At 44.7% G+C, this 142,454-nt stretch overlaps 5 protein-coding genes and 1 non-coding gene across 29 annotated transcripts; 3 read left to right on the top strand and 3 right to left on the bottom strand.

Annotated features, from left to right (window-relative positions):
• Nucleotides 1-2,129: 2,129 nt before the first annotated feature.
• Nucleotides 2,130-8,446, bottom strand: OAZ3 (ornithine decarboxylase antizyme 3). The gene is given in 6 exon segments (XM_021688006.1): nt 2,130-2,272; nt 3,024-3,109; nt 3,618-3,793; nt 4,526-4,600; nt 4,602-4,662; nt 8,412-8,446. Coding segments are annotated over 6 exon segments (576 nt in total).
• Nucleotides 8,129-12,474, top strand: MRPL9 (mitochondrial ribosomal protein L9). Its single transcript, XM_021688003.1, has 7 exons — nt 8,129-8,263; nt 8,436-8,592; nt 9,074-9,198; nt 9,410-9,460; nt 11,120-11,221; nt 11,737-11,820; nt 11,936-12,474. Exons 1-7 carry the CDS (start codon nt 8,147-8,149, stop codon nt 12,068-12,070), a joined length of 771 nt encoding a protein of 256 aa, XP_021543678.1. The 5' UTR covers nt 8,129-8,146; the 3' UTR covers nt 12,071-12,474.
• A 19,113-nt stretch (nt 12,475-31,587) lies between these two features.
• On the bottom strand, nt 31,588-47,492 carry RIIAD1 (regulatory subunit of type II PKA R-subunit domain containing 1). Its single transcript, XM_021688011.1, has 8 exons — nt 47,423-47,492; nt 46,761-47,032; nt 46,417-46,496; nt 39,185-39,358; nt 38,611-38,687; nt 33,541-33,587; nt 32,326-32,453; nt 31,588-31,704 (listed from the first exon to the last, which is right to left on the bottom strand). The coding sequence occupies exons 4-7, from the start codon at nt 39,266-39,268 to the stop codon at nt 32,383-32,385; spliced, it is 279 nt and encodes a 92-aa protein (XP_021543686.1). The 5' UTR covers nt 39,269-39,358; nt 46,417-46,496; nt 46,761-47,032; nt 47,423-47,492; the 3' UTR covers nt 31,588-31,704; nt 32,326-32,382.
• Nucleotides 44,869-58,169, top strand: CELF3 (CUGBP Elav-like family member 3). Of its 24 annotated transcripts, none has more exons than XM_021688007.1 (13): nt 44,869-45,013; nt 46,239-46,321; nt 51,332-51,380; nt 51,801-51,929; nt 52,068-52,147; nt 53,028-53,171; nt 53,359-53,500; nt 53,780-53,929; nt 54,294-54,359; nt 54,623-54,748; nt 55,018-55,161; nt 55,823-55,960; nt 57,633-58,169. In XM_021688007.1, the coding sequence occupies exons 1-12, from the start codon at nt 44,869-44,871 to the stop codon at nt 55,948-55,950; spliced, it is 1,386 nt and encodes a 461-aa protein (XP_021543682.1). In that variant the 3' UTR covers nt 55,951-55,960; nt 57,633-58,169. The 24 variants fall into 24 exon arrangements, with proteins under 24 accessions (XP_021543682.1, XP_044770119.1, XP_044770116.1 ...); XM_044914184.1 differs by lacking the exon at nt 57,633-58,169 and having other exon boundaries at nt 51,804-51,929; nt 53,028-53,168; nt 54,623-54,675; ... (1 more) ...; nt 55,018-55,101; nt 55,823-55,950; XM_044914181.1 differs by lacking the exon at nt 57,633-58,169 and having other exon boundaries at nt 51,804-51,929; nt 53,028-53,168; nt 54,294-54,360; ... (2 more) ...; nt 55,018-55,101; nt 55,823-55,950.
• Nucleotides 58,170-63,608: 5,439 nt separating this feature from the next.
• SNX27 (sorting nexin 27) lies at nt 63,609-129,328 on the bottom strand. Its single transcript, XM_044914175.1, has 12 exons — nt 128,906-129,328; nt 105,571-105,802; nt 88,386-88,578; nt 86,898-86,962; nt 85,064-85,168; nt 79,817-79,895; nt 78,042-78,205; nt 75,704-75,793; nt 69,238-69,387; nt 68,796-68,924; nt 68,337-68,396; nt 63,609-67,438 (listed from the first exon to the last, which is right to left on the bottom strand). The coding sequence occupies exons 1-12, from the start codon at nt 129,214-129,216 to the stop codon at nt 67,391-67,393; spliced, it is 1,626 nt and encodes a 541-aa protein (XP_044770110.1). The 5' UTR covers nt 129,217-129,328; the 3' UTR covers nt 63,609-67,390.
• Nucleotides 121,721-121,793, top strand: TRNAR-CCU. The gene has a single exon. It is a non-coding gene; the product is annotated as a tRNA-Arg (tRNA).
• Nucleotides 129,329-142,454: the final 13,126 nt, after the last annotated feature.

Here is a 142,454-nt window from a genome sequence, read left to right as displayed (position 1 = left end):
GTCAGGAGGCAGAGGCAGAAATCAGTATAATTCTATTAAAAAGCCTCAGGAAATGGGAAGAGAACACTGCCTCCCAGCCTTAACTGCTGATATGTTATTGGAGATAGGTTTTTTGAAACAGTTGCTCCAGCTATTTCCCTGTAAACTTTGGTTAAAATACAAGTAGGCAAGGAGAGAGCAGCTCAGGAAATGTTCTAAAGTGCTAGTGTAATATCTATATGTGTATGGACATCCATAGAGTGAAAGAGAACTTATATAGCTGTTTGAATCATTTGGGGGATTCTTTGCTGAATAAAGTTCTCAAGAAAATTATCTAAAACTAAATGTTGGTTGAATCAAGGTGGAAGCAGGCCTGTGGGTATCTTCTAAACTTAAACCTGGTAGAATTTGTCACATGCTTCACAGGGATGGCCCATCTTTGAAACAAGTGTCCCTCTCATGCACAGATCCTATCCTTTCCCTAAAGTTACTTCAGAATTAACCATTCACTAAGAACCAGACCAATTTAGGTTTAGGTTATATAAATAAGAACCCACCGGGGTTTCTGGATAGCTCAGTCGGTTAAGCGTCTGATTCTTGATTTCAGCTCAGGTCATGATCTCAGGGTCTTGAGATCAAGCCCCGCCTCAGGCTCCTTGTTCAGTGGGGATTCTGCTTGAGATTCTCTCCCTCTGCCCCTCCCTCTCCCCCTCCCCCCCATCCTACTCACATGCATGTGTACTCTCTCAAGTAAAATCTTTAAAAAAAAAAAAGACCCTACCCAAACTAGATATTTGGAAGAAGAGGCCTGGGTTCTGGCAGATCTCCACTATGTGAACTTACTGTAAGACCTTTGGGAGCCATGTCCTCATGTCTCCCCACATTGGGGGTAGTAGTGTGCGGCCAGTGAGCACTGTGAAGAGACTTGGAAGCAGACATTATAAGCAGCAATGTGGGTGGTGGATTAATGGCAAATGAACAGGGAGGGCTTTTTAAGGATCAGTAAGGTGAACTGCAAAACTTAAAACTAGCACATAAGGATGCCTTATGCAGGGTTTTAAATCTAGGAATTAGGCCTTCCCATATACTGCATGGCGACTATGTTTTCCCATAGCCACAATTTTCAAAGTATATTTTGTCAGAAAAATCTCAGTACCATTTAGCAGAAAGGCTCCAGTGAAGGAGCATCTCTGATGAGTAGCTTATGGGGTCTTGGAAGAATCAGTGAAGGACTGCCATTGATCTGGCAAGGTTTCAGACCTTGGCTGCAGTGAACCCACCCCTGAAGCAGGCTTGGCCCTGGGGTTGGTGCTGCTCGACAATCAGGTCATGAGGCCCACTAGTCACCAGGCTCCTTGGCCCCTTGGCAATTACCCTTAAGTAGAGGGGTCCCTGATATAAATCATTCATAGGACTTGGTGCTCAGGAAAATGAGTGATGCCTCATTCCTGGCTGCAGTCTGTTACTGTGAATGCTGTCTGTCCCTTTAATGCGGCTTTTAAGTCTTGCCAGTCAGACGGGTTCCTTATTCTTTCAACACAATCCTGTACTTTTCTTGCTGTGTGGAATTTCCTCTTCTATGCTTACTTCTCATTTTGTCTGTTGAAGTCCTCCCATTGAGCCAAAGCTGTGGGATCCAGGTACCTTCTTGGTTTTTCTCCACATCCAAAGAGAAGGAATTAGTATTTCTCTAATTTGAACTGAAATAGATGGACAGAAATCTCCCAACGAGGCTTAAGTCTTTCTGAATTCCATAGTGCCTGGTTTTTGCTCTTGGCAAGTACTCAGTACAGGGTTAGGATAAGTAAATGGCTTTGGGAGTGGGGGGGGAAGGCAAAGAAACCTAAAATCCTTGGCTCCCTTCCCTCTCTGGTGCAGGTCCCTCTGATTTTTTTCCATCATTAAATGTTCATCCTATAGTGAATTCAGCTCTATAAGGGTCCCATTCCACTCCACTCCAGCCAACTCGCTTTCCCCCCAAGAAATAGTGAACACTTGAGGATTGCATAACCAACCCTGCCTTCCCCCCAAGAAAAGTGAACACTTGAGGATTGCACTACCCTTTATTCCTAAGATGGAAGGTGTCCTGCATCACATCCTGGTTCCCATTTATCAAGTTCCCATTATCCCCTCAGCAGGAATAAGTATGTTCAGGGAGGCTCATTGGAGAGGTGGCCAAGGTCCCTTTCAAGGGGATACACCATAAAGATGACATTGTCCCAGGGAGGGAGGGCAGGGTGATTGGGTCTGACCAACTCAAAGCCCATGTAGCTGAAGGCCCGTAGCAGGGCACCTGTGAAAAGAGAAAAAAAAAATAGAAAACGCTCTGAGGTTCCATACAACTATTCCCCCCAGATTTGGCTTCCTTCACTGGGGAGTGGCTGGGGGAAAGCTGTGTAGTGTAGGCATTAGGGTGACGTGTTGTGGACTAGCTGACTTAGACTTCAACCATGGCTCTAACATTTACTTACCTTTGTAACATTCTACAAGTTAACCTTTCTGAACTTCAGTTTTCTCATTTGTAAGATGGGGATCAGAACCTTCCTCACAGAATTTAAATGAGCTGATGTTTATGAAGCCCAACACAATGATGGTGTAGTAAACTCTTGACCATCTTCTGTCTTCTAACAAGTATGAGGGAAGAGGTGGTTTCTGCAACATGTGCTCCAAGCATCTGGGTAAATATATTCCTATCCTCCTGGCCCTGTGTTCAACCCCTTCACACTGTAGGTGTTTAATATGTTTGAGGTCCTTTCTGTCCCACCAGCTACATGCCTTTAATGGTTCTGTGTTAATTTCACTAGTGCTTCTTCAGTCTGGCTTTTGACCTCTACCTGCAGGGCCTTCCTCATAATCCCAGTGTAATCTGAATGCACAGAGTGCTCGGTGCCTTCATTTCCTTCTGGGGGAGGGAGGTGGTTAAATCCCTGAAATGCCTATGAGCACGTTCTCTTCTAAAGAGTGGGGGAAGAGTCTCCTACAAAGGAATAAGTTGCTGTCAGCTGCTTCAGCACCATGGGCCAGGAAGGACAGCTGATCCCCACCTCTGTCATTCCGGTTGTTTTGGAAGTTTACGAACACGGAGTCCACATTGGTCTTCTCCTCCACATACTCCAGTGTTGCAGTCAAACTAGGGGCCAGAGGGAAGAATCATGGTTAATATTTAGTGAACTAAAAATCCAGACCCCTGCTTGGAGTAGAAGAAACCTTATTGTTCCATTTTTCCTGACCTAAGCCAGGAAGTGAAAGTTGATGAACTTGCATTGATAGATTGTCCTCTGAAGGCCAGGGATTGTACACGATAAGACTGACACCTGAAGGGGCCTGGAGAGAGGAACTGCTATATAAAGACAAACAGCTGGAAGGCACGTCCTGTTACTCAACTCCTTAAGGATCCTCACTTCTATGTTTCTGAATCGGAGTCCAGCAGCCTCCCATGGGCTGTGACTCGAAGCCCAGATTTTGGCTCAGCTCATGGGCTTGTTTGCATGCCAGTTCAGTGGTGTGAAAGTATCTAGCTTCTGAATCAACCCTCAGTGGTTAGCATACCCACTACCTGATTATGACATAAAAGAAGGAAAGCCCCTGCCTCTTTCCCTCCCCCCGCTTTCCCTGCTTTTTCGTCTGGGCTCAGTCACCTTTCTCGGTTGCCTTGATCCAAGGCCCGATATGGGATATCCAGGAAGAGTCGATGGTCACAGAGAAGGCCGTGCCAATGGGCAGAGGTCTGGGGGGTGAGGCGGAAATGGAAGTCTAACTGCACTGGGTCCTGATGGAGCAGGGGGTCAGTAGCCAGCACCGTCAGGTTCCCAGCCTGGAAGAGGAATAAGAGAGTAATAGTCTTCTATTCTCATCTCGACCTCAATTCAGATCGCAGGCTGATTTGGCTGGGTCTGAGAAAGCTAACGGGGAGCTGACGGAGCCTGGGAGAATTGGAGCCAAAGTCTTTATCCCTTAGTCCTAGGACCTAATTCTCTCTCGTGGCGCTTTCCTTGATATCAAACAATCTAGAAAGGAGTCAGTGCAGTGGCAGTATCACTGCCTGTTGACCTCACCTGAGAGGCGCACCAACCCTTCAGAAACATATCAGAGGGCTGCTGCTTTAAACGACGCTGTGTCATTTGTTTACTGTCTCACTGATAATGCTCTTCCACTTTTTTCCATGATAGGGGTTTTCTCTGAATTCTATTTCTCTCTTAAAATGTAGAGGTCACCCACAGGCATGTTACTGCAGCAGGATAGAGGGGCAAGTTGAGGAGTTCTGGTTTCTAGTCCCTGCTTAGCAGTGAAACAGCTTTATGTCCCAGAAGCCTTACTACATTCTGCTCTTTGTTCCCACCTCCTCTTTTCCCATTAAGCTTTTCACCACCAGCTCTGTGATCTTGACTTGATATCTCTGGGCCAGAATCCTTGTTTCTAAAGCAACTAGCTGTTATACATGAGCTCCAAGATCTACAATTTATTTTCCAACTAGCCAATAATGCCCCTTCTTCACAAGGTGTCACTGAAGCAAGCTAGGGGCTTCCCCAGCACAGAGGCCACTTACCGAGTATAATTCTTTAAGCTGGTCGTGATCACCCTGCTTGGTGCTTCTGACCACCTGGAGGCCTGCTAGGGACTCAGGAGCACTGAAGGCAGGAACGGGGCCGGAGTGTCAAGTCCTCCCGTTCCCTATAAGTGATGCTGGTTGGGAAAATGGGCCCAAATTAGTTTCCCTCTGTGTCTGAGAAGGAGAGAGGCTCATAACTTCCAGGAACACAGGACTGGGCTCTGGCACTATCTTTGGTATCTTCTGTGGACCAGCCTGTTTCCATTCTCCCAGGCCAGCCAGATGGAAAAATTTTAAAGTTCCATGCCAGCCTTCCACCCCCTTTTGCTATTATCTCTTGCCACTTGGGAATTTCCTTCAAATTCTTTTATTTTTCCTGACAGTTTATATAAACAACTACAAGTAGAGATGAAAACAAGTACCTTTTATAACAGCAAGGCAGCATCTTCTCCCGGAGGGTGATCCGGTATTTGTAACAGTAAAGGTAATAGGCGTATGGTGACCAGATCGGGTAGAGGTAGTTCCGTGTTTTTCCCCTCTTGATATAAGAAAGGGAGAAGGCAGAGGGGTGTAACCTGTTACAAGGCAGTTTCTTAGTTCAGTGCCTCCCTGCGGCAAAGTGAGGTTCAGAGATGGGTGGCAAAGGTTCACACAACCTGGTGTCATTGTGACCCAGTGGGCACTATGACATGGGCAAGGGGGTTAGCCCTTATGTCACTTCAGGACTCCACTCTGCTGGTCCCCTACCCCACCCAACCAACCCCCTTATCCTGTTCATCTAGTAAGTACTTCCTGGCTGTACCAGTGATTAGAATACTTTAGCTTCTGTACTGATTGGTAAACAGCTCTGCCTGAGCACTTGTCAAGCGCACCCAACCTGGCTCCTTATTCTGGCATATGCACTCGTGTGTGCACACTCTCGTGTAACACACACACATATACGCATCCCACTTGAGCAACAAACTGGTTGGTGTCTAACACTGTAGGCTTCCAAGGCCCTGATCCAATGTCTGACCTAATACATTGGTTCCCAGTTCCTATCAATTCAATAGTTTTATTATATCCCTACCTTTAATAATCCAGGGGTGCTACACATTGTTGAATTATCTCATTGCCTTGTAGGGTAGAAATTGCAAACAGCCTCCAGGAGCCAGGACAGCTAATGGAATTAGTGGAGCTGCTGGGTGGGGCTGTAGCAAAATGGAACGCTCATACCCTAAAAGAAGCTGACAACTCAGCTCCATCCAGTTGTAGAAATGCAGACTCAGTGGTCCCAGATTGTATGATTTTTCAACATAAAACGGAAAGATAGATTTTTGTGTTAAATTCCTCCACATTTTTTAACTAGTGGCTACTAACTCAAAAGACAAAAACTGTTCATGAAAAAAAGTCAACATTGTGAGCAAAATTTGATTCTGGAACCACCAGTATGAGACCTCTGCATATTCATTCACTCATCCATTCAACAAATATTGATTGAGGGCCTACTGAAAGCCAGGCAGTATTCTAGGTGCTTGGGATACACCAGTAAACAAAACAAAGATCCCTGCTTAATGGAACTTAGCTTCTAAAAGTGAGAAGACAGGGGCAGCTTGGGTGGCTCAGTCAGTTAGGTGCTCTGACTCTTGATTTCGGCTCAGGTCCTGTAGTGTGGGGCTCCCCGATCAGCAAGAAGTCTGTCTCCCTCTTCCCCCTGCTTGCACTCTCTCTAATAAAAAAAAAAAAATCTTAAAACAGTAAGAAGACAAACATAAACTATAAACATCATAAAATTTAGTATGTTAGATGATAACTGCTATGGAGAAAAGAGGATAAAGGAAGATCAGGAGTGTGAAGGGGGTGGGGCAGGCTGGAGAAATAAATAGGGTAAAAAAAAAAAAGAAATAGGGTGATCCACATAGGCTTCAATGAAAAGGTGACATTTAATCAAAGATTTAAAGATCGGGGAGTTAGCCAAGCCAACACCTCGGGGTGAGAGCATTCCATGCCTAAGCTACAGCCAGTGCAAACGCCCTGAGGACAAGGTGCCTGGTGTTTTCAAGAAACAGGGAGGGCATGGTGATGAAGTCAGAGCACTAATTGGCCAGATTAGGGAGGCCCTGTAGATGACTGTATGGCCCTTTCCTTTTGTTCTGAGTAAAAGGGGAAGTCACTGCAAAGTTTTGGGTAGAGGGATGACATGATCTGATGTATGTTTTTTAAGAGATTCTGACTGTTGTGTTGTAAATAAACTGCAGAACACTAAGGCAGATTTGCTAACTACTGCAGTGATCCAGGAGAAAGATAGCATCTTATTCCAGGCTGAAGCACTGGAGGTGGTGGGAAGAGGTTGGATTCTGGAAATAGTTTAAAGATAGAACCCCCAGGATTTCCGGGAGTCTGAGAGAAAAGTTGAGTCCAAGAACTGAAAGAATAGTTTCCATCAACTGAGATGGGGAAGGCTGCAGGTGAGGCAGTTTGAGGCTGGGTAGAGACGGGTTTAGTTTGAAGCATGTTAACTTTGAATTGTCCGTTAGATATATAAGGAAAAGGCAAATAAGCGCCGGGCTATTCAAGTCTGGAGTTCAGGAGAAGTCTAGGAGAGAGAAAGAACTTTGGAAGTCACTGAGACTGAATGAGGTCAAAGCGGGTGTGTATACTGAAAAGAGTCAAGATGGGAAGACTGTCCTAGGGGCACTCTATAGTTCGGAGAGAAGGAGAAATCAGCAAAGCAAACTGTGAAGAAAACTGGCCAAGCAGGAAGAAAACAGAAACAAAATTGGTGTCCTGGAAGCTAAGTGAGGCAAGTGTAATTATTGAGGAGTGAGGACGTTTACGGGTCAACTAACAGGATGCGTAGAGCACCTTCACACAATGTCTGCTGCCAAACAGACCCTACTCATTCCATCTATGTGGTCTCTCCACTACCGAGATCCTCCACAGAACAGTCTGGACCGGGCTGCTGAGGGAGTGGAAGGCAAGCTGGGGACAAAGCACAAGGTGGGGTGGGGGTTGTGGGTGTCAGCTTGCCTTCTGCTCTCTCACCACTGCCATACCTTACTTTTTCTGTGGCTTATCTCCTTTGTGATTTAGAATTCTTTAAATGCTAGCTTGAGTACCACAGTTGTAAAGATTAAGGGTAGGCCTCCTCCTGGAGTTGCCATCGTTTTCCAGAGGATCCCATCCCTCCACCACTTTTAGGAAGATCTCAAGTAAGGAAAAGTGAGAGCTGCATCCCTCTTTCCTCAGCATCCAGTTATCACAGAATGCCAGAGCTGCAAGTGACCTCAGAGCTACGGGAGATAAACCAAAGCCCCCATTTTAAAGATAACGGAAGCCAAGAAGGAGACGGTGTCTTTTCCGGTTCATGCCACGATCTGTCGATAACTATGCGCGTCCCTGCCCGGAGAAGAAACAGGGAGGAGGAAATGAGGAAAACGCTGAATCACGGATCGTTGCCTCAGCTCCTTGAGGTCCCGGCAGCCGCGAGGCGGCGAGGCCACCGTCCAACCCGGGCCGGGTCTGCCCCTCGGCTTCGCCAGCCAGAGCGGCGGCGGCTCAGGCGCGCCGCGGGCAGCCCAGGGGCCTCTCCTGCGCGGGCGCTGGGGGCCTCCTCCATTCTCCCTCGGCGCTGGGAACATGGCGGCGGTCGCGGGGAGGGCCCTGCTGCGAGGAACGGTGCGGGGGCTGGTGCTCCCGCGACTCGCAGGGGGCACCCCGGGCCCGGAGCGCGACTTCAGTCTCTCTCACAATCGGGTGAGGGCCAGCTCTGAGCTCTGGGGGTCCTCGCCTCAGGTGGGGCTCTTTACGCCCGAATACTGTTCTGGGGGGCCGCGGCCTGGCTGTGGCGGGCTATCCATGTGCCGGCGGCTGAGGGCGGCAGGGGGTTCTCCGGGAGACTCGCTCACCCTCGCTCCCCGGCTGCCAGGGCACGGTCATCGTGGAGCGCTGGTGGAAGGTGCCGCTGGCCGGAGAGGGCCGGAAGCCGCGCCTACACCGGCGACACCGGGTCTACAAGCTGGTAGAGGACACGAAACACGGGCCCAAAGGCAGCCTGGAGCTCATCCTCACGCAGTCGGTGGAAGGTAAGGCCCGGCAAAAAGATACTTCCTATCTTAGGCTGGCTCTGTTTGGCATCAGCTTTTCCCTGCCGTCCCCTCTTAGCTGTTTCTCGTCCTTTCTCGACTTTGTAGAAATGATCTCTATATTTGAGAGGAAGAAGCCATAGAAAGGACTATGGTTGTGTCCTTGCCTTCCTGCATAGAAAAAGAAACGTGAATGCGACAACATCAGTAACTGCGTGGAGGGAAAAGGAGGCTTAACAGCATGTGCTACACTTCCTGAAATCCTGTTAAGGGGCAACTCTCACTTTGTACAGGGAATATTAAATTTCGAAATCAGGCCCTAAGAAACTAACTAGAAGTCTTTAAGTGTTGTTCTTAGTGAACATTTTTTTCTGGGAGGAATAACTGCTATGAGAGAATGATAGGTGCGTCTTTCTTTGATCCTCTCCTCCTCTTTAGGTACTCCTAGGTAGTCTGATCCAGTGTCTGTTCTTATTGGCAGGACTTGGAGTCCGGGGTGACCTGGTCTCAGTGAAGAAATCTTTGGGCCGGAATCGACTACTGCCTCAAGGTCTGGCTGTATATGCATCCCCTGAAAACAAGAAACTGTTTGAGGAGGAGAAATTGGTGAGCGCAAAGGAAGGCAGAGGGACTTGGAGGAATAGAAACCTTAAGAGTTCATCTAACAACTTTCTTTCCTTTGCTGTCTAACTTAAAAATGAAATAGGGATTAGAAGAACAGGAACCCAGAAACTCAGCCTATTATCCAGCATAGTAAGTTCGATATTTATCATGGACTCATTTTTCTTTTTTTTTCATCTTTAACTTTTTTTTCTAGCTGAGACAAGAAGGAAAATTAGAGAAGATCCAGACCAAGGCAGGTGAGATGGTGAGTAAAAACATAGAAAGTTGTTACTTATTTGTCACCTAAGGAGTCACCAATTTCTTCCTGAGAGGCTCCTTGATTTCCTTGAAATCTCCTGATTTCAGAGACAAGTGTAGGAGAAAGAGGAAATGTTTGGCTGCCATAACTGGTATTGAGACCTCCTGGGAGATCCTAACTTGTTGGGTGAAGTGCCCTAGCTTATCGAGAAAGGCTGCAGCCTGATTATCAGGGGACCCATGGAAAAGTGTGAGATGAGGGCTCTGCCTCCATTGATATTTACAGGCAAGTCACAGAGAACATAGACCCATGAGAACGTGATCAGTAAGCTCAAGGCAGTAGATTATAAGAATGACATAGATCAAAAAGGTGATTGGAGAGGGCTTTTCTTCAGACGGGATTGAATTGGGCCTTGTGGGTTTAGTAGGCTTTGGAAAGACCAGGAGGGTGGGAAAGGTATTAAGGGGGAAAAAAAAGTATAGGTGGTTCAGGCATGTGTTTTTTTTTTGTTTTTTTTTTTTTTTTTAAATTTTTTTTTTTTTTTTTTGAGGGGAAGAAGAGAGGGGGGGAACAAAAGGGGGGGGGGGAGGGTCAGAGGGAGAAGCAGACCCCCTGATGAGCAAGGAGCCCGATATGGGACTCGATCCCGGGACTCCAGGATCATGATGTGAGCTGAAGGCAGTCGCTTAACCAACTGAGCCACCCAGGCGCCCTAGGCATGTTTTTAACATGGAAAGTAGACTAGTCTAGCAAAAGCAGAGGACTTGTGTAGGGTAATATTACAAAACATGTGGCTGGAAAGGAGGTTGGGGTAAGACTTGTAAAACATTTTGAATGCTCAGCTAATGAATTTATACTTCATTCTGTAAGCAGGGAGAAATTATTAATGGGGTAGGGGTAGGATTGAAGGGCCAGAAGTATTGGATTAATATGGTCTCTGAAAGTCATTCTAGGGGACGCCTGGGTGGCTCAGTCGTTAAGCATCGCCCTTCAGCTCAGGTCATGATCCCAGCATTCTGGGATCGAGCCCTGTGTTGGGCTCCCTGCTCGGCGGGAAGCCTGCTTCTCCCTCTCCCACTCCTCCTGCTTGTGTTCCCTCTCTCGCTGTCTCTCTCTGTCAAATAAATAAAATCTTAAAAAAAAAAAAAGGAGAAAAGAAAGTCATTTTATTCTGGGGCACCTGGGTGATTCAGTCGGTTAAGCGTCCAACTCTTGATTTCCTCTTAGATCATGATCTCAGGGTTGTTATATCGAGCCCCACTTCGGGCTCTGTGCTCTGCGTGGAACCTGCTTAAGATTCTCTCCTTAGGCCCCTCCCCACTCATGCATGCTCTCTCTCAAAAAGAAAAGAAAAAGTCAATCTGTCCTGAGATCTACCACTGATCCCCACTGATAGGTCTAACTTTGACATGGCCTGTTTCTCCTTGCTTAGGAACAACCAGGTATAGGTGACCCTCTCCTCCAAAGTTTCACTAAAACACCTTCCTACAAAATCAGCTGTGAGACAGTAAGAAGGTTTCTCTTTCCCAGTCATCTTCTCACCTGTATGCTTGTGAAGCAGAAATTGTGCCCTTTTCCTGAACTCAGACGTTGTGCCTCTTGCTAACATGTTTCTTCTCCTTTGATTGCAACTCTAACCTATTCCCTGTTTATAATTTCTGTCAGACAGTGAAATTTCTGAGAAGCTGTCACCTGGAAGTGGGGATGAAGAACAACGTCAAATGGGAACTAAACCCTGAAATAGTCGCCCGCCATTTCTTCAAAAATGTGAGTGTTCCCACATACCACTGTGCCTCTGAGGGTAGTAGCTTCCCCTGGGAAGGAGGCCCAGAATTGATCCCTTTGTTAGGAAAGAGTGTGATCATACAGCTTAAGTTAGGGAAGGTGTTGGTTGGTTGCAGGAGTTGTGGGAGAAAAATGGCTAAGGACTAAGGGATGTCAGAATTTGAAGACTGATCGGAAAAGATGGTGTTATCATTTATTTCCTCTCTAGCCAGGGAAAACCTAGAAAATGTGACTCACTGGGGAGTTTGTACTTTTGTGGATACAGTGATTTCAGGTTCAAGACCTGTTTCTTTTTGGTGAATCCTCCTCCCTTTCTGAGAAATTAGACTGAGTTTCTCTGCCACTATCTATGGAGGTCTGTGCCCTCCCATGGGATCAGCCAGGGTAAACTCCTCAGTTTTATTCATTCCTGTACAGGAAATTCCAGAACCTTCTTTGAGGTTGCCTACAGTTGCATCAATGTAAACAGAGCTTCTTTTGGTTGTGACTTTTTGCAGCTTGGTGTTGTGGTCACCCCGCATGCATTAAAGTTACCAGAAGAGCCCATTACGCGGTGGGGCGAGTACTGGTGTGAGGTGACGGTGAGTGTTTCATATACCGCCTCCTTTTTCTGGCTGGGTGAAAAGGTGGGAATCGGTGGTAGTAGTTCTTTTCTGCCCAGCTGACCTCTGAGGATTCCTGTCGTTGTGTGTGCAGGTGAATGGACTTGACACTGTGAGGGTACCTATGTCTGTGGTGAACTTTGAGAGGCCCAAGACCAAAAGATACAAGTACTGGCTAGCCCGGCAAGCTGCCCAGGGGGTGGCCCCCACCAGCTCCCAGACGATCTGAACCTTCTCTCCCTCAGAAGCAGAAGAGCAGAATCAGAGGAGCAGTGAGCGACAGTGGGCCTGCACGCTGACACCACTCCCAGCTCTGACCCAATAATGGAGTTTTAGAGAGCACGTGGGGACATGGGCCTAACCTGCATGGCCACATTGACTCGTCCGTATCTCCCACCTCTGTCTTTGGCTGCTAGCACATCGGCCTTACCTGGGCCGTCCTGCTCAAGGAGTACCAGGCTGTAGATTTGATAAGCTGAACAGTAACAGATGAAAACAGTCTAGATCCTGTTGAGCCTGGAATTTGCTGGAACAAATGGAAGAGCTACCCACTCTCTCCAGTACTGGTCCCATTTTCATACATAACTGAACGTTTGCATCACGAGAGGAAATAAAGAGGTTGTGCTCTTTTTATTTTTGGGTGTTTTTATGACAATGATATGATATGCACTACAGTTACTTTATGCACTTATGACTTAACACCACACCTTTACATTTCTCTCAGCTACAGATGGTCCTTAAGTGTTTGTGTGCGTGTTTTGATAAATTTTAACTTCTTTTTAATTTTCAAATTTTTTTGATTGTAGTATGCTTGACACAGCATGTTACGTTAGTCTCAGGTGTACAGCATAGTGATTGGATAATTCTGTACGTTCTGTGCTTACCTAGGTATGCCGAGGCCGCCATTGGTCCCCATGCAATGCTATTACAGTACCACTGACGATAAGAGCTTGTGTTCTTTTTAGATGTTGTTTACCAGCCCTGAATAGACTGGGGATAGGACCTCCAAGTAGGTTGTCCTCTTGAGCTATGGGGTTTGGTGCTAAAAAGGAAGGAAGAAGAGGATGCATTTGCAGGCTACATCCCATGGGTGCTGTGGGCAAAGTACTTAACAAGCTGATCTGGTATGTCTTTGGTCTTAAGAGTTATTTTTGTTAGGTATATTGATAAAGTCATGAATATGAATAAGCACAATGGATTCTACTTTTCTAAAAGGGATCTGAATACAGCCTAAGGGTAATTGTTGGAGAAAAGCTGAGATGAAAGAATTTAAGGAGAACTTCTGTTTTGTTTCTATAACCAGCTCCTGAAATTATAAAAAAGATGATATCTTGGTCTCTAGACCAGGGTTATGATATAGCGCTAGTCACTGGGTAATTATGGAATAGGTATCTTGATGGGAGATAAGGGAAGTAGCTCTGCATAAATTCAAGGTCCATGAGTGGAAAAAAGACCCAACTGTTGACAAATGGATTATGCTAGTCACCCAAATATAATGTGATGTCACACAATTCAGGAAGGGATAGAAGAGACCATTGCCTTTGCTGTCCTTACCAGAAGCTCAGAGAGATGTGTTTCTGTCATTGTGTTTGAGCTCACCTACCACTCTGAGTTAAGTAACTTTCATTCACATGAGGCCAGCCTCACACTTGCCAGATTCCGTAACTCAAGTCCGCCACTGGTGGTGTTTGAAATTGATCTCCATCCCTACTGTTAAGATGAAAAGCTCATTTAACACATCTTTCCACACCACCACCGTCAGCATCATAAAGCTCTCTGAAATTGCCTGAGCAACAGGCACAACATTCCACACAGCTAATCCCAAAGTGTTTCCATTTTAATTTGCTGTAGTGTGAGTTCCTGGTGAAACAGACTGAATTGGAAATTTGTGTGCAGGAAGTGTATGGTGGGGGAGTCAAGGAAGCAGGACTGTGTAAGAGGGGGGGAGGTTGAGCTGAGTGGTCTCAACAAAGACCTTGGTCAGTCCCTCACACTCAAGCTAGGATAGCTTTGCAGAAATGTGTAACCTACTGAGGCAAGTGGCCAGACATACCCCCACATGGACCAGGAAAGGGCCATGTGCTTAGGTGACTTGACTTGAGGCAAAGGCAGTTCCCAGGGGGGGTACTCAGATGAGAGCTGTCAGCGTTCTCAGCGGCTTGGGAAAGGAGTGCCTCAGTCCTGGAGCGGGAAATTGGGGCCCCACGCTGTCTCCACTATAGTCCACCTTTTGGGCTCTTCAGATCCATTTACTTCATAAGTTCTAGAATGATCCCTTCAGGATTCTGATGGGCCCCTTTTCCTGGGAAAACTAACAGAGGAAGGTCTGGGATAGCTCACAGCCCCTGCTGCTATAGCTTGTCCTGTCTGCAGTGGGTATTTATCCTCTCCCACCTCTACTCCCCATTTAGATTTCTAGCTACACCCCCTCAACTTGTACTTCTGGTCCAAAGAGTTTACCTGATAAGGTACCTGGTCATTGTGCCCTTTGCAGGCCATGACTACATCTGTCCATTTATGATCAAAATTGATACATGTGTCAGAACACTATTCCCAAGTGTGGAATATGCTGTCTTTAGACCCCAAAGAGGTTTACCAGGCAGTGTGTTTCCTTCTTAGTAGTGAGATGGGAGACGTAAAATTTCCCCTTTACTTTGGAGGGAATGTCCTGGCATGGTCCAGACCACTCGACCTCTAAAAATGTCATGAATATTTGCAGGTTTATATACCACCAGTCTCTAATGTACTTGCCATTTCTTGCTGGTCCTGTACAACGACCTTGATGTCATCAATGTGGTAATGTGATACTCTGTGGAATGCCCAGATGGTCCAGGTCATAGGATGAGAGGGTGGGAGGGTTTACATGGTCCAGGTGCAAGACTGTAAATATATATTACTGCTCATCCACTAGTGAAAGCAAACTTTTCATGATCCTCCTTTCTTACAGAGATGGACAGGAATATATTGTTCAGATTAATGGCTGCCTATCGTGTACCTGAGGCTGTGTTAATCTGCTCTAGCAAAGACACCACATTTAGCACAGATTACTTGTCGAAAATTACTTGTTGGTTGAGATTGCCATAATCCACTGTCAGCCTCCAGGAACTGTCTGGTTTTACCAGGGACCAGACTAGTGAATTAAATGGCTTTATGATGGACCACCATCCCTGCATCCTTTAGGTCTTCAAGAGGGCCACCGATGTGATAGTTTTGTTGTTGTTTTTTGTTTTTATTTATTTATTTGACAGCGAGAGCGGGAACACAAGCAGGGGGAGCAGGAGAGGGAGAAGCAGGCTCCCCGCTGAGCAGGGAGCCCGATGTGGGGCTCGATCCCAGGACCCTGGGACCATGACCTGAGCCGAAGGCAGACACCTAACGACTGAGCCACCCAAGTGCCCCCTGATGTGATAGTTTTAATTATCTTGGCCTGAGATAGTGGAGGCAGCTTCAAGAGTTTCATGCTGGTCTTCACTAAGATATCTCTTACCCTGTCATGGTTAATGTAGTTCTGCCAACTATCAAATACTTACCCATCTCAGTTACCCACTAAGGACCAGTGAAGTGACCGCTAGGTGGATCTATGAACCCAGCAGAACTACTGAGAGCCAGACCTAGTCTGGAATACATTTGTCACCCTGTCCCAATACACTGCCGCTCTAACGGGGCCATACGCTTCAGATCTGTGGACATCAATATCAGACAGGACCCTGTAGCAGACAGTTCTTCAAATGGTCAAATACTCCTCTTTTTCCAGTGTGTACTGTGCAAATGGCCATGAGTCCTTATGGAGAAGACTGGGGGGATTACGACCTCACACACTGGTCGTGCTGTTTCAAGGCCCTTTCTCCTAGGGGCCTAGCCTCTTACATCTGTTCCCGCTGAAAACCTGGCTCAGAAATACCTCCGCTTCCACCCATGAAGTGATCTCAGCTACAGAAATCACCTTCCCACTATAACTAAAAACAGAGACAAAATTCTACATGTTTGGATATTGAAAAGGGAAATAAATGAGGTGAACCCTCTGATTGTCTCAGTTTATGGCCTAGAAGTAGTTTCCTGCACTGTAGTGTAGGGAACAGTGCAGAGGGGGAACCTAAATAAAGCCAGAGATTAGAGCTGGTGGAGGATCATGAAATCCCGCCTCCCCCGCCCATGCCAAAGCAGTTCACAGAAAGTTAGTTAAAACAGGAGTTTAAATTTCAATTCAATCTCATAATACAAAAATGTCCAGGCTCCGATAAAAAGTCTCATCATGGGTGCGCTTGGCTGGCTCAGTCGGTAGAGCGTGTGACTCTTGATCTTAGGGTTGTGAGTTCATGCCCCACATTGGGCATAGAGATTACTTAAAAAATTAAAAATAAAGTTACATATTAGGAAAAAAAGTCTCTCATCATACCAAGAACCAGGAAGATCTCAAACTGCATGAAAAAAGAGAGCAGGTGCTGATACTGAGATGAAAACACAGTCACCAACAGGATCTAAGCAACACAGGACACTCCACCCAACAACCGCAGAATAGACCTTCTCTCATGCTCCCACAGAACATACGCCAAGATAGACCATTACCTGGACCAAAAGACAAATCTCAACCAATTTAAAAATGGAATGATACAGGGGCACCTGGGTGGCTCAGTCGTTAAGCGTCTGCCTTCAGCTCAGGTCATGATCCCAGGGTCCTGGGATCGAGCCCCACATCGGGCTCCCTGCTCTGCCGGAAGCCTGCTTCTCCGTCTCCCACTCCCCCTGCTTGTGTTCCCTCTCTCGCTGTCTCTCTCTGTCCAATAAATAAATAAAATCTTAAAAATGGAATGATACAGAATGTGTTCTCTGATCACCATGGACTCAAAATAGAAATCAACAATAGAAAGATAGGAGGAAAATCTTACAATACTTCAAAACTAAACACATTTCTAAATAAGGAAAGAACTTAAATACATTGAACTGAATAAAAATGAAAACAACATAGCAAAATTTGTGGCACACAGCTAAAGCAGTGCTAAGGGAAAATTAAAGCACTAAATGCATACATTAGGAACGAGGAAAAGTCTAAAATCAATCATCTTAAGTCCCATCTCAAGAACCTAGAAAAGGAAGAGCAAAGTAAACCCTAAGCGAGCATGAGCAAGGAAATAAAAATGAAAGGAACCAGAAAGCAATGAAATTTATAAGAGAAAAATAGAGAAAATCAATGAAACAAAAGAGCTTGTATTCTGAAAAACATCAATAAAATTGACAAACCACTAGCAAGACTGACTAAGAAAACAAACTACAAATATTAGGAATGAAACACAGCATAGAGACTTTACAGATATCAAAAAGATGATAAGGGAACACTACGAACTCTATATGCATAAATTTGATAAGTTAGACAAAATCCTTGAAAAACACAAACTGCCATAACTGACCCAATATGAAACAGATCATTTGAATAGCCCTATAACAATTAAGGAGAATTAATTCATAATTTAAGGCCCCCCTCTTCTCCCCCAAAAAACTCTCAGGCCCAGATGGTTTCTCTGGAGAATTCTACCAAATGTTTAAAGAGGAAGTAACACTAATTCTATATAATTTCTTCCACAAAATAGGAGGGAATACTTCCCAATTCATTTTATGAAGCTAGTATTATCATGAAAATAAACAAACCCCCAACAGTACCAAAAAAAGTACAGTCCAGTATCTCTCATGAATATAAATGTAAAAAATCCTTAACAAAGTATCAGCAAATAGATTTTATCAAATTATGGTAAAATTTATATACCATGCTCAAGTGGGGTTTATTCCAGGGATGCAAATCTGGTTCAATATTCAAAAATCAATCCATGTAATCTATCATATTAACACCCTAAAGAAGAAAAATCACATGATCATATCAATTGATGGAGAAGAATCATTTGACAAAAGTCTATACCCATTCATGGTTTTTAAAAAAAAAATTCTCAGAAAAATAGGAATATAGGGAAACTTCTTCAACTTGACAAGAACTACAAAAAGTCTACAGTTAATATTATACTTTTTTTTTAAAACAGTGTTTGGGGTTTTTTTTTAAGATTTTTTATTTATTTATTTGCCAGAGAGAGTACAAGCAGGGGGAGCGGCAGGCAGAGGGAGAAGAAGCAGGCTCCCCGCTGAGCAGGGAGCCCAATGCGGGGCTCGATCCCGGGACCCTGGGATCATGACCTGAGCCGAATGCAGACACTTAACTGACTGAGGCACCCAGGCGTCCCAGTTAATATTATACTTACTGGTGAAAGTCTGAGTGCTTTTCTCGTAAGAGCAGGACAAGGCAAGTATATCTGCTCTCACACCCCTCTTCTTCAACATAATGCTAGCAGTTCTAGACAGTGCAATAAGGCAAGAAAGGGAAGACAAAAAAAGAAAAAAGAAAACTGTCCCCATTTACTGATGACATGATTGTCTATGTAGAAAATCTCAAGGAATCTATAAAAAAACAAGTTCATACGCGCACACACACACACACACCACGTGGACACCAAAATTAAAAATACAATACTCTTTAAAATTGCTCAAAAATATGTAGGTATAAATCTAAGAAAACACACAAGATTTATGTGCTGAAAATTACACAATGTTGATGGAAAAAATCAAAGATCTAAATAAATGGAGAGACATACTGTGTTCATGGATCAAAAGACTCAGTATAGTAAAGATGTTACTTCTTCCCCAAATAGACATGCAGGTTTAATGTAATTACTATCAAAATCCCAAGATTCTTTGTAAACATTTACAAGATTGTCCTAAAATTTATGTGGAAGGCAAAGGAACTAGAATAGCTTAAAGAATTTTGAAAAAAAAGTGTGAGAAATCAGTCTACCCAATTTTTGGATTTATTATACAGCTACAATAATCAATGCTGTGTATAACTGTAGGTGGAGGGATAGACACATAGATCAATGGAACAGAATACAGATCCCAGGAACAGACTCACAAATATGCCCAAACTTTTTTTTTGGGATAAAGTTACGAAAGCAATTCAATAGAGGAAAGATAGCCTTTTCAACAAATGCTAGAGCAACTGGACAGCCATAGGCACAAAGTGAAACAACCTACATCTAACACCTTATACAAAAATTAACTCAGAATGGCTATGGACCTAAAAATAAACTAAAACTATAAAGCTTTTTTTAAAAAATAGAAAAATTTCAAGATCTATGAAGCAACAGTTATTTTTTTCTTTTAAAGATTTTTTTTAAAGATTTTATTTTTTTATTTATGTGACAGAGAGAAAGATAGCGAGAGAGGGAACACAAGCAGGGGGAGTGGGAGAGGGAGAAGCAGGCTTCCCACTGAGCAGGGAGCCCGATGCGGGGCTCGATCCCAGGACCCTGGGATCATGACCTGAGCCGAAGGCAGATGCTTAACGACTGAGCCACCCAGGCACCCCAAAAGATTTTTTTTTAAACAAGCTCCTCAGTTTTGGGGGGTTAAGATTTTATTTATTTGAAGGAGCGTGTGCACATGCAAGGGGCTAGTGCAGAGGGAGAGGGAGAAGCAGACTCCCCACTGAGCAGGGAGCCCCATGCGGGGCTCGATGCAGGGCTCGATGTGGAGCTCAATCCCAGGACCCTGAGATCATGACCTGAGCTGAAGGCAGATGCGTACTCGACTGAGCCACTCAGGCGCCCCTAAAGATTTTTAAGGTATCTCTACATCCAACGTGGGACTTGAACTTACAACACAAGATTAAGAGTCGCATGCTGTACTGAATGAGCCAGCACCCCAAAGAGTTCTTAAATTTGACACCAAATGATCCATAAGAGGGAAAATCAAGAATTTAGACATCATTAAAATTTAAATATTATGCTCCTAGAAAGCCCATGTGAAAAGTATGAAAAGACAAGCTACTGGGAAACAATATTTACAAACCACAGATCTAACAAAGGAGCAGTATCTTGAGTGTAAAAAGAACTCTCAAACTCAAAGGGAAAAAAACCACAATCTGATCAGAAAATGGGCAAAAGACCTGAACATATATTTTACTAAAAAGGATATATAGAGGGAAAACAAGCACATGAAAAGATATTCAACATAACCATGAGAGAGATGCAAATTAAAACCACAATGAGGTATTACAACACACCTACCAAAATGGCTAAAATTAAAAATTGCAACAACACCAAATGCTGGTGAGGATGTGCAAAAACTGGTCAGATATTGCTGGTAGGAATGCAGGACAGGATAGTCACCTTGGAAAAGAGTTTGCCGATTCCTTACAAAGGAATGCCCTTACCATTTAACTCAGCCATCCTGTTCCCAGGCATTTACTAAAGAGAAATGAAAAGTTACTAATGGGGACACCTGGGTGGCTCAGTCGATTAAGCGTCTGCCTTCGGCTCAAGTCATGATCCCAGGGTCCTGGGATCGAGTCCCACATCAGGCTCCTTGCTCAGCAAAGAGCTTGCTTCTCCCTCTGCCTGCCTCTCTCTAACAAATAAATAAATAAAATCTTAAAAAAAAAAAAAAGGTACTAATGATGTATTAATGTTCATAGGAACTTGATGACCCCAAATGGAAACAATCCAAATGACCATCAGTGTTACATAAACAGTGGAATACTACTCAGCAAGATAAAGGAACTAATCACACCACACTGATAAATCTAAAAATGTGCTCTGTGAAAAGTTCTCTGTGAAAGAAGGACTACATGCCGTATGAGTCCATTTGTGTGAAACTCTTGTGATAAAGCATTAGCAGTGGCCAAGAGCCAGCCCTGGATGAGGACTGGACTGCAGAGGTACCACAGCAGTGATGGGCTTACATGTCTAACAACCAGCTTTCAGCGGGAAGGAAGCCCTGGTTTGTAGCATTTGCCAGTTTCTATATAGATACATAGATATATTTTATTTTATTTTATTTTATTTTATTTTATTTTTTTGAGAGGGAGAGAGAGAGAACGCGTGAGCACAGGGTGGGGGGTGCAGAGGGAGAGGGAGAGAGAGAATCTTAAGCAGACTCTATGCTCAGTGCAGAGCCCAATGCGGGGCTCAGTCTCACAGACCTGAGATCATGACCTGAGCCAAAACCAAGAGTCAGACACCTGACTGAGCCACCCAGGTGCCCCGTATTTGCCAATTTCTATGGTATAAATATCCCTTCCACTGACAATTTCACAAATCCAACGTGACATCACTGGACACTGAGTATGGAAGAGATGCTAGCTAACAACTGGATCTCACCAGATGATGTAAGTTGACTCCAGTACAACACTGGGCACAAGGGAATGTGGGATGAGGGAAATGTTACCTATCTTGTGGTGATGGTTAATTTGAAAAATTTATTAAAGTATACATTTTTATTTATTTTTAAAGATTTTATTTATTTGAGAGAAAGCAGGAGAGAGAACAAGCGGGGGGCGGGGAGGGGCAGAGGGAGAGGGAGAAGCAGACTCCCCACTGAGCAGGGAGCCCGACACGGGGCTTGACCCCAGGACCCCAAGATCATAACCTGAGCCGAAGGCAGACCGACCAGGTGCCCCTAAAGTGTATATTTTAAATTGGTGTTTTAATGTAAGTAAATTATACCTCGATAAAGAATTCTTTTAAAGCTGACTGGCTCAGGGTGTAGAGACAGGAGGGAATTAATTGTAGCTTGTTTTTTTTTTAAGGAACTGTAACTTTTTATCAGGGTAGGCGTCCTCAGCCTCCTGATCATCCATCCTTGATTTCTCTTTATTGTATAGATGGAGCAACAATAGCCATGTGGAGTGCCATCTACCTTGTTTCCAGAAAAGCCGTGTTCTGTGAATGACCTCCAGCACTCGGCCAGTCAGACCCAGACCCTGGCTGCCTCTCCAACCTTCCCGTTCAGTGCAGTAACTCAGTCCCTTCCATTCCAGTGGGCAGGCCCCCACCACCTGCCCGTTTCCGCGTCCGGCCATCCGCATGGCTATCAGGGAGCCCAGTTCTGTGACAGCTCACCGCTGGCCTGGAGAGCACGGCCATCCCTGAGCTTCTCAATGAGACTGGTGCCTGTCTCACCAGGGCTCTCTTCATCCCTTCTGGAGACAGACTGCCCCTCGGGCCCTCTGATGGAACATAATCATTTGGTGAGTTTTCTGGCTTTAGCATAGCATATTTACTCTAACATGCCCACGTGTTTTAGCCCTTTGATGCCTTCTTCCACCATATACCACGGCTGTTCTGGTGTTTCTGCTTCACTTAATGTGGGCCGTGGCTTCCTCCAAGTTTCTAAGAGCCATCCCGTCAGAATATTAACAGTCTCTCGGGGTCCTTGTCAGAGTATTAAGTCCTGTATCATGGGAGGGTGCTTCCATATCCATCTACTCGCCCTTATGTCCCACCCTTCTCGGTGCAACACCCTCGGAATCCAGCCTGACACATCTTCACCCATCTCCCGCCAGTACACGCTGGCCAGGCCCACTGGGGCCTCCAGGCAGTCTTCCGTAAGGGGGCGCCTGGCTGGTAAGGGAGGAGGCATGGCCTTTAACAGGAAGAAGTGGGTACTTTTGCAGTCCCAAGGGATGCAGGAGAATGGGGGAATTCAAGATTTTTTTAAAGCATCAACCCAGATGTCCCACCCAATGTCTCAGGGCCTCACTCCTTCCCAGCAGACCTGCCAGAGTTAAGAATTCAAACTTCTCCGGAGCTCTCCTACTATTACAAGTAAATCCTGGACCTTCTGAGCTTTTTGAGTCCTCAAGATGCAAGAGACAAAAGTCTCTTCTTAAGTTGCCAAGGAGGGCTTCGGGCTTTACAGCTGTCCTTTAGTTGGTGATTAATTACCCTCAGCCTTTCGTTGTCTTTCTCCAATGCACTGAGAGCCTGCAGCCGCAGCCATCCAATTCCGTTATCTTTGTAACTTCTCAGACCTGATATTTCCCCGACCAATGTGTTCCCTTCCCCCAGGATCCCACCCTAGCTCACAGCCAGCGAGGGTTGTAATACTGCCCTGAGCCAGCGTGCCAGGGCCGTGTGTGCTCCACCTACCACCAGTGACGTGGTCCTCTCGGCCAGCTGGCCCACAGGGGATTCAGCTTTAAAATCTCCGCTTGGGGGGCGCCTGGGTGGCTCAGTCATTGAGCGGCTGCCTTCGGCTCAGGTCATGATCCCAGGGTCCTGGGATCGAGCCCCGCATCGGGCTCCCTGCTCCTCGGGAAGTCTGCTTCTCCCTCTCCCACTCGCCCTGCTTGTGTTCCTGCTTTCGCTCTCTCTCTCTCTGTCAAATAAATAAATAAAATCTTTAAAAAATAAAATCCCAGTTTGGTCTTTCCGCCTCTGGCGGCGGCGGGAACACTGAGAGCCGCTGCTGCCCCGTCCGCCCATCCGCAGTGGATGGTCGTGCGGAGCGGCTCCAGCTTCGTGATCAAGAGGAACAAGCAGAGAAACACCACCGAGCCCAGTACCCTGAAGGCTCGCAACCCTTCCTGCTACAACAGGCTGATCCACCGCAAGACTGTGGCCGTGGAGCCCGCGGAAAACGGCAAACCACCCGCTACAGCGGTGGTCAGGAAGCGGAGCTCCGGCCAGGGAAACCCGCCACCTCCTGCGTAGGGACCACACCAACAAGAACGCCCGGGGCCACCCTCAGCAACATCAGACATGATCCGCGGCCAGACAAGTGCCGCCCAGATCTGCGCATGGCTGCCGGAGTCTGTGATGAAGAGGACGCGCCCGCCCCGCCAAGAGCGCCTGAGCACCTGCCCCCACCCCCCACGACTCCAAAGCAATAAAGATGTCAACCACCTCAAATAAATATATATATAATAAAATAAAATCTCAATTTAGAATCTGCTTTCCTCAGTAGTCTTGGCACCAATTCTTGCCAGGTTGAGTTCCAACATTCTTTGGGATGGAAATCTGAGTGAAGGTTTATGAAGGTGTATGTCAGGACAACACACCTGTGAGAGCAAGAAACCACAGCACCGGACAGAGGACTCTGGCGCTGTGTGACCCTTCAGAGTTGTTCCCCACAGAGGCTAGGGAATCAGACCTCTCTACTCCCACACTGATCAGTGGTTACTGGCTGTCTCAGGAGAGGGCATGAACTTCGATGATTTTTCAGTGGAGGACTTGAGAGGGGTCTCAGTGAGAACCGTCAGCCACCAACATTCCCAGCAGTGTGGGCAGGAGAGAGAGCCCAGGGGTGCGCGCTTCAGTCCTGACGAGGGGTATCGGGATGACACACCATGGCATCCACCACAGCACCTTTAAATATGAGGAGTAGGGTGCCTAAGACAGCTATAGACAATGTCTCTTCTCTCCTACATGGTTCGGTGTAGGTGGGTCTCACGGTCTGTTGTTTTACTATTGGAAGGGTCTTCAGCTGAGGGAAAAAAATCAGAAAGGGGCATATTACAAACACCACTATGATCTATTGAATACCTGTGAGCAAGAATACACTGGGCAGCGTGCCTTCCTCAAGGGAAGGACTACCTTTCCTTACACTCAGTAGATGTTCCCATAGCATCTCGTTCAAGATGACGTACAGAACAGTGAATTCATGAAACTCATGGAGCTGGAAATGACCTTGAGTGAGATATAGTTAGCATTCACATATTAGTTGAATGAATGACTCAATTTTGTCCTCACCTGCAGCTAGAAGGCTAGGTTAACTACCTAGAGGTAGAATACTTCCATGTTCCTGAACTATTACCTAGCCACATTTTGTTCTCCATGCTAAATAACTCTGGGTATTTTTTTTTCTAGCGTGAAATACTGGAATCACATTAGACTGGAAATCAGGAGAGTGCCAGCCCCTTGACCACTCTGTCATCTGTGGGCAAGTTTCTTCACCTATCACTAAGATTGGACTTGGTGATCTAAGGCAATTTCCACTTGGAAAAATTCTACGATTCAATACTCTTTGGCATTTGGTTTTCTTTAGTCATAAAGTGTGGAAATGAAACACAGTAATTGATTTAGCCTCCCTCTTCCCATCAGATTTTGTTTTCAGGTACTTGTTAATTGGACAATGAAGCGACCCTACAGCTACCAGAACACACCTGGCATTTTGTTCTCCCAGGCCCCAGAGATTCTCTCATCACTGTTTCTTTGAGGAATCTGTGCTGTCACTTCTCCACCCTGATGACCAAAGAATAGGGTACTTGGTGAAGTCCTGCTTCTGAAAGACCTCAGATTCCAGTCCACCTGGAGCCTGCGACAGATGGGGTCAGAAGTGTGACTACTGGGGCACCTGGGTGGCTCAGTCGTTAGGCGTCTGCCTTCAGCTCAGGTCATGATCTCAGGGTCCTGGGATCGAGCCCCGCGTCGGGCTCCCTGCTCAGCGGGAAGTCTGCTCCTCCCTCTGCCACTGCAGATCCGCCTTCTCGTGCTTACTCTTTCTGTCAAATAAAATCTTAAAAAAAAAAAAAAGTGTGACTACTGAAACACTTGGGTTGAGCCCTGAAGAAGTTTTCTTGATTCTAAGTCTTCAGTCTCATGTGAAATAGCCCTAAATTCCAACATGTCAACTTGCATTTAATTTTAGTTTACTTCCTCTTCTCACCAGGATGCCCACACCTGAGACCTCTCCTCAGTGACCGCTCCTGGCTCTGGGGAAATAATGCACTGAGTCCTGCTACTTCACTGAAATAGTAGCTGCTATCTATGAAGGCCTACCATGGGCCAGACATGGATATGGATGTCTGGGTGTGCAATGCCAAGCCCCGCAGCAAAATGCACAAGGGACACGTTATCCCCCTTTAGAGATGAAGACACTCAGCCACCCAAGGGAACAACAGGGATGGTTCAAGAGCACTGAAAATTTGTTTTTTTTCAACAAGCATTTAGGGAGAGGTAGTCGTATGCAAGGTACATTTGGTTCCTTTGGACTGAAGCTGAATTTTCCCAAGGATGGCCATATGCACATGCCAACCTGCTCCCAGGAAGATGTTTTAACACATCGAATGTTAGCATTCATAGAGTTTGGTCATGTCAATGATGTTCGAATGTAACATCTAGTAGCACACCCCTCTTTTCATAGATGTGAAAAGCAAGGCCCTAACAAACTTCATTAAACACAGAGATAAAAGTGAGGGAAGATTTCAGGAAGAACTTTGCTTGGAGGAAACGAGAATCGCCCCTCAGAGTTGACAATGGGGAGACATCATATCAGACAGGGGCCTACAGTCCTGGTCCATCTGTTAGCATTCTGCTCCCACACGGGGAGACACTGCCTGGCCACCTCCTTTGCACACCCATCATTCCTTGCATGTTTCTCTTACTTCACCTTTGAAACTGTATTATAATTATCTCTGTATCTGTCTTCAGTCATTAGGCTGTGAGTTCCTTGAGGAAAGAGAATCTTATTCCCAAAACCTTGCACCCTGGGTACATAATGTACCATAATATTTGTTGAATAAATGAGTGGGCAAGTAAGTGAATGAGTGAACAAATGAATAAATGAATAATCAACCTTGCAAGGTTTCTTTTTTCCCTCACTTTGAAGAAGGAAACATCTAGTGAGCTCATGGAGCAGGGCTGCCAGAGACAAGGCCCTGGATGTTGTAACTTCTAAAGAAATTTCCTTCTACAAGAATCTGTGAATCTGTGACTCTTCCCGCCTTCCTAAGCCCTGTTTCTCTTTTCCTGCTGACGGTTTCACTTGGGCCTAAACAGGTGGCCTCCAGGGGTGTCTTCCCCTTAGCAGCCACGCCCAGGAGAGGGCAGCAGAGGCCCGTCTGGCTAGGAGAGCGCCTCGCTATCTAAACGCTGCCCTTCTTCCTCGCCACCCTGCGCTATGGGGACGGGGGCAGCCTACCGCAGGCCTGGGAGAGCCACTGCCCCAACTGTGAGGAGGAGCGGCTGACACAGGTCACCACAGGTCATGCGGTGGCACAGTGAGGCCTGCCTGTTAGTCCCCATTACCTCCAATATCGGGTCCTATCTGTGCAACATTTCCAAGAAGCTCCTACCATTTTCAGCCTGAAAGTAAAACAAATCTCAAGGGATGAAAAATGCCAGATCCCTGTATGCTCAAGCTTCTCCTTACAAAAGCCCATCCTTGACCCAGCTTCCTCTTCCAACTACTGCCCTTCCCCCGTCTCCTCTCACCACCATGCTCCTAGAAAGGCATGTGCATCCACACCCACATCCCCATCTCACAAAGGCCAGGAAGACCACTCCCAGTCCAACTCCCACCCACCCCACCGCAGCGATTCATACTAATTTCACCCACACCCCAACTACAAACCCAGCAGACACCTTTGGGTCTAAATCCATCTCCCCATTTACCCTGCCCCCATCTACTTCCCTTCTGTGTTAGTGAATGATCCCATCATGGGTCCCTTTGCCCATGCAAGAAACCTAAAACTCATTGGAGAATCTGTACCCGCCCTTATAACTCTAACCCACTCAAACCACAATGCTGCCCGCTCTTCTCCTAAATACGAGACTCCATCTCCTGTTCCCATGCCCCTGCACAGATCGGGGCCTGGGCGCCACAGCTCAGCCTTCACTCAGCAAGTGCACTCTGGGCAGCTGTGGGTGCCAGGCCCCCAGTGACCAACACGGCTGACCAGGCCAGCTCTCGACACAGCTCACATAGTCCAGACCACAGACAGTCACAGGAGAATAAGCAAAAAAGATCACATCAGACAGCAACAGGTATTGTGAAGAAGACAGTGATAGGAGAGAAGATGGCAGGGGCGGGGGGGGGGGTGGTTAAATTAAATATTAAAAATGTCTGGATCCCTAGGAAAGGACTCCGAGAAAGTGACAAGAAGCTCTCTAGGGCACTGTTGGCTGATTAAATACTCAACTTCCCAGCCTCCCTTAAAGGGGGCCATGTACACAGGTCTGGCCAATGAGATGTTAGTGGGAGTTGGCAGAGGTGGAAGGGGTGTACTGGGGAAGACGTGCTTTCCAGAAAATCGCTGGTACAGTCCCTGCCTGCTCGTCCTTAGACCATGAGGGAAAAGGAGGAAACTGCAGAGGCAGGCCCTAAACCAACACTCCAGACTTGCTGTGTGAGAAAAGAAAGGCTTGCTCCCTTAGCAGAGGCTCCCTTTCAGACCAGAGCATCCCAGCTGGGCTCCCTAGCCCTGTGAGACCTGGGGAAGAACAATCCAGGCAGAGTTCAAAGGCCCTAACTCCGGAACTCGAGTGGCAGGTCCGAGGGAGGGAGAGAAGACCTGTGTGTCTGGAACACAGGCAGGTGGGAGGCAGGGGGCAGAAGTCTGAGGGATGGAGGGGGTCTTGCAAAGCTCCGAGGCCCCTGGAAAGCCATTTGGATTTAAGTGCCTGGAAGACCATGGAAGGGTTTTAGGCAGGAGAGTGACCTACTCTGATTTAGGTTTCTCTTTTTAAAGATTTATTTACTTGAGAGAGCACAAGGGGGCGTGCAAGTGGGTGGGGCGGGGGGGGGGCAGAAGGAGAGAATCTTCCATCAGACTCCCTGCCGAGCATGGAGCCCCACACAGACACAGCCCATCCCAGGACCCATAAGACCACGACCTGAGCCGAAACCCAGAGTTGGACACTCAACTGACTGAACCACCCAGGTGCCCCATGGTTTAGGTTTCTTAAAGGGTCATTCTAGCCGGGACAGGGAGAAGGAACCAGCGAGGGCAGATACTGCTCTGGGGCTGACCCAACAGCAAATCCCACTTTTTTCTGGACACCGTCTTCTCTAGAAGCTCGAGTTAAATTTCCCTTTGCCCGTCTCCGGAGCACTTGGGTGGACCACAGGACCCTGGTCTGGCCTGTGAGACGTGGGTGGAAAGGACATCCAGGGAAACTTTGCTTTCCTGACAAGAAGGGACGGGCTCAGCTGGTGTGGCTCTGCTGTCTTCTCCCTGCTGGAGAACAGAAGCAGCCCCTCGCAACGGTGGGGCCACAGGCTAAAGCTGCCCAAGTGGAAGGGACGGAAGCCTGGTCTGGGGCCTGTGGACACCACTGAACCTTTGAGTCTTGCCTACAGCCAGACATTCTATTGGGAGAGAAAAATAAGCCTCCATCTGCACCAGCCGCTATAAACTGGGTTTTCTGCTGCGTGCAGGGCGGGCTCTCAGCTGACAGTGGGCAGGAGTACCCCAGGCCCGCTGAGCCCTGAGTGAGGAGGGGCCGTGGTGAGAGGCAGTGGCGGCTGGGACGACAGGTCTTTCCACTTCTAGTCAGCTCCCTCTAGTTTGTCTTCCACACTCTGGCACTTTCTAAATGCAAGTCTCTTCATGAACTCCTCTTGGCTTAAAATGTTTTGCTGGCTCTCCATTGCCTACATGATAAAGATCAGCCTCCTGTGCCTCGAGTGCGATGCTCCTTGTGATGGGTCCCAGCTTCCTGTCTGGTCTCTTATCCCTACATCGCACCCACCTCCAGTCAGACCCCCTTGTGACCACTGCCCACGTGCCAGGCACTGTCCCTTCCTTATTCCCAACCCAGCAGCCCTAAGTGCTGCTAATTACACGTCTTGGTTTATAGATGAGAAACCTAACCTCAAGAAAGTTAAGTGGCTTGGCCAAGGCCACACATCTAGTAAGTGGTGGGTCGGGATTAAACTCTGGTGTGCTTTCAAAACAAATTAGAAATGTATTTTTCTCACTTGTCAAGAAGTCTGAAGGCAAGCATTTGCTGGGTTGTTCAAGTGCTCAAAGATGCCACCAGGACCTCGGTCTTCTGATCTTTGCTCTCTGCCACTTTGGAGAACTGGCTCGGGCACCCTCCTACTTGTCACTTCACGGCTTTACCATGGCCACTCGGCTCTAGACATCACATTCAGGCTCAAAACAGTAAGAAATGTGGGAAAAAGGAAGGCTACACCGACTTTAATCTGTCATCCCGCGCGCCCCCCCACCCCGCCATTCTTGTTAAGAAAGCCAAAGCTTTCCTAGAAACCCGCAGCACATTTTTACCCTCGCTGCCCCTCACTGCAAGGCAGGCTGGGAAACCAGGGACCGTGGTTACTGTGGTTGGCTTAGTATAAATACCATCTACCACTTGGGGCTGAGTCCACGGCTGCCCTCAACAAAGCTGGTGTTCAGTCAGCAAGGAAGAAAGAGGTAAGGAGGATGAGCAGGTGACACACAGGGTCTGCTACAACCACCGTGCTCAGCAAAATGGAGGCGCCTGCGGTAGCCTGGCTCCCCCAGGCCACTCTCCACATCTTCCTGGCAGATCCTTTCCCACCTATCATCACATGCCAGTTTCCCTGAGGCCTCCCTCACTCCTGCAAGTAGACCGGGGATTCTTTCTTCCTCCTTCTCTATATGTACCTACATCCATCACAGCTGTGTGACTTTATAGTCTTTATAGCGGCTGATATAACATGATTGCTCACTCAGTTACACAAGCATTCATTCTCTCCACAGATGCTTACTGAGCACTTACTATACGCCACACACAGGGCCAGTAGTCAGGAATGCAATGGTGAACAAGTCCGGTTTTTAGATTTGGTCCCTGCTCTGATGGCACTTTCAGTCTACAAGGTGAGCTATCCGGACAGTTCAAGTTTGGGGAGCAAAGCTACACATCTCCTCCCAGACTATCAAGCACCACATGGCAGGATGACCTCCCTCCCCACCTTACTCTCTGACCCTGGCACTCGATGTCACACAGAACAGATGCACTAGGACCACATGCCAAATGCATTCTTTCCTTGGCTTTGAAATATATATTCTAATCGAAATGCATTTCTTTTTTCTGCCAGGAAACCCCCCAAGAGTGAACCAGTGTCCTCCTGTGGCATCACATCATACACCCAAGCATCTGAAAAACACTTTGCCCTCTCCCCACCTTATTGCAGGCCTCTCTTCCCAGGAAAGCTTTCAAGAGAGTCTAATTTAACACTTTATATCAGAGGTCCTTAGTACATGTGAGTTTTCTGCTGAAGGCTTCGTCTGGGTTTTCTAAGCAGGAGTACCTCACTGTCAGGGCCGTGGCCGCTGAAGTGTGATTCTGAAAGCACTTGAAAGAACTCTTAGGGTTCCTGCTGCAGAGCTTCTTATGCATCGCTTTTCTAGTCCTCTCCATGCCCGGCTTTGTTGCCCTTCCGCCATGGAGAGGCTGGTAGCCAGGAACACGACGGACAGAGACAAGGGCAAGAGAGAAAACGCAGCCCCTGCTTTGGGCTAGGCCTCTGTTGCCATAGTGGCATGGACCCGAGACACCCAGGTGAGAGGCCCTTCATACAGTGGGTTGTGGGTTGTGGAGGCCAGAGAGGTGGGGCATAAACATGGAAGACATCCATGCCTTCCGGGCCTGAAAAGGATGTCAAAAGGCCAACTGACCCCCTCCCCTGCCTGTTAGCTGAAAACCAAATGGATGGGCGGCTTACTGCTAAAAACCCTCAAGAACAAAGTCCACCACCTCTGAGTCACCTGTTATTCTTATTTCACAAGATGCAGGACCCTGAAAGGGTTTTCTTTGTCCAATCTCATTTTCTCGCTGTCCTTCCAGCCCCGTTATTATTGCTGGTAGAGAAAAGTTAAACCACCACTGGTACACGCCATACGGTAACCCGGGAGGGAAGACTGGGGCGGGGGGGAGCCGTGCTAAAGCATGGACTTGGCTTGAGGGCCATCTCGATCAGCTGTGGTCCTCACAGGGTCCCCACCCCTGTTCTTTTGTCCAGCCTTGGCTCTGGGAGCAAGCAGCCTGGAGGGGCAGGGAGGACACAGTGTGAGTCACATGTGGGAGCAGCCCGCCCACCTAGCTGAGGCCCACGGGCTGCCACAGAGACAGCCCTGTTGCCTAGCAGGTCAAAGGGGTGTGGGGGGCAACAGCCCTCCCTGCAGGGTGGCTTCCTCCTTTGGAGTGAAACACAGCAGAGAGAGTGGAAAGGTCTGCTTTTAATGAATAGCTTTAAAAGCCTTTGCAACAGCGGACACGGCCCAAGGCAGCTTGGAACCCCACCCTGAGGGCAACAGGGCTCCCCTGCTTCCAGGTGACCCTGCAAAATACAAATGGCGCTGTGACATCAGGTACATGGCTTTTTCCCACCTCACATGAAAAAAATCCCAACCTGCAAAATCCTTTCAGAAATCATCCTGCCTGAAAAATGGGAGATGGCCCTCATGGCAGAGCCTGGTTTGAAGAGGACGGGGAGCAGGAAAGTCCCTCGTCCAAGATGCCACGAGGGAAACTGTTCCCGCCCCTTCCAGAAGCAACGGGAACCCCCTCTGCTCCCAGCACTGGGGACAGAAGGAAAAGGCCATCTGCAGGAGCACTCGATATTTTGCAGACTGACAGCGGGGTCTGGATACTAGCGGGTCCCACCCCCCGTCTCCCCGCCACTCTTCACTCCCACACGATTCCGCTTCCACTCTCCGACTCCGTTTCACTAGGCTCAGGAGACAGATGTCTCTTCCTGCCATGGACATGCCAGACAAACCCGGGGCCACTCTTCACAGCCCCTAATTCCCCAAAATAGTGTCAAGAAAACGAAACACTTTTGCATGAAACTTCTCTGCAGCTTCTCCCTTTGGTTTCTTTCACACCGTGGGCCAGGGAGCTGGTGCTTATTTTGACAAGAGTAAAGAAGCCTCTGTCTGTAAGTGAGGTTAACACCCACCCTGAGGCTGGATTCTTTCTGGTCTCTCTCAACAGCTGAGCATCATGATTCTGCTAATTAAGCCGCTTTCTTCTCCTTAATTAGCTGCATGTGAATCTTGCTGGGAAGTCTTGGATCCGTGAAATAGTCTGGGATAAGAATCGAAAAAAAGAAATTATCTAAACCCAAGGGGAAGAGGCGGGGAGGGAGGCCGCTTACTCCGCTCAAAAGCGAGGATGGCTCGGCCTCAGCAGGACTGTTCCTGGCGGCCCTGCCTTCTGACGTCATAGAAGCCACAGCAGATCCCGTGGTCACCGTCCCCGCCCAGAGTGCTGAGCCCGCCAGCTCCTGTGCCCCCGGGAGGGGCTGACACAGGATGGCTCCTGACCCTTCCACACTGCCCTGCGGGTCATCAGCTTGCTGACGCATGGGGAGCCATCAGAGGGCTGAGGGATCTCTGGGTTTTCTGCTCCCAGCCCATCCCGAGGCCCAAATAAATGCCAAGTGTTATTCTTGTCTCAGCTCAGCTTGCCAGCTCGTCTCTGAGATATCACGCCCTCTCCTCTCTGAGAATATCCTCTCAGAGGAGAGCCAGGCTCTCACACGATGACGACAGAGGAGGGTTTTTATACACCCAGCATAACGTGAATCAGAGGCAGCATCTGCTGCGGCGGCAAAGACGCACTAGACTCCGTTAGAAACCGTGTGAGGCCATCAAACTCCCTGGGCTAACAGGCGCCCAGGAAGCCTGCCCCACCCCGCGCCCTTCCCTCTAAATACCGTTGACCTCAAGCCAGCTGGGGCAGTGGAGCCCATTAGGATCACCGGGGGACCTTTACAACCCTGAGGCGGGGCCCCACCCTGGGCTAATTAAATACCAACCTCTGGGGGTGGGCCCGGGCCTCAGCATTTCTTAAAAGCTCCCCAGGTGATTCTAATGTGCAGCCAGGGTGGAGGACCCCGCTTTAGGATTCCCAGGGGAAGAGCTGCCAATATGTTCCTTTGGGAGTGTCAAAATTCTTAATCTTCACCACAAGGAAGCTCTGCCTCATTTCTTATCTGTCCTCATTTTGAGGAAATGACAATGGATGAAAGAGCCTTCTGAAAAAAGCTCCCCGGGGGGACATCAAGTGAAGAAGTACCCCAGACTCTGCAGGGCTTGTCTGAGTCTAAATTTGCAATAATACTCCTTGGGCTGGTTTCCCAAAGACCCAAAACAGACATGGCCTTACTCACCTGCGGCAAATTCTTGGATGTTGTCTGGTCTTTTCAGAAACATTTCTCTGGAAAACATGAAGGGATAAGGGCAGGAGTAAAGCAGGCTTGAAGGCAGGCTCCGCTCAGCCTCGGCTGCAGGTCCCACCTTTAGGGAGCAGAGTGACCCGAGACACCCCCGTCTGGGAGTCAATAAGCCAGAGGACTCCTAACAAAGACCCTTCCATTCATGATTTTCCTTCGGGTCAGGCTCTGAGGCAAGGAGCAAAACATTCTAAATGGCACTAAGCTCACTTCACAAGACAGCTGTGCCCTAGCCAGGCAAAGCTTGTCATTCATTCCACAAACATTTTCACAGAACCAGAGCCCAGGCCAGGGAAAGGTGGTGAAGACGAAAGACATGCTGCCTAGTCCTTGAGGGGCTCACGTGTGGTGGGACATATATGCAACCCCACAGGCTGGTGACTACTTTTAACCGGGAGTACCCACAGGGGTGGGGGGATGATGCAATCCACAGAGCGGAGAGGCCGGACTGCGGGTCTCACGGTGGGTCTCGCGGAGGACACTGACAAGGCCTGCAGCGCCGGGGCTGCTGGTGCGGGGAACATGCCTTATCTAGCCTAGAGTTTTATGGTTCATAAAGAATGTTCACAAATATTATCCCACTTTACAACAACCCTATGAAACAGCAATGACCGTGCCCCATTTTACATATGAAGAAATCAAACCTTCAAAAGGTTAATCATTTGCCCAAGTTCACCAAGCGAGTAAACAAAGGGCACAGAGCCCAGGTCTTGCGGTTCCAAGGCCAGTGCTCTCTACACCACATCCTACTGGCCGTGGCTGCCCGGCCCACCAGCCTAGAAAAAGGCCTCGCCTGCCCAGAAAGCCCCTGCCTCCCAAGCTTTAAGAATTTGGCTTCCCTTCTCCTTGAATTCCATTTGACAATTATTGAGCACCAATTCTATGTAAGTAACTGTATGAGATATGAGGGGTTGCTTTTATTTTTTAAAAAAGAGAAAATACAGCACCACCTCAAAGAAATTAGTCAAGTAAAAGAGAACGGGTAAGTTCCCAAATGTCCAAAAGGCCAAGCACCCTGCAGGAAGTGCTATAAGAGGGTGTTAATAGTGTGCTGTGTCCAGGCACCTGGTGGTTCAGTTGGTTAAGTGTCTGCCTTCGGCTGAGGTCATGATCTCAGGGTCCTGGGATCGAGCCCCGCGTTGGGCTCCCTGCTCAGCGGGGAGTCTGCTTCTCCCTTTCCCTCTGCCCCTCTCCCCCAACTCATTCTCTCTCTCTCTCTCAAATAAATAAATAAAATGTTTTAAAACAAAACAAAACCTTCAAAAAAAAATAGTGTAATGGGGACAGCGAGAAAGGTTACTGAGAGCGGGGCCCCAGAAATCCTCACAGAGCAGCTGGTATTTCCACAGACAGGACAAGGGCATCCCAGACAGGGAAGCAGCAAGAGTAAAGCCCCAGAAATGAAAGGGTCCATGTCCTCCTCAAGAGTAGGAACTGGAGTATCCACCTTTGTAGACCCAGGGTCCAGAAGAGTCAGGTCCCCCTGGGAGTGTCAGGCACCCCGGGAGTGTCAGTGGGAAGGTCACTGGAATGATCAGAGGTTCCATCTGGCTGGGATGGTGGGCAGGCGCAGAGAGTAGTCGGGAGCAAAGGGGCCCTATTATGCAGAGCCTGGAAGGCCAGGGAGAGACATTTATATTCAATTCAAAAGACAAGGGGAGGGGCGCCTGGGTGGCTCAGTAGGCTGGGCGTCTGCCTTCGGCTCAGATCCTGATCCCAGGGTCCTGGGATTGAGTCCCCCGTCGGGTTCCCTGCTCAGCAGAGAGCCTGCTTCTCCCTCTCCCTCTGCCTGCCTCTCTGCCTACTTGTGCTCTCTGTCAAATAAATAAAAATAAAATCTTAAAAAAAAAAAGATAAGGGGAATGGATGCATAAAGCTCAGACAGCAGAACACACCCAACAGTGAGAATGGAGGATCTATGAGAAACAGTTGAGCGACAGAAGTCAGGCACAACGGAGCACGTACTGTAGAACTGCACTTACAGAAAGTACAGAAAGGCTAAACAAATCTGTGCTATGAGCAGTCAGGATACGGGCTACCTTTGGGGGGGAAGTGCTTGGAAGGGTCTCAGCAAGTCTGAAATGCTAGTCAGATTCTATTTCTTGATCTGGCCCCTAGTACCATGTATACTCTCATCTTGCGAAAGTTCACCCAGTTTAGGATATGCCACTTTTCATTATATTTCAACAGAATGTTAAAAAGCTGGGGGGGGGGGGGGGGGGGACAATGTTGTGGAGCCACTGCAGATTTTTCCGGCCAAGGAGTGACATAATCAGTTCTAAATTTTGGGAAGATTCATCTGCCTGGCTACTTACAAAAATATCTAATAAAGCCTTTCTACAGTTTCACACTTTGCTATCACATCTCCAGCCTAAAACCTTAGACCTCCGGGGTCTAAAATAAGTTAGATCGCTATTCTTTCTATTCTTCAGGTCCAAAATTCAAGGTGTTAAGAGTTCCATACACTGTATATACAAGTACATCCTGGAGAGCTGTGACTGAATCACTGTAAGTCATCACGATCTGGAAAACCCAAGTGGGGAGCTCGCTTCCCAACAAAAACACTTTGGAGCTTCTCATGGGTTGGAGTGAGTCCAGAGCAGAGACCTGCAAAAGACATGAGGGCAGGTATGCTGCACAGGATTCTGTCCCCTCTTCTCCCTTCCTCTTTTCCCAAGAGGAAAACCATCTAAAGTATCCAGTACAGATGAGGGGCTGAATCTGGTTCATCCCAGTATCTTCCAAAGGAAGTAACAGTAACACCAAAAACAACAAAAACAAACCCTCAAACTTTAAACACTTCTTCTCCCCCTCCCACCCCCACCTCAGAAAGAGAAAGGCCTAAAAGGGGCCAGGAGCATTTCCTGTAGATAGCTTCAGGGCCAGCAAAGGGAAGAGCCTAGTGGCCTACCTGGCCCAGGAGGTGGGGATGATAAGGAAGTGAAGGGGCTGTTCTCGTGGCAGCCAGGCACAGACACCCAGTTCCTCCTGGAAACTTCCTGGACAGAGAAGCTGGGCGACCCCTGATATGTGACTAAAAACACCACCCTCGCCACCACCTCCCACCACCACCCATTCCTTGTGTTTGTGAACAAGGCAAATGGTGATTTAATTCAGGCTTCTGAATTAACATCTACCCCCAACCTCCCTGCTGGAATCATTCCTAACTTGGACTGCAAGCTCCCCAGGATAGGAATGAGGTCAACCTTTATTTCCCTTTAGAAGAAGAAGTGCAAGGGATGCCGTGGCTCAATCGGTTAAGCATCTGCTTAACATGACCGTCCCATGTCAGGCTCCCTGCTCAGTGGGGAGCCTGCTTCTCCCTCTGCCTCTCCCCCCCTGCTTGTGCTCTCTCTCTCTGTCTGTCTGACAAATAAATAAATAAATAAAATCTTTAAAAAAAAAAAAAAAAGGAATAAGAAGAAGAAGTGTAAAAAATGATGGCCTGATCCCCAGGACTGACATTGACAGAAGACCCCTAAACTATCTTTTGCCGAAGCCTTACCCCTGGGCCAAATAAAACCAACCTTCACAGGGAAGTTTCTATTTTCCCTTTCTCCATCCCCTATCTGCTCTGTGAGAATCTGCTGCCACTGGAGAAATGACTAGGATATGAAGAACAGTGAGACCCAGGAAAGACGAAAGAGCCTGGAAAAAAAGACACTGCTCCAGGTCTACTTTTGAGAAGACAAAGAAGAGCCCCACCTCTGGCTCACCAGCTCCTGTGAGCTTTCAACCCAGCACAGTGGAAATACCAGAGGTATAGATCCTGCTTCCCGCATCTTGGGGAAGGAACCTCACCTCTCCAGCTGTAAAACGGAAGTGATGCTAAGCTATGTTTTGCAGTTGCTGGGAGGGTCACACAAGTACCAAGATGTCACACAGTGTGCAGGCACCGGGGACACAAATACGGCTGCACCAGCTTGGGGTTCTGGTCCAGGGACAAAGTGCACATTCCAATTCAGGGGGCGCCTGGGTGGCTCAGTCGTTAGGCGTCTGCCTTCGGCTCGGGTCATGGTCCCGGGGTCCTGGGATCGAGCCCCGCGTCAGGCTCCTCACTCTGTGGGAGGCCTGCTTCTCCCTCTCCCACTCCCCCTGCTTGTGTTCCCTTTCTCGCTGTCTCTCTCTGTGTCAAATGAATAAATAAAAAAAAATCTTTAAAAAAAAAATTCCAATTCAGCGTGATAAAGGCTAACCTGGGAAACCAACACAGTGCCTGGAAATGGAAGCCATTATTATTATTTAAACCTTGCCTATTTGTCTGTAGCCAAACAGTATTTGAGATAGCGCTATTGTTTTCATCAGTTGTTGCCCCAAGATTTTTTTTTTTTTTTTGACAGTTCTTTGCCTTTCATCCCATTAGGAGAATTTTCCATTCAAACAACAAATGCCAACCTGAAGGGCAATGTAGGGGAAAGAAAAACAGTGGTCCAGGATATGGTGGGAAATAGTCTCTTCCCCAAGACTTACAGGGGAATGGCTTCCAACCACTGGAGTCTTTCCACAACAAGGCTCTCAGGGAGAGAAGGGCCAGACATCTGAATTTTTTTTAAGTTCTAGTGATCTTGTTAAGCTCCTCTGATGGAGAAATAGTGCTCTACACCCAATGGCTGCCTGTTGAGTTTCTCAATGCCAAATTACCTCTTCCAAGTGTCAGAAGATATATATTTATCCTTACAGCTAAAATGACTGAATATTAATATTTTTGAGAATTCAGAGATAACTTAAGAAAACCTCTAGAGATAACTCAAGAACACCCTGGGTGCCACAAATCTGAGAGTTAGAAAAAACTCAATCTTAAAATGTTGTCTTACATATGTAAAAAAATATGTATATGTATGTAATTTTAATTTAATTTATTTAGTTTAACATATATGTATGTATATGTATTATTTTATTTTTTTCCTACCTCTCTGACCCTAAAGGCAGCAGTCAACTCATCTCTGCCAACCAAGATTTGGTATTATTTCCCACTAGCTGTCAAGGCCGGTTGGGAACACCACCTACCTGAAGAAACCACTTATGAGCAACTCCACTTCTTTGTGGGTCCTCAGGTATTTTTCGTTAGCAATCCGAGTCTGAATCTAGGAGGATAAGAGCAAAAGGTCACGCTCCATGAGGAGGCAGATTTCAGGGTTCAAGCCCTGGGCGTGTGAAAGCCTCGGGGAAACTAGGTGTGCATTTGACCTGGGTCTTTTCCCGGGATGTTTGAAATTTTAAGCCGCCTGTTTTATTAATGACCAACACCTCCTGCGCTGTCAGGCTCAGGGGCCATAGCTAAGGTCGGGTCTCCACCGTCCGGAAGTTCTTGTCTGTATCTAAGTTACTGTCTCCGGCAGTAATTTCGGTCCATTTCACTGGCCAGATCCCTGCGGTCGTTCTTCCTGCACTTCCAGGCGCCTGTCGGGCTCGGTCCAGGGTCCCAGAAGCCCAGAGTTCCGCCTGGCGTCTCCCCCAGCCTTCCGCCAGTTCATCTGAGAATAGGCTCCCGCGCCCCTCCTCCCGGACCTCCTCCGGGTCTGCAGCCCTTGTCTTAGGGGAGCTGCACTTCGATGGAGGCGGGAGTCCGGGGCGCACCCACCTTGAAGTTGCGAAGCTGCTCCTGCTGCGCGGGGCTCAGCGCCCCGGGGTCCGGCCCCAGAAGCCCGCCCTGCAGCGTCGCCATCTTGTCCAGGTCGTCAAGGCGACGGACCACGCGGGCGGAGAGGCCCCGCCCCGCCCCCAAGTCCGGCCCTCATCAGCACGTGGGGTGGGGCTGGGGGAAGGAATATGGGGGCCACTCTGAAACCTAGTGGGAGGGTCTTCCCCTCTAATTTCCCGGCTTGGTTGTATGTGGAATGAGCCCCTCTTCTTGACTCCACCCAACCTCAAATAGTTTTTTTTTCCTTGGCTCTAGAGCAAAACTGGAAAAGGGATTCCTAAGTCAGAGTCTCCCAGAATCTGGTTCCTGACCCTCTCCCTTGTTTGGCAGCTGTTGAAACCTAGTAGTAGAGAGAGAATTCAAGCTTCTTCGCCTTTAGCCGGCCCCAAAGCCAAACCCCTCCATCAGTCCTGTAGACACACTTAACAGTATGAAAGCATCCCATAGGAGGGAGTGAATGGAGTGCTGCAAAGGAAGGGACATTCTCACACTAAAGATACTGGAAAGGACCTGGGGGACATCCTGCCAGAGGTTTCCCCTCTTGGACTGACTTTTTTTTTTTTTAAGATTTTATTTATTTGACAGAGAGAGACACAGCGAGAGAGGGAACACAAGCAGGGGGAGTGGGAGAGGGAGAAGCAGGCTTCCCGCGGAGCAGGGAGCCCGATGCGGGGCTCGATCCCAGGACCCTGGGATCATGACCTGAGCCGAAGGCAGACGCTTCACGACTGAGCCACCCAGGAGCCCCTTGGACTGACTTTCTTGTGTAGATGAAGTTGCTCCTCATAAATTCTAAATCATCTCTCCCACTCCCAGTTGAACAGAGGAGGGGAAAGGCAGTTGGTCTTCAAGGTGTATTCTTTTAGTATCTAATTAAGAAAGGAAAGTGAAACATAAAGCCAAAGAGCTGAAAATAGACCTGGAAAGGGCAGGAGCCTGTCTGTCGAACACACCATAAACATGGTGCTGAGTTTCTACACCCCCAGAGATCATGCCCAGCAGAGGCCTCCTGGGGAACAGAGAAAAGACCTCAGAAGGGAGGCTGGTCTTTCAGATTGGTGAACAACTGCCCAAGGAGAAATAAGCCCAACATTTAGACCATGGCCTTGGAGGGGTTCTCTCAGTGGTCCACCTCTATCCTTCTCAGCAAAGACTGAGGAGAAGAAGTGAAAATGTTGGCAGTTCCCAAGCCAGGAAAAAAACACGGAAGATAGATGAGGTAGTGAGCTACAGGCCTCTTCCCAGGAATCTCATCCAGGTTAGTAATCATTGCGTTTGTTTGTCTGGTTTTTAGGAGAAAGGGTTAGTAGAGAGGTAGATAAGCTGCCATCTGTCACAAGTGTTTTTTTCAGGCAGGAGCAGAGGTTAATCAGAGGTAATAGTTCCTGTTGGCCAAGACCTGTTTCTTCCCACCCCGCCCCCCCCCCAGAGAAGCTGGCAGGGGAACCCCTTAAGCTGCACTACCTAATACGGTCACCACGAGCCACCTGTGGCTATTGAGCACTAGAATGTTGCTGTAAGTGTCAGATGTGCTATTAAGTGCAAAATACACATTGGATTTTGAACATGTAGTTTTAAAAAAATAAAGTATCTTATTAATAATCTTTATATTGATGACATGTTGAATATTTTGGATATATCATATAAACACATTGAATAATATTTGGGATATATCGGTTAAATAAAATCTATTATTAAAAGTAATTTCACTTGTTTCTTTAACTTTTTTAATGTGGCTGCTAGAAATTTAAATTATGTAGATGGCTTGCCTTATATTAAACAGTGCTGGACTGGACTGGCAAATCTACACACACGCACACACACATGTGTAAGTATGTAAAATTTTCTCCATCTTCCCACCCTGTGCATAAAATAAGTAATGTCCTCCTTCTGCTAGTCTGTGGTCTTCTTGTACTTTGAGACTCAATCAAGCCTTTCTTGACTGAGCACTCCCCATGGCCCAAATGCCACTATGTGTAAATAAGAGAGGCTACTTCTACTGACTTTGGTTTTCTTACAGCACCTTGGTCCTCACTATCGCACATGGTGTTGGCCTGTCTTACCTCTCCATTTGAGGTAGAAGCCACTTTAGGGAAGGAAGATCATATAAGAGATTCTTTGTACAGTGTCATGGTTTCTGCTGCACATGGCTTCACTCTGCTTTCAGTTGGTGAGGCTAGCAAGTATTTGGTGACTAGCCACTCTGCCCACATATACCACCACTACATTTTGCCCTTTCTGAAATATATCCCAATTATTCATTTTCTAAGAATCTAAAATCGGGAGTAGAGCTCTCCCTGTATAAAGTCAATAATCTTTTTATGTAGGGCAGCTAAGCATTGAGTGCAGAAGAATAAGAAAGAGGGAGAGCTTGGGGATGGTGGAAAGAGAAAAGACCTTGGAAGAAGTAAGGTTTGGAAGCTTCATTTCCTCCTGGAGAGCAACTCCCCAGAATGGGCCTCTGAGTCGTAGGATTAACCCCTCAGAGTTACCTCACAGGACAGAGATGTGCCCACAGTCACCCAGCAAGGATGGCCCAATGCAAGCTCCCACCTCTTCTCCCCTTAACCCTGCCTCTCCTTTCAGATGGAAACCTTCCATCTGGGGACCACAAACTAAGCAAATGGTTGGAGGCATTTTGCTGCCTGCAGCTGTCTCCCCAATTGCTGACTGGGAGGAGGAGTAAGGGGAGCTCATTATAATTCATTTTTGTAAATGTTCAATATTTCAATTAATGTGATTAGCCCCAAGCCTGAATGAGCAGCAGGGCGGCAGATCTGCTGACAAGACACAGAGTAACAAGATCAACAGGGCTGTGGGGTCTTCCTAGGCTCCATCCTCAGAGGGTGTGATCTGTTTAGCATCTCCATAAATACCGAGATCTGATTAAGAGGCAAGGCAGGGAGCAGTGAGGGTGGAGTTGGGAGTGGAAAGTTACTTTCCAGATGTGCTTGCACTCTTGGTTCCCTGGCACTGCCATCCCGTGTTCTGACCACCCAGTACTGGGTGCTCTACCATCTCCCCTCCGTGCCCATCTTAGGGCCCCAAATGGGAGGACCTGGGCATCCATATGATGAAGTGTAATCATATTTACACACACACACACACAAACCCAAGCTAAGGAAGGATGGAAGGTGGTCAACAGAGAATCAAGCAGTAGAAAGAAGGTCATCTCTCACACAGGGCTCAAATGAAGACACAAGAGGAAAAAAGCCAGGCTTAACAACTCTTCCCATTCCCATGGGGAGCATTTGATGTGGGGGTTAAACTCAGGACTCAGGAGCCAGATTGCCTGGGCTCCACCCTCACTAAGTCCTCTTTCTAGCTCTGTGATGTTAGGCAAGCCATTTTATCTCTTGGTGCCCTGGTTCCCTCATCTTTATTTGGAGGTAATGGTAGAACCTACATCATAGGCTGGTGCTGAGGGTTAAACAAATTAGTAAATATAAAGCACTTGGAACAATGTCTGGGACACTGTAAGTGTCTTCTAAGCACCCTTACTATTACTTCCCTTCTTGAAGAGAAGCTTGCCTGCCGTGATAGCTCAGGAATGGGGGCGGATGGGATTCAGTTGGGACGTATTTCGTATTTCAGAGACACCAGTGCCACTATGGAGACATCAGCTCCGCTCTGGGGTGAAGAAGGAAATGACAGTAGAGAGGGCATTCCACAAGGGCTGCAGGCAAGGACTGCCCTGTCCAGGAGAGCTGATGTCAGCAGGTACTCCCTGCACTGAAGGGTGGTGTGAGAGGGCCCAGCACATGGAATAATTAAGCTCCCTTGAGATTATGGGGGAAACAGATCATCCGTAGAAGAAGAGTTTTTTAGGAGAGTAATGGCCCCCAAATGTACTCCCCCCATCCCTTTATGTTACCTGATTCACTTTGAGAGTCCTACTCAAGGAACCTAACTGGGAGAGGGGGGCAAAGGGAGAAGAAATTGGGTTTCTTCTGCCCTGAACCAGAGCTTGCCTTCTGTGGTTCTCCCCACCCCCCACAAAGGAATCAGGGATCTGCTCTTGTCAGAGGTTCTTTTGCATCAACTGTTTATTCAAAAAATAATTGTTTAGCAACTACGCATGAGCAAGACACTGTGTTAGACCCCAAACAGTAAAATCCTGAATTAAACAGTGCCCTGGTCTTCAAGGAGCTTACAGCAATAACTCTCGAAGTCATCACCACCGCTGCCTCCCTGCCCACACACTTACACACACAAACCACCCAGAGGGAGAGAAGGGGGTGTTGGCAAATGCCAGCAAGACATAGTTTTTCTTGGATCCTTTTCTGGAAAATACACAGTTCTCTCTCTGCGCTCATTTCACCCCGCCCCCCCTTTCCATCTTTCCTCTCTGGGTACCCTTCTGCCCTTTCCCCCAGGCTCTGAGACATACTTCCCACCCCATCTACACCTCCCTCCTCCCCCCACTCCCAACCTGACCAACTGTTCCTATGCCATTTTCTTTTCCCCGGATTCTTTCCTATACTGCCCACACTTAGTCTCCCCAGATGCTGGCTCCCCTCTCCTCCTCCCCCCTGCTCCCCTCTCCTGGGTCTTCTCTTCCAGCACCGGGGACAGCTCCAGCCCCCGGAACAATGGACCCCACCTTAGGGCTCCTCTATAAATTCTCCATCTTAGTGTCTTGCCCAACTCGTGATTGGGGAGTAAGATGGGGGAAGGGTTATTATCAACAGGACCAGCCGCTCTTCTGGGGGTGGGAAGGGAGTCAGGAAGGAAGGAGATAGAAAGAGGGCGTGGCTCTTGTCTGGATTGTGCGTCCCTCTCCAGGGTAGAGAATTTGTATTCCACCCCTGAGACTGACATCACTGATGTCAGGGGAAAGGAGGTGGGAGTGGGGAGGGGGGTGTGGAGGGGGGAGGTTTTTGTTGAGGAGAGCGCGGCCGGAGAGCAGAGCTCCGGGACCCAGGTGACCGGGAAAGCAGGCAGCCCCAGCAGCGGGAGCAGCCAGCAGCAGCCCAGGCCCGGGGACCAGGGTGGGGGTGGGAGGGGGGCTGAGGGGAGGACCTGAAGGGGGGCGGCAGGGCAGAAGGGACCCCCGGAGCCCTGCCGCCATCAGAGATCAAGCATCTGGCATCAGGGATCTTCGGACCCAGCAGAAGGATCAGCCACAGGGGAGGTGTCCTCCCGGGAAAGCCAACGAGAGCTCCACCTGCCCCACATCAGGAGTGCCCCCCCCACCCGACGCTGCTGGCAACCTACCAGGCCCCTAACCCCTAAACCTCCTTCTCCTCAGGCCCTTTCCCGACTCCAGCTCTTAACCCCCAGTTCCCAGCACCCCTGATACCACCCTAATCCTCCAGATCTTGAGCACACTGACCCCCATCCTGGGATATTTGCCAAATCTCTGGGAGGGAGATCATTTGTTTGGGCTATGCCCCCTGGTGGCATGACAGTGTCTGCCTAGACCCCTGACCCCTAGTCCTCAACTCCCTGGGCCTCCTTTGTGTGAAGAGCTGCCCCTCTCCTCAGCACTGTGGTTGGGGGCCAAAGGGAAAGCCAGCCCCGGCTGGGCCCCGGCCCCCACCACTTGCCTCCTTGCTGGGCAGCTCCCCCTGGCCTTTGGGCTTCTCCCTGCTCCCCTCGGCCCCTCCTCCTGGGCCGCCCCAATGAAGGAGCCGGATGCCATCAAGCTGTTTGTGGGGCAGATCCCGAGGCATCTGGAGGAAAAGGACCTGAAGCCCATCTTCGAACAGTTTGGTCGGATCTTCGAGCTGACTGTCATCAAGGACAAGTACACCGGGCTGCACAAGGGTGAGGGGTCAGGCCAGGCTGGAGAGGTGTCAGGGGTGGGAGGGGAGGCTGGGAAGAGAGGAAGCCAGCCTGGAGGGCTGGAGTGGCTGGAAAGGGCTGATGTGGAAGGAAAGAGTTCAGGGGCTAAGGAGTGGATGGAGGACCTGGAAGAGAACAGCCAGGGTGAGCAGGGGACTCTGATGCAGGCCTAAAGACAGCCTCTTTGGGGGAAGAGTTGTCGAGGAGATGCAGAGATGTGGATCCTAGAGATGAGAGGGTAGTGTCATGGATGAACTCAAAGGAGGATGGAGGACCAAGAGATCTGGTTTGGGAAATAAGGAGCCTGGCAGGGGTATGTGTATGTGTGTGTGTGTGTGTGTGTGTGCGCGCGCACGCGTGCGCATGCGCGTGCGCGCGTGCCTGAGAATCTTAGTAGTCTCAGACACTATTGGGGTGGGTGGGGGTCAACCTGGCAAGAGTGGACATGGACTGGGCAGGGCAGATCCAGGACCCAAGAAAGGGACCTGAGAAGCAGGGTGTGGAGGACAGAGACTGGTATAGATCTGGGAAGTGTGGGGGCGGAAAGTTAAGAGAGCCTGGCCAAGCGACACTCCTTGGGCCTGTCCAGGGCTGTGCGCTCTTGCTAAGCAGGGTCAGGCCCCGGTCAGGACTTGGAGAGCTCCAGGCACTGGGGATGGGGGTGGGGGCCCACTGCTTCCCCCTCCACTGGCCTGGAGACTTGCAGTGAACTGCTCTCCCCTTTCCTTCTCCTCTATCCCACTCTCCACCCTCCACCTGCCTCCCGCGGAATTGGAGAGAGATGAGGAAATAGGGAAAATGGGAGAGGAGAGGGGTGATGGGGACCAAGATGGAGGGAGGTAGAGGCAAAGGAGAAGGGGAAAAGAGGCCAGCGAAGGAAGAGAGAAACCACACCACACACACTTGTCTGACAACCACATGCCCCTTCTCCCCCCACAAAGCCCCCTCTCCCAACAGTCCCCTCTTCCAATGCCACCACCACAGAAACCTCGCAGGCTCTGGGTCTCTGCCCTGAGTTCAGCAGCCCAGAGACTCCCTGGGGCAAAATGTCTGGCCCCTCTCAGATACCTTCCCACTTCAGCAGCCAGAAAGTGGCAAGAAGAGACAAGCCTCCCAGTCCTCAGTCTCATGGTTGGGGGGAGCCTTTTAGGGAGGGGAGATCAGGGACTCACCCCCACCCGGTCTCTCTGCCCCTGCCCCTCCTCAGGATGTGCCTTCCTGACATACTGTGCCCGCGATTCAGCCCTGAAGGCCCAGAGCGCCCTGCACGAACAGAAGACGCTTCCAGGGGTGAGTCCCATATTTGTAGGGCCAGAAGGCTGAGAAGGGCCCTAGAAAGGGCAGGGGGCTCACCACCTTCCTGAGACATGGAGCTCATTTTCTACCTCCTCTCATCACCAGGAAGCTCCCCTCCTCTCCTTCTAACACCCCTCTTTCTTGCTAGAGATGCATTCATTTCTTCTACCTGGAGAGAAGGAAGACAGCGATTAGCAGAGCAAATGTGACCTTTGTAAGGAGCAACCTGCTCGTGGGGCAACACAGAGAGAGAGAACTTAGCTGGTTGGGAGGCGTGGGGACAGACTCTGGACACCAAGTGTGTGGCAAAGTAAGCAGGAAGCACCCAGGCACTCTTGTGGCTCTGAGGGTGGGATGTCTGGCTGTGACATGGACAGCTGGTGCCTGCTGGACTAGCATCTCTGAGCGGGCTTCTGAGCTCTGACAGACTCACCTCGTGTCTTCTAGGAAGAGCTTTGGGCATCAGGGTGGAGCAGGGCCTGGGTGGGCCTGGGCTGGGGGGCAAGCAAGGGCAGGGGCAGACATCATTGCGGAGGATCAGGCCTGACCCCCAAAGGGTGCCCAGGTCGGCAGGGGTGCCCTCTGACATGGCCTCTTTCCTGAAAAAGTCAGCTCTTTTTCTCTTCTTCTGAGACAGCCTTGCAGATTGCCCCAGGCCTGGGCTGGCATCGATAGAGAATCTCAGGATGCCTCCATCCAGGCAGCCTGGGGGCGGGGAAAGGATGTGCCATTTTATTCCGCTGTCTCTGTGCTTCTGTTGTCTCCCACCCCCTGAGCCCCAGGACTGAGAGCTAACCCCGTCCATCCCTTCAGCAAACATTTGCTGAGCACAGCCTGGGTACTGGAGACACACGTGTCACAGCCTCTAGCCCTCCCCCCATGTGGGAAATGGAGAAAAACACTGATTCTCCATCCCTTCCTGGGAGGGAAATAGACAAAACAGATGGGCAAAGGGAGGGGGCATCCAGGAACATCAGAACCACTTCACCCACTCCCAGCTTCCAACCTTCAGAGGTCTAGGACCCACCCCCTCTGTGGCCCTCAACCCTTGAATATTGCCCGGAGAGCAAAGCCCGCCAACCGCCTGGCTCTCACCCCTCCGTCTTGTCCTAGTTGGTGGCAAGCCAGCCAGAACAGCCCTGGCCCATGGAATTAAGGATCTGTGCATGCGTGTGTGTGAGCAGGCTCGGGATCCAGGGAGCCTGTGTGTGCGCGTGCGTGTGCACATGTGTGCGCGTGCGCCCGCCAGCCTGGCTGTGTGGGTGTGGGCACACGCATCCGTGGGAAGCCTGGTTTCCATCACGTCACGTCTCAACTTTCCTTTCTCCCCTTTTCTCTGTGGAGACCCCTGACAAATCAGTAGTTTTCATCTCCGTCGCCACGTCTCGTCTTTTTCTGTCTCGCTAGCCGGGCATCTGCCCTGGGTCGGCCCCCTCCAGCTGCCTGCATGCTCAGGCAGGGCTCCAACTGTCTGGGTGTGGAAAGGCTCTGCCTCCCCTTCCTGGAAACAAACAGGCCCAGGGTGGGAGGTGAGGGAGAAGGGTACCTGGTTAATGAGTGTCTAGCCCTGCCCCTGAGCCAGCTCCCAGGTGACGCTGAGGCCCCACTTTGGCCTTTGCCTCAGGGGACAGGATCCAGATTGGCCTGACAGAGCCTCTAGTATAGGACATGGGCGGGGAGGGGGGTCCCATCCTCCAAGGGGACCCACGTGCTAGGGGCTTGGGGGAGCAAATCAGGGCAGTCTAGGGGAGCAGATGTCTGTGGCCAGGCTCTGCCTGACCCTTTGTATCCCCCAGGTCTTTTCTCTGCCTCCTGCCTTCCTGGCAGCATTGTTTCCTCAAACAGTCTCGGCTGTTTAGTGTGCCAGCTCTGTGGGAAGTTCTTCCTGCTGTCTAATCTCCCTCCACACCCTCCTAATACAGGCTTTTTTTTTTTTTAAGATTTTATTTTTAAGTAATCTCTACACCCAACGTGGGGCTCGAACTCACAACCCCGAGATCAAGAGTCACATGCTCCACCCACTGAGCCAGCCAGGTGCCCCAAAACAGGCTCTTTTTTCATGGGGGCGTTTAGCTCTCTCTCCTTTCTCCCCATCTCTGTCACCCCGGAATCTGCAAGGTGCCACCACATTAGGGTGATGCTTCGGCTGCAGACAGGAAGAATGGAGGCTGGGCCTGTGGCTGTCAAGCCCCATTTCCTTTTCTCTCCCCCGATCATTCGCAGGAGGGGCTCAGCCACAGTCCCCTGGATTCTCCCTGCCCAGAGGGTGTGGCCTCCTGGAGGTGGTGGTGGGAGGGAGCCAAAATCCCACTCTGGGTACGTGGGCCCTCCCTGTCGGCTTGCTGTTGGGCCAGTGAATTCTGGCCCCGTGGAAAGGACCCGTGTGTGGTCTGGGACACCGGGTGGAAGGGAGTCCGGAGCCAGGGGTGAGAGAGCAGCAGGCCTCTATCCCCAGGAGAATTAGATTTTCTGGAAATATAAGCTCTTCCTGGCAGTGGGGTCTTTGCTATTGGTGAGAAGGATGAGGGCCTTATGAGTGACCAAGTCGTTGGGGAGTGGTCTGAGTGCTACTTGGAGTATAAATAGCCTCTTCTTCTTTGGGAGGCCCTCAGGAGGGCTTATCATCTGGCTGATGGTGGCTAGGGAAGAGAGGCGCCCGACTCCGGGTTGCCAGGTAAACAGGGCCCAGCTGGACTCAAGGGAGGGGGCAGGTGTGCCCAAGCTGAGCTAACAAAGACCGAGCTTCCCACAGGAAGTGCCAGGCCAAGAAGGAGAGCCTGGGCCTGGATCACTGAGGGCCACTGAGGGAGGTTGTCTATCTGTAGGGGAGCGAGGGGAGCCTTCTGTCAACGTGGTCTGCACTGTGGCCTGTGCGCTTGCGTGTGTCTTTGTGTGAATCCCTATCAGCTGTGGATATTTATTGAGGTGCTATTTTTGTGCCTGGAAGTCCGTGCAGCAAGGGACTGGCATCCTTTCTCTCTGGGTCGCAGGTTCCCCGCCCTCAACTAGAACCGCAAATCCCTAGGGGCATTTTGGGAAGGGGTTAGTGTCAAGTAAAGAATTCCCTGATGCTGTGGAAAGACCCTGATTTGGATTCTACCTCTTCCGTAGGGGGTGTGGCTGGTGCTGAGGTGCCCATGGGGCACCTCCTGATTACAGAGAGGAGGAGGGTGCAAGACTGAGAGCTCTGGGCAGCTAACTCCCCACCCCGTGCACACACCTCTCTCTCTCTCTCTCTCTCTTTCTCACACACACACACACACACACAAGCTCCTGAGGAGATTGAACCTCCATGGGATAATCCCAGATTGGTGGAGGATAAAGCTGGGAGCAGATTGGCTGGAGGATTTGGGTGACTGTTACCCACTTCCCCCCAACCAGCTGCTCTCGGATCCATAAATGGGGGTGGGGCAGGACAGGAGTGTCAGCTGAGGTGGGGCTTAGGTTTGATCCACGGCTGGGGATACCTCACCAGCAGAGTCCTGTCAGACTGACTGGAATGGCCTGATACCAGGGAGGGTCTGGTGTGAGAAGGGGCAAGGGGCAACTATCAATCCTGCACTTCTCTGTGTGAAGTGATGACACACAAGATCCCCAAAAGCTGGAACACTAGAGCTGAGGGTAACCTGACTCACCACCGCCCGATCTGCCCCACTATTTTACAGATGAGAACATTGAGGCCCTGAGGAGAGAAGTGACTTGTCCAAGGTCACCCAGCTAGTGAGTGGTAGGGCCAGTCCCTGAACCCGGGTCTCCTGACCCCCAGTCCAGTACCTTGCCTGAGGATACCCGTAGCCCCCCTCAGAATGTTGATAAATGGTTTCTTTTGTTTAATATCTATTTTTGGTCACTGGAGCTAGGATGCCCCCTCAATAGCAAAATATTTTCAGACACGAAATCCTGAGTGCTTCCACTCCCTCCAGTTCCGAAGATGCTCCCCGCTAGTTAAGGAAATCAACCTGCAGAAGTCACTGCTAAGTCCCCTCACCAGACAAGAACGTGGAGAGTGGAACTGGGTGTCTGCATTTCCACTGGAGACTGAACAAAGGGAGATGCTGCAGGAGTGAAGAGAAGGGAGAGCTCTGGAGGACTTCAGGGTACAGGGAGAATGTCAAAAGAGCACGGGACAGCAGTTCCTCCTTCGGAGCCCTCTCAGCTGTGAGACACCAAGGATTTGATTTGGAGGAGGAAGGCAGAGGAAGGGACAGTGTGGCCCCAGCAGAGCCTGCTCAGCGAGAATCAGGAAGCTTGTCCTGGGCCCCTCCCCCACCTCCCAGTCCCCACCAAATCCTCCACCCCCAGCATACCCTGTTCTCACCCCCCCACACTCCTTCGCCGGGTGTGTGGAGCAGCAGAAGTGATGACGTCACCACGGTCGCCAGGGCGACAGGAGGGATAAATCAGGCTGAGTGGGCGGTTGCCATGGCGCGCATTCTCCCGTTGCCACGGAGACTGGGCATCTGCTCCCTTTGTGCTGCCCGAGTGCCTTCCCCCTGGGGTCAAGGGGTGTAGGGGGGCAGATAGAGAAGCAGACACACCTCTAGGGGTCAGAAGGAAGTCGGGGCATATGTGGGGTGTCCCTGGGTCGACAGTCCTCCTTGGGGCTGCTTATTGGAGTGGCCTCTGTTGCGCCTACTTTGCAAAATTGAGGCAGCTTTTGCTGAATAGCCCCTTGGCTGGGCTCTGTCTCAGGACCCAGGTCCTATGGGAAGTTCCATTCTCCCCCTAAAGCCGGCATCACTTATCCCTGGCCAAGTCACCTGGGGCCTCACCGGAGCCTGGAGCTGGCCCCAGGAGCATCCTCCTCTACATCCTCACCTTCCACTGCCTCTAATACCCTCGGGTCCTAATCCTAAACAAGATTAGGCCCATCCCTTCCTTCCCATCAGCAGTTTAGGGCCTGGGGTTTACTCCCTCTAGCCTCTCTGCAGGTCTCGGCCTGGGGAGGGCTCCTGGGGGTTCAGAGGAGGTCCCCAGCAGTTGCCTTCTCTTCTCTCCTTTTAGATGAACAGGCCGATCCAGGTCAAGCCGGCCGACAGCGAGAGCCGAGGAGGTAGGTGCTGTACCTTTGGACTTTGGACTCAGGCCCAGGGCTTGGAGTAGCTGAGGGGCAGCCTCTCTTGAGGAAGAAAATCTGAGAATTCCAAAGGGTTCCTGGTCAAGGTGGGGATTGAAGTCAGTGTGGTCAGAGGGGATGTCATCCAGCCCATTGTAGAGATGGCAAAACTGAAGCCCAGAGTAAAGTGCAAGCCCTTCAGGAACTGGACTGAGCCCTCTATGTAACTATACCCCATTTCCCCAAACATCACTGGTATCAGATGTTAGAAGCCTTAGTCCCAGGGTGGGGAGTGCCTGGACCTCCAGGGAGTTGCTGAAGATGAAGGGCAGGATTTCTGCCTGTCCCAAGCGGGAATAGAGTTGGTAAAGCAGCCAGGGGGCCCTGACCATGCTCCTCCTGTGCCTTACCCCCCAGAAGACCGGAAGCTCTTTGTGGGGATGCTAGGGAAGCAGCAGACAGATGAGGATGTCAGGAAGATGTTCGAGCCTTTTGGGACCATAGACGAGTGCACTGTGCTCCGGGGGCCAGACGGCACCAGCAAAGGTACCCAGTCGCTACCCCTTCCCCAACCGGCACTTCTGGCCTTCCCGCTCCTCTTCAACTGGCTTCCCGGCAACGGGGACAGTGGGGGCCCTTGAGGGTGAGCACTCACCCTTTCCTCCTTGCTCTTGGATGCTGTAGGCTGCGCCTTTGTGAAGTTCCAGACCCACGCCGAGGCCCAGGCGGCCATCAACACCCTTCACAGCAGCCGGACCCTGCCGGTGAGCCCCCCTCACATTCACATTTCAGATGACATCTCCCCACCTCTGGCCCCTATCCCTATCCCTCACATCCAGTCCGCATGCCCTGCCCTCCTTCCTGGCCTCCTCCACCCCTCAGGCTCTCCATCTCCTGTCTCTTCCCCCACCTTCCCATACCCCCCACCCTCACTGGCTGGGCGCCAGAACACTTGCTTAGAGGCCACACGTGCCCTCTGCACATTAGCAGTGGGTCAACCGACTGTACTCGTGGAGGGCTCTCCAGCAGGGCAGAGTTCTCAGATGGAACTAGCTGATTCTGAAGCTCCCTCAGCAGAGGCTGGGCATTTAGCAGGAACTTGGTCAAAAGGATGCAACACTGAACAGAGAACTGCATTCTAGATTCCAGGATTCTACAACACTCCCTGCAAATGTTCTTGGGTTTGGTTTTTATTTAGTGCAAGGTAGTATGAAAACTTGAGGCTTCATCCTCTGAGCACACTGTGAGGTTTAGGGTGCTGGGGTAGGAGTCACGGTGCGGGGGCTGGGGTGGCTAGCCAGCACCACCAGCCTGGGATTAAATATCCTCTGTGGCCCTTCCAACCTGGGGATAATTTCCGGCTCAGAATCCTCACAGAAAAGCCAGGGATGCCCTTTGGATTCCAGTAGGCCTTTCCTTTTTCAAGCACATGCCTTCGAGTTTCTCAACTTTTTCTAGTCTCTTGCACGTCCTGGCACAGGGGGAGGCTGGGATTAAAATCTTCCCGTTTGACAGAGGCACTACGATGGCTGCCCTCCAAAGAGGCCAAGCCTGGAGGGGTGGAACTGAGGCCAGGCCCTGAGGGCTCTGGGGAGGAGAGATCCCGACTCTGTCCCTCTAACCACATGCGTGGCCCCTGCCCAGGGTGCCTCATCCAGCCTGGTGGTGAAGTTTGCTGACACGGAGAAGGAGCGAGGTCTCCGCCGAATGCAGCAGGTGGCTACCCAGCTGGGCATGTTCAGCCCCATCGCCCTGCAGTTTGGAGCCTACAGCGCCTACACCCAGGCCGTGAGCACTGACCCCTGGGTGCTGGGCCTGGCCCATCCCCGCCTCCTCCTGGCCTCCAGGACCTGTCCCCACCCTTCCAGTGCCAAGGCCCAGGGCTGGGAGGGGAACCCGCCCCGCCCTGCCAGCCACCCCCTCGGGCTGGGCACAGGGGACCTGGCCCCACTCTCCTCTCTTCCCCTTCCCCCAGCTGATGCAGCAGCAGGCGGCCCTGGTAGCGGCTCACAGTGCCTACCTCAGCCCCATGGCCACCATGGCTGCCGTGCAGATGCAGCACATGGCCGCCATCAATGCCAATGGCCTCATCGCCACTCCCATCACCCCATCCTCAGGTAAGGCCCCGGCGAGGCGGGCTGGGCTGGGTGTGAATGGGACAGGTCAGAGGAGCTGCTGCCCGGGGTGTAGGAGGGTGGGGGGGTGGGACACAGGGCACTGCTCAGGGAAGCCAGAGGGTCTGGAAGGGACTCAAGGGTGAGAGAGTGGCCTGCTTCCTCCCTTCTGCCTGCAGACTTGCTGACTGGTTCTCTGCATTCGTGTGTGTGTGTGTGTGTGTGTGTGTGTGTGTGTGTGTCCGCTTCTCTGCTCTGTCTCTGTCGCTTTCTCCTCCCTAGGAACCAGCACCCCTCCTGCCATCGCTGCCACGCCCGTCTCAGCAATCCCTGCTGCCCTGGGCGTCAACGGCTACAGCCCGGTGCCCACCCAGCCCACCGGGCAGCCTGCCCCTGATGCTCTCTATCCCAACGGGGTTCACCCCTACCCAGGTGGGGGTCTCTGCCTGCCCCCGCTCTCTCCCCAGCAACTATCAAAGCCGCTGCTGCCATTGCCCGCAGACAGCCGTGGCGCCCCTTCCCTCTCCAGGCCTCGGCGTGATAAGCTGCTTTCTCCTGCTCTGTCATCCTTGGGCAGGGATGCTCCTGCCCGTTCTCAGCCAGGGAAGCTGAGGCTTAGAGAAGCCCAGGGTTTGCACAGCCAGTCACAGACTCCACGCTCTGCCCTCTCCCCGCGGCTCTGGGCCTTTGCGCGCTCTCCCGTCACACCCCGTGCCCTGTGAGGCTGTCCTCCCCACCTGCCTGGCCTCTCCTCTGCGTCCTGCCCCACCCTCACAGTCGGTGCTGCTCTCCCCAGCCCAGAGCCCCGCGGCCCCCGTGGACCCCCTGCAGCAGGCCTACGCGGGGATGCAGCACTACACAGGTGAGGAGCCCAGGGCCCCCCCTGCCACCCCGGACGGGAGGGACGGCGTGGGACCGAGGCTGGGCTGCCAGGCGCCCCGCCCTGCCAGCCACCCCCTCGGGCTTCCTGACGTTAGGGGCAGTGCACCCAGAGTTCAAGGCGGCTCCTTCTCTGACCCCTCTCAGCTCTGTCCATCCCTGTCCACCCCGGGCTGCTGGCCAGAGGGCCCCGGGGGCCGGGCGAGTCTCGGGACCCACACTAGCTCTCTGCTCTCCACCCCCCAGCAGCCTACCCAGCAGCCTACAGCCTGGTGGCGCCCGCGTTCCCGCAGCCTCCCGCCCTGGTTGCCCAGCAGCCCCCACCTCCTCCCCAGCAGCAGCCGCAGCCACCACAGCCGCAGCAACGGGAAGGTGCGGCCTGGGCGCCCTCCTGCCAGCCCAGAGCCTTCCGGGACAGGAGCGCCCTTGCCCTGGGCTGGGGACTCCCGGTCGCCTGCTCGCAGCCTGCCTCTGGCCCCATGTGCGGGGAGAAAGCGAGTGGGGATGAGGTGTCTGGTGCCCTGGCCTGCACGCTGGGGGCTGGGATGGGAGGGTCTGCCCTAGGCCTGCTTTCCGTGGGGCGCTTGCCCCTGAGTGCTTCCCAATCACTGGGCTCTTCCTCTGTCTCTGCTACCACCCAGGCCCTGACGGCTGCAACATCTTCATCTACCACCTGCCCCAGGAGTTCACGGACTCAGAGATCCTCCAGATGTTTGTCCCCTTTGGCCACGTCATCTCAGCCAAAGTCTTTGTTGACCGGGCCACCAATCAGAGCAAGTGTTTTGGTAAGAATATGATGATCCAAAAGATAAAATACGGCACATTTTTGCCTGTGGACAAGGTTTGAGACATTTGAAGGCATTTATGGTCACAGTGGGCCCAAACTTTGAAATCCAGATTGTCCAAGAGTCGGAAAGAGCCTTTCTTACACCCTCGGCATCCCGTACCAGCTGCTGTCCAGGCCCAGCCCTTCCTCCAAAAACTGCAGCTTTACCTTTTCTCCTTGAGCACTGGTCAAATTCATGCTCCATGAGGTCTGGAAGAGGCTCAGGAACGGGATGTTTGGTTTTCAAAAGGAAGGCTTAGGGAGTGGAGTCTTTTGGCTTTGTGTCTAAAAGTTGCTTCAAGGGAGAAGGAGCCTTGTCCTCCCTGCTTGATAAGTCATGAAGGGCCAGAAGTGGTGTTTTCAGAGTTATCCAGGCTGAGGAAGGGGCTGCCCTTTAAAGAGTGCTGGAAAGAATGTCCTAGTGCATGTGAGTGGCAGGACTGCATTCATTAACTCAACGTATCAATCAGCAGCTACCCATCGAATGCCTACTGTGTGCCAGGCATTCAGGATCCCGGGAGGAAGTAGGGTGGTGCTGGGGAACCAAAGAGCAGGTTCTGGCCCTCAGCACAGGCAAGTGAAGTGGGGTTGGGCTGGGCCTTATGCCCCTCTCACCTCAGGCTTTGTGAGTTTCGACAATCCGGCCAGTGCGCAGGCTGCCATCCAGGCCATGAACGGTTTCCAGATTGGCATGAAGCGCCTCAAAGTCCAGCTAAAGCGGCCTAAGGATGCCAACCGGCCCTACTGAGGGCCCCCAGGTGGGTCCTGTTCTCATCCTGTGACCTCTTAAGCTCCCTCACACTGAAGCCAGGGCCCTCACTTGGACTGCCCTCCCACCCCCCCTGTTCCCCCAGCCTCAGGGATGCCCACCCCACCCCCACCCCTGACTCTGGGCACTTGAAGCAGGGATCTGGTATAGCTCCTTCCTTATGCTGTGTTTCAATCACCCGAGTCATTCTCTCTCTCTCTCACACACATATACATACACATGCGTGCGCACGCGCACACGCACGTGCGCGCGCACACACACACACACACACACAAACTGTGACCCCAGAGAGAGCCCAGTCTGTCTAGATCTGTGTCCACTCCCCAGGTCTTCCTCAGTATCTGGTCTCGTTTGTCTGGTCAGTGTCCATGTGTTTGTGTGTCTCTCTTTTTGGTTTTCCTTTGGGTCAGAGTGGAATTAGGGGAGTAGAGTTGGGGAAGTAAGGGGGCTGGTACAGGATACTGGAGGGTTCTAGAATCATGGCTCCTGGAATATCTATCCTCCTGAGGTGGGGATATCAGACCCTCAGTGCCCTGGATTCCAGGTAGTATAGATCCTGGACTCTGATGCAGTATAGGCCCATGGGACAGTGGAGAGTGCACAAAACAGACTGGGGGAAGTCCAAGCTTCAGGCCTCCCAGGAGAAGCTTCAATTTAGGTGGAGAAGGCCAAAATGCTGGACTGCCTGAATTTCACTAAATGGGTCCCCTCCGCCCCATTGCCACCACCACCCTAGCCTCATGGCCACAGAGCTGTGAGCTTTGGTGACTTTTGTGTTCGTTTAATCTCCTTTGGACCAAACCCCTGGAAAAACACAACCCAAGAACAATACCCACATTTTCTGTTTCTCCCCCTTTCCCCCCCAATCCTGGCTGCTTAACTCCCCCCACCCTGGGGGCCCCCCCAGCCCAGGGCCCGTGTTCATTGTCGGCCGAAGCCCCCATCCCCGGACCCCTGCTCCGGGCCCCTGTAAGTTGCATGGAACGAGCGTGTTGTCTTTGGAGCCGATTGTTTGTTATTTGGGGAGGGGGCCGCGGAGGGAAGCGCCCCTCAGCCCAGGGTCAGGGCCGGGGGCAGCTCGCGGGATGTGCTTGGTCAACAGTGGTTGGTGACTGTGGTCTGTGTTCTGTGCCTTTCTCTCTTGCTTTCTTTGTTCCTTTCTGAAAAGGAATGAGAGCACTCTCTAGGGGCTGGGGGTCTCAGCCCTCAAGTCTGCAGCCCTAAGCCCAGCCCCAGGTCCTAGCCTGGCCACCTTGCTCTTCCTCCAGGTGTCTGTCTGTCTGCTGCCCCTTCTCCTCCTTTCTCTTAGCTATCTCTGCCTGCCTGCCTGTTGTCTCACTCCTTTGCTTTGTCCCCTCCAGTCCCTGTCACCGTATCTTCCAGCCTTTGTTTCTCTCACGGGCTGTGTGAATATCTCCTTCTGCATATCCTTTGGTTTCTTGTATCATGGGCCCTCTCCCTCCCGTCTCCTCCATCATTGCCCCTTGTCCAACAGCTGTGGGGCTCCGTCTGGACTGAGGCCTTTCGGATGACCTGTCTTCCCCAGGCGGCCCCATCCTATCCTGCGTCAGCCAGCCCAGCTACCTCTTCCCTGGCAGGGCCTATGACCTGCACTGGCTGTGTCTTCCCCACAGCTTCACTCATGTCTCCTTCCTTCACAGGTCTGGAGACACCAGAGGAAGGGGCACCACACCCCTCTCCCCACGTCTGGTCCCAGCCCTCTCTGCACACCTGCCCGGGTCTCGATGGGGCTCTGGGGCAAAGCTGCTTCACAGCCCTGGGGGAACAGGACACTGGCCCACTCCCACCACCCCACCCCTCCTGAAGGGCCTGTTTCCTCCCAGGTGCCCTTTTGGCCTTTGTGAGGGAGCAAGGGACAGGCTCAAAGGCTCCGGGGTATCTGCCTTCTGCTGGGGCTCCTGTGGTGACCTTCTATACCCAGCTTTCACACTTGCCTCCCCCACCAGCGGGCCTGTGGCCCCCGGGAGGGCAGAGGGGCCTCCCACAAGCTCCCCACCTCACCCTCACCCCAGCCTCTTCCCCACATTAGGGGTTTCTCAGAAGCTGGTTCTCACACTCCCTGCCACCCTCAGCTAGAGGTAGGATATCCCTGAACCCTGGGCTCCCAGCCCTAAAACTCACTGCCTCCCCCATGGGCCCCCTCTAAGGAGGGTGTGGGGGAGCCCTGAGGGCTGCCTCTCCACCAGTCAGCCACAGAGACCCTCCTCCTTTCATGAGGAAAAGACCTCCCCCGAACCCCTAAAAATGTTTACAGTCTCTGCTGGTCCCCTCCGTGTAAATACCACTACCACCCGTGCGTTATCCAGCCCGGCCCGGCCCGGACGCTGCCATCTCTCTTTCTGGGAGTTTAGACAATGTTTCCCTTGGATTTTTTCTCTCTCTTGATTTCTCCCTTTGCTTTGGGGGTAATTGGGTATTTGGGAGGAGGGGTGTGGGGAGGGTTACAGGGGTTTATTACCTGATCATTTTCTTTAGGAAGAGGTTTTAGGGGAAAGAAACGGGTGGGGGTGGGAGTGGTAAGGGGAGACTGGGGAGTCCGTTTCAGACACTTCTCTATGCTTAACTTATTTATTTATTGCATTTTACTTTTAAAGAGTTGGTCTTTTCTGTCTAAATAAAGAAAAAAGTTTAAAAGCATCAAATAAGAGTCTTGGAAAGTTGCGGGGAGGGGATTTTACGTACTGCGGAGGGGACGAAGGGAGGGAGGTTTGGGAGAGAGACCTGTTAGGAGGGTCCAAGACCTTTGAGGGGTCCAGGCCTTGACCATGGCTTCATGATCCCATTCTTCCACCCTTCCTTGAGGCTTAATCCTGGAATGCTCTGCAGCACTAGGCACAGAGGGAAGAAGCAGGTCAGCAGGCCTCTCTTGTATCCAGCCCTGTCCCTCTGAAGGCTGGGGACTTCAGTCTCACGTTCCTGACCTCCATTTCTCCCTTGTTGGTGGGGGTGAGCTGTCTCTGCACCTACCAGTGGGGATACAGGGAGCTAAGCTTTTGCTCTGTGATTCTGTTACAGGCCCTAAATGTACATTTCCTCATTTAACCTCCCAACAACTCTGTGAGGCGGGATACAATTTTATAGACAGGTTAAAAAGGGCTTGGGAGGGTAATTGACTTATCCATAATTACAAAGCTACCAAGGGATGGCTGCAGGAAGGAAGCCCTATATGTCAGACTCCAAAGCCCATGATTCTCTCATCTAGCAGGCTCAACTACCTGGTCTTTGACCCGAGGCAATGATCCCAACAAGTACCAAGCAGGCTGTCACAGCAAGTCCCATCAGCAAAAGGTGGACTGCATAAGTCCTGAGGTCCCTCCGATTTGGTTCTTAGATTCTTCTCTGTGAACTACTTTAGGGCTGGGTTCAGGGGGCTCACACAGGGATAGTGTGTGACTTCACAGCATCTAGGCCACTTGCTTTTAGCAGCAACCTGCTACCCCACCCTCATTATGCCCCCCCCACTTTAAGCTTGCTCACCTTCCAGCCCAGCCAGCCTTAGGCCAGAGCTGTTCCACCAGCGCACAAGGATGTGTGACTCCTCACCACCCACTCCAACCTCAGCCCCGTACTTTGGCCTTCTCTTAAACTGCCCCAAACTGAGAGTAGTACAAAGAGAAGCAACATGTGAAGTGCAATAGAAACATACCTGTGGATATTGTTTCAGGGAAAACAAGTCTCTTAGATTGGCAGAGTCCAGGGATGGGGCCTTACTCAGAAGGAAGAGAATCCAGGCAGGAACATCTGAAATCTCGAATATATAGGGGTGTGTGTGTGTGTGTGTGTCTGTGTGGTAACAGACACGCAAAAGTGTGTGTAAGGACAGCAGGAGTTGGTATCAACACCAGGAATTTTCCCTTGTACTGTCTCGCTGTGGCCTCACCGCAGTTTCTGGGTCAGGACAGAAAGATGGAAGGTGTATTTGAGACCAAAGAGCATCTCCCAGAGTGACATACTGATTGGTGGGTTCTCCTGGGATGCAGGAGTTGGGAGGCAAAAGGACTCGGAAGTCTCCTCCTCCTGGTATCCCCCCGGATCTCAGGCAACCCCTCACCAAACACTGAAGAATCCTTATTGTCACTGCTCACGGCTTGCCCTTCCCTGCAAGGAGAAGGAGCTCCAAAGGAGCCAGATTTTCTCCAGAGAAGCAGTAGATACAAGTAAAGTTGAATGATGAAGAGGGAGACACAGAGGGGTCTTTTGGGAGGAAACAAAACATTTCAGGGACAGGGATTCTCCAGGTCCTTTTTTTTTAAGATTTTATTTATTTATTTGAGAGAATGAGATAGAGCATGAGAGGGGGGAGGGTCAGAGGGAGAAGCAGACTCCCTGCTCGGCGGGAAGCCTGCTTATCTCTCTCCCACTCCCCCTGCTTGTGTTCCCTCTCTCACTGTGTCTCTCTCTCTGTTAAATAAATAAAATCTTTAAAAAAAATAAAAATTATTTTAATCCCACTATAGTTAGCAGTGTTATATTAGTTTCTGGTGTACAATATAGTGATTCAGTAATTCCATACATCACCCAGTGCTCATCATCTCTAGGGACTTTGATGGCAAAACGTAGGATCCTTGGAGACAGAAAAGGAAGCTCTGAACTTGTATCTTGCATAAAAACAGATTTCTTAGGCATCATATTAGCTTCAAATATAGTAGGAAGGGTATAAAGGAGGGTAGTTCTGTTAGCTCCCGAAGTTCACTACCACCTCTTCTGAGCAGGGGGGTGTCTGAGCAGTAATAAAATGGGAGAGCAGAAGAAATAAGAAATGAGGACAGTAGGATTCCCCCAATTCAGACCAAGCACGATGAAACTCAGCTGCTTCTTCCAATATGATCAAGTTACTGTTCCAATGTTAATGGCAGCATAAAGAGAAGGGAAAAGGAAAAGAAATTCTTAAGGCAAAAGAGTGGAGCTGACAGATTAATAGCAGGGATTAGGAGGAGCCTTCCATTTATAGAAATGAAAACAGACATTTAGGAAAATATCCTCCATTAGGGGGGCTCCAGGGATGAGAGTGTGGCTGGGGAAAGCCCTGGATAATTCTTCCTCCAATGCATCCCCATGCCCTGGCCATATTTTGAGAGCTTAGAAATGGACAAACGTCAGGCAAGGTGTTTCCATTTCCTCAGCAGAGACCCTGCACAGCCCATCCGACCTGCAGGGCTTCCTTTCTTTTCACTCTCCTGCTAAAATGTCAAAGCCTTCGCGGTCTTGGCTTCTAGTATTTGTGACTGCAGGCATTTCCACTTGCGGCCAAGACTCACTCTCTTCTCTGAGTCTGACAACTTGAGTCGCCCTGAGCCAAGCATCTGGTCCTTCGAAGATTCCCATTCTCTGGGCCTTCTCTGGGTCTACTTCCCTGAGTAATCAGGCAGCTTCCTCTTGCCCCCCACAAATGGGGTCTCCCTCCAATATACTGCATCCTCTCATCCACTTGATGAGAATGACTCCCAGCTGTGTGTTTCTAATTGAACTTTTGTCCTGAACTCAGTCTGGGAGTGCCTTCCTCCCTCAGTCTTCCTCCTAAGTATCTAGCACCACTATTCACTGTCTCACGCCTCCTAGTCAATCCAACTGCAAAGCCCTTCTTGTCCTCTCTCTCAAATATATTGTTGACCTACACACATCTGTCTTTCCATCTCCATGGCCACAAAGTCCAAAGTCACCCTCATACCACCAGAGCCCTCTGGCGTCCTCATGTGTCTCTGTGGTTCCCTTCCCGCCCTCCTACAACCTGTTCTTCATAGAAGCCTTCTACAAATCCATTCACAGACAGATGCTGAGTCCGTTCTCCACCTTGTTTACCACCGTATCCCCATCACCCTCAACAGTGCCCAGAACATTAGAAGGTGCTCAACAAATAATTAAGAAGTAACTGCTGGATGTCTATATATCTAGATTTCTCACCCATGCCTAAATCATAATAGGTCCAAAGCTAAAACATTTTCTCCCTGTTTCAACTCTTAAATATTTCCATTTTCTAGCCACCTAGACATGAAACCTCAGGAGTCTTTTACTCCTGACACATGCATTCAATGTTATTAAATCACGAAAGATTTTACTTCCACAATTTTTTTCTCACATCCATATCCTTCCTTTCAATTATCACTGCCTCCACTTACCAACTAATCATAACAGTGTCCTAATTGAGCCTTCTGTGTGTATTCTAAAGCACCAGTTTCTAAACTGCAGCTCATTAAAAAAACCTTTTCTTTTAAATGTAGAACACCTCACCCTGGCATTCAAGGCTCTTCAAACCTCATCTTCCATCTTATTCCTACACATCCCTAAGTTCTAATCAAATAGGACTATTCATTGTTCATCTGGACAGGTTTGATCCTTCCCCTCCCCCCATGGCTTTTCATTCCCAATTATAAGTGTCAGGCACATAACAGCTCAATAAACTTTGTGAAAAACCTTCTTGTTGAAATCCTGCTCATCCTAAATGGTTCATCTTAAACGCCACTTTCTTCATGAAGATTTCCTTAGCTACTTTCATCCAGAGGTCTTTTTTTCCCCTCTCTTCTTCCTAGTTCTTATGGCACTTCAACCTTCCACTGCCGTGTATCATGTCATTCGTAAATCTCTCAGTTCTCTGCTGGGCTGAAGGCGGCAACAATGGCTCTTCCTTTGCCTTTGTATCTGCTGTTGTATGGAACAGGATGCCCTGCGCATGGCAGATAGCCAATCAATGTTTGTTTACTTAAACTTCTGTAATTCAACTCTGGGATTCCACTTTTTACTTCTCTACAGATTCTTTCCTTGTTAAAGAAAAAAGAATTATTCCCCCATTATCAGATTTGTCAGATCCCAATTATTTAATGCTGATGGCTGAGTGAATGAGACCCAGAACAAATGTCTCTCCCCAAACTGCCAAAAGAAATGTCAAACTAGTTCTTGCTTTTATAGCCTTCAATCAAGGAGCAAAAGCATATGGTCAGGGGTTAAAAAAATAAGAAAGGTTTACAAAAATAACAAAATATCTGACCTAACGCAAATGCTGAGCTTTGCACAGAGAGGAGCAGGTACTCTTTGGAGTAGGTCATTAGGCCACAGCACCTGGGATTCCTCTGTAAAAACAAAGTACATCCAGGACCACCTTTATTCTCAGGGGTGTGGGCACAGGAAGGAATACAACCACCCAGAGTGCCTACTATTATGCATTATTATTGTTGTTGTTATATTAGGTTCAGATTCAGGAGATCAGTCTCCTGAGGTATTTGTAAAATGAAATAGCAGATCATGTTGCTGGGGTAGGGGGACAGTGCTAAGATGTGTCCCAAGGGCTTTGCTAGGCTCTATCTGAGTAAGGCTGAGGGAGAGGAGTCCTGTGAGTTTTACCATGGATTTGGGGGGAGGGGGGGCTGGCACAATCAACTCTGACATCTGAGGGAGGAGGAGGCATTTCCAAAGGAGCCACTGGAAACAGAATTTTAGGCGAGGGGCCTCCCAGCTTCTCTATCTCCTGCCCTCAAAAGACTGCCCCCCTAGCTACCCAGGAGAACCACCTAGGTGTTCCTTCCCATTTTCAGACTGACCTTTCTAACTCCAATCTCAAAGGTCCCTCTTCACTTCTTCCCATGCAACCCAAAGGATGTGTAGTCTAGGAAGGCACAGACTACTTTCATCAATAAATCAATTTATTTAAAAGAATATGTTACAATTAATTACACTAAGTGACATTACCAAACAATTTTAGAGTGGTTAGCTCTAGAACAAGGAATGAAAGAAACACTGTTAGCCATTATGTGTCTGTGTATTTTCTCTTCACATTTCTTAAATCACAAATAAAAAATACAAGATACTGCAGTGAAAATACAATTAGAGTTTCTCAAATAAATTAAAAGTATGCATGGCCTGGGGAAAACTGAAGCCCAGCTCACTGGCTTAAAAGGGGGGCATGATATAAAACTGGTGTCCAATTTAGCAATTGGCCAAGTGCCTTCAGCCCACAGCACTCCCCTCTTTGCTCCTACCCTTCCCCAGAACCCTAAGCATTCCCCACACTTGAGATTATTGCTGAGGAGTGAGCTGCTGTCCTGGTATGAGTGAGGCCTGGCATGACGTGCTCAGGGCTAGGGGGAAGGGCAGGCAGGAGGTGGAACTGGAAGACAGGAGTTGAAGAAGCAAACCCACTGCCTCTCTTCTCTTCTGAGTATCAACAGTGTTGTCCTCCCTTCAAAAGGAAGCTAATGGGACACAATCAATCTGGTGAGGGAACCTAGCAGTATGCTGGGCTCCAACAGCCAAATGGTCTCTATGCTGAACTGATCCAGCCAGAGAGCACAATAGTCCCTCCAGGTCTGGAGACCTGAGTCAACCAGGATGCAGTCTCCTCAAGGAAACCTGCCTCTTAGGAGCCAGGCTGTAAGGTGGCAAATTCTGAGAGGAGAGAGAGGTGTCCCCTCCTGTCAATACCCTGTACTGCTGCTCCAAGCACTAGGTTTGGAGCTACAAGAGGGGATAACCAAAGCTACCGGCCTGGGTGATGACAGGATGAAACTAGACAGGCCAGGCCTAGGAGCTGCCCTGAGCACACACCTGGGCTGAACTTAGGCTGAGGGCAAGGAGAGGGCAGGAAAATGGAAGAGTAGAATAAAAATATAAAGAGCAGAGAGCCCAAAGCATGGCCCAAGGAAACCTTTCTGCAGGGACAGGTTTCTCAGGGCCTGCATTTTCTCCTGATCTGTACAAAACTCTGAGCTTTTACCAAAGAGGATAGAAACTGAGTAAAAGAGGGAAGGACAACAGGAGATCAGGAAGATCCTGCTGGCTCTGCTAGGGCAAAGCAGAGGGGAGGGGGAGCCCCTCCATTTCCCAGAGACAAACTGCAAAAGAAGACTGGGCAGAAGGCTCCCTGGGCACAACCCAGGACTAAGAAAGACAGCAGGGATTGGGGAGAGGAAGTATAGAGCAAGGGGGGAAAGGAGTGTCACACTAACACTGCTTCATGCAAAAAAGAGCTTGATCCTATGGAGCCACAGTGACCTCTGCCCTGGTCCAGGAGGCCTGCTGTGGGAGGAAGAGGGGAAGGTGCCGTCCTCCAGGTGCTCCCTCCTTCCCCCCGCCTTGCTATAACTGGGTGCTTTGTTAGTGGTACAGCCACAAGTAGGGGCTGTTCCTAAATAGATTCTGCCCACAGGCCAATACCCACGGGGCCCTCGCCTAGTCTCCAAAGCACCAAGTGAATGAATGCTCTGCCACAAAGGGACAAGAGCAGCATCCACCCACTCCAAGGGGCCTCCATCCTACGGGCATCCCCCCAACGTCTCACATCTCACAATGGGAGGTCAATATTTGGGATAGTGCACGGACTCCAGATTTGTTCATTCCTCTCCCACTCTGAGGGAATACAGGCAAACTGCTGCTATGTTTACAGTTTGAACAAAGCTGGTGCCAAAAGCCTCTTTAGCATTTTGGAGCGGGGAATCAGCATATCTTCTTTCTAGGGTCCTTTGGCTCATTATTAAATTCATTTAAGCCAAAAGAAGATAATCCTGTATCAAAGCTTTCAAACCAGGGATCACTCTCTGTAACATTAAACATTCAGCATCCCTACATTCTGTATTCTATGATTCCACCTAGATTTGAAGAAGGGGAGGGAAGACAGGTGTCCTGTATGATCCCACACTGTCCTGGGGCAAGCAGCTGCCAGGATTACAGGGTGAGAGAGAAAGAAAAGTGGCCTCACGACGATCTGCAAAAACAAGTTACCAAAAAAACTTCAAACCACCCCACCAATCAATGCTCAGTAGAGTGACTAAACCAAGTATGGCTGCCTCCCAGTTAGACAAAGCAAAAGATGCCACCTAATGGAGGTTTTTGTTTAGAAGGTAGAGAAGGGAAAAAGAAAAGAAGGCTCACAGACGTGTTCCAGTTGCACCGGAGCCCAACCTCGAGCTCCCAATGCAGTATCTCTAGAGCCTGGGGCTGAGAGTGTTGCCCCACCTGGTCAGCCCAGCCCCCAGGTCCTGGGATACAGCTCTCAGGATTCAAAAGCTCAAACTGCAAGGTGAAATGAGGAGCTCTTTGAGGGACAAAAAGGTTTTTCTTCAGTCTCCTTCTCATTAAAAATTGAGATCCAACTCAAATCAACCATATTCCTACTGGTCCTTCCTGGGTCCTCGGCTGGCTTGGATGGGCACTGGTTTGGTTGGCACAGACCACTGACTCATTCCAAGCTTCCCTAAGGCCTTGGGGATACTGTCAGGTCCCTCCCCAACAAGGCTCTTTAAGGAAGTCACGGAGAATGTAATTGGTTATGGGTGGTTACTGGTCAGGAATGGATAGGGAAAAGCTTAGGTACTTAGGGCATTTCTTCCTTCTTTTCCCCTAAGTCCAATCTTTGTGCCTAAAGGTATTGGCTTTAACTCTGGTCCCTAGTACTCTGCCTGCTTCAGAAACGGCAGGGAAATGGGAAATTACAACCACGAAGTGTTTCAGGTTCCTGTGGCATCAAGCTCCTGAGCTGACCCTCCCCACCATTCTAGGTCAGTGGAAGGTGAGCATTCAAGGGGCCCTGGGGAAGTGAGAAGGAGATGTGGATGGAATGTGGCTAGAAAGCCATGAGTGGAAGAGAGAGATGGACCAGGAAAGTTGTCTTGGAATCAAAGACCACACCAAGTCTTTAGACTCTCCCTGCAGATCTGCAAGCCTTGCTACCCTTGAGAAACACACCTCTTTCTCCTCCCCAGCAGCCTCGTGGAAGATAAAGAAACTATGCTCCTTGCTCCTCAGACTCTACGGCAACCCATGAGCCAGAATCTTCACTCAATACAAAAAAAGGGGGGAAAAAACCCAAGCAGGTTGTAAACTTTTCGAGTCCTTCATGAGGAGAGGTATTTTCCTGGTAAAATATTTTTTTTCCTTTTTAAAGTTTGTTTCAAAATAAAGAGAGCAAGAGAGAAGTCATGAATTCTAGTGAAAGGTGTGTAAAAACACAAGCTAAAAAAGGTACTGCCATCAATATGAAATTTAAAAAGAAATATATATATGTATATACGTGCAGCTAATTTGTGTATATATAATTTTTACATACATACATATATATGTCTGAACAGTGCAAATGGATGGAGTTCATAGTTCCAGTTTTAAAAATATAGTACAAGGAGAGTCTGTTGGTATGAGGCCCAGGTGAAAGGACAAAGATACCTTTGGCGCATTGTTGGGCTTATTTTCCTGTCTTAACTCAGCTGACTCCTAGTGCTGACCAATCTGTCATTCTCTACCAGCTCAATTCCAGAGACATGAAATTCAGAGGGATTATTAATAGTATTTAGTTTAGGGCTTTTGAACATAATGACTTTTTTCCTTTTTCTCTTCTTTTGTGTTAATGGTTACTCTGTCTGACACAGGAGACGAAAGGGGTGAGAGGATGAGGGTGAGGAGGAGGGGTGAGGAAAGGTTAGGTGGCCACATCCCTCTGCTGTGACCGCGCCATCTGGAAAATGTTCTGAAAGGGAAACAGAGAACAGTCATTGGGAAGCCTGAGGTGTCTGCATCTCCTCCCACCTGGTGGCCACCCTCAGACAGAAACAGAAAAATATATGGCTAGATGACTCCATCTGATTGGCCTCCACCTCTGCTATAACTTCCCACCTAGATGCACAGCCTTTTAGACCCAGAAAGGAGCTTAGATATTAGTTATCTGGTTCAGCTTTCCCATTTTATAGATGAGAAAAGACAAGAAACCTGAGATCTAGGGAGGCTCATTTGCCCAACGTTGCAGGGAGGAAAAAAGCTGGGACAAAATCCTGATCTGATTCTCAGAGCCCAATGTTCTTTCTACTATACCAAGATTATAAATTTTTTATAATCCTGACTTTACCTTCTGAACTTCAGAAACATTGTCTTTGAGAATCAGTAGCAAATTATTCAGAATCTTCCAAATTCTGCTCCAGCACTGGCAAATATGGACAGCAGTAAAACAGGAGCAGAACCCTTCCCACACATACGCATTCTTGGTTCGCCCAGACAGGTTCTGTCACGACTTGTCTAGTCAGAACAGCTAAAACTGAAGACAGCTGCCCTTTTGGGTCAGGAACAACATAGGCAGTGATTTGATTAAAAAACAAAAACAAAACCACAGCAGAGGAGGGTCCATGAAGTCATGGGAGATGGAATAGCCTACAGCCAATGGCTACACACAGACAAAAGCAGGGCTTCTTTTGCACAGTCTATTCAGCCTCCAAAGGCTGGAAGAATAACCTCTCTAGAAGAATAAGCAGTCTCTAACTAATATTCCTATAAAGACTGAGATGGAGGTGAAGGTCCCATGTATTTGGCCACAGGCCTATCACTTCAAACAAACAAACAGATAAAAAAGTCAATTCAAGATTGTTTAGAATTACCTCTTTTCTCCACTTGAGCTCACAGAACACCCTTTCGAAGCATTCATGCATATAATTAAACTGAAAAACAAAAACAAAATAGCAACACTGACTTCTCAAGATCAGGCACCACAGGGCCATGCCTTTGAACTCCTGCCCTGTTACCCCACCTCCCAAACTTGCTCAACCTAGAGAAAAACCCTGACAAGCACCACAAAACAAAACAAAACAAACAAACAAACAAAACCCAGGCCTGGTTCATCTACTATTCTCTGGCACCTTCTAGTGGTAGTTGTGAGTCAAACGGGATGTGAAACTGCCAATCCTAGTCAGTCCTCCAGGAAAGACAGGAAGATAACCTGGGGCTCTAGGGTTCAAAAAACAACTGCTACCTCTATAGCTCTCCCCATTTATGCATTCAGCTTGAAACTTCAAACCCAATCTACTTTCCCCAAGACAGTTTCCCTGTCTACCACTCACGTATGGTGTGAAGATTTTAACCCATCGAGGCTTCTTCTCTCCTCGGGCATATTCAAAGCAGAAGGCCATTCCTTCTTCATCTGTATCCCATCGCTGCATCTCGTCCCATTCAAACGCTATTACCTGGTTCTAAACAACCGAGAACAAGAGCGTTAAGTCCGAGAATGCTGGGGAGCTTAGCTAGGATGGTTCTGAAGCAGACAGCAGAAGTGAAATGAGTGAGATGTCTGCATCATTTTAAAGAAAAGACTTTGACAGAAGAGTAAGAGTCAGCGTGAGGAGCCAGGAAGGTAAGGATTAGTGTGGATCCAGTGCCAATTTACCTACCCCATCAAAATAGCTTTGATTTCATCTCCCCTCCCAACAGGAACTAAACCCCAGCAAGTGAGTGAGCAATTGTGTCCCTAGTGCTCCCAGCCCCAGCCCCATGGTGAACTGTCACCTCCAGCTGTCCTTCTTCAGTGCAGGCATGCAGTTTAAAGTGCATGATGCTAATGGCTGTGATGACGTGTCCCTTCCTCCTGGAGTCACAGGCACAGTGGGGGAAGATGATTTCATTGTAGCCCTCACAAGTCCTTAGCATGTTGAGGTACTAAAAAAAAAGGAAGGCAAAAACAGTGTTACTGTAGTATTAAACCACCATGAAGAGAACTCTCACCCAGCAACCTGAAGACCATGCTCTGGTCTCACAGCCAGCCCTAAGAAGAGCCAGGACTCCGAGCAGATCCTTTGCTCCACTTCCAGCTTCTAGCTTCGTACTTCCAACCCCATCTCCTTTCTCTACCCCGTAAGTACACAATGGAGCCAGAAGAGGCGCTCTGTGTAGAGGGGGACTCACAATGCCATTAAGTCTGCCTCTCCTTTCACTTGCCTCTGGGATGGGAATCAAACCGATCTGCATGATTAAGGAAAGGGAGCTCATGTCTCCTCCCAAATCAAAAGTTATAAGGATCTCTGTGAGGAGGAGTAAGCTACCCCACATCTCATACTCATAACATGTTTAAGCTGAAAGAGACTGCTAAAGGTAGGCCCAGAGTCTCCCACAGGAGACTTGCTTAAGGTCGCAGGTGGAGCAGTCAAGATTAGAAGCCAGGTTTAATTTCTTGGCCACTGGTTCTTTCTCTATTGCCGCTAGTCCCCAGATCAGTGTCACCACTCCCTGGTCTCCAGTACCTATACCTCCTTAAAAAGCACGTGGACCAAACTGAGTGGCATATACAACCCTCAGAGGTACAGTGCTACAGGACTGATTCAGAAAGGACTCCAACTCAGCTGTGTCCTTTCCCCTCTACAATGAAAACTGGCCTCTTTCACTCAATGCACTATTTTGAGTTAAGAGGGGAGAGTAAAAGATGAGTGGGAAGGAAAATAGAACAGAAATAGGGAAAAGATGATTTAAAAAAAAAAAGAGATGCATGTACTCTGACCCAGTTTCCTCTCAGGGACTGACTAGGAAATAAGCAAAGAGCCTTGAGTCCCCACACACAGGAGAACAGAGCACACTGGGGACATGCAGGGAGTGCTGGAAGGAAGACAAAGGCACGGCACATTAGCTGATCTACACTAGATGGGCAGGGAGACTGGAACACACTGCAGAGTCACCTTCTGCCTAAGAAGAGACAAAGGGACCTAGGCACAAAAAGGACCCTGGGCAACCTGTAGCTCTGGTACCAATGAACAGCACCAAGACCATTGCTACTGCCCAGAGACTGTCTAGGAAGACCTAAAGGTCCACAGAAAAAAATCACACCACATGCTCCCTTCCCTACTTTGTATTTACTTCTGTTTAGGTATAATGGCAACTTCGAAGGGGAAAATTATAAAATGACAGCAAGAACACAGCGACAGGAAATACCACAATACCTGATTTGTGTCATTTTTCTTTTCTCATTTCTCCTTCCTTTTATCACCCTACTCCATCCCCCTATCTCATCATCCTTCCTGTACTAGGGATAAAAGTAGATACTGCTTGGCCCTGCCATTAGCACTATGAGCAAAAAGATATCTCTGGGCACTAAACTTTGGTAGATAGGACAGGCAGTGCCATGGAATAAAACTCTTCTGGCGTTATAAGCAGAAACAAAGGTTGGGACAGGAAGCAGGTACAAAGAGTGGTCAAGAGCCTGGGCCCAGACTACCCTTGGCTTGAGTCCTGGCTTCATCACTTCCTAACTATGTCACCTTGGGCAAGGTACTTGCACTGTAGCAAATTACTAAATCCCAGGAGCCTTAGTTTCCTCTCCTGTGAAAAGGGAAATAGTAATAGCACCTACATCACACAGTTACTTGTGACCATTCAAGTATTTAGCATAGTACTTAGTACATAATTAGGTATTCAATAAATGATAGCTTAAAAAAATAATTTTAAAGGCTCCATTATCCTTAGCCAGAGGGCTAAACTATTTTCTCTCTCAGGAATGCCCTGTGAAATGATGTATATGAATATTATTAAAAACTCCAGGGGAGGGGCGCCTGGGTGGCTCAGTCGGTTAAGCTACTGCCTTTGGCTCAGGTCATGATCAGCGGGAAACCTACTTCTCCTTCTCCCTCCGCCTGCCGCTCCCCCTGCTTGTGCTCTCCTGCTCTCTCTCTGTCAAATAAAGTCTTTAAAAAAACCCAAAACTCTGGGGGGAAAAAGCATGTGCGTGAGACAGATGAAACATGAACAGCAGTGGAAGGTTGCTGAAACTGGGTAATGAGTACATGGGGGCTAAATGTACTATTCTTCCAACTTCTTTGGAATATTCGAGTATTTGAAATATTCTACAATAAAATATTAAAGGGAAAAAGAAGAGTGCCCTGCAAGCAGGCCTGAAAGCGCTCAATCCACGGCATCCTCCTAACACAGTCATGGGAAAGTCTGCATGCTCAGTAAGCAGCAAATTCTGCTCAAAGGTGCTTAGGACCTCTGCAAATGCTGGAAGGTGTCACACAGCCTTGGGACTGGTTCTGCTCACATTCGTTACCAAAAGAGCCTTACATATAACACATTTGCTGAGATTTCTCCTCTTTGAGAAGCACCACTATTGTTTTAAAAAAATATATTTCTGCCATATTCCTAATAGGGAGCTTTATTTTATTTCTTAAAAAGAGAAACATGTAGACAAAGGGAGGGATTAGGAAAAGCCATCAGATGAGGCAGGGAGCTATGCATACCCTGACCTCTCTCTGTGACCTTGTATGAATTACTCTGCCTGGGGGCTTCCCCTCTGCCATCTGGGAATAAAGGCCAATGAGGCCAGCTTCTGTCCCTGCTACAGGGAAAAACACATGCTCTGAAGCCAGACAGAAATAGGTTCAAATTTTAGTTCCACTTCTGACAAGCTAAGTGATATTAAGTCAGAATCTTCATCTCTCAGACTCTACTTCTCCACACCCCTGCACAGTTATTGTAAGGAGGAAATGAGAATGTGCATATTGTGCCTAGAGCAGTACCAGGCACACTCTATGTGCCCCTCTCTCTCACCTTTGAGTCAAAATGCTGATTTATCCCTCCATATTCAAGAATGTAGTTCTTGAAAGCAAAGGACCTTTAGGGGACTTTCTAATGGCATTAAGTTCTAAAAATAGCCTGAATGGAAACTAAGGGCACCTGTGGCCTTGGTATGACGACAGAGGTAAAATCTCATATGGGAAATGTAAGGTTTTCAGATTCTCAGGTCAGGTAGTATTTCTCAGCTTTAGGCAAATCTCTACACTCCTAGATTTGCACAAAGTATAAAGATATGAGCTGTCCTCTGTATTTGGAAAACAAGGGAACTTACAGATGTTTAAGAATTTTGGAGTATTTTGTCAAGAGTCTACGTGATAGCTGGCAATCCAAATATTCCCATTTTATGGAAAAGAAACTAAAACTGAGAAGTTGTTGAAGGTCTCAACGTGATTTGGCAACTAATAGTAGTGATTTGGCCTAATCTTGGGCCTATCAACCATATTAAGTTGCTATCAAGACACATGGGATCAGAAGGGCCCATCTGAGTGGGAAGTTTCAATGAATTGAATCTGACCACTGGGTAGACTAATGTCTTTGAACACTAATTACTTGAATACATGAAATTACACTTGAATAAAATTCATGCTTTTCAACCTTTGGTGGGATTTTATTTAAAATCTAATTGCAATATTATAGGGCTAGTACTTACTTGTGGCACTAGGTTTTCAAGACAACAGAATTCCATAAACGTTTAAGCATATCTTATACTCAATTCCAATGATCCAAGGGGGAAAAATCAACTGTACTCGAGGTTTGTTGTTGTTGTTGTTCTTTAAGATTCATTTATTTAGGGGCACCTGGGTGGCTCAGATGGTTAAGCGTCTGCCTCCGGCTCAGGTCATGATCCCAGGGTCCTGGGATCGAGCCCCGCATCGAGCTCCCTGCTTGGCGGGGAGCCTGCTTCTCCCTCTCCCTCTACTGTTCCCCCTGCTTGTGCTCTCTCACTCTCTCTATCAAATAAATAAATAAAATCTTGAAAAAAAAAAAGATTCATTTATTTATTTGAGAGAGAGAGTGTGCACAGGTGAGGGGGGGGGGGCAGAAGGGGAGGGAGTGAGAGTCCTAAGCAGAGGCACGCACGCAGGCCTCGATCTCATGACCCTGAGATCACGACCTGAGCTGAAATCAAGAGTTAGATGCTTAACCGACTGCGCCACCCAATCACCCCTGTATTCAAGTTCTTAACTGAGTGATTACAAGATACAAATTTGAGTCTAAAAGTAATTTTGTAATAGATTACCAAGCTTGTTAAATTCAGATCTTTTATATTTTGCCATAGGACAACCCAAACCTATTTAAATATTTTTAGCACCTTCTACTGTGCCTGGCACATACTCAGTAATCCACAAATATTTGTTGTCGAATGCACAAATGGAAGATAGTGTGTCTGGAGTACTACATGTGCAAAGAAACAATATGTATTCCATACTGAAATTATCAGAAGCCCTTATGTAAGTACTTTGATTTGTTGCCTTTGGCAAAGGCAAAGAAGTATTTCAGAGGCTGACAGTCCTTTAGTAGTTGGTCCTTTTCACCAAAAAGATGCAGATGTGTTGGTCAGAATCATGCGTTAATATAAAGAAGACGATGCCATGATCTTAAAGAACAGGTGGAAATTGAGTTTTTTTTTTTTTAACATTTTATTTTTTTGAAAGAGAGAGCAGGGGGAGGGTCAGAGGGAGAGGGAGAAGCAGACTCCCCACTGAGCATGGAGCCCGACAACACGGCGGAGCGGGGGGGCCCTCAACCCCAGGACCCCAAGACCAGGACCTGAGCGGAAATCAGATGCTCAACCAACTGAGCCACCCAGGTGCCCCAAAATCGAGTTTTAAAATCCTGTCTCTCACATAGTAAAATTCCCTTTACCAAAATTCTGCCAAGAATTAATTCTGTTTAAAAGATTTGTGTGTTGTCTATTTTAGCCTGTTGGTATGCAGAACATTGGTAAATGGTTCCCTGATCTCTGGCAGTTTTCTAAGACAAACAGATTTATTACTTTTTGTCATTTAAGCTAGATAAAAGATTATGGGCTGAGTTCAATGGCTGACTTGTTTGTATTCTTATTCCAACCCAATTAGTTTAAAAAGATAATATTCCCTCATAAAAAAGTGCACACACAGAGGGTACAAAAGAAATTCAGTGATTAGCATCATCACCAATGCAATAACTGTCTTGTGTGAAATCATGAAAAACTGTAATTGGAAAACTTTCCACTATATGTGAATTTGCCAAGAAAGAAATTTTAAAATGCTATGAATGAAATTTTATGTAAGCATTCTTTACAAATTTTACTTTTGACAATTTCCATTCCTGTGTTTATGGCAGGTACAAACTGAAAACTCATTTTAAAACATTTAAGGAATATTGTAGGCAGCCGCTCTCCAACAGAACTTTCTGTGATGATGAAAATGTTCTGTATCTGGGGCGCCTGGGTGGCTCAGTTGGTTAAGCGACTGCCTTCGGCTCAGGTCATGATCCTGGAGTCCCTGGATCAAGTCCCGCATCGGGCTCCCTGCTCAGGGGGGAGTCTGCCTCTCCCTCTGACCCTCCCCACTCTCATGTGCTCTCTCTCAAATAAATAAATAAAATCTTTAAAAAAAAAAAAAGAAAAGAAAATGTTCTGTATCTGAGCTGTCCAACATGGTAGGTATTAGCCATATGTGGCCACTCAACTTGAAATGAGGCTAGTGCACCTGAGGAATCGAATTTTAAATTTTATTTAATTTAAATGAGTTTAATATTAAATTTAAATAGCTACATGACGCGAGCAGCTATTGAATCAAACAGCACAGCTCTAAGATAGCACACTAACCAAAGGCACCACTGAGCATATATGTTTTAAGCAACTGCAGAGAAGGAAGTTATAAAAACAAATAATTTTGCAATTGCTAAATCACAAATAAAATAATTTTTTTTCCAAACATTTGACAGAGAGAGAGAGCAAGAGCGTGAGGGGCAGGGGGAATGGCCAGAGGGAGAGGAAGAGAGACAATCTCAAGCAGACTCCCTGCTGAGTGCGGAGCCCTACACAGGGCTTGATCTCATGACCCTGAGATCACGACCTGAGCCAAAATAAAATAATTTCTAATGTTAAAAATCTAAATATCAACTCTTCGAGAACTGATATTTACATATTAAATGTTCTCCACATCTTTTGTTTTAGAACTTTTTATCAAAAAAGAATACTGTTTATTGTCAATAATAAAATTAAATACCCACATGTAGCAAAATACCCTCTTATATGCTAAATGGAGGAACATAATGGGCATTACATGAAGGCCTATATCCCCCTCCTTTTTTTTTAAATTAATTAAGCCACTGACCAGTTGTAACATCTTTCAAAAATGACTGGAACAACATGTTTAAGAGATTAGAAGAGGTGTTTTATAAAGAGATTATGGGGACATAAACCTACCATGACCATTTTCCTTTGTTCATACAGCTTCTGTAATTGGTAGGACTTTTCCTCTGCTTTGATATAACCTTTTTTCACATCATCAACAGCCTGTCACCAAAACAAGGGCAGAGAAGAAAGGAACATCAAAGTCATTATCAAGCATATTCTTGATAAAAATAAAGAGATACAGATTCCTTTTCAGAACAACTCTTATCCATTTGGACCATCATCATCATCACCAGTGAACTCTGCCACAAGGATATATTTATTGGAATAAATAGCATTTAAAGAGTGCCCAATATGTGCTCAAGAATTGTTTTAGGCACATGAGGGATCTTGTTTCTCCTGTTAAGAGATTTAAATTCCAGTTAATTTATACAGGTTGAAGCTATTAGAGAACACTGAAAGATGCTATATAATTGTTAAAGATAACAATGAGGTAGCAAAGATGTATGGTATAGATAGTAAGTGATACACAGTAAGAACAGCAGAGTTTTTTGCTAATTATAGTTATCAGGGAAAACTTGGTTGGACCCCAAAGGTTAGGCTGAACAGAAAAAACTACAAGTGGAAGTCAGGAAACAGGAATGCATCTGAGCTTAAATACATTTGGGAGACAGATCTGCCTGATTTAAAGAAAGGGTACGTGTCAGGGGACAACAAAATATAATGCTGGATGGGTAAGTTAACAGATTATGAAGGATCCCAGAAAACAGGCACAGAAATTTAGACTTAAGGACAGCACTAAGGACTACTGGAGCTAAAATAAGCAATAAAAATTTGTGTTATTTTTAAAAGACAGACTGATTTGTATATGAGTGCCAAATGAACCAAGCTACAGAGAGAATGAAATAAGGGAGACCGATGTTATGGTGCTTTAAGCATGAAGTGAAACAAGATTGTAAAACTAGGGTGGTAACAACTGGAAGATAGGAAGTGATAAATCTGGGATCGTACATGGACAAAAATCCCCAAAAGGACTTGATACAGGCATGAAGGTACCTAGGTATAATATGCTTATTCTCAACTACTCCTGGTTCAGCTATATGAAATATGCGTCCCCTTCCCAACCTCAGCCTACCCCAAGAAAAACTTTAAAAATCTAATAGAAGGGAAAATTCATCTTTGGGAGAGAAAACAAAAAAAAGGAAGGAAAAGAACAAACAGAATCACTTGTCCAGGGTATTCAGAATACAATCTCAGTGATTTGCTATAAGGCCGACTTTTGTAGGCACCAGGCTGGGGCCACTTGAACCTTTACCAGAAGACTGCTGATTTCTTTAAGGTAAAAATCATTCCCCATAGCCTTTTAAGAGAAAATATTTTACATAACATAATGAGTTCAGAGTTGAAGTCAATAAACCATTTCAACTTCTAGCTCTGTCACCTAGCAAAGTACGCTTGAGTATGGGTATGGTTATGGTACATAGTGGGAATGCAGGAGGAAATGGAGCTAGAGTCTCATCTTCTATAGTGGGAAATTAAGAGATACTGCTTGAATCTGAAAATTCAAGTAGGAGCAATATAACCAAGTCATAACAGAGACATGGAAGTAAATATAAAACAAAACAAACAACAAACAAAAGCTAAAGGGGGTGAAAATGGTTGTCTAGGGGGAGCGGAGATAAAGATAAGTGGAATAATTAATACTTTTCCTAATAACCTGTGTAGAACTATTTGATGCTTTAAACTCTATGTATGTGTAATTTTGAAGAAAAGTTTTTTAATAAGTACATAGCCATATGCTCATTTCCTGTTGTTTAAAAAAAACAATAATAAATTTATTCTTGGGGCACCTGGATGGCTCAGTCGTTAAGCGTCTGCCTAGGGCTCAGGTCATGATTCCGAGGTCCTGGGATCGAGCCCCGCATCAGGCTCCCTGCTCAGCAGGAAGTCTGCTTCTCCCTCTCCCACTCCCCCTGCTTGTGTTCCCTCTCTCGCTGTGTCCCTCTCTGTCAAATAAATAAATAAAATCTTTAAAAATAAATAAATAAGTAAATAAGTAAATAAATAAATAAATTTATTCTTAACTCCAGGACATCTTTACTTCTTAAACTTATTTATCTTCTGTTAAATGGGATAGAACATTTTATTTTATTTTTTTAAAGATTTTATTTTTAAGTAATTTCTACATCCAACATGTGGCTCGAACTCACAACCCGAATATCAAGAGTTGCATCTTCTACTGACTGAGCCAACCAGTTGCCCCATGATAGAACATTTTAAAAATGTAACTTAACTAAGATCCAGGAGGCAAAGCAATTTATCCAAGGAATTCACACTGGATTGGCAAATTACATACTACATATAAGCAGAAAAAGAAATCAGGCCTTTCCAGGAAAATCACTTCACCTACCTGATGAAAAAAGTAGGTAACAGCAAGGTCATTGTCATTTAAGAGGATTTCTTCTTCGGTGGTAAAAAGCCACTTCCGAATGGTTAGGCAGGTGCCTGGCACAGCTGATGTGTAATTCTGGACGTAGAGTTTATGAGGAAATTCATTAGGTGCCAGCTTACGTACTGAAGAGAAGGCAAAAAAAAAAAAAGAAAGAAAGAAAGCTAAAGTGAAAAGATATGTAAGGAATTTCCTCAGCACAAACTGTGTAAAACAGATTAAGAATGGCAGGCTATCCTTAACCAGAACATTGGCTTAGAACCATCAAGTAGCTCTGCTATGGGACCACAAAATAACCATTTCTCTAGCCAAATCTATCCTTCTAACTATGACTATGGCCAATCGAGCCTCAAACTGACGGAAATCTATCACTTGTAATGACGCGCCCTTGAACTAACATGTTGACTGTGCAGACAGCATCTATTCCAAAGTCAATTAAAATATCTTATCCATTATCTGGTAAGTTACAGCAATGTCCACTGAACATCATTAATGCAAGCCTCTCCTCTTACCCACCCAGCTCTGGTGCATTCAGTCTCTCATGTGGCAATTCTCAATGAACTGCTTCTATTGTTAAGAGCTGAAAGGCTCTCCCCACTCCCTACCCCCAACTCTAAGACATTCATCAAAGTGAAAAGTATCTTCTCAGTAATGTTTCTTCCTCTTCCTAACAAGGCACAGCAGGATAAAACACTATTGTGTTTAATTTCTACGTTACTTTTCTTTGGAAAGGCTCAGAGTTTTCTTCTCTTGATGTTTACTTGACTTTGTAACACTGCAAAAACAAAGATTTAATATTTCCCATTTTATTTGTTAACTAAAGCTTAGAAAAAAGGGGTAAGATTAGAATCCAAGTGCCGTGGTTCCCTAGCAATCCTCTGTAACATTTATATCTGCTCATTAGACCATAGGGAGTTGGGAAGATGAAGAGTAATAAGGAGATGGCTGCTTCAGGGGGAATCAACGTTGTTATACCTTGACCAGGGATGGCAAGGTGACCCAAACCTACCAAACTCTCCCCCTTTCTGGATGAGGAGGGTGGGATCAATCAATATCTGTCATTCCTGGCCTTAGCCCCATATATATATGATGTAGAAAAGACCCATAAACTATAGGAAATCTATGTCATTAACAGCAAGCACTCGGACTTCCTCCCCTTTGTGATCTCAGTGCAACCAATGTGACCAGCATCCCTAAGCTTTTATAAAATAACATATGAGAAACTTCCTGTCACCATGCAATAAAATTTCCTAGAAAGAGAATATGGAAAATTAAATACATGCACTAAAGCAAAGGTTTTTAAGCAATGTATCTCTTTTCTAACTCCTGAAAATAAAAAGCTATTCTTAATTACCTACAAAAAGCATAAAAGTACACTAAAACAAGTTGTGGCTAAATGGAATATCCTTCTTTTTGGCTATTTCATTGGAATATATTAATTTTGAAACTCTGATTTTAAAAAACGTCATGAAGTTATCAGTGCTAGGTATAAGTATGTTATACTTACAAAAGAGGAAAAAGGATCTACAGTGATCAGACACACTTTTGACTTGGGCTTAATAGGATCTGCCTAGTCTGCTTGTGGGAGACAGTCCTAATGAGTGGGATTTCCCCTTCTGCAAGCTCTTATTCTCCAGGCAAACAGTTTCAGTATGACAGCTTTTGGGAGCTTCAGTCTGATAGTATTAGAATAAAATACCCTCAAACAAAACTTAAATTAGCCGACTGGCACTTACCAAAGGAATGATTGATCACTTCAAATAAGGCAAAGTAATTCACCGTTGTACTGTCCATGCCAACCTTTGCTGCAATAGCCTATAGTGTAAACAGAATAGATTCATTTTAGGGTAACTAAATCAAACAATACTTTGGGAAAAGACAGGTGTGTGCATGTGCAAGGAGGGAAAGGGAGGAGTTTTGCTATCTTGGTTTCACATAAACTAAATTCATCGTCTATAGCTATTCTTCTTTTTATGTATGTGTACATGCACTCATGCACACATATGTATGAAATAAAAGGGGAAAAATATACCTGTATTTGACCTAGTTATGATCTCTAAATATGATTTCCCCCTCCAATTCAAGCTGGTAATAATCTCTCCTTAAATATCATCTTTTCTCTCTGAAATATGATTTCATCCCACGAAGAAGGTCTTTTTTAACACCACTTATAAGTCATGTGCTTGATAAGAACAGATCTTAAGAAGAAAATAAATTCTTAAATATCCACTCTCGCACATTTAACCTATACATTTAATACAGGCTGTTAACAACAAAATCTGTATCTTTGGTTCTTGAGCTTAAAAGAGTTTGTCAATTTTGTTCATGCTTCAAAATTATTCTTATTTATTTTTTGGACGATCCATGCCTCAGCCTGGGGACCTCCATTTCCTAAGAATTATCACCATGAATATCTATATGAAAACAGTAAAATGTTGGGACAACAGAGGAATATTAAACAAGTATTAGGGGACGCCTGGGTGGCTCAGTCAGTTAGGCGTCTGCCTTCAGCTCAGGTCATGATCCCAGGGTCATGGGATTGAGTCCCACATCAGGCTCCTTGCTCAGCAGGGAGTCTGCTTCTCCCTCTACCTGCCACTCCCCCTGCCTGGGCTCTCTCTCTGACAAATAAATAAAATCTTTAAAAAACAAAACAAAACAAAAACAAGTATTAGTCCTTACTTTCTAGGAGCTCATATGACAACAAACAATTGAAAGACTCCACGTGCAAATAAATGAAAACTGGAATTACAAACAGAAGACAACAAAACTCAAAAAACACAAAATAGTACCACAATTCTTTTTCAAGATCAATCCCAATATAAATAAGGTATTAACTGAACAAGATAAAATTGTTAAATACTAGTGTCTCAGTAAACCAAATATAATTATATCCTTCTTCCCAGATCTATTCACATATCAAACAAACCTAAGTTCATCCCTGATGTGAGATAGAAACTGGAGATTATAAATGTTCTAAGTCACCATTCTACACTGTACTGAACAGAAACTGAAATGCTTTCAAGGTTTGGAAAATGGCTGCGGCGCCTGGGTGGCTCAGTTGTTAAGCGTCTGCCTTCGGCTCAGGTCATGATTCCAGGGTCCTGGGATCGAGCCCCTGCATGAGGCTCCCTGCTCAGCGGGAGGCCTGCTTCTCTCTCTCCCACTCCCCCTGCTTGTGTTCCCTCTCTCACTGTCTCCCTGTCAAATAAATAAATAAAATCTTTAATTAAAAAAAAAAGGTTTGGAAAATGCCTTATAGCTACAAGTTTCAGGATGAGGAGAAAAGTGTCAAAAAAATAAATAAGTAATTGGCCTTGCTAGAGAAATACTGGGGGGGGAAATACAAAACGAAACATCAGCAACTTGTAAAATTAACATTTTCCTTGCAATCACTGCACCATTTTGTAATTTCAGCAGTACCTCAAATTCTGCACATATCCTCTGCCATGGTATATAGTACAATGAGTAAATGTATAGGGAACAGATTTGTTTCTTTGCTACAAAGGAAAAATAAATATTAATATTCAGAAACCTGTCTCCCTGAAAGTCTTGATCAAATCAGGATTAAAGATAAACAAAAAGGCCTAGGGTGCCTGGGTGGCTCAGTCGTTAGGCATCTGCCTTCAGCTCAGGTCATGACCCCAGGGTCCTAGGATCGGCAGGAAGCCTGTTTCTCCCTCTCCCACTCCCCCTGCTTGTGTTCTCTTTCTCGCTGTGTCTCTCTCTGTCAGATAAATAAATAAAATCTTAAAAAAAAAAACAAAATGAACTATTGGAACCTCATCAAGATAGAAAGCTTTTGCATAGCAAAGGAAACAGTTGACAAACCCAGAAGACAACCTAAAGAATGGGAGAAGACATTTACAAATATCAGATAAAGGAACAGTATCCAAAATATAAAGAACTTATCAAACTCAAGCCCAAAAAACAAATAATCCAGTCAAGAAATGGGCAGAAGACATGAACAGACATTTCTCCAAAGAAGACATAGACATAGACAAAGAAGGCCAACAGACACATGAAAAAATGCTCAACATCGCAAGGCATCAGGGAAATACAAATGAAAACCACAATGAGATACCACCTCACACCAGTCAGAATGGCTAAAATTAATGATGTTGGCAAGGATGTGGAGAAAGGGAAACCCTCTGACACTGCTGGTGGGAATGCAAGCTGGTGCAGCCACTCTGGAAAACAGTATGGAGGTTCCTCAAAAAGTTAAAAATAGAGCACTATTAGGTATTTACCCAAAAGATACAAATGTAGTGATCTGAAGGGGCACATGCACCCCAATGTTTATAGCAGCAATGTCTACAATAGCCAAACTATGGAAAGAGACCAAACGTCCATCAACAGATAAATGGATAAAAAAGATGTGGTATATATATACAATGGAATATTACTCAGCCATCAAACAGAATGAAATCTTACCATTTGCAACGATGTGGATGGAATTATTATGCTAAGCAAAATAAGTCAGTCAGAGAAAGATAATTATCATATGATTTCACTTACATGTGGAATTTAAGAAATAAAACAGAGGATGGGGAAGGGAGGAAAAAATAAAATAAGATGAAATCAGAGAGGGAGACAAACCATAAGAGACTCTTAACTAAGGAAACAAACTGAGGGTTGCCGGAAGGGGGTGGGTGGGCTGATGTGGTAACTGGGTGATGGGAATTAAGGAGGGCATGTGACGTAATGAGCACTGGGTGTTATATACACTGAACACTACCTCTGAAACTAATAATACACTACATATTAATTGAATTTAAATTAAATTAAACTTAAAAAAAATATATATATATATAATTTCTCACTGAAAGAAACCAGGACTCCTGAGGAAAGTGGCTGATTCTAGATCTAGGATGAGAAATATACAAAGATGAGGCCAGAACATTTTGTTGTACCAAAAAGCAAGAGTATCTGAGCATCAAAGATAATATATGATTAAATCACATTAAATACCTAAAAACCCATGATACTAAAATAAAATAAAATAAAATAAAACAAAGTAATTATCTCACTGGACATCACTGGGATCAACTAGGACACCAATTATTTACTCTGACAATTGGCAATTAAAAAAATTCAGTATTTGGGGGGCGCCTGGGTGGCTCAGTCGTTAGGCGTCTGCCTTCGGCTCATGTCATGATCCCAGGGTCCTGGGATCAAGCCCTGCATCGGGCTCCCTGCTCAGCGGGAAGCCTGCTTCTCCCTCCCCCACTCCCCCTGCTTGTGTTCCCTCTCTCACTGTGTCTCTCTCTGTCAAATAAATAAAATCTTTAAAAAAAAAAAAAATTTCAGTATTTATCCTCCCTTTCCTACAAACTATATTTTAGGGTAACTACACAGCCCTAGTTAATAAGGCAAAGTTCTTGGGCGCCTGGGTGGCTCAGTTGGTTAAGCGACTGCTTTTGGCTTAGGTCATGATCCTGGAGTCCCGGAATCAAGTCCCACATCAGGCTCCCTGCTTGGCAGGGAGTCTGCTTCTCCCTCTGACCCTCCTCCCTCTCATGCTCTCTGTCTCTCATTCTCTCTCTCGCAAATAAATAAAATCTTAAAAAAAAAAAAATAAGGCAAAGTTCTTTACAGAAGAATTCTACCTAACAAATACAAAGAAATGACAGAATTAGAAAACCAGTACTTTGCAACCCTTAATGAAATCACTGGTTAAGGCAGCAATCATAGACAATACACTCATCTGATTACAGACCAATGGGAAATTTTACAATAGAGAGCCCAGGTTATCACCACCTAAACCCACTGATTAATCTTAGTACCACTAAAAGTGGGATAATCAGATATTGTGTAACTCTGTTGAAAAGCAATAGGATGTGTGTGTGTATATATATATATATATACACATATATATATGTATATATATATATGTATATATATATCTCCAATTATGAAGTATTCTTATTAAAAAAAGCTGAACCTGAACCTAATCGAGCCTCTAGAACAAACTTCAATTCACGCAAAATGTAAGGAGAAGATGGACATATTAAATGACACAGATAAAAGAAACAAACAGATAAATTCAGAATGTGGGACACTGCACAACACAGACCCAATTTCTACAACAAACCAATAACATGGAAATAAAAAGTTGGGGAAGGGAAGGGAGACTGCTTTATATTAAAACAAACATAAAAACCAAACCTCGTTTAGATCCAGATTTTACCAAACCAACTATAAAAAATCATTTTCAGACAGTTGGGAAAATTTGACTATGGATTTGTTATTAGTTAATGCCAAGGAAATATTGTTAATTTTTTAGGTCTGATAATGGCTTTGTATTTATATAAGAAGAATGTCCTTATTTTTTTTAGAGATTTATACTGAAAATATACACAGGTCCAATAAGATGGAATTTGCTTTAAAATATTTAAACAAAGGGGCGCCTGGGTGGTTCAGTCGGTAAAGCGACTGCCTTTGGCTCAGGTCATGATCCCAGGGTCCTGGGATCAAGCCCTGCATGAGGCTCCCTGCTCAGTGGGGAGTCTGCTTCTTGCCCTTTCTCTCCGTCTTGCCCCTCTCCCCCTGCCCGTGTTCTCTCTTTCTCTGTCCCAAATAAATAAAATCTTAAAAAAAAAAATTTAAACAAAGGAAAAGGAAAAAAGGATACATAATACAAATGTGGCAAAATCTTGATGATTATTAAATATGAGTGATGGAAAAATGGAGGTTCACTGTACTGTTCTGTTTTCATGTATGTTAAGTTTTTTACAATTAAAAAGGAGGGGGGCTAATCATACCTACTGTGACCCAGGATATATACTGTACCTTTCTTTCAAGAAGGGCAAAGTACTTTCACATTAATAATAACATCAACAAGAGTAGCTAACATTTAATAACTTATATATGCCAGGTAAGTCCAAGCACTTTATATGTATTAACGCATTTAATCCATCTTTCCATCTTTCCTTAGCTTTATACCATCCAAAGTTGAGTCTACTTGTTCAAGTTTAATTTACCTGATATACTTGGTCTGTAGTACTGTTCTTTTTAACCCTGACTGTAACTGTTGTTCCATCTGGTAGTGCTACTCTCAGCTCTACGTCGGAGACACCATTGTAGTTCTGGGGGAAAAGACACAGAGACAGAATTTATCACCCAGCATATCCTTACTCTCCTTGTAACATGCTAGCTAAACAACAACCTAAACATGTGACAGAAAGCAAGTTCCAATGAAAAGGGGTAAAAAGAAACCTTAAAGTCAATATATTTTACAAGTCAGAAAGCTGACTTCAGGCTGCAGCAGAAGTTAACCTTTAAGATGAACAGGGAGGAAAGAAACATGTTAAAGCCAATGTGTTCACATTTCAAAACAGAACACTTGTGTGAAACAGTCTAGGTCAAACACAGATGAGATTTTTGGCTTACTTCCAAACATTCACAACTCACAAATGAGAAAAGAAAACAACTGAAAGCAATAGTTTTGACAAACATTCTCTGGGTTTAAATGGTCAGGCACACTACATTGGCTCAAGTAGTATCCTAAGTTCCTTTCTAAAGCCTGAAGTAATCATGATACCTTTGACAGGAAAAATGGGTGAAATGCAGGAATCTGAGTTAGTATAATATTCAATTTTCTTCTAGAGAAGAGTAAACAATTCTTATCCCTTAATTCAAAAGGTCCTTCTTTCTTATTGTTTTTGATGATTAATACAGTCCTCTAACAGATTTTTTTAAGTAGGCCCCATGCCCGGTGTGGAGCCCAGCTCAGGGCTTGAACTCATGACCCTGAGATCAAGACTTGAGCTGAGATCAAGAGTTGGATGCTTAACCAACTGCCCATGTGCCCCTCCTCTAACAGATTTTTGACTCTCTAAGTTTTATTAGAGAGAAACAACTATTTAAGAGCAAGTCGATTTTCATTTACCACTTAAAAAATATTCATCATCTAAAACCATCCTAAGCATTACTTCATTATAAGCCCTTGTCTGCAAGAAACTTAAAATCTAGTTGGGAAAATAAGACATATACATATAAAATAGTTAGTAGATAACACACTATTTAATATAGCAGCATTATGTATTCATTCTTCTACTCCATTAATATTTATTATGTACCTACAATATGCTGGACATTGTGGTAAGGCACTGGGAATATAAAGATGACCAAGTTCTTGTTCCTGAGTTCTAATGTATAATAGCATGGTGACCAGAGTTAACAATACTGTATTGTATATTTGAATTTTGCTAGGATAGATCTTAAGTGTTCTCACCACACACACACACACACACACACACAAAAGGAAAGAAAGAAAGAAAGAAAAAGAAAGAAAGAAAGAAGAAAGAAAATGGTAACTATGAGGTAATGGATATGTTCGCTAGCTGTGGTGATATTTCACAATGTATACATATATCAAAACATCAAGCAGTACCTTTCAAATACAGATGATTCTTATTTGTCAATTCTACCTCAATAAGACTGGGGGAAAAAAAAAGACTTAGCTCTTACCTACAGGTAGTTCACAGTCTAGTGAACTAAAAATATAAAGTGATAATTTGATTATATGTATAAAAAAATTAGAGAATGAGAGAGCAACAAGGTGATGATCGGGTGGTCCTGACTGCAAAAGTTCTTGGTGGAATGAAAAACCAATGACCTGAGTATCAGGGAAAGCGTCAAAGAGAAGGTGAAACTAGCACTAGGTCTTGAAAGGTAAGCAGGGTACAGAAGAAAGGGAAATTGAAAAAATAGCCATTTGGGGAATTTATGGCAATTCAATATATAATCAATATCTTTATTTTCCCCCACAAGGAGCCAAGGGGTAAACAGTCACTGAAGGGAGTATTCACCTACCTCATCTGATTCTGATAGGAATTCCTGCATGATGTCACTCTCACCAATGACTCGTATTGAGCACACTGTAGAAAACAAAAACAGAATCTGGCATGAGGCCCTAAAATCAAGACTTTAAAGTCAAGAACATATCAAGGTTTAAGTGTAAATCATCAGTAGCAGGCAATGCAGAGGTGGGATGCCATTCCTGACACATGACATCTCAAGGCACAATAAACATTCATATAAATATGAACTAGAGGGGCGCCTGGTGGCTCAGTTGTTAAGCGTCTGCCAGGGTCCTGGGATCGAGCCCTGCGTCAGGCCAGTCAGAGAAGCATAAGTAGTTAAAACCACTTTGGAAAAAATGGGTAGGTAATTAAGTAGTAAGCTCAGGGCATCTTCTCACCTCACTACCTTTAGCTTCAAAACAACTAAAAAAAAGGAAAAGAAAAAAAGGAACGAAGGAAGGAAAGCAGGTAAGTAGCTAATTGTCTAAATATAACAAAGTTAATTTCCTGACACTCTCATGAGGATGTTAAGTTATACTGACGCTTTTACTTCATTTTATTAAAAAAAAATTTATACCCTTTTTCATTTCCCAAGGGCTGTGTTTAGAGGCCATTCCATGTTAGGAAAAAAAGCTAAAAACTGATGAGGAAATCTCACTAACTTCTACAGGGGAAATAGATTTTTCTTCAGGGATAAGGCTTTCTACTAAAGTTTAAAAAAAATTCAACTAGGTCAATTAGTTCTTATACAAGGACACAAGGACACAGAATTAATAAATATCACATAAGACCATTATTCTATTAAATTAGTATTTTAAAAAAGGCCTGTTGCACAGCTGGCAAATTATATAACTCCATAATGTAGTGAAGCAAGATCTCTTCTCTGAGCCACAAAATGAACTATCTTATTCCAGAGATTTGGGTCATTTCTCCTTGCCTTTCCAGATAAGCAAAAGTTTTAGCATCCACATCCCACTTCTGATATACTATCTGGAAGTCCTGAGATAACAAGTAGGTTTCAATACTTCAACCTATAACCTGCTTAGATCAACAGGATCTTAGAATACCTACAACTTGGCACCTGTAAGAGGAAAAAGGAGTTTTCAAGTAGGATATGCCAGTGAACTGAGAATCATTTTAATAAAAATGTTTTAAGTACTGCCCACTTAGTTCCCAAGTCAACTCAGCATGTTGATGAGTCTGTGTTTGCTGGCAAATAATATAACCCTATAAATAAAGGTCCCTAATGCATCAAAAACTAATTATGTATTTTTCTATTGTTGTGAAGTGCTCAGCAAGTCAATGAAATAGACAAATAATCCTTGTACTGGACATTTCAGTCTCAGCTTCAAAGCTCAGATCATTCAACACCAATGGTCAGAGAAATATGATTTACTTTCACTAGTTTCAGGAAACTTAGCTATGGAGTTTAAGAGTTGCAACACATACCTAGACTCCATGTCTACTTAAGATAGTAGAGTTTAATAGGCCAGTTTACCTTTTTCTAGATATTCTTCCAACCCCCGACGTCGGGCATCTAATTGCTGTTCTGATAAAGAGAATGGCCACTTCCCTGGAAGTCGGGGAAATGTAAAGTTGGCAAACTCTCTCTTCAGGTTCTGGTGTAGGATGGCAAACTCCCGGTACCGCTTAGAACACAGCTGCCTCCCTGCCATATAAACATTGTATACCTGGTGAGGGGAAAGAACAAAAAAAAAAAAAAAAAAAAAAAAGCCTACTTACTACAAATTAAATCACAGAATCATCTAAAGTCAAGCTCAGACAGATGCTGTGAGGTATATTCTGCTATGTACTTAACAGAGAATGTGTTCATGGTCACTGTAAAATAAGGCTTACTTTTAATAAACATGCCAGAAATGATATGTACAACAGTGCTACTCAAGTGGCCCATGATCTTATTTTTGCTATTAAAATTACCTCCAAAACATTGTTTTAAATATCTTCAAAGGCTTTTAAGAGTGGATTTTATTTTCAGACGGGCGCCTGGGTGGCTCAGTTGGTTAAGCGACTGCCTTCGGCTCAGGTCATGATCCTGGAGTCCCTGGATCGAGTCCCGCATCGGGCTCCCTGCACGGCGGGGAGTCTGCTTCTCCCTCTGACCCTCCCCCCTCTCATGTGCTCTCTCTCATTCTCTCTGTCTCAAATAAATAAATAAAATCTTTAAAAAAAAAAAAAAACTTATAAGAGTGGATTTTATTTTCAGAAAGTTAAGTCATTCAAAGCCAATGTGGTAAATCTAGTGAATGAACAACCAAGAAAATTTGGAGATGTATAAAGTGAGGGTTGACTAGAAAGCAATGTGCCTGATATTTGTGTGTGGCCCAAACTGCAAAGGAAGTTCTAAAAATGATGTAATAGCATTTTGTTAGCAAAATGTTTTTGTTGCAAAAACTCCTTTCCTGAAGTCAGATATCTTTAGTTTTGTTCTTCCTTCCATCATTAAAACAGGGTTAACAAAAAGTTGAAGAATAAATGTATCCTAAGGACCACTTTGTAATTACAGAGAGTTAATAATCCTCATGAAGAAATGGTTAGAGATTTTTGTCCATTGTTCCCAGATACATGCCAAGCTTCTAGAACAGGGTGTGGAACATAGCAGGCACTCAGTAAATATTTGTTGAATAAATAAATGAATATATGTGAAATTCCTGAATATGTACCCTCATAAAGGAAAGTAATAAAACATGCAATCCAAAAACATCTAATAATGCAAGTTACTTTGTATTCTCAGAACATAACAATGAGGCAGAGATGGAAAAACTGGCCCCAAATCACATTTACTGGTTTTGCAAAAATCATTCCAAATTTTAAATGTGCACAAAACAGATCATATACTCATGGAATCAAGAGTTAATCACTGAGAATGTACTGGCCAAAGCCTTTCCTTCAAAGCTCAAAAAGTATCTTTCCCATGCTTCTGTGATTTAGGAAGTATGAATTAAATACAAAAATAATTTATTAATTCAAGACTCCTCTTCCATTCTCCGCCTATGATTCCTCCCCCAATTAAAAGCAAAGCCTCTAATCACTATGAAACAGTCTCCAAGGACGTGTATGATCCTGATCAATGAGCTTTCTTCCTGTGATTATCACTCAAAGTTGTAATGAATCACATATATTATCAAGTATTCCCACCACTGCCTCTTGAAGTACAAATGCCTAAAACAGAGAACAGCATTCCCCTTAGACAAGACCACAGTTCTCTTGAGAGCAGGCAGTCTTAAGAAAGTCCTACTCAATCAATCTTGTCTTGTATCCTTCCTTTTCAAACTAAACTATCCAAACTTCTCAATAACATCACCATTCCTTTGCTTAAAAAAAAGCAAGTCCGTAACACTATGGGTGATATATGTCAGCCTGTGTTCCTCATACTAGGAAGGAAGGGAGGGAGGTAAAACTAGTTAGTGACACTGCTGGTTCAAAGATATTCCCCAATATCTTTTTCCAAGGAAGAGCAGAGTAGGTCTTTGATAATGCACATGAAGACTATAACTGCATTTCTTCACTTGAGTGATCTCAAGCCCAGTAAAACATTTCCTAGGGTAAAAAGAACGCTATAGCCTGAGAGGCTTTGTGATAATTTCAACAAGAAAACTGAAAAGTTGATTCAACTTTCAGTTTCTTTATAAAGTGAGAAGAGTAACATCAAATAGCCTCTCACCTACCTCCCCACCACTCCCAATTTAAATGTGGCATCAAGGCAACAGAAATATAAATAATCTGGATGCCTGACAGTTCTGTAATACTTTAATGCAAGTAGGAATGGCTTCCCCAAGAGCCAAACCATTTTTAAATTAACTGTGCTTAGCAAATGAGAAACATACAAAAAGATCGCCAACAGATTGTTTTATTCTTCACTGGTCCTTAAAATTAACCAATATCTATTAGTATTCTTATTTCCCTGGTTTGGACACACTCATTTGCCAAAAAAAATGACTGATTCACTTAGTGCATGCTGAGGCCTTCTGCCTAAAACTCAAGAATGTCTATGGTCCATGAGAAATGCCCATAGTCTCAGGATGCCTGGATGGCTCAGTTGGTTAAGCTTCTGCCTTGGGCTCAGGTCATGATCCCAGGGGCCTGGGATGGAGTCCCGCATCGGGCCCCTTGCTCAGCAGGGAGCCTGCTTCTCCCTCTGCCTGCCACTTCCCCTACTTGTACGCTCTCTCTCTAATAAAAAAATAAATTTTTAAAATCTTTAAAAAAAAAAAAAAAAAAAAGGAGGGGCGCCTGGCTGGCTCAGTCGTTAAGTGTCTGCCTTCGGCTCAGGTCATGATCCCAGGGTCCTGGGATCGAGCCCACATTGGGCTCCCTGCTCTGCGGAAAGCCTGCTTCTCCCTCTCCCCTCCCCCTGCTTGTGTTCCCTCTCTCGCTGTGTCTCTGTCAAATAAATAAAATCTTTAAAAATAAAAATAAAAAAAAAAAAGAAATGCCCATAGTCTCATTACAAATGAGAATATCTATCAAAAAATATATTCTCTGGTCTTAAAGAGGAACATAATCAAATAGGAACTAAAGATATACACAGGCGGGCAGTGCTTCTGCATTCTACCTTAATTTAAACCCTAAGACTGGCTGGCTCATAAACGGAATTAGATGAAGTTAGTCTAGCTTGCAATAGTACACTGAATTTAATGATCACTGGTCACTTTCTTCTCCAACTGACCATATCCTGTAAGACTTCAAGTTGGAATGTTCAGACTGCAAAGCCAGTTGTCTGAGATAACAAGTTCTTTCTCTCTTTTTCTCTTTCTTCTTTCTTTTTCTTCCTTCCTTCCTTCCATTTCATACTAGCTTATTTAGGGGTTCCATTTTCACTCCTCAACAGATTTTATGTATTTCTCATATGCTTCTTCACTCATTAATTCATCCAATTCTGAAGGATTACTGAGTATTATCTTGATCAGCCAACCATCTTCATAAAAGGATTTGTACACAAGTCCTGGATTTTCTGTAAGAGTTTCATTAATTTCAGTTACTTCTCCTAATAGAGGAGAACAGAGTTCACTAGCAGCTTCCACACTTTCCAAAGCACCAAATTCATCCTGATTGTTCAATTTTGTCCCACCTTCAGGCACACTACATTAAACAACATCTCTCAAAGCTTCCTGTGCAAAACTGCTGAATCCCAGTGTTCCAATACCATTTTCTGTTGTTACCCATTCAAGAGGAGAGCCCATGCAGAGTCAGACGGCACGTGCCCTCAGGCCCCAGGACTGGAGCAGGCATGGCTCAGTGGACTTAGAGGCGGCATGTGGCTCTGCACCACTCCTAGCACCATTGAGGGTAACAAGTTTCAGTCCTCTTGAGTTCCTCTTTGCTTAGTAAGAATCCAATAAGAAAAAACATGGGTGAGGAAAGTGTAAAACTTATCTGTCAGTGATCTAATTTTGTTTCTCTGGATTCTGCAGGTCAAAGTTTCAAAATTCAGCTTCAAAATAATTTCTAATATGTAAATGCTGAAAATCCATGCTGTGCCATTTCTCTCTCTAGCCTCATGACTTAATCCTATGTAATGAATGCCAGAAGATGGTAACTGATAAATTCTTTTCTTTCTCTTTTTCTTTTATAGGCTCCATGCCCAATGTGGGGCTCGAACTCACAACCTTAGGTCTCATGCTCTACTAACTGAGCCAGCCAGGCATCCTGTAACAGATAAAATCTTACAATGAGCACAGCCTACTGCAGAGAAAGCAATTCTATTAACACCTGGGCTCTGTATTCAGTAGCAAAACTGAAATCCCAGATATCAGAGATCTCCATTTTGTTGGTTCCTTAAATCCCCACCTATAGGTTTCTTAAGGCTTTGAAATGGTAACATCTCATCCTATGTAGCATCTGAATATTAAAAAGTTCTCATTTTCTCAAATCTCTAGTAAGTGACAGGAATTGTGCTACTGAACACACAGAAGAGAATCTCCTTACATAATGCAAAAGTGATAAACAGAATGATGACATTTTGGCAATATCACCCAAGTTCAGCTTCCAAAAGTCAAATAGATGCCGTCCTGGTTTCTGCTATTGATCTGGATGAATCTTCAATGTACATTATGACAAACAAATTGTTTCCAACATCACCCTCCTATTTAATCTTATTTTTAGCTGAAAATCCATCTTTAAAAAACTACATTATTTGCCATTCACAAGCTGCTTATAAAGTAAAAGGAGATACAGCACTCTTAGTTGATTTCTGGGTAAAATGCATGAGATCCTTAACTCAGGGATTTTTCCCAAATGCTGAAGTTTTTAGGCTCCTTCTTGGAAATAAAAAAGCATAAAGGCCACAATATGCTCTTAAATAACTTAGGTTTCTTGTGTGTGCGTGCATGCATGCATATGTGTATTTTCCCTAAGATGGATCATAAATGGTCTCTGTTACTTTTCTTTCTTTATTTGAGCCTCAGGTGTCCAGAACTGGATTAATCATAATCCTTGGTTCACAACACAGGCTCATTATGGCAAACTCTTTGTTTGGATATTTAATTAGTTATTGTTAACCTTGTAAAAAGTAAACTATAAACTAAGAACCTGACAATAATTTCTAATTATTGTCTCTGCCACCTTCATCCCTTCTCCCTGCTCCTCTGATGCCCAAAATTAACATATTCAATCATGTTCATCATTCCCTTGCTTTTCTTTTTATAGTATTTTCCTGTATTTATAAGTAATCCTTAAATTTTTATTTTTTATTTTAATTTTTAAAGGGTATTTTAGTTTTAATGGAATATTACAAAAAGAAAGAAAGTTTGCCATCTGCAAAGATGTGGATGGAACGAGAGGGTATTATGCTAAGCGAAATAAGTCAGAGAAAGACAAATACCATATGAATTCACTCCTATGCCGAATTTAAGAAACAAAACAGATGAACATAGGGGAAGGGAAGGAAAAATAAAATAAGATGAAAATTGAGAGGGAGGCAAACTATAAGAGACGCTGAGCTCTAGGAAACAAACTGATGGTTGCTGGATGGGAGGTGGGTAGATGGATGGTGTCATGGGCATTAAGGATGTAAAGAGCACTGGGTGTTATATGCAACTGATGAATCACTAAATTCTACCTCTGAAACTAATAAAAAAAAGGGGGGGGAAGTATTTTAGTTTTATAAAAAGGTTATCATTCAGAGTGAGACCTTTCATGCCTTTTTTTTTCCCTTAGTCTCATCCACAATGTTACATACCTTTGTGGTTTATTCTGTTGTATATAACAATTTGTTGTTTTGCTTTTTAATTATCTGTTATCCCGTTGATGGGCAGTTGGGGTTGTTACTGGGTTTTTGCTATCATGAACAAACACTGCTATGAAATTGTATACATGCCCCCTGTTATACATATATAAGAGATTCTCTTGGGTATACTAAGAGTAGAACTGCAAGATTATAAGGTATGTGAATAATCAACCTAATGAGATAATGCCAAACGGTAAGCTCAAGTGGTTGCATCAATTTATACTCCTTTCAGTAAAACATAAAAAGATCCTCTTACTTCTTGCCAGTGGGGAATGGGTGTGAAAAGACTTCTCACTGTGGTCCTAATTTACATTTCTCTAATGTTTCATCTAATGATGTTGATCATCTCTTCACATATTTATTGGCCGGTGAGTGTCCTCTTCTGTAAAATACACATTCATATATTTTGTCCAGTGTTATACTGAGTTTTTGTGCTTTTCTCATTTATTTGTAGAGTTCATTAAAAGTTCTTGACATAATCTTTTTCATGTGTGTATACTGTATCTTCTCCTATGTGTCATTTGTCTTCTCACTTTATTATGTAACTTGATTTTAAAAATCTCAGTTTTATGGAGTCCAATTTATCAATATTTTTATAACCAATGCTTTCTGTGTTAAACTCTTTGCTATACCCAGGATCAAAAACCTATTCACCTATACTTTCCACTAAGAGCTTTTAATTTTTTTATTTTATCATTTAAGTCCTTAATCTACTCGGAATCAAATTTTCTAAATAGTATGAAGCAGGGTTCCACTGGTATTCCTTTTAAAATCAAGAATATTGAAAATCAAGTTTTAATTGAATGGCCTATAAATAAAAATATTCTGTTTTTATAGGATAATCTGAGAACTTCTGAATGGTCTGGAATTAACCTCCCACAGTAAACACCTAGAAAACTGGGCAAAACATAGGAAACGACTATTTTTGGACACTGGACAACAGGCAGCTAAGAACTGTGATACCTAAGAAAAGGGAAACAAACAAGATGAGCCCTACCATAACCTAGATTTTCTGTCTAGAGGTAACGCTTGAACTGCAGGTCAGACAAGGGCATCCAAACAGTATGGCAATTTCACCGAGTTGTGGAGACAGAGACTAGAGTTCAGGGAGGCCAAAGCAGCTAGAATTTGTAGGACAGAGTACACAAGAGCGGGGAGCTAAAGAGAGACAGAGCTCCAGAAATCTGCATAGGATCCCCTTGAATTCTAGCTGAATAGCAATTTGAGGAAAGAACTATTACCAGGGTATGCAGCCACTCTGGAAAACAGTATGGAGGTTCCTCAAAAAGTTAAAAATAGAGCTACCCTACGACCCAGCAATTGTACTACTGGGTATTTACCCCAAAGATAAAAATGTAGTGATCCGAAGGGGCACATGCACCCCAATGTTTATAGCAGCAATGTCCACAATAGCGAAATTGTGGAAAGAGCCTAGATGTCCATCAACAGATGAATGGATAAAGAAGCTGTGGTATATATATACAATGGAATATTATGCAGTCATCAAAAAATGAAATCTTGCCATTTGCAACGATGTGGATGGAACTAGAGGATATTACGCTAAGCGAAATAAGTCAATCAGAGAAAGACAATTATATGATCTCACTGATACGCGGAATTTGAGAAACAAGACAGAGGATCATAGGGGAAGGGAGAGAAAAATGAAACAAGATGAAACCAGAGAGGGAGACAAACCAAAAGAGACTCTTAATCTCAGGAAACAAACTGAGGGTTGCCAGAGTGGAGGGGGGTGGGAGGGATGGGGTGGCTGGGTGATGGACATTGGGGAGGGTATGTGCTGTGTGCTATGGTGAGTGCTGTGAATTATGTAAGACTGATGAATCACAGACCTGTACCCCTGAAACAAATAATACATTATATGTTAATTAAAATAAAATAAAATTTAATTTAATTTGATTAAAAAAAAAGGGTGAGCTGTATTACCTGTATTACCAGGGTGAGCTGTAAAAATAACAATTTTACTGGAGTTCAAAGAGCATCTGGAATCATTTGACTTCCCTCCAGCCAGAATAGAGAGACCTCCCTTGAATCTCCATGGCATTCTAAAGAACTCAAAAGGGCCATGCTTTAGGGGTAGAGCTAAATTAGCTCTAGAGTAAAAGCTACTCTATGCTCCCTAAAAGAGCTTAAAAACAAACCTGAAAAAAGGATCAAAGTAATCTATAAGTAACTTAACTGCATGCCAGCAAAAAAAAAAAAAAGAAAGAAAAAGAAAAAATCCATCATTCTTTAAAGGAATATAACAAAATCTAATGCACACTAACATTAAATTAATAGGGTGCAATACCCCATCAAAAAATACTAGACATATAAAGAAGCAAGAAAATTTGATCCATAACCAAGAGAAAACTCAGTCTGTAGAAACAGACTCAGAAACAAAAGTAGTAGCAGACAAATACATTAAGCAGCTATCCTTGGCTGCTTCTGTTCAGGATTTAGGAAGCTGCAAGAACAGTAATCCCACTCTAGATATAAGAGATTTCCCATGCACTTGCAAGTCTTCCCCATGGGCCTCTTGTGCTCACAAGAAAGACTAGGGACAGAGCAGGACACTAGAAATGGGCTATTGGGACACCCTAGGCATGAGAGAGGTGCTTGGCAATTGTTGGGGGACAGACACAATGCCTTACCTACCACCCCTAGACCCTTCTCTTCTTTTTTTTTTTTTTAAAGATTTTATTTATTTATTTTACAGAGAGAGACACAGCGAGAGAGGGAACATAAGCAGGGGGGGTGTGGGAGAGGGAGAAGCAGTCTTCCCGCGGAGCAGGGAGCCCGATGCGGGGCTTGATCCCAGGACCTTGGGATCATGACCTGAGCTGAAGGCAGTCGCTTAACGACTGAGCCACCCAGGCGCCCCTAGACCCTTCTCTTCTATTTTTTTTTTTTAAAGATTCTATTTATTTATTTGAGAGAGAGAGAGAGAGAGAAACAGCATGAGAGGGGAGAGGGTCAGAGGGAGAAGCAGGCTCCCCGCTGAGCCGGGAGCCCAATGTGGGACTCGATCCCAGGACTCCGGGACCATGACCCGAGCCGAAGGCAGTCGCTTAACCAACTGAGCCACCCAGGCGCCTGACCCTTCTCTTCTATTAAGCAAAAGCCTTAAGCCCTTGGGGGTATGGGCAGCAAATCCTCTCAGAGGGCACTGGCAAAGATCCACTGCTTCTGGGGAAAAACAAAGCAAAAACCCTCTAACTCCTTATTCCCGGTGAGAAGCAGGAAACCATCCTAGACCCAAGCTCCTATACTGATACTAAGTAGAGGTCTGCTACAGCTAAGGGAGGAACAAGAAACTCTTCCAAGACTAACCACAGATACAAAGCAGAGTTTAGCTGTGATAAGGAAGAAGGGCAGAAAAACTGAAAAAGTCTCACTCCCAAGACATAGGCACAGGGTCTGTGTAGACCCTGTCTAAGATGGAAGCTGGACCAGATAACAGAGAACCCCCAATACAAATCTAGCCTAAATAAAAAGCAAGAGTAGTCCACCACTGGGGGATAGGCAAAGGTGGAGAGAACTTGTCTGTGGTACAGGCAACGCAGGGGCGGCTAAACGTTGAGAGAGAGGGGAGAGCAGAACACAGAAAAACAGAGCCTCTGACCCCAGCCCCCACTTTAAGCACTTTAAGCCTACTATTAGAGGGATTTGAAGCCTATGGAACAATAAAGATACCAAAAGCCAAAACAACACCCAAATTGAGCCTGATTGACTCAATCCCCTGAAGAGGAAGACATCTGCAAATTTTCAGGTTCAAATACTATTTACTTCAGTCTCTACTTTTCTACACATGATGCTTGGCACTCAATCATATATTACAGGACAAAAAAGTAAGACAAAGAAAAACCACTTATGTCAAGAGATAAGGCAATCTCAGAGATAGCTAAATGTCAAAGGGACATTAAATAACTATGATTAATACATTAAAAGATCTAATGGAAAAGGTAGACAACATGTGTAAATAAATGGAGAATTTCAGGGGAAATGATAGAAATAAAAAACATGATATCAGAGATGAAGAATTTCTCTGACAAGCTCAACAGTTGACTGGACACAGCTGAGGAAATAATCAGTGAACTTGAAAACAGGGTAACAAAAATAATCTAAAGCAAAAAAGAAAGAGAAAAAAAAACAGAACAGAGCATCCAAAAGCTGTAGGACAATATCAAACAGTCTAACATACATGTAATTGGAATCTCAGACGGACAAGAGAAAAAGAACATAGCTGAAGAAATATTTGATAACATACTGGCTAAGAATTTTTGAAAAATAATAAGATATCAAGCCACAGATCTATAAAATTTAGAAAACCCCAAGCAGGATAAATACCAAGAAAGACCTAGCTTTGAAGTTTAAAAACTTTGAAGGTAACTATAAGGGGTTAAAACATTACATAGAGAGGAACACAAACTAAAATAAGCAGGCCTCTCACTTCTCATCAGACACTATGCAGGCCAGTAGACTACAGTCACATTTTTAAAGTACTGAAAGAAAAAAAACCATCAACTCAGAATCTTATACCAGGTAAAAATATCTTCAAACATAAAGGCGAAATAAACACTTTTTCAGACCAACAAAAGTTAAGAGAATTCATTGCCAGCAGATCTGTACTATAAGAACATTAATGGAAGTTCTTCAGGCAGAAGGAATAGATACCAGATGGAAACTGAATTTACACAAAGGAACGAAGGACACCAGAAATGGTAAATATGTGATTAAATATTTCCTTATTTTTAACTTCTTGAATTGTTTAAAGCAAAGATAACAACAAAGTAACAAGGAATTTATAACACATAGAAGTAAAATGTATGACAGCAACAGCACAAAGGATGAGAGAAGGAAATGATATATACTGTTGTAAAAATCTTTTATTACATGAGAAGTAATATTATATTATTTAAAGGTAATACTTACAAAGATGTATACTATAAACCTGGAACAACCACTAAGAAAATAAAACAACAAATTGTATCTAATAATACAATAGTGGAGATAAAATAGGATCATTAAAAAAATACCCCAGGGGCTCCTGGGTGACTGAGTCAGTTGAGCATCTGACTCTTGATTTTGGCTCAGATCATCATCTCAGGGTCGTGAAACTGAGCCCCGCATCAGGCTCTGCGATGCTTGGGATTCTCTCTTCCTCTGCCCCTCCCCACTCATGCTCTCTCTCTCTCTAAGAAAGAAAAAAAAATTCCACTGGGGCGACTGGCTGGCTCAGTTGGTAGAGCATGTGACCCTGATCTCAGGGTTGTAGATTCAAGCCCCACGGTGAGATTACTTAAAAAAAAAAAAAATCTGGGGCACCTGGGTGGCTCAGTCAGTTAAGCGTCTGCCTTCAGCTTAGGTCCTGATCCCAGGGTCCTGGGTCCAAGTCCTGCATCGTGCTCCCTGCTTAGCAGGGAGCCTGCTTCTCCTTCTGCCTGCCGCTCCCCCTGCTTGTGTGCTCGCTGCCTCTCTCTGACAAATAAATAAATAAAATCTTTAAAAAAATAAATAAAATAAAAGCTAAAAAAATACTCCATTAATCAAAAAGAAGTCAGGAAAGGAGGAAAAAGGAATAAAGAACAGATGAGATATAGTTAACAAAGAATAATATGGTAGATATAAAACTAACTATATCAATAATTAAATGAAATGTAAGTAGACTCCAAATAAAAGACTGAAGTTGCCAAATTGGATAAAAAAGCAAGACACAAGTATATGCTGTTTATAAGACACTCACCTTAAGTACAGTTATATAGATAAGTTAAAAGTAAACAGATGGAAAAGATACTCCATGAAAACAATAAACAAAAGAAAGGTGAGGGGTGTCTAAGTGGTTCAGTCAGTTAAGCGTCGGACTCTTAATTTCGGCTAAGGTCATGATCTTGGGGTCCTGCGATCAAGCCCTGTGTTGGGCTCCTCACTCAGTGGGGAGTCTGCTGGGGGGGGCGGATTCTCCCTCTCTGCCCATACCCGCCACCCCAATTGCACTATTTCTCTCTCAGATGAATAATAAATCTTTTTTTTTTTAAAAAGGTGAAGTGGCTATTAGTGGCTATAAGATAGTATCAGAGAAAGACTTCAGAACAAAGAGTATTACAGAAGATAAAGAGAGATTTCATAACATTAAAGGGGCCAATTCATCAAGAAGGCAACAGCTTCATTATACATTAAAAAAAAATTTGATAGAACTGAAGATTCCCCCAAAGACCAACCTTCCAGTGATAACAACTACAAACTCTAGACAACATGCAAAAACCAATTACCTGAGGATTCTGAATACTACACTTAAATGCAGGCAGATTGCAGAGGGGAGTCAAAACATGGAGCACCCCACAGGGCTGGGGGGAGTTCCTGCTTTTAGGGGGCTCTGCCCTGATAGTGGGCATCAGTCACAAAGTAGCCTGACTTAGGCAACTAAAATTCCAATAGAAACTCTGACATTCTGCTGTCTGGAGGAAAGAGAGAAAAGATTCTAGGCAAGCATGGCTGCCACCAGAATGAGTGGAGAATTCCAGAAAAGAGAAACAGAGAAAAGGATGCCTTAATTCTGTGAATGAACACCATATACTTCTCACACTGATCCTTCCCTGAATGATATACATGCAGAACAGACTCAAACTAGCACAGAAAAGTCTGAAAGAATTGAACTGACACTTGAGTACTGCCCACAGGTGGCAGCCAGGTAAAACAAAACATCAACATTCCTCAGGGGAATATCACAGAACTCTGGGCCTACACAATGCAACATTCACAATATCCAAGATACAATCCAAAATGACTCACTGTACAAAGAACCAGGAGGCTATTCCCTTTTCCCTTTTCAAGGGAAAAGGCACTAAATAGAGGACAACCTCAAAATAACATATTGAAATGTTCAGACATAACCAATGGAACAGAATACAGAAATAGAACCACATATATATGTTCAGTGGATTTTTAACAATAAAGCCAAGGTATTTCAATGGTGAAAGGATATTCTTTTTCAACACAGGTTGCTGAAACAGCTGGATATCTATATGGAAAAAAAAAAAATCTTGACCCTTACATCATACAGTATTGATACAAGAATCAACTCTGAATGGATCCCAGACCTAAACATAACTGAAAATTACGACGCAGCCACTTTTTGGAGAACAGTTTTAACTTCAAAAGGTTAAAACATAAGAGTTACCATATGACCCAGTAATTCCACTTTTATGTAATATCTAAGAGAAATGAAACATATATCCACATAATAAACTGTACACACATAACTCAAAACAGCATTATTCATAACAGCCAAAAGTAGAAATAACCCAAATGTCCGTCAACTGAAGAAGAGAGAAATTAAATGTGGTGTATCCAGACAACGGAATGTTACTTGGCTGATACATGCTACATGGATAAACCCTAGAACACATATGATTTCATTTATACGGAACGTCCAGAATAGGCAAATCTATAGAGACAGAAAGATTTGTAGGGAGCAGATGGGAGGTTTGGAGGATGGTGGCTAAAGGGTATAGCTTTTCCAAGGTGATGAAAATGTTCTAAAACTGACTGTGGTAATGGTTGCACTACTCTGTGAACAAACTAAGAACCACAGTGCTCGCTTCAGCAGCACATATACAAACTAAGAACCACAGAATTATATACACTTAAGATGTACAATTGCTGGTACGTGAATCACATTTCAATAAAGTTATTATAAAAACAGGGAGTTAAAACTATAAAACTTTTGGGGCACCTGGGTGGCTCAGTCATTAAGCATCTGCCTTCAGCTCGGGTCATGATCTCAGGGTCCTGGGATCGAGCCCCGCATCGGGCTCCCTGCTCCGCGGGAAGCCTGCTTCTCCCTCTCCCACTCCCCCTGCTTGTGTTCCCTCTCTCGCTGTGTCTCTCTCTGTCAAATAAATAAATAAAATCTTAAAAAAAAAAAAAAAACTATAAAACTTTTACAAGAAAACAAAAGATTTGTGTCCTTGGGTTAGGCAGATGTCTTAGAATATGAATTATCCATAAATGAAAACAGATAAACTGGACTTCATCAAAATTCAAGACTTCTGTTCTTTGAAAGACATCGTTAAAAATAAAATAAAAAGGATGTCCTTCAACATATGAATGGATAAAGAAGATGTAGTTCATATAGGCAATGGAATATTACTCAGCCATCAGAAAGGATGAATACCCACCATTTGCATTGACATGATGGAACTGGAGGAGATTATCCTAAGTGAAGTAAGTCAAGCAGAGAAAGACAATTATCATATGGTTTCACTCATATGTGGAACAATAAGGAATAGCGCGAGGTCCACAGGGGAAGGGAGGGAAAACTGAATGGGAAGAAATCAGAGAGGGAGACAAACCATGAGAGACTCTGGACTCCGGGAACCAAACTGAGGGTTACAGAAGGGAGGGAGTGGGGAGATGGGGTAACTGGGTGATGAGTATTAAGGAGGGCACATGTGGTGATGAGCACTGGGTATTATACATAACTAATGAATCGTTCAACACTATCATCAAAAACTAATGATGTACTAAATGCTGACTAATTGAACAGAATAAAAAAATAAATAAAAGATTTTTTAAAAAGGCAAGCCACAGCCTGGGAAAAATACTTTACAAAACACCTCTCTGATAAAGGACTCCAAATACATAAAGAACGCTTAACAACAAAATAAAAAGATAAATAATTTAAGTTTTAAAATGGGAGGGGCGCCTGGGTGGCTCAGGTCATGATCCCAGGGTCCTGGGATAGAGTCCTGTGATCAGCTCCATGCTCAGCAAGGAGTCTGCTTCTCCCTCTTCCTCTGCCCCTGCCCCTGCCCCCAATCGTTCTTTCATGCTCTCTCTCTCTCAAAAAAATAAAATCTTTTTTAAAAAAAAGTTGAACTCTTCACAAATGAAAATATAAGAATGGCCACTAAGTACATGAAAATAAATTCTGGGGCGCCTGGGTGGTTCAGTGGTTTAAGCATCTGCCTTCAGCTCAGGTCATGATCCCGGGGTCCCGGGATCAAGCCCCACACTGGGCTCCCTGCTCAGCAGGGGAGTCTGCTTCTCCCTCTCCCTCCCCTCGCTCATGCTCTCTCTCTTGCTCCTCTCTCTCAAATAAATAAATAAAATCTTAAAAAAAAAAAAAAGGTTAGGGGCGCCTGCGTGGCCCAGACAGTTAAGCATCTGACATCGACTCAGGTCGTGATCCTGGGGTCCTGGGATTGAGCCCTGCATGGGGCCCCTGCCTGGCGGGGAGTCTGCTTGTTTTCTCCCTGTCTCTCTCTCTCTCTGCCCCTCCCCCACCACTTGTGCTCACTCTTTCTCAAACAGATAAATAAAACCTTAAAAAAAAAAGGTTAAACTTTCATTTACTATATCACCTTGCAATTCCACTTCCAGCTACTCAAAAGAAATGAAAACATACATCTACGTAAAGCCCACACATTAATGTTATTTCATGGTTTAGTCATAATAGCCCCAAACTGGAAACAACCCAAACATGCATCAACAAGCCACTGGATAAACAAATTGCAGTAAATTTATCCAATTAAAAATTAAATGCAATTAAAAGGAACAAATTACTAATACATGCAACATGTATCAATCTTAAAAAGACTATACTAAATGAACAAAGCCAGACACCAAAAACTATTTATTATATGATTCTGCTGATTTGACATTCTAGAAAAGGCAAAATATACTAACAGGAAGCTGATCAGTGGTCGAAAGGGGTGGTGTTATGAGGGGAGGACTGACTGCAAAGGGTCATGAGGGAACTTTCTGGGGTGGTGAAAATGTTCTGTATCTTGACTGGATGATGGTGATTATAAAACTATGTACATTTATCCAAACTCATGAAACTGGACACCTGATGTGGGTGAATGTTAATGTAGGTAAATTATGCTAAATAATGTTAATTTTCTTAAAAGGGATAATTAGTAGTTTCATTCCTTTTCTATTTTTTTTATTCTTATGTTAATCCCCATACATTACATCATTAGTTTTAGATAAAGTGTTCCATGATTCATTGTTTGTGCATAACACCCAGTGCTCCATGCAGAACGTGCCCTCTTTAATACCCATCACCAGGCTAACCCATCCCCCCACCCCCCTCCCCTCTAGAACCCTCAGTTTGTTTTTCAGAGTCCATCGTCTCTCATGGTTCGTCTACCCCTCCGACTTCCCCCGCTTCATTCTTACCCTCAGTTTCATTCCTTTTCTAAAGTCTACAGAGGCTCCCAAGGTCTCAGGTAATTCCCAAAAGGTCTCAACATTCAATCTGCTCTACTTTTAGGAGCTGACCTTGATTTCTACTTTTTACATGCCTTGTGATTCAAAGTATAGCACCTCCGAAACACAAAACTCTAAACTTTGTGTATATGGCTTTGAGAATCCATAGACCAAGCTGACATAAACTGTGCTATGTGCTATCATCACCAGCTAAATTAAAGATGCAGTCAAACATTATTTGATCCTTCTGAACTTTTCTGGCTTCTCTGCTTGCTTTTCTCATCTCTCCACTAAAAAGAATTTACCATAAATGTCCTGTGGCTCATTCCTATACAGGGAACAAATCCCAATTTCAGAGACTGCAACCTTGAAACACCTGTAGTTCACCTTGAAACACATGTAGTCTGTTTGCCAGTATCTAACAGAACTCACTGCACTTTCTACAAAGAATAATGAATTTCTCATTATATCAACACTCCCCAAATAATCAAAGGCAAATAAAGCATACCTCAATCAAGAGAAAAAATAAGTAGATTGGCTACCAGCAGCTATTAGGTTTTGAGGAACAAGCAAAGGTACTCAAAAAAGGGGCTGGCACATATTATCCAGAACTCAGGGTGGGCTTTCCTGCACATCTACAACAGCAACAGGTTGGAAATGTATAGAATAGTTACTGTAGTCAGAGTATAATTAGGACCTTGCAGAAAACCCAAGTTAATCATTCACATAGATATCTCCAAAGAAAACGAAAAAGAACAAAATGTGGACAGAAGTGTAGGGCACTTGTAGGTTCTGATGTGGACAAAATCTGTATTACCGAAATGTTTTGGAAGATACCACCTTTTGAAATTAATCTTGCTCTACAGCTCTACGGAGTCAATAGTAAGTGAGAGACTGCTATTAACAAAGAGATATGGCAACCAATAAAACAACAAACAAATAAACAAAACCAACTTACACATGTTTACAACAGACCAGAATGCAAACTTAAAACAGTCTGGAAAGAAAATGGAATTATACTTAAGCAGAAATCCTCTTTATTACTGTACTTCACCCCCTGCAAAAAATCATGGTCACTGTCTTTTATGTATGTGTGAACCCATCTTCCTGGTAGACAAACTGATCTAGGTTGCGGTGATTACTTCTATGCTCTTGTATCATGTATGACAAGACTGGGGGGAAATAAAAGCTAAATGTTTTGAGGATTGAGTTGGCTGACACTCACCACAAACTTCTCACCATTCTGCTCCACATGTTTGTATGTGGGGACCGATATGGGCACTGCTTGCTTTTCTGTGTAATCATAAAATGATTGTCCCAACGAGTCGTCACTGGGATCTAGGTTATCTGCCTCATGTGGAGGTACAGATAACACTGTCAAGATCAATTCCTTCTCGCCTGCTCGGATCAGGTCCACCACCTGCTTGTGTGTCGCCCCCTCAACATTCACGCCGTTCCTAAGGGGAAAAAGGGAAAAAGAAATCCCATAAACCAGAAGGGTCCAAACACCTTATATCTCCACCCTCCTGCCCCCACTCCAGTGTTACGCAGTATGAACCATAAAATCAAGATTAATTTGGTTCCAGAAAAGCTGTTTACATTTTTATAGATCATAATGTGTAAAAGTGTTTATGAACTTATGGCAGGGAGGAAAAATGGAAACAGGTGAGAGGACCTGCCCTTCCTCTATGCTAGAATCCCACATATAGCTTCAGGAAAGCACATGGTGAAGCTGCAGAGGAAACAAAGCTTTCAAAGCTAATTTCCTCATCCTAACCAAGGATGTATACAATACAATCAAAGTGCCTTTTAATAATGCTGCCATTTGAACTCTACTTAGTTCTTTTTAAACCTCCTAAAATTTGTTAGAAGAAATTTTTTACAAAATGCATTCCTTTAATTTGTAAAGATTCAAAAGTATGACTTAAGATAATTTTTATATTTATATCTGATTTCACCCCGTATCTCCAAATCAGTCAATTTAATTTTCCTTTATACCAAGTTTCATCACCTTGGGAGTTAAGTGGTATATATCCTCATACAAATAATTTATCACTTGGTTTTTAAAAAGGCAATTTTGAAATTTTATTATCTGAACCAACTTCCCTTGTCCTCCCAATTACATTAATCTCTCTTAGCATTCTATCTAATCTTCTTTCTGCTCTGTGCTATCTCACTTAAAGCCCTGGGTCATCAGTTCAAACTAAAAAAACCTACATCTAAAGTTATATAGTAAATCAACCTACTCATTCTCCTCCCTGTTACAATGGATACAAAGGCTGCAACTAGGAAAAGTAAAAGATTTGGAAGAACAATAATTTTGTCAAGAAAGATGCTGAGTCTCACAAAACTCACTCAGCAAACTGAACTACCTTCCTACAATGCTGACCCTGCGCCTGCTGTCTCAGCAAAAACCACTAGGCAGCTAGCTGACCTGGAGGCTCCCTCCATAGCTATCCCCCCCAAGAGTTAGGAAACATACACCTGGCCTTTAGTCAATGTGATAAAAGCTTATCTACTACCCTTTAGAGTTAAGCTCTTTTTCAGTTCCAAACCATTAGGATTTTTCCTTCCTGAAAATGATGCTAAGCTTAGTAACATGCCTTCCAAACTTTTCAGACACTGGAACTGTCTCTGTCAAACTCTGGTATCTGAAACATCCATTTATATAAACAGAACAGGCAGGAGATCACCCTGCTAAGCCTCCTTCCTTTTGGGTCTAACAATCTAATCAGTAAATTCAGCACTCTAGACATTTGACAACCTAAAGTCTAACTTATACACACAAAAAAAATTCAGTAATTTTACAATTGGCCAGCTATAGAAAAAAATAAAAGCACCCCTTCCACCGATAGAAATTTGGGCTTTTAAAATTTGGATCAGATCAAACTAGTAATCAGAAAAAAATAATCAACTCTGATCACAGAGCCAGACGATAAAACAGAGAGAAAAATGGGCTTTGAAGCTATGGATTCAAATCTTGGCCCTGCCTTTAGTACAGGCACTGGTCTTAACTAAGTTATTTAACCTTTCTTAGCATTATTTTGTGCATGTGTAAAATGGGGATAATAATAATAAGCCCCTAAAAAGACTGTTGTGAGGATTAATGTAATGAAACATGTAACTCACTGGGAAAAATACCTGAACACTCGCATTACAAGGCATAGTAAGTATTGTGTAGCTGTTGAAGAAGAAATGGAAACCTCAAGTTGGGGACTGTCAAAGGATTTCATCTAAATCTTTAGCCTTATTAGTAGTTCTGAGAAAATGTTTTGCTGGTAGAAGAAATATAATTGAAAAAGCAAAAATTAAAAATCAACATGGAGAACTTCATCTACCCCTAGGAATCTTAACTTACTCATGAATGCCCTTAAAAATTTTTTTTTAACAAAATAGGGAAAACTCACTTTAGAGGGGCGCCTGGGTGGCTCAGTTGGTTAAGTGACTGCCTTCGGCTCAGGTCATGATCCCGGAGTCCCGGGATCGAGTCCCACGTCAGGCTCCCTGCTCAGCAGGGAGTCTGCTTCTCCCTCTGACCCTCCTCCCTCTCATGCTCTCTGTCTCTCATTCTCTCTCTCGCAAATAAATAAAATCTTAAAAAAAAAAAAAAAACACAACTCACTTTAGAGACTGAACATCTTGGATACTAAAACAAGATTTTTATGTTAGTATAATCAATTTTATGAAATGCACATTTATGAAAAAAAGTTTAACAACTATGCTCAAATCTTATTTTTCAGCTCCCCAATTTTTTCCCCTTTAAAGGATCTTTAATTTCGGGTATTCTGTCAATAGGCTGGGGGTTGGTAAACACCTATAGCATTTGTTTGTAAAACTGTATTTGTGCATATACGTATTTTTCACCCTTAGTATGGGGTCCACGGCTTCCACTGGCTTCAAAAGTTCTTAACCTCTGGTTAAGAACTACTGCTTTCAATGCACACTTCCTCCGCCCATTCAGTTTTCAAGTTAGAATACACTGTTCCTGGGTCACTCAAAAAACAAGCCCCAAAAGTCATCAGAGAAACCTAAGTGGGGCTTACTCCAATAGCCAGGGAGCAAGGGAGCTTGCTCAGTTTCACTTCTTTATGAGAAAGACCAAGCTTCAAATTGGCTATCACCCCAAAACCTCTTTTTAAAAAAATAAATAAATAAAGACAGGAACGAACTACCAGTGTCACATTCTAAACACACTTGCTAATGTTTATTTAGTTCAACTACAAAAGGAATGCTATACATTCCACAATTTAATACAAGGCTGGAAATTCCTTCATTCTTTAGAGAATGAAATGAGGTCAGTAAAAACCCCAGGACGTTTAATTTCAAAAAGGGCCCTCCCTCCTCAAGAATTAAGAGGCCTTCACAATCATGAAAATGTTTATATGATATCCTCTTTTCCACAAGAATGCCACTCTCCCAAGCTCAAATTAAGTGTGGCCCAATTTGGACAATTCTAAAGACATAAAAGAATACTATAAATTCTGCAATAAAGGAAACTTCCAGCAGTAGACTTCTGGTTCAAAGCATGGGTTTTAGAGTCAGACAGACTTGGGTTTGAGTACCACTTGTGCCATTTAACAGATGAGACATTGATAAATTATTCAATCTCACTAAACCTCAGTTTCCTAATCCATAAAATGGTGCTAATAATACCTATAGCTAACAGAATGAGAACTAAAATGAGCTAAAGCTCTAGAATATGGTAACCACTCAATAAATGATAGCTATTCGTGTGACAGTATTTTTATCAGCTGGGCAAGCAGGTTAGTAGCATGTTGGCCTCCTGATGACACAAATCCTTCCTATCACCAATCTCCCTTGTCTTTCTTTTGTCTTTGTAATATAATCTAGCTGGAATTCATTTGAAAAAAAAATGATTGAGCTCTCAACCTACGCCAACCCATCACAAAAAGGGAATCCCCTTCATAAGACCACTGCATCAGAGAACCACCTAGTCCTACACCACACAAAAGTAACTACTGCCCAATGGGTCCTACTCATCTATGTTCTTCCATAAAGAAAGGGAATGACTTAAACACACTATCAAAACATTTTCAGCAGATATGTGATTAAACAAATACAGCAAGATGTTCATTATAAAATCTAGGCGGTAGGTATGCAGGTATTCACTGGGCATTTCCTTCAACTTTTCTGTATGTTTGAAATTTTTCATAATAAAATGTGAGGAAAAAAAAGGCGGCTAGTAAAAAACCCAACAATCCACAAGTAAGACCAAAATTTTGTTTCTTTAGGTAACTAGAGGATACCTAAAACTTACTTTGTGTTTTCAGCATTATAAAAATATACCTAACAATTTTAATAAAATTCTCATTTTTTTTAAAGATTTTATTTATTTATTTGAGAGAGAGAATGAGGGACAGAGAGCACGAGAGGGAAGCGGGTCAGAGGGAGAAGCAGACCCCCCGCTGAGCAGGGAGCCCGATGTGGGACTCGATCCCGGGACTCCAGGATCATGACCTGAGCCGAAGGCAGTCGCTTAACCAACTGAGCCACCCAGGCGCCCCAAAATTCTCATTTTTTACATAAGACCAAAATCTGGTCCAATCAGAGGCCTTTAGCTAGCTAGCAGAGGTGGCTTTAGACAAGACTTTTGTTCAACTAAAGTTAGCCAGCTGGGGAAATGGTAAAGCTAATATAAACACTCTGAAAAGCAGGGCGGAAAAAAGCTCTAAATTGTCAGGATCTGTATACTGTAAAGGAAGCTGTATATACTGAAACTAAATATGGATGGAAATATGACAAGAGCCAATCACTAAATGTACCACAGCAAGGAGCCATTCTGTGTGGTAAGCAGAATACTATCTTGGCCCCCTGTGACATTCAAGAAAGCAATTAAAGGACAATTAGTCCCTCAGAGGCAGCCTGTAAAAAAACAGACAATAAATTCCTATAACTGCAAGCAATATGATATAAATTTCAATTATGTCAATTAAAACAAAGTGGCTACATGTCCACAAGAATGGTTTAAATAAAAAAAGAGGACAAAACCAAGTTTTGCCAAAGATGTAGAAGAACTGGAATTCTCATACATTGCTGATGAGAGCATAAAGCAAAAACAATCTGGCAATTTCTTATAAAATTAAACATACATTTACCTAATAACGCCATTCCTAGGTATTTATCCAAGAGAAATGAAAATATACCCACACAAACAATTGCAGTTGAATGTTCACTGAGGCTTTATTCATAATAGTCCAAAGCTAAAAACAGCCCAGTATCTATCAAAAGGTGAACAGATAAAAAAAAAATTGTGGCATATTCATGCAAGGGACTATTACTTGGCAGTAAAAAGGACCAAAGTACTGATATCCACAACAACATGGATGAATCTCAAAAACACAATGAGCAAAAGAAGTGAGACAGAAAAGGGTCTGATTGATTTGATTCCATCTACTTGAAGTACCAGAATAGGTAAAACTATTCTACAGTGGTAAAAATCAGATCAGTGGCTGTCTGCGGGGGCAGGGGTAAATACTGAATGCAAAGGAACACAAGGAAGCTTTCAGAAATGATGGAAGTGTTCTATATCTTGATTGGGGTGGTGGTTAAATGGGTCTAAACCTTTGTCAAAACTCAAACTCTGCACTTAAGCTGTGTGCATCTGACCATATGTAAATTAAACCTCAATAAAGCTGACTGGCTCAGTAGGTGGGGCATGGGACTCTTGATCTCAGGGTTGTGAGTTCAAGCCCCATGTTGGATATAGATACTTTAAAATCTTAAAAAAAAAAAATCTTTAAGCATGCGATTCTTGATCTCAGGATCATGAGTTCAAGCCCCACACTGGGTGTAGAGATAACTTAAAAATTAAATTTTAAAAAAATAAAAATTATTATATAATATCCTCATTTATAAATGTGAAATAGTAGTCCATCATCAGAGTGAAACATAATCCCTATTCTACTTTTAGATTACTCTGAATAAAGACATTCAAGTACATCAAGCAAATGGACCATACAATTCTTTTTCCGGTTTTTTATTTTTAGGATTTATTTGAGAGAGAGCACGAGCAAGCATGGGATGGAGCACAGTGGGAGGGAGAGGAAGAGGGAGAATCTCTAGCAGACTCTGCACTGAACACAAGCCCGATGCAGAGCTCAATTTCATGACCCTGAGATCACAACCCGAGCCAAAACCAAGAGTCAGACGCTTAACTGACTGAGCTACCCAGGCACCCCTGGACCAATTATTCTTTAAAAATATCTATACAAAATCTATATGCAACATTACATGGAAAAGTCCTTATGTTAAATGCAAAATACTGTCTATTGTGATGAGCATGTAAAATATTTTCACCCAAGAAAAGGCACAATGTGTAAAATATGAAAATAGTTGAGTTAGGGTGACTAGAACTATGAGCAGTTTTTAAAAATTTTACGTACCTGTTATTTCTTCAATTACACAAAGCTTTTTAAACAACCTCCCTACTTTCTCCACAATAGATCTTCTTAGAAATTGGGTGAAGACTCACAAGTTGGAGAAAACAGACCCCTGACACATCAGAAGAGAGACCCTTACTTTGACTTTTCACTGGTTCATTGCCCAGTTAGTGGGTACACAACAATACTAGACACTAGACTATAAAAACAAGTAACTACTCTATTGAAATTTGAAGATCTGTCCTTGCTAATTTTGCAGTTAAGGCATCTGACTGGCTTAGATCGGCTCCTTTTCATCTAACTCCACCTCCTTGCTATCTTACTTTAGGCAAACAATCAAGTCAGGGAATATTTTTATTGACTGTCTTAGCAATCAGGCTGTACTTTGCCCTTAAACTCTTGAGATAAGAGATTCAAACATGTGTAAGCCGAATATAGCCAAAAGTGAAGCGTGGATGCATCTACACAAAATTACTAGTCTGGACCACTAAATAAAGAAATTTTTTGGAATTTGTTTCAAAAATAATAGCATTTTGTTTCAGAAATAACATTTTGCATCTTACATTTTAAAACACCTAATTTATTGATAGGAAAAGAGAAATATAACTAGAGAATGTAAATGGCCAAAGGTTTCTAAAATGTTTGAGCTTCTTCCAATAAACAGCAAATCTTGTCAACAATTTAAAAAGTGCAAAATTATTATCTCAATACTTTTTATTTATTTTTTAAAGATTTTATTTATTTATTTGACAGAGAAAGACACAGCGAGAGGGGAAACACAAGCAGGGGGAGCGGGAGAGGGAGAAGCAGGCTCCCCAGTGAGCAGGGAGCCCGATGTGGGGCTCGATCCCAGGACCCTGGGATCATGACCTGAGCTGAAGGCAGACACTTAACGACTGAGCCACCCTGTTCTTATATTTTCAATTAAAATGGCATTACTGAAAAATTTATCCGAAGGAAAACATCAAAATAGGAGCTCCGAGAGAGCAAGAACTTTACCTTTGCATGTAGACCACTCTCAAGTGTATGTTGAAAGAAAAAATGAAATAATCCTGAACAAAGAAAAAGATCGTTTCCAAATTTCTGTTCTTATAAAAAATCAACAATAGAGGGATGAATAGTTAAAATTATAGCACAAATTAACTATAAAGCAATCATTTAAAATTATAGAGATGGAGAAAATATCTAGAAATATGTTTGGGCCAATATTATGTTAAAAAGTGGATTATAGGGGCACCTGGGTGCCTGCTTCTCCCTCTCCCTCTGTTGCTCCCCCTGCTTGTGCTCTCTAGCTCTCTGTCAAATAAATAATCTTTTTTTTAAAAAAGTGGATTCTAAAATGCAACTACTAAAAGGTAACATAGGAGAAAATCTAGGATATGGCAGAGATTTTAGGTACAACAACAAAAACATGATCTATGAAAGAAAAAGTTGCTAGGCTGAACTTTATTAAAATTAGAAATTTTTGCTCTGTGAAAGATACTGTTAAGAGAATGAAAAACAAGCCACAGCCTGGGGGAAAAACACACGGAAAATGCGTATCTGATAAAGGACTGTATCCAAAATATAGAACGAACTCTTAAAACTCAACAATAAAAAAACAAACCCAATTACAAACTGGACAAAAGATATGAACGGACACCTCACCAAAGAATATTTACAGATGGCAAGTAAGAATATGAAAAGTGGGGCACCTGGGTGGCTCAGTGGGTTAAGTGTCTGCCTTCAGCTCAGGTCATGATCCCAGGGTCCTGGGATCAAGCCCCATGTCAGGCTCCCTGCTCAATGGAGCCTGCTTCTCCCTCTCCCTCTGCTGCTCCCCCTGCTTGTGCTCTTGCTCTCTCTCTCTGTCAAATAAATAAAATCTAGGGGAAAAAAAGAATATGAAAATTCACTCAACATCATTCATCATTAGAGAACTGCAAATCAAAACAAGATACTACACACCTATTTGAATAGCTAAAATCCAAAAAAACAAATGACACCAAATGCTGGTGAGGATGTGAAACAAGAGCAACTCATTCATTGTTGGTGGGAATGCAAAACAGTATGGCCACTTTGGAATACAGACTGATAGTTTCTTAAAAAGCCAAATGTAGTCTCAACCATAAGATCCAGCAATCACACTACTAGGTATTCACCCAATTGACTTGAAAGCTTATATTTACACAAAAACCCACACACAAGTGTTTACACTGGCTTTATTCATAATTGCCAAAACCTGAAAGCAACCAAGATACGCTTTTTAAGTGAACGGACAAACAAAACTGTGGTACATCCCGTCAATGGAATATTATTCAGCTATAAAAAGAAATGAGCTATCAAGTCACAGAAGACACGGTGTAGGGGGAGAGACCTTAAATGCATATTGCTATGGGAAAGATAATCTGAAAAGGCTATATACTGTATGACTCCGATTATACGACATTCTAGAAAATGCAAAGATCAATGTGTTGCCAGGGGCATGGAGGGAGGGGAAGCATGAATAAATGAAGCACAGGGGATTTTTAGGGCAGTGAAACTATTTTGTATGACACTGTAACAGCACAAACACGACATAATGCACTTGTCAAAACTTATGGAACTTTACAACACAAACAGTAAACCTTAATGTATGCAAATTAAAAAAAAAATCAGCTAGTAGGTTGGGAATCCCAGACTGTGACAAGAGAATCTAACTGTATTTCAAAAGTATTTCAAACAATCTCACTAAAGGGGGTAGGGGGGAAAGGTACAGACCTAAGTAACTGAAATGAATTCTGTAAGATAAAGGCAAAAGGGACTGCACGTAAGTACTATACTCTAGTCGATAAAATCGCTTCCCCAGAGTACAAGGTAACAATTGCTATATATGTATCCTGGAATTGAACAATTAAGTAAATGAATGGTGAACGTGGGGAGCCAATTTTCTCACTGTTGAAGTGGAAATGTACAGATCTGCAAGGGAGGGTGACAAAAAAATCCATATGGTAATGGAGTAAAGCTACAGTATCAGTAAGAACTCATGTTTAATTTAATATAGATAAAGATAGTTACATATAGAAATATTTATAGACATGTGTATATTCAGGGGTTAATATACACACATATATTCTTTTGCTGTCAGCTCAGAGGACCTGAAAGAAGTTATACCCTACTAGCTAACACCACATCTAGTGCCCAGATCTTGCTTTCTAATACCATTCCCCCATAAAAAGAACTAGGACCCTTTGGAGAAATGGCTGATTCTAGGATTGGGGCATGAAATACACAAGATGAGCCCAGAGCCTTTTGTAGTGCCAGAAAGTAAAGAAGTACTCAAATACAAAACAAAACAAAACAACCCAAACATTAATGGGGGTGTATGGCAAAAGGCACAGGGGCCAACTGAAAGACCTACCCATGGTCAAAGCTGGAACAACTGGAGCAATAAAATAAAGCAGTACTGGTTTATGGGTTGTATCCATGAGCCCATAATGATATAAATGACTGAATATATTAATACATGGGGGAGAAGAGGCACCCTTCTCCTATGTAGAACAATTCTAAATTATACAGATACTACACTCTAGAGGAGGGGAGTGTAACTCCCCGCTCCTTAAGTGTAAGCTGCATAGAGTGTGACTCCTATCCAAAGAGTACAGTAGGGGAGGGAGAGGGGCTGCGGAGAATAACTTTACAGTGTAGAAACCTGACAAACATGACTTCAGCCAGATGATCAACATCACAAATCATAATGACAGTATGTACTCTTCATATGAACTAATGAAAATGGTACTTTATCTCTATAATATTCCTCCCCCCCAAAATAAAACCCCAGTCTAATTGTGGAAAAAAAAAAAAACCACAGACAAATTCCAATAGTCAGGCATCCTATAATACACCTGACCAATACTCAAAACTCAAGGTCATCAACACTCAAGGTCATCAAAAACACAGAAAGACTGAGAAATTGTCACAGCCAAAATGAGCTTAAAAAGACATGACAACTAAATGTAATGTGGTATCCTGGATGGGATCCTGGAACAGAAAGACATTAGGACTAGACACTAAAGAAATGTGAACAAACTATGGGCTTAAGTTAGTAATAACATATCAATATTGGTTCATTAATTTAAACAAATGGCCCATACTCATGTAAGATGTTCATAAAAGGAAAAACTATATGGTGGAGGTCGGAGAAGGATATATGGGAACTGTCTGATTTTTTTTGTAAATCAAACTGTTCTGGAAAATAAAGTATTAACTTTAAAAATTAGATTACAAATTACATATAACAGTATGATTTCAACTTCATATAAGATGCCTAAATAAAAGACAGCCAAAATACCAAAAGTAGTTTTGTTAGGATGATAAGATGGGAGATTATTTTTCTTTTCCTTAGTCTCCAAATCTTCTCTAACATATGACAATATTTTATAATTTAAAGAATGAATTTTATACCACTACACACCTAGTAGAATGACCAAAATCTAGACCACTGACAACATCAAATGATGGCAAGGATATGGATTAACAGAAACGCTCCTCATTGCTGGTGGGGATGCCAAATGGTACAGGCACTTGGGAAGACAGTTTGGCAGCTTCTTACAAACTAACATACTCTTACCACCTGAATTAGCAATTGTCCTCCTTGGTATTACCCAAGGGAGTTGAAAACTTGTCTACACAAAAACCTGCACACAGATGTTTATAGAGGCTTTATTCATAATTACCAAAACCTGAAAACAACCAAATGTCCTTCAGTAGAGGAATGGATAAACTGTGGTACATACAGCTAATTTCCTAAGGGCAAGGACTACATGTTATTCAGCTTTCTATCTCCAGTGTCTAATCCCATGTTCATCAGATAGTAAGCACTCATTAAAATTTTTCCCTGAGGGGCACCTAGGTGGCTCAGTCCGTTAAGTGTCTGCTTTCAGCTCAGGTCATGATCCCAGGATCCTGGAATAGAGTCCCACATCGGGCTCCCTGCTCAGGGGGGAGCCTGCTTCTACCTCTCCCTCTGCTGCTCCCCCTGCTTGTACTCTCTCTGTCAATCAATAAAATCTTTAAAAAAAATTTTTTTCCCTGAATGAATGAAAAAATTATTAAGGCTAGCACGAAAAACATTCAATAATGGTTTTCCTTCAGGCACGTCCATAATTCCACTCCTTATTTTTAACTTTTATACTGGTTTCACTGTTTAGGGGGAAGTACTAAAAACATTATGCAAGCTCTACATTTTTCAAACTTTAGTATTAGGGATCATTTTGTTTTCTATTATGGGAGGTAGTAGAAATAATGCTTAAGAGTAAAATATGGCATTCAATTACGTAAGCAATTTCAAAGTGAGGCTATGTTTTCTTTTACTCAAATGTACTGAAAATAAAAGTAACTAATTGTTGTTATTTATTTTTAAATATAAACACTGACTCCAAGGATAGCAAAATGAGGTAAGAAGGAGTAAGAAATAAACATGTTGACATTTAAAAAGCGAGTCTTTATTTCATGTGAATTCTGGGAATAATCTATTGTAATTACACTGTTTCATCTCATGAAAACAAAATGCACCACACTTAGTATGAAAAAATTTAAGCACAATGGGTTTCCTCATATGACAGAGGCTAAAGAATTACCAGTAAGGTCTTAAAGAAAGTTCTGATACTAAAACTATATACAGCATTGACTTATTTTGTTTTGATAGGATTGTTTTTCCATTTTTGTCTTTAAACATTTGATCAGCATGTAGTAACGCATGGTTCTATTTAAATGTAAGGCTGGATGTGAAAACTGGGTTACTTCTTTACACTGTGGGATAATGAATGTTAGACAGGGGTAAGAAAGTTGCTACCAGCCATTATGGTTTCCCTAGCCTGACATAGCTTCCTATGTACACTACTATTGCTGAGAACCCCTCCGTCAGTTACTGACCAGTAAACAAACATAATCAGTTTAAATCATTTCCCAACACCAATTCAAAGAGTTTGAGATCTGCTATATTTTGAACCATTGCCCTACATGGCCAATTTAAATGCAACCCCCAAATGTTTTTAATTTGGTATACTGATCACAGTGAAAGTTAATTAAAGAATAAAATCTACCAGCTTTATCAACAACTTTAGTTTGCAAGTGACACAAATTACCAAAGAAGGAATCTTATTTTTTTTTTTAAAGATTTTATTTATTTATTTGAGACAGAGAGAATGAGAGAGAGAGAGCACATGAGAGGGGGGAGGGTCAGAGGGAGAAGGAGGCTCCCTGCCGAGCAGGGAGCCCGATGCGGGACTCGATCCAGGGACTCCAGGATCATGACCTGAGCCGAAAGCAGTCGCCCGACCAACTGAGCCACCCAGGCGCCCGGAATCTTAATTTTTTTAAAGTTCTATTTCACTACTATTTCTGGATTACTACATAATGTGATTAAAAGCATGACTCCTCCTGTGATCTGGTAAGTCTGTTCTAGGACAAAAGCCTACACCCTGAATCCTAATAGCTATTTCCTAAATATTCAACTATTCTCAAGAGGTACTATACATGAGTGTATAGAAAGAAGTGTAGGGGGCGCCTGGGTGGCTCAGTTGGTTAAGCACCTGCCTTCGGCTCAGGTCATGATCCCAGGGTCCTGGGATCTGGCCCATATCAGGCTCCTTGCTCGGCGGGGAGCCTGCTTCTCCCTCTCCCTGCCACTCCCCCTGCTTGTGCTCTCTCTTTCTCTGTCAAATGGATGAATAAAATCTTTAAAAAAAAAAAAAAAGAAAAGAAAGAAGTGTAGATCTATCAGCTCAAAATACCTTCATCTATGACAGATAGCCTTTAAAAATCTGTAACGACAACAAAAATTAGTAACAACAGATATAATTTTGTCCTTTAGCAGTCAAATACCATCTTTTAATCCAAATTAAATATGGGCAATTTCTCTTGGAAGCTGAGGAACACAGACTACAGTTTCTGTAAATTGTGGTCTATTTCAACACATTGAACAAGAAGAAAGGTACAGTAAGACCTTTTCTGAATCAGCAATATAAAGGATAACTGGGTAGGGCAGGGAAATCTAAAATAATCTACCAGCACATAACTCATAAAAGTGTCACATTTCCTTAGATTCAAAATACCAGCCAGAGAACAAAACTCATTGCTGTGTCCAAGTAAAGATAGATAGAGGTTACATATCTTGAGAAAACAGATCCAAAAAGTAGTTTTTAACCCTACCAAAATAAAAAATGACAATAATACTGGGTAAAAAAAAATTAAGTAACCCATGGTGCATTCAGTAGACAAACGACACACTTTACAAGTTACAAACTTTATAGATGATTAAACTGATCAGCAAAAAAAGTGGAAGAAGTTTCCAAAACTTTCACATTTTCCAAGATCACCAAAAATTAATCAATCTCCCAATTTTTAAAACATACTAAATAAACATAACTAAAACTAGACAGACATATAAATATGAAAGTACTGCAGTATTTGGGGGGAAAAAAGACAACTTCCTGGTTAATCTCCTTGAATAGTTCTCTAAGAGTAATCAGCTGCTTGAACACAGCTGGGAGAATATCCACACAAGCAGCTGACTCTCTGCAGACACACTGTATTTTTCCAAAGAGAAGTAAACTAATTACTTGTGTTTCAAGTCCATAGAATACATAGATCTGTCATTCTGGTTTTGCTCTGAGATCTGACACAAGAATCTACACTTTTAGATAGCTTAAGCAAAAACAAATCATTTTTTAAAAGATGTTTTCATAACTTATGTTCATGGAAAGAAGTACCCAAAAGGATACTCAAATACAGTTCCTTACTCTGCAACTTTAATACCTTGCAGATAGGTGTATTTCCTCAACTATTATGAAAACCTTACTTGGTTAGCAGGGAGCACGCTAAGTAATAAACAAGAGACTACATACATACTACCTAGCATTTGACTAAAACCATATCACACAATTTAATCCTCAAGTACCCCTCACATTACTGAGAGAAAGCAAAAATTTACTTTGTGGTCATCACCAATTCTTATTTAAGGATCTTTGTATGGGGCGCCTGGGTGGCTCAGTTGGTTGGGCGACTGCCTTCGGCTCGGGTCATGATCCTGGAGTCCCTGGATCGAGTCCCGCATCGGGCTCCCTGCTCGGCGGGGAGCCTGCTTCTTCCTCTCCCGCTCCCCCCTCTTGTGCTCTCTCTCTCTCTCTCACTCTCTCTCTCAAATAAATAAATAGAATCTTGAAAAAAAAAAAAAAAAAAAAAAAAAAAATTTTATGGGTTTTTATTTCTGAACCAAGAAGGGGGGGAAAAACCTTAGTACTAGGGGTGCCTGGGTGGCTCAGTCATTAAGTATCTGCCTTCAGCTCAGGTCATGATCCCAGCATCCTGGGATCGAGCCCCGCATCAGGCTCCCTGCTCCACGGGAGCCTGCTTCTCCCTCTCCCACTCCCCCTGCTTGTGTTCCCTCTCTCGCGGTCTCTTTTTAAAAATAAATAAATAAATAAAAATAAACCTTAGTACTATATTGTCTGTCTTCAGTCCCCTCAACTCCCAACAATATGCTGTATGCAGAAACAAAAGACTTAAAGGAGGCATCTTCAAATCAGAGGAGCAGACTAGGAATTCTTAGAACAGCTAAAACAGAACCTCGTAGGGCAGAGCACAGTGGGCCTGCAGCATATAAGGATCAAACTTATCAACTGTGAACACAACAGTAAGTACACTCATTTAAAACTTAAAAAGAAGTGGGGTGCCTGGGTGGCTCAGTGTGTTAAGCATCCGACTCTTGATTTCAGCTCCAGTCATGATCTCAGGGTTGTCATATCCTCATGAAGCCCCGCATGGAACCCTGCATCCAGCATGGAGTCTGCTTGAAGATTCTCTCCCTCTGCCCCTCTCACCCTGCCTCTCTCTTTTCTCTCTCTCTCCCAAATACATAAATAAATTTAAAAAAAATAAAAACTTAAAAAGAGAAGTGGATATTCGACAAGCTGGACTAGATTGTGAGGTAAAACATATACAAATTAAAAGCAACCAGCTCCTTCACCAGCTGTTCCCAGCTCTGGGTATTAGAGCTTAGTTGTTCTTAGTTCCCTTCTTTATATAGTACAAGACAGCCCAAGAGACTAGATGCTCTGAAATTCTTCTCTGAAATTCTTCTAATTCTAATAGTGATTTTCCTCTCAGCCTTGGAAGTTATTCAACCTCTTTGGGTAAATAATTAAATAAAAACTAAATTCATAGGGAGTCCTAGGTATTAATGCACATATAATTTTATTCTGACCTCAAAAACAGAAGAGAATCCAAACTTCATAGCATTGCATTCAAAGCCCTTTTTGATCTAACTTCAAGCACAACTGTCTACAAATAGCAACTTTAGATTCCTTATTATCCCAAGAACTTTTCATATCCTCCTCCCTTTGGTCACAGTTTGCTCAGCCTATGAAATCTTTCCCCCTTCTCTGACTACTGAAATTACACTTGTCCTTCAATCAGTTTAAGAGCATTCTGTGACCAATCATCTCAACCATATTCACTCATTCCTTTAAACTTCACTGTGTTTTTCCTTTATCTCCATTAATTCATTTGCTTTACAGTAAATTGTACACTTGCCCACTGCAGTGTTAAGCTTCTCAAGGGCAGAGATGCAGGGACTCTGTGACTCATACAAGCTTAACAGTAATTTACACATAGTTTGTGCATAATTGCAAAACCAGATGGGGTGATATTAGTGGGCCAACACCAGAAAAGTGATACCCTAAATCACTGTTTTTCAAACAGTGGATCATAACCTATTTGTCATGAAATTAATGTGGATCACCATCAGCATTCAAACAAACAAAACAAAAAACTCTGAAATACTGAACAGACTAAAAAATGCCAGGGAGCACAAGAACACTAAATATAGTTTTGTGAAACTTGCTTCAGGTGGGGTTTTTTTTTGTATTTATATTGGTTCTAATATAAAATATATCTCTTACAGAGACTTAAAAGTTTTTAAAAAATATTTTTAAATTGCCTAAATATTTTTGGGGCACCTGGCTGGCTCAGTCGGTAGAGCATGTGACTCCTAATCTCAGGGTTGTGAGTTCAAGTCCCACGTTGGGCATGAAGCCTACTTTGAAAAAAAAAATCCTAGGGGCACATGGGTGGCTCAAATGGTTAGGTGACTGCCTTCGGCTCAGGTCAGGATCCCAGGGTCCTGGGATCGAGCCTTACATCTGGCTCCTGGCTCAACAGGGAACCTGCTTCTCCCTCTCCCTCTGCCTCTCCCCCTGCTCATGCTCTCTCTCTCTCTGTCTCAAATGAATAAATAAAATCTTTAAAAAAAATTTTTTTTTAGGGTTTTTTTTTTTTTTTTTTGCCCCAAACAAGGGCAATGAACAGCCATTTCGGCTCCCTGTCACCCATCCAATTTAACAATCAGAGAGACAGGGTAAAAATCCTAAATTTTTTTTTTTCCATGTGTGGGGCTGGAATTGTACCACCCATATTTGGCTTTTATAAAACTGCTTGAATAAAGCACAGAAAACATCTATATAGCTGATAGTCAAAAAGAATGATTCTAACTGGCTCTAATCTAAACCACAATATCCACTGTGTCAGTAATGCCATCATGTAACGAATAAACTCACCACAGATCGTGCTCCCAAAGCACAGGGCAGTGATCATAAATTTTAAGGGTCTCCTTGTCAATTGAGTCTCTTTGCTTATCATAAGAATTACTCCCAATGGGACTTATCTTAAAAAATAATTATCCTTGAGAGCATGGTAACAAACCCTCACCTGAAACAAACTAGTCAGTGGGGGCTGAAGAGAAGCCTTCTTCATAATAATTTATATGACCTAGACACATCTTCATGTTACTAACAGATCTTTTCCTGGTAACGGCGATGTTATGGAAGTGATTTCCAAGAGAAAGATAAATGCTATTTTCAAATTTAGTTTTATTTGTTTGCTACCTCAACTACCTAGGGAATTAAAAGTATTTCCTGGGGCTGCAATTATGATTATGTCAGGCTCTCTTCATTGACAACCAATAAAGACATCAACAAACAAGGGCAACGAATAGCCATTTTGGCTCCCTGTCACCCATCCAATTTAACAATCAGAGAGACACGGTAAATAATGATGTAAGACCGTTACATTTCACAATGGAACCAAAGCTCAACTGCTATCCAAGTTTATAGGGATGCGACTGAATTTTAAGAATTTTAAGTGACTACTCAGTCAAGAATAGTTGACTATTAACAGTCAAAAATAGCTAAGAAAACAAAGAAATGGAAAATATATTGGATTTAGAATCCAAAGACCTGGGTTTAAATCTGGTTAACATTCATTAGTGCAACACCCAGTTTCCTCTCTTATGAAAAAGGGGCAAATAATACTCACACATTCATTCAGCAAATATTTATTGAGTAATACTTTCTATGTTCCATTAGACGTTTGGCTAGGGGAACAACATAGATGTATGTAGTCCCTATCCTCAAGGAATTTATATTTTCCCTATCTCACAAGTCTGTTGTGAAGTTCAAATGTAAAAATACTATGCATATTGTAACACACTACATAAAGTGCAAAGTGAGGGGCGCCTGGGTGGCTTAATTGGTTTAAAGTCTGACTCTTTTTTAATTTTGTTTATTTGAGATAGTGACAGAGAACACAAGTGGGGAGGAGAGGGAGAAGCAGGCTCCCAGCTGAGCAGGGAGCCTGTGTGGGACTTGATCCCAGGACCCTGAGATCACGACCTGAGCCGAAGGCAGATGCTTAATGGACTGAGCCACCCAGGCACCCGACTATCCAACCTCTTGATATTGAATGTCCGACTCTTGATTTCCCCTCAGGTCATGATCTCAGGGTCGTGAGATCAAGCCCCGCATCCGCGCTCAAAGAGAGTCGGCTTGAGGTTCTCTCTCTCCCTCTGCCCCTCCCCCCCATGCCCTCTCTCTCACTCACTCTCTCTCTCTCTAAAATAAATAAATCTTGGGGTGCCTGGGTGGCTCAGTCGTTAAGCATCTGCCTTCGGCTCAGGTCATGATCCCAGGGTCCTGAGATCAAGCCCCGCATCCGGCTCCCTGCTCAGCGGGAAGCCTCCTTCTCCCTCTCCCACTCCCTCTGCTTGTGTTCCCTCTCTCGCTGTGTCTCTCTCTGTCAAATAAATAAAATCTTTAAAAAATAAAATAAATAAATCTTGGGGCACCTAGGTGGCTCAGTCGGTTGAGTGTCTGCCTTTGGCTCAGGTCGTGATCTCAGGGTCCTAGGATCAAGCCCCAAGTCGGGCCCTCTGCTCAGCGGGAGCCTGCTTCTCCCTCTCCCTGCTACTCCCCCTGCTTGTGCTCTCTCTCTCTCTGTCAAATAAATAAAATCTGAAAAAAAAGAAAAAAAAAAAACCTTTAAATTTTTTTAAATCTTTAATTAAAAAAAGTGCAAAGTGATATAATGATTTTATTAACTTATTCTACCTCGTCACCACTTATCTTTATTACAACATTTAGAAAGATTCAATGAAGTCTAGATGAGCAGATATGATAGTCCACTATCTTACTGAATTGATTTTCTAAGGGCTGGAGTTCAGGAGTCTAACAAATCACTATTTCTTAGTATAGTCTTAACTCATGACTCTCAATATAACCACGAAGATAAAATGAACTGAGAATTCAAGGCCCAGAACCTGCAGCGTAGCTCCAGGTATGGGCTGGGTATGTGGGTTGCAAAGGGAGTATAAAATAAAGACTTCTGGCCCCATGCAAGACCTACTGAATCATAGATAACCCTTAAAGGATGAGCCAAAGAATCTACACTTTTGACAAACACACCCAGTGGTTTTTATGCTCACTAAAGCTTAAGAATCACTACCATAAAATTTTCTTTGATCAATAACCATGATTTCAAACACCATTTCTAAAATCTACTTGTGGAAAATCTGGGCCAAATAGAATTCATCTACAATTGAGAAAGCAGCTTCTGAGAAGGTACTTAGCAGTCAACATTAAATGACTCACACTTAACTCATAAAAATACTTCCTGTGGCACCAACCTCTTTATTCCAAACTTTCACATTAAATGAAGCTAAAAAAAAAAAAAAAAAGAATGCCCATGAGATATTCCTAAGTTATTATATTAAAATGAACTCCCAATAAACAAATTTATATATATATGTGTGTGTGTGTGTGTGTATATATGTATATATAGAAAGAGAGAGAACTTTAATTTTTCTTATGGTTTAACTTTAACAAGGGAACCACTTCTCAGCCTTTTGGCTAAGATCAAGTGTAAGTTTAACAAGGGAAAGTTGATGGGTATATTATCTTGAAACTATGAAGAGGGAAAGCATATACTCTACCCAGGACAAATATATCATGATTTTAAATGCTTGCAAGCCAATCTTAGGGGTCCATGCTTATTAAAGACCACACTACCCAAATACCAAAGAGATAAACTAGTCAATAGATAAGCCTAATCCCTTAAAAATAAAGATGGTACCACAACTGTAACCCTCCTAAGGGCACCTCTCAAGAAATCAATCAAGAGCCCTTAGAAATACTTTAACCTTTAAGAAAATTAACCTGAAGTCAAATGTTACTTCACATACTATATAATTAGTGCAAAGACATATGTATTTTGGTTCTACTTATTGAAAGCATCCCTCCAGGTATATACACATCAAAGGGAAACATTCAATATACGTTACACTGGGAAAAATTACAAGGTGGAGACTAACACTGCTAGTACAAAACTTTCCATCTGCAGTAAAATTTAGAGCCCAGAGGGCTTGTTCATATCCTACTACCAAGCCCTGCAATGTGACTCTTTCCAAACCAGTTAGTATCTAGTCAGTTCTGAAGGGAGAAAGGACAAACTGAACCATACTGAATTTAGTTTAATGACTGTTCTAAGATTCAATGAGGACAGGGCCTTTATAAGGCAGACTTTAAAAGAAATACAAAGAAATCAATGCTCTTACTTTTGTCCACGCTTTTAATCCCTTAAATCTCAAAGTTACTCGGTTCTTTTCACAACTCAATCAGTTATCCAAATGACTACAATATATGAAAATTGGAATAATTTGTGTATAACACGAAAGCATCTAAAATAGGGACAAGTCTTATTAAACAGCAATCATCAAGGTCCAGACATCTACCTATGACTTCATGCAAACTATGCCTACACAATAATAATCTACCTATGCCTAACCCTGATCCCACTTGGCACTTCAATAACATGCAAAACTTTCCTGGGACAGTAGAGACGTTAACTTAAGGAACTTGTAGGAGACAGAGAAAAGCCCTAAGGAGTGCTGCCTAAAGAATGCTTTAGAAAAATTTGCATCAACCTAACCAAAATCAAAACAAGTAACAGACACAGATATCCCTCAAGAATCATGTCTGTTTGGTCGTTGATTTCCTCCTCTCACTTGAAAACCTAAGGAGAAGATGCAGACTTTGGAAGAAGGAAAGAGACCATATAGCTGAAGTCTCAGAGAATTTGCCAACTTGCTTGACTCTGTGTTGCAACTATCACCATTTCCACAGTAACAGCAAAGAAGCTTCACAGAATTTGGAAATCAAAATACAAGCTGGAAGGTGAGAAACCATTGCCACAAAGAAACCATTGCCACGAAGAAGTCTCACCATCACAACCTTCTAGAGTAACGTTCTCTAAGCAAAGAGCATCCTTTTGTCCTGCCCACTTTGTCTTTTTTAAGACAGTCTCTACTCACCACCAAGTATGCGCCAAAGTTCAATGATTTCTCTCTAGAAGGAGGAATGGGCCTAGACTGGAACATGGACCTGAGGCAAGTCCCTCCATCTGTCCTAGGGGATCATCTAAAGTCTCCCTTACAGTACCTAATTTATGTCTAGACTCTGTTACAAAATCATAATAAAGGCAAGAAGCTACCAACTATGTTAGCTGATATATATACATATATATTTGAAATGATTGATCATGTTAGTTGTGGTCATCTACAGAATTATTTTTGGTTTAGTTCCTTTAGCTCTTATAAAAAGTAAATTACTTAGAACTTTATGATAAATTTACAATTTTAAATAAATACTTCAATTTTAAATTTAAAAATAAACAGCTGGATCCAAAGTTAACTTCCAAAGGGAAAGGAAAATGACAATTCTAAGAGCTTCTATCAGAAGAAAACATCAGCCACAGATTTTGAGTTATCTAGAAAGAAAAGAATTAGATGCCCAGGTATGAAGCAAAATTTTGGTCACTACTGCGTTCTACATCTGAATGCCCTGGCCCCCAAAGATTAAGAATGTATTACCAGAGAATAAGAAAAGAGCATGTAGAACATTAACGGAAAAAGCATAAATGGAAGGTTTAATAGCTCCAAACAGTTACTTTGGTGAGCTACTCTTCAGGTGGAAGGTAAGAGGAAACAGAATGAGTGAATTCCAGAGAGTAAGAGTGTCAAGGATAAGGGCAGGGGGCATTAGGTAAATAAAAAGGGAGAGACTCCTCTATAGGCCAGACCTCAAGATACTAATCTCTTTGAAACCTTGGGCAAACCTACTGTTTTACTAGAGGAGAAACTGAAGGTTGTGGAAATTATAACTAAAATAACATTTATAAAAAATGAGAGAGACTTCATGAGGGCAAATCCAAGCACTGAGGGAGAGGGCAAAAGTGTGAAAAAATAAGGGTTCAGTAAAAAAGCAAGAGATACAGGATTGAAGACTGCTGGGGAGAATGGAGGTAATGAGAGCATATGCCACCTACCAGTTAACCAACAATCACTATATAAATTTTAATACAAAGTACAAAGCCACCAAGATAAAACCTGGATGAGAGTGGTGGAGGAGGTCTGCAGAGAAACTGCAAACCAAGGCAGCAACCTGCTAGAGCTTTAAGGGATGCAGTGGGGAAGGATGAAGGAGTATGAAGGGGGAGGGGCTGCAGTAGGGAAGAGGATGGGTTGCAGCAGCAGCAGGAGCCTAAAAAGAGAAGGGAAAGCAGTCTGGAGGAGATAAAGAATAGGATAAAGTTGAGCATGGGATCACAAGAGGATAGAGTAAGAGAGAGAATGGAAAGGGCATGCCCCGTAAAAGTAAGGAGGTCAAAGACCCAAAAGAGGGGTATATTTTGGGGGGGGGGGAGGAGCAGGAACGAAGGAGAGCTCCACCATAATCCTGACTAAAAAGAAGTAGGAGTAGGGCGCCTGGGTGGCTCAGTCGGTTAAGCGACTGCCTTCGGCTCAGGTCATGATCCTGGAGTCCCGGGATCGAGTCCCGCATCGGGCTTCCTGCTCAGCGGGGAGTCTGCTTCTCCCTCTGACCCTCCTCCCTCTCGTGCTCTCTGTCTCTCATTCTCTCTCACAAATAAATAAATAAAATCTTTTAATAAAAAAATAAAATAAGTAGGAGTATGGTGCAGAAGTCAAGACCAGAATAGGGGGGCCAGAATAGGGATGCTCTCAGAGGGATGTGAAGATGGGAGACACCAGATTCAAAATCCTGGTGTAATACGGGACAACAGTGTAAAGAAAGTACAGTGTCCAAGACACCCTCCCCCACTACCAAAACAAAACAAAAACAAAGGCTTGCACGCAAGCAAGGGTCAGAGAAGAAGGTACACTCTAGGGAGAAAGAATCCAAAAGGGAGGGGAGGAAAGGCACACAAGGCAGGAGAGAAAAATGCAGGGGGTGGTTAACCGCAGAAGAGGGTAACTAAGGAAAGCAAAAGGAGTGCAGTGGAGGGATGATTATTCCCGGAGGAAAAGTGGGAGCCGATCACAGGTCCTACCTACTTGGTCTAGAGGACAGAGGAACGGTCCATGGGGGTTGACGGCAGCGGTGGAGAACAAGAAACTACGATGCTAAAGATGAGTACTTGGGGAGGACGCGACAGGGGCCGGGTCAGAAAAGGAGATGCTGTCAGCGAGGGGCAGAAGTCCAGCAAGGGGCACAAAGCGGCATGCCCGGGGGTAAAGCAAAAGGGCAGAAAAGAAGGCAGAAGAATGGGCGCAGGGACGTAAACCGGTTACCGGGAGGGAGGTGCGGGTCGCGAAAACCCAGGGCGCAGGGAGGTGAAAGGGTCAACCCCAAGGAGGTGCGGGGCCTGAGGGGAACGGAGTCCCGAGTGCCGGTTCAGGGGCTGGAGGGGGGGAGGGGGGACGGTGCGGCCTGAGGGCGACAGGGGTAGAGGGAGATGCGGGGACGGCCGGAGGGGGCGGGGCAGGGTGGGGCGGCGGGCAGCCCAGATACTCACACCTCCAGGATGCGGTCCCCCTTGCGCACCCCGGCCCGGTCGGCCGCCCCCCCGGGCAGCACGGCGCTCACATGCTGCAGCGGCGCGTACAGCTCCCCGTTGATGCTCCGCAGTTGCCCGCCCTCGCTCACTTGGCCCCGCACGTTGAAGCCGTAACCGGACTCGGACTTGACGATGCGCACGACCCGCGGGCCGCCGCCTCCCCCTCCGCCGTTCCCGGCGCAGTGGAGCCCGGACCCCCCACCGCCGCCGCCACCTCCGTTTCTGTGAGGAGCTGAGGGGTGAATCCCTTCCCCGTCCTCGTCCGCCATCTTGCAAGCGAGCGAGCCGTACCCCCGCCCCGCTACGTCTCCACTCCTTCCTCGCGCGCGCTCGCCCTGCTTAGCAGCCGCACGACCCCCAGCGCGCGCGCCCGCTCCGCCGCCCGCGGGACCCGAGTCGGCCACAGAGCTGCCGGAGGAGGGTAAAGGGAAGGCCGGGGGCGGGGGGGAAACGGACGGTTGGACCCCGTGGAGCCTCCTGGGAGTTGTAGTTTCTGGAGGGTGGGGGCGGAGGAGAGGGCAGAGTCCCGGCCGGAGCGGAGGTTATGTGACGCAGTTGGGGAACAAAGGCTGCCGGGAGTTGTAGTTTGAGCCTCTAACCTAGCACAGAGTGCGGCGGAGTGATTCAGCTGTTGACGTGGGGCAAGTTTTTTCTTAAATTTCATAACTCATTTCGTAGCCTCTAAAGCAATAATATTAGGATAAATTGACGTTTGTGACCTTAAGTTATAACAACTCATTTGTTCAGTACCTTCTGTGTTCACATACATTATTTTATTCCGTGGCCCCAGCAACCTTGTGAGCTGACTGGATCATGAATTCCTTTCTCTATTTCACTTACTTGGAAACTGAACCGTAGAGAGCCCAAAGTCAACCAGCTATTAGGTAACAGGAAGTAAGGCCCGGTTATTTTTTCGCAACTTTCATGTATTGCAACTACGTAAAAACTATGCTCCAAATATACAAAAAGCGTATGCAGAGAAAACTATGGTCTCAGCGATTTAGAACTGGATATTAGAAGGGCCAAATAAGAATTTAAATCTGGCAATGATTTTGAAGTTACCTTTGTTTCTAATTTATTTTGTTTTCCCCAACAGCACGGTAGAATTCTTTGCCAATGGCAGCAGTTTTTCGGCTACCTACCCAAATGCACATTCACAGATAGTGTGCAGAATGCCTGGCAAAGGCAAGAAAGAAGAGCAAGAGCAAAAATAATGAAAATAGCTTACTTAAGCACTTAGTACTCATATTTTATTTTACCCTACTGACTGGCTAGTAAGTTAGTCTGTTACTGTTTTGTGGATGTTGACAAAAAGACACAGAATTCCTGGATTGGAGACAAAGGACTATTACAACACAGGAAACAACATGAGCTTCAGCACGTTTGTGTCAATTCCTCTTCCCCCAAGTCTTATGGGGATGACAAGAAGGGCTCACATGAATGCTGTGCACTTACTTGGTGGATTTACACCACAGCTGAGGGAACACTGAGTTTGGGAAACCTGCCATTTTATAGGAAGCAGTGAGCAAACCTGTTCTCTGTCCTGGAGGGAGACATTACTTCATTCCTTAAAGTTGCTCACTATAAACACAACCTTGAGAATTGACCCTGGTAAAGAGCAGTCAGGGTCTTGCATTTTTGGCATACCCAGGAAGATGGGTAGAAGCATGACGGACCCATGAGGGACTGTTTCTCTCAACATTACCATGTGCCAAACACTAAGCACTTTACATCTATAATTTTATTTAATCTTCACAATCCTATAATGTGCCCTACTTTATAGATGAATAAACAGGCATAGAGAAGCCACACAGCTAGTAAACAATCCAGGAGGAGCAACAGGGATTCATAGTTTAAAAAAGACAGTAAAAGTGGGGCACCTGGGTGGTTCAGTCGGTTGAGTGTCTCACTCTGGATTTCAGCTGGGGTCATGATCTCGAGGTCTTTCAATTGAGCCTCAGGTTGGGCTCCACGCTCAGTGCAGAGTCCTCTTCAGATTCTCTCTCCCTCTCTTTCTGCCCCCCGCCCCACACTCTCTCTCTCTCCACTAAATAAATAAAATCTAAACAACAACAAAAAAAAGACAGTAAAAGTTACCTTGCAGAGAGAGGTCTGATGACTTATAAAAGCAACAAGCATGGCGCCTGGGTGGCTCAGGCGTTAAGCATCTGCCTTCGGCTTAGGTCATGATCCCATGGTCCTGGGATCCAGCCCCGCATCAGGCTCCCTGCTCAGCGGGAAGCCTGCTTCTCCCTCTCCCACTCCCCCCTGCTTGTGTTCCCTCTCTCATTGTCTCTCTCTCTGTCAAATAAATAATCTTTTAAAAAATAAATAAATAAAAGCAACAAGCAACCCCCTGAAAGAATTTGGGAACCATGTATGGGTTTCCAGCAATTGCTCAGGATGTGGGGGAGGAGAGTAGTAGAATAATTAAGACATCTCACAGTATGTGGGATGAGGATTCAGTTATTATATTAGAACATAAAAGTTAGTATGACCTTATTTTATAACCAACCTAATGAAGAAGGGTGTCAACTAACTGCACAAATAGGGAAAATAATACAAGTTGGAATAATAAGAATTTTGCTCTACAATAATACTCTACAATCATTTGGTTTGAACTGAGCTCTGAATGGGCAGGAATTTATCCACTAAGGACATCAAAGAAAGGAAAAAGGGAGCTTCCACTGAAAGAGCTATTTTTTTCATTTGTTTATTTGACAAAAAATGTACTGAATGCCTGCTCTGTTCTAGACTCTGCAGTGGTGGCTAGGGATACAAAGATAAATAAGATGTTATCTACAAACTCCATGAAGGGCAGTATGGCATGGTGAAACTCACAAATGCACATACTCCTTGGTCTGGCAACTCCACTTCTAGGAATTCATTCTACTGTCACACTTGTACATGTGTGAAGTGACATTTTTGTGAAGATAGTCATTGCAGTATTATCTGTATTTGCAAAAGACTGGAAATAACCTAATGTTCATTGATTAACTTAGGATACAACCACAATGGAAAACTGAAAATAAAGAATAAGGAAGTTCTTTACATGCTGAAATGAAATGATCTCCTGGATACAGTACATAAGTGAAAACAAGGTACAGCACAGTCTGTAGAACATGATAACATTTTTGTATAAAAGGGGAACCATAGATATGTTTTTTATTTCTAGAAGTATTTATATCCCTAGAAGTATTCACAAGAAACTGATAATATTGATTGCCTCTGGGGAGGGGGACTGGACCACTGGAGTGGGGACAGCGGTTGAAAGGAGATTTTTCATTATATAGCTTTTTGTAACTTCTGAATTTTTAGACAGATGAATGTGTTACCTATTCAAAAAATAAATACATAAAATATGTAGAAAGGATCAGACTGGAAGAAAAGGTGATCAGAGAATCAAAATAAGAAACTAAAAAAACACACCGTTACTGCTCTCGAGAACTCACAATCTAGAAAGAGAGCAAAAGAAAAAAACAATTACACCACAGGCTTTGGGTCTCTGGAGTAATGAGAGTTGTGATAAAGGCCTGCACAAGCTGGCAAGAGTGCCCATAGGAGGGGCCTTGAAAACGGAACAGCTAAGCTGAGTAATCACGGATGAGAAGGGCCGGCAAGGCAGAGAAGGAAGGTGTGGTGGGCTATTTCTGACCAGAGGGAACAGTGCATTCAAACCCAGAGACTTGAAAGAACATGGTGTAGTGTGAGAACTGACTGAAGTTCAGTAGGACTAGAGCAGAGGGGACAGAGGAGGTGGGCAAGAATCACATTCCCAAATATTTAGGGGCCTCTGAATGCTTTTAAGCAGAGCGGACATACTATTAAATTCGTGCTTGAGAAAGTTCATCCTGCAGGAAGTGTGGAGAACAAACTGAGCCAGGAGGATCCGCTGAGAACTAGGTGCCCTGATTCCCAGGAGAACTGACAAGAGGGAGGCGGCTTGGGCCGTCGTGATGGGAGGGCCACACCGGGCAGAGAGGACTTGGCACCCCTTGGAGCTCAGGTGTGAGGGCAGGGCAGAAAAGAATGGCCTAAGAGCCCAGCCTTGATGGTGTGATTTCCCAAAACCAGGCGGAAGAGGAAGAGGCTCGCAGGGAGGGCGATGAGTCTAGTTCTGGGTACGAGGAAGATTTGAGGGGTCTGGGGGAGATCCAGGAGGGAAGGATGAGTCATTGGTTGGACGTGTGAGTCCGGCGCTGGGGAAGGGGTCTGGCGCGAGCATGGATTGGTGAGCGTGGGCCCTGGGTGGTGGGTGGTGGTGGAGGAGCGCACCGGGCAGAGCGGATAACAAAGTGATTAGGGTGCCAAGGCCAGAACCTGGGGAGTGCCTCCCTCCAGCCATTCAGGAGACTTCAAGAGAGACCTGGTGAGGACTGAGAAAGAGGATGACTGAGAAAGAGGACTCCGAGAGAGCGGTGTGGCCTTGGAGAGAGCGGGTCTTGGAACTTACTTAAGCTGCCTTTGGAAATGGGACCCAGAAAGTTTGCAGAGCACTTCTCACCCAAGAGCTTACAAAGTCCTCACAACGTAAATAGAAGCATCCACAGTAAACTAGGCTTAGAGGCCCCAATCATTCTGCTAGTTTATAGCAGAACTGAACCATGAACCCAAATTTTCTGACACAACGGCCAGGACTCTCTTCACTACCCAGCTTCCTTTTGGTTAAAGAGAGAAAAAGGTTCTGGGGCTCCTGGGCAGCTAAATCGATTAAGCGTCCCACTCTTGCTTTTGGCTCAGGTCATGATCTTAAGGTCATGAGATGGAGCCCTGCCTGGGGCTCTGTGCTCAGCCTGAGTTTGGTTAAGACTCTCCCTTTCACTCTGCTCCCCCACGCCCCCAACACCCCCCACACCCCCCCACCCCCCCCAACTCTCTCTCAAATAAATAAATAACTCTTTAAAAAAAAAAAGGAGGGGCACCTGGGCGGCTCAATGGGTTAAGCGTCTGACTTTGGCTCAGGTCTTGATCCTGGAGTATGCTCCCTGCTCAGCAGGGAGTCTGCTTCTCCCTCTGCCCCTCCTCCCTGCTCATTTGCTCTCTCTCTCAAATGAATAAGTAAAATCTTTAAAAAGGAAGGAAGGAAGGAAGGAAGGGAGGAAGGAAGGGGAAAAAGAAAGAAAGAAAGAAAGAGGGGCGCCTGGGTGGCTCAGTTGTTGGGCGTCTGCCTTCAGCTCGGGTCATGATCCCAGGGTCCTGGGATCAAGCCCCTCGTCGGGCTCCCTGCTCAGCGGGGAGCCTGCCTCTCCCTCTCCCTCTGCTGCTCCCCCTGCTTGTTCTCCCTCTTTTTCTCTCAAATAAATAAATAAAATATTTTTTTTTAAAAAAGGAAGAAAGAAAGAAAAAAAGAAAGAAAGAAAAGAAGTTCCTCCTATCCTTTGTGATGTAAAAAGTTAGCAGGTTTCCATTAGGTTTTTGTGTGGGCATTAACTTAAATGAGAACCCCACCTTAACACCTTTGCTCATATGTGTATAGTCCTCTGATCCTAGATGGTCAGCCTCTTCTCTTTCCCTCTTTGTGGGTCTAAATTCTACTCCTCCTTTAAACTCCAGCTTAAGTCCCTCCATAAAGCCTCCCTTGAGGATTCCTGTTCTCTCTGACTTATCTTTTTTTCTAAATTCCTGTGGCAAACACACCTTCCAGTGACACCCCCCCCCCACTACCACAACCTCCCAGTGAGTCACACACTTGTGTAATCTCCTCCCCTTGCCTGTGGGCAGGACTTGTGACTTTCTTCTACACAACAGAGGGTGGCAAAGGTGATGTGTGTCACTCCCATACCGACAGTTACATTATATAACACTTCTTAGCAGACTAGGATGAAAGAGTCTCCTGCTGGCTCTGAGGAAGAAAGCTGCCATGTTCTGATCTGCCTGTGGAGAAGGCCAGGGAGCTGCAGGAGCCTCTAGGAGCGGAGACTTGCCCCCAGCTGATAGCAAGAAAATAGGGGCCCTCAGTCCAGTGCCTATAAGAAGTTCTGCCAATGACCACATAAGCTTGGAAGGGGATCCTGGGCTCCGCTAAGGAATACAGCCCAGCCAACACCTTGATTGCAGGCTTGTGAGACCCTACAGAGGACTCAGCTTACTCCTGACCCACAAAAACTATGAAATAATACACGTGTGTTGTTTTTAAGCTGCTAAGATTGTGGGTCATCTGTTACATGGCAGCAGATAACAAATGTAATTCCTGTCATATTTATGGTGCCACTCAGTTTAGACCATAATAATTTGATGTCTAGTCCAGCTTTACCTTTCTAATCTGAACGTAAGTTTCTGGAAAACGAGGAAATTGTCACACATGACGTGTCCTCAGAGGGTAAGAGGCACAAGAGAAGGAGTATTGATGAAATCTTAGTCCAGAAAAGGACCAGAAAGTGTCTAATAACAGCTGCTGTATAGGAGTAAAATGAGTGATATGTGAAAAACACCTAACATAATGCTTAGTACATAGTTATCACTAGTATGTATAATAATGGATATCACATCTAGCCCCATTCCCTCATTTTGCTGATGAAGAAATAGCTCCTTCCACTACCACTCTCTAAAGAAATAGACTCAGCAATGTATGATATCTTCTCAAAGGTCACTCAGCAGATCAGTGGCCAGAACTCAACACTAGGGGAAAAATAATTAAATGGCTTAAGTGAGGCAATAAGGCCTGTCATTACCCATAGACTCATGGGTTGAAGAAAACAAAAAGAGGGCCCTTTTTTTGGACCCTTTTTCCTAATTCTGAGTCTTCTATCCTCACTATTTTTTCTGTACTTTCTCCATGAAGACCACATGAAAAATTATTTATTTATTTATTTATTGGTAAATTGAATAACTGATTTGCCAAAGTGAATAACACCTACAGACTAAAGGGTATATGAACCAAATGTCTTTTAGTTGCAAGTGACAGAAACTTAATTCCAACTAGCTTAAGCAAAAAAGAAGAGAATTTGTTGGTTCACATAACTAAGGACACTGGGTATTCCTGTTAACTGTAGCTGTATAACAAACCATCCTAAAACTTAGTGGCATGAAACCATCATTTTATTATGTTTATGGACCCTGTGGGTCAAGAATTCAGATAGGACACATAGGGATGACTGGTTTCTGTCCCACAGTGCCTGGGGCCTCAGCTGGGAAGACTCAAAAGCTAAGGGTGACTGTATGGCTGAGGTCATCTGGGAATGTCTTACTCCTGGCATTGAGGCTGGCTGTCTGCTGGGACTTAGCTGGGGCTGATGGCCTGACCCCCACACATAGCATCTTCATGTGGTTTCTTCTTCTTGGCTTCTTCAAGTGTGGTATCTGAGTTCCAAAGTCAAATGTCCTGGAAGAATAAAGCAGTAGTGCATGGAATTTTTATGACTCAGCATTGAAAGTCACATGACATCACTCTACCATATTGTTTTGGTCCTGGTGGTCACAAAGTTCTGCCCAGGTACAAGGGGAGGGGACACAGACACAACCACTAGATGAGAAGAGTGTCAATTTTGCAACATAATCAGAGTATGTGGGATGGGCTATATCACGGTGGCTGTCGCTAAAAAATATAATCTGCCACATTGGGATGGCTCCTTGGATTTAAACCAAGTGCTATAGGAACCACAGCCTTAGGGTCAGATACAGAGAACTCAGGGCCACCTAATTCTTTTTCATCTGCCTTTCATTTTTGTTCATCTCTGCTTCTCTTTATCTATTAGCAAAAAACACCTAATTTTTCTCAAAATCCATATGTTATTTCTGAGGGAAGGACTTTGGCCCTTTCATGTGCCCATCACCTGGACCAATTAAAGTTGCCTGGACAATGAAGAACTATGATTGTCCAAAACTGGATCACATACCCAGGTCACATGCCCAAAGAAAGCTTTTGGGTAAACTATAAAAAGTAGCTAGTACAATCTACCACGGGCTCAACTTAGGTGTCAGCTTAGTATGTAGTTATAATTATGTTACTTCTCTAGCAGCATCCCGTGGTTGTAATGTTTCAAAGCCCTTCACCTGGCCATCTTCATATCATGCCCTTGTCTCCGAGATTTGCTGGGCTTCCCATTGGAAAGAAAAGCTCCCTGGCTCTTAGAGCCACAATGGCTGGCTTTTTTCCATCAGCCCTTCTCACCACACCTGTTATGTTTCAGATGGTCATGCTCAAATAACATTTTTCACCATCCTTCCAGTCCTAAGTCCCTAGGCAGTTGTCACTCTGTTATCTGTGTCTCTCTTCATTTTCTCCAGTGCCCCCCACTTTTTCCTCAAAATCGAACTTAATTTTCCACAGGTCCTTTTTCCCAGAAATTACTTCCCAGAGCCTACAGTTCAGAAATAATACAGTAGGTTGGGAGATCACATAGCAAAAAGACCAATCCTGAGTCATTAGCATCATCCAGTGGAAAAAGGAAGTGAGACTTGCATCCTCTGCATTCCTGTTTAGCTGTAATCCTTAACATGTCATTCAGTATGTTTTTGGCTGCAAGTACAGAAAATTTTAAAGTGCTTTAAACAATAAGGAAATTTATGATCTCACATAAATAACAAGATTAAGGTGGGGAGTTCCAGTGTTGATTAACTCAGCAGCTTATTCATATCATCAAGGATCGGATTCCTTCCATCTCTCTCCTCTGCCACTTCAACATTTGGCTAACTCCTCCCATGGTGGCAAAAATGGCTGCTGAGCTCCAAGCATCACGCACACACGTGACCACTTTGAGAAGCAGAAAATGGGAAGTTTCTTCTTGTGTCTATTTGTAAAAGCAAAGAAACTCTTTCTAAAAGTCTTGCATCAGCTTTCTCTCATGTCTCATTGGCCAAAAGTGTATCACCTAAACCAGTCATTGGCAAAGGAACTGAAATTACTGTGATTGATTCAAACTAATCAAGACTTACTCATGGAGCTAAGAGTAGTCCCTGGCATAGCTTGCCAGTAAATATGAGAACAAAATCAAGGCTCTGCCAAAAGAAAGAAGGGTGTGAGGGAGAGAGTACAGGGGGATATAGATTTGGAGAAGCAGCCAGTCACATCTGATGCTCTTACCTTCTCTTCAACTTAGTTTCTCCGACTGTAAACTAGAGATGATGATGCCTACTTAATCTATACATGGAGATACCTTAAGAAATAAGATTTTGCAGGATATACTTATGAAACAGTGGTGGCTCAGTCGGTTAAGCATCCGACTCTTGATTTCGGCTCAGGTCATGATATCAGGGTTGTGAGATCAAGCCCTGCATGGGGCTCTGTGCTGGGCATGAAGCCTGCTTAAGATTCTCTCTCTCCCTATCCCTCTGCCCCTCCCCCCCTCTAAAAAATAATAATAAGGGCGCCTGGGTGGCTCAGATGGTTAAGCGTCTGCCTTCGGCTCAGGTCATGATCTCAGGGTCCTGGGATCGAGTCCCGCATCGGGCTCCCTGCTCTTTGGGAGCCTGCTTCTCCCTCTGCCTCTCTCTCTCTGTCTCTAATGAATAAATAAATAAAGTCTTAAAAAAAAAAATAATAATAATAATAATAACCCAGTGAGGCACATGCTACAACACCGATGAATCTGAAAGACATGCTAAGTGAAACCAGCTGGTCACAAAAGAACAAATATTGTATGATTCCACTTACATGATTCCTAGAGTATTCAAATTTATACAGAAAGTGGAATGGTAGTTGACAGTGGCTGGGGAAGGAGGAAATGGGGAGTTAGTGTTTAATGGGTACAGAGTTTCAGTTGGGGAAGATGAAGAAGTCCTGGACGTGGATGGTGGTGATGGTTGCACAACAATGTAAATATACTTATTGCCAAAGAATCGTACACTTAAAAGTCATTAGAATATTAAGTTTGGGGTTTTGTTTTTTTTTTTTTTTAAGATTTCATTTATGTATTTGACAGAGAGAGAAACAGTGAGAGGGGGAACACAAGCAGGGGGAGTGGGAGAGGGAGAAGCAGGCTCCCCCCTGAGCAGGGGGCCCGATGCGGGGCTCAATCCCAGGACCCTGGGATCATGACCTGAGTGGAAGGCAGACGCTTAACCGACTGAGGCACCCAGGCGCCCCTAGAATGTTAAGTTTTATGTTATGTCTATTTTATCACAATAAAAACATTTCAATAAAATAGTGAGGCTATTTAAGATATACAACAAAGGAATTGCACTAAACTTGAAAAGGTACAAATGTACAACATAAATTCATGGTTCTCTCTGATAACCTAATGTTGGACTTTTGCCCATTTTAATTTGTGGGTGAGAATCATTTCCTAGCCTCAGAAATCAATTCTTTCACATTCATCTGTTATCCTTCCCTCTGTTCTCAAACCCACTGTTGTTCTGACTGACGTGCAGTTCAAGAAATTCCATCCCCCAAAAGTGCCCTGCAAGGGAACCCCCTGCACAGAATGGAACCAACTATGATACTCACTTACTTTCCCCTTGAAGGTTACCTGCCCCTTTCTTCCTTTGTCTCCTAGTCCTCTTTCAGTACAGCTGGATCTCCCCACATTCATGCCAAAAGCCTTTGGGACAAGAAGGCAGAGAGGAAGACTCGGAGGGAGCCAGAGAGAAGCACAAGCACTTAGCACCAGCAGGTGTTGGCAGCTCTCACAAAGTCTATTTACTGACACACATATCTACTAATATTTACTAATCCCTCAGATGTTTGCAAATGAGGCAAAGCTGTGAGGAGCTGTGCAGAGAAGTGACAGTTATGTATCCAACCCCAACACCCATTCATGGAGGGCCACGTCATTCCACCGGAAGCTACCAAAGCCCCACCCCATGTCCAGTGCCCAGAGCTGAGCAGTTCTGTTACATAAACTTATAATCAGAAGTCTCTGTTCATATTTAACCTACTCACTCCAAAAAGTCTTTTCCAAAATATATAGATTATGAAGATCTTCAACAGGGAGCACCCACCACTCCCTTAAATTCATGTCCCAGATCTTAATCACATGATCAGAAAATTTCTCCTTACTTGTAATCTTCTTCTTAAAATAGATTCTAGGCAAATGGCCTCCATTAAGCTTTGAATGCTGTGTGCCTTCCAAAGCACAAACATTGAATGTTAGCAGTTTTCTGCGTTTAACTCCTGATACTGGGCAGTGCTCCAGGGCTCCCTCCAGGAATGATTTTGTTTTGTTCTGTGATCCTGGTCAGTCGCCTTGCAAAACACCCTGCTGGTTACAGGAAAGAGAATCCATGTCTGTTCAGCTGGCATTGGCTGAGTGTCCACAACGTGCCAGGCACTGGGCCAGGGCTCAGACACAGAGATAAATCATCAGCCCTGCCCATTAGGAATTCTCAGGTCTGGGGGGAGAGGCAGACATGAAAACAAACAATTACTGTAGATGGGATAAGTTTTGTACCAGCTGCTATGGGAGCACTGATTAACTGTCGGGGATTCTCGGGGGAGTCAGGGAAGACTTCACCAAACGGTGTCATGAGTGGGGTTTTGAAGGTTGAATAGAAGCTTGTTAGAAGGATAAGGCAAGGCAGAGAGTGCCAGGCAGAGGGAACAGGATATGCAAAAGCAGAGAGGTGGGGAAGGACACAGTGTGTTTTGGAAACTCACAAGGTAGTGGAGGTCCAGAAATGAGGCTGGATGAGTAAGGCAGTGAGCAGCTTAATCCCAATATCACCCCTTCATGGGCCCTGTTGGGGGAAGGGGGGGATTGAAGCTCTAGCTCTACCGCTGATAATGAAGCAAGATTCTCTTTCTATATAAGGCTCATAGCCTTAAGGTTTTGTTCTGTGGGTGTTGTAGAAGTTTTGCAAGATTGTAATCTCCAATGGGAATTGTCTCCTCAAGGAATCGAGGTCTTTTATATATTTGAAAAGGCCCTTGGGCAGGTCATCTGGAATCTATGGGCTTTTGTGATGATCTGAAATGTGATTATTGCTGGTTGGAACTCTGAGGAGGATAAGCCAAGCCAGTATCCAGCCCTCCTCAACAATCTCACCGAGCTTCCTCTTTCCACACATTAATATGCCCATGCTGGTGCTCTTCATTCGATGACACATGATATTTTGGGTTATTTTACTCTCTCTCTCAAAAAAAAAAAAATAGTGCTGGCTTGGCTGAGCTCTTTGGAAACTTCCAGAAATAATTCTTTCCTGAGTGAGGGCTTACTAAACATGAGCAAAATAAACTGAAACTTCTCAAGTAGCTTTAGGAAATGCTGGTCTAACACATGAGCCTCACAAATAAGTTTTTATTTTTTTAAAGATTTTATTTATTTATTTGACAGAGAGAGACACAGCGAGAGAGGGAACACAAGCAGGGGGAGTGGGAGAGGGAGAAGCAGGCTTCCCATGGAGCAGGGAGCCCGATGCGGGACTCGATGCGGGACTCGATCCCAGGACCCTGTGATCATGACCTGAGCTGAAGGCAGACGCTTAACGACTGAGCCACCCAGGCGCCCCCAAAAATAAGTTTTTAAAATCACCTTTTAGCCTGCCAAACATTTTATCAGGCTGTAAAATGCTCCCAGCTCTTCTCAAAGCTATGCCTCTGATGATGTGAGCTAGAGGCAACTTAAACTAGGACAGGGATGCATTTTCAATTTTTCATAAAATACTTTCCTAGAATCCAATTTCTTTTTAGGCCTGGTCTTTCATCTCTTTGGTGCTAGACTTAATTTGCAAAATTGCTCCCTTGTCTCGCCCCAACCTGGCTGGCTGCCCTTTGCTAAAGAAGTGAGTTTGGCATTTACAACAGGAAAACTCCCGGGACCCCAGGCAAGGTCTAGGAGAGAGCCTGCTTCTTCTCTTCCCGCAGCGCCCACCGCGGCCACCTGCGCAGGTGCTTGGGGACCTGCTGCCCTCTTGTGGCTGCAACCTGAGGTGCATCGGTACCTCCACTTGGCAAAATAAAAAGTTCTCTTTTTCAGGTTTACTGAGTAAATGTGCTCTGAATGCATTCCCCACAAGACCCACGCCATTTTAGAACCGAAAGGGACCTTGGTCCAACCAACCTTTTTTTTTTTTTTTTGGCTTTTTTCTTTTTTTAAGAAAAGGAACCCAAGGATCAGAGCGATTCTGTCACTTGGCCAAGGACACATCCCTGTTAGGGAAGTAGCCTGGAATGGAACTCCCATCCTCACTGGAAGACAAGGAAGGAAGAGGGAGTTGCCATTTGAAGTTTAGAAAGACATGATGATGCTAAAGAGTTGCAGACTTGGTGAGCCAGGTGAGCAGAGAAGATCTGATGGGCTTCTCTCCACCTGTCCGTGACAGCCCCACCCCATCTTCTGCTCCCCAAGGAAAGCTGCTTTGTAAGTGCACACAGCTTGGATAAGGACCATCTCCTGCCTTTTTTGGATACTTTCTTAGGCCAAGGACCCAGCATTCCAGTGTAGGAGATCTAGATTCTTGTCCAAGCTTCCACCTTGAGTGACTCACCCCCACCCCCACTTTGGGCCTCAATGTTCTCCTGTCAAGTGAGGAAGTTCTATGCTTTGTGTGGTTTCTTTTAGCAGTGGTAGTTTATGATTGTCTGTTTGCCTCTTGGCCCACAAATATCTGGTGGCACTACCAAACTGGTAGC

The sequence above is a fragment of the Neomonachus schauinslandi genome, chromosome 4, assembly GCF_002201575.2.
Source record: "Neomonachus schauinslandi chromosome 4, ASM220157v2, whole genome shotgun sequence".
NCBI lineage: Eukaryota > Metazoa > Chordata > Mammalia > Carnivora > Phocidae > Neomonachus > Neomonachus schauinslandi.
Note: the sequence above shows the minus strand (reverse complement) of the source record. Positions and strands in the feature narration are given on the sequence as shown.

Coding starts and splice junctions, on each gene's coding strand:
- RIIAD1 (XM_021688011.1), bottom strand. CDS start 39,268: ATGGCGACGCTGCAGGGCGGGCTTCTGGGGCCGGACCCCGGGGCGCTG. Junction 33,588..38,610: donor CTCATAAGTGGTTTCTTCAG/GTAGGTGGTGTT, acceptor CATGTTTTCCAG/AGAAATGTTTCTGAAAAGAC. Junction 32,454..33,540: donor CATCCAAGAATTTGCCGCAG/GTGAGTAAGGCC, acceptor TTCTTATCCCAG/ACTATTTCACGGATCCAAGA.
- MRPL9 (XM_021688003.1), top strand. CDS start 8,147: ATGGCGGCGGTCGCGGGGAGGGCCCTGCTGCGAGGAACGGTGCGGGGG. Junction 8,593..9,073: donor CCTCACGCAGTCGGTGGAAG/GTAAGGCCCGGC, acceptor TCTTATTGGCAG/GACTTGGAGTCCGGGGTGAC. Junction 11,821..11,935: donor AGTACTGGTGTGAGGTGACG/GTGAGTGTTTCA, acceptor TTGTGTGTGCAG/GTGAATGGACTTGACACTGT.
- CELF3 (XM_021688007.1), top strand. CDS start 44,869: ATGAAGGAGCCGGATGCCATCAAGCTGTTTGTGGGGCAGATCCCGAGG. Junction 45,014..46,238: donor GTACACCGGGCTGCACAAGG/GTGAGGGGTCAG, acceptor GCCCCTCCTCAG/GATGTGCCTTCCTGACATAC. Junction 54,749..55,017: donor ACAGCCGCAGCAACGGGAAG/GTGCGGCCTGGG, acceptor GCTACCACCCAG/GCCCTGACGGCTGCAACATC.
- SNX27 (XM_044914175.1), bottom strand. CDS start 129,216: ATGGCGGACGAGGACGGGGAAGGGATTCACCCCTCAGCTCCTCACAGA. Junction 86,963..88,385: donor GGAAGAATATCTAGAAAAAG/GTAAACTGGCCT, acceptor TGTTTTCTACAG/TGTGCTCAATACGAGTCATT. Junction 78,206..79,816: donor AGTGATCAATCATTCCTTTG/GTAAGTGCCAGT, acceptor CCTTCTCTTCAG/TACGTAAGCTGGCACCTAAT.